We start from the raw sequence: 144,179 nt of genomic DNA on the forward strand, positions 1-144,179 counted from the left end.
TTGACTCGGTCGCCCCTTTTGTGCATGGCAGAGCGCGACGAGCCAACAGGCAACCCTGGCACAACAACCTCACTAAACAGCTTCGACAAGCGTCCAGGGTTGCGGAGCGGCGTTTGAAGAAAACACATACTCAAGAAGACTTCACTGCATTCAAACAAGCAGTGCTCGCATTCAAATCAGCACTCACCTCTGCTAAACAGGCCTACTTCACAACCCTCATATCCTCCCTATCCTACAACCCCAAACGGCTATTCAACACTTTTAACTCTCTCCTCCGCCCTCCACTGCCCCCTCCGACCTCCCTCATCTCTGCTGAGGAGTTTGCCACACACTTCAAAAACAAGATTGACCAAACACGGCAAGTCTTTACTGTCCGACCACCACAACCCCTTTGTTTTCCACACCATTTCCCTACCCCTATAACCTCCCTTCCCAACTTCACGGAAAGAGACCTTACTCGTCTCCTCTCCAAATCACACCTCACCACATGTGCATTCGACCCCATCCCACCTCCTCCCCAACCTCACCCCCACACTCGTCCCATCCCTAACCCATCTCTTCAACCTATCACTATCCTCTGGTACCTTCCCTGCTGCCTTCAAACATGCCACAATCACGCCCATCCTCGACCCATCCGCCCTGTCCAGGTATCGCCCCATATCGCTGCTCCCATTTGCCTCCAAACTCCTTGAGCAACACGTTCACGCCGAACTTTCCTCCCACTTTTCATCTAACTCTCTCTTCGACAACCGACAATCCGGCTTCCGCCCCCACCATTCCACCGAAACTGCCCTTACCAAAATCACCAATGACCTACTCACAGCCAAAGCTAACAGACAGTTCTCTGTACTCCTTCTTCTTGACCTGTCCTCTGCTTTCAATACAGTCGACCACTGCCTCCTACTACAGATCCTCTCTTCCTTTGGCGTCAAAGACCTTGCCCTATCCTGGATCTCCTCATACCTGTCTAACCGCACATTTAGCGTCTCCCACTCCCACGCTACCTCCTCACCCCGCCCCCTCTCTGTTGGAGTCCCTCAAGGCTGTGTCCTAGGACCCCTACTCTTCTCAATCTATACCCTTGGCCTGGGACAGCTCATAAAATCCTATGGCTTCCAGTACCATCTGTACGCTGATGACACCCAGATCTACCTCTCTGGCCCAGACGTCACCTCTCTGCTGTCCAGAATCCCAGCATGTCTATCAGCCATATCCTCGTTCTTCTCCTCCCACCACCTCAAGCTCAATGTGGACAAAACTGAACTCATTATCTTTCCCCCATCTGGCATATCCTTCCCACCTGATCATTCTATCACAATAAATTACATCACTCTTTCCCCTGTACCGACAATCCACTGCCTCGGAGTAACGCTTGACTCTGCCCTGTCCTTCAAACCCCACATCCAAGCTCTCACCACCTCCTGTCGCCTCCAGCTCTAAAATATTTCCCGAATCCGTCCTTTCCTCAACCCTCAATCTAGTAAACTGCTTGTGCATGCCCTCATCATCTCCCGCCTCGACTATTGCAACATCCTCCTCTGTGGCCTACCTGCTAACACTCTCGCACCCCTCCAGCCCATCCTCAGCTCTGCTGCACGACTTGTTCATCTCTCGCCTCGCTACTCCTCTGCTACCCACCTTTGCAAATCGCTTCACTGGCTCCCATTCCCCCAGCGCATCCAGTTCAAACTACTAACACTGACCTACAAAGCCATCCATAACCTCTCTCCTCCGTACATCTCTGAACTAATCTCCCGATATATTCCCTCACGTAACCTCCAGTCCCCCCAAGACCTCCTTCTCTCCTCCACACTTATCCGTTCCTCACCCAATCGCCTCCAAGATTTCTCCCGAATATCCCCCAGCCTCTGGAATTCTGTGCCTCAACACGTCCGATTATCCACCACATCCGGATCCTTCAGACGGAACCTGAAAACCCATCTCTTCAAGAAAGCCTACAGCCTGCAATGACCCCGCTGCCTCCTCAACAACACCGAAGCTGCTGCAACCCCCAACCTATTGTCTCCTCCCCATTCCTGTAGAATGTAAGCCCGCAAGGGCAGGGTCCTCTTCCCTCCGTACCAGTCTATCATTGTTAGTTTGTTTACTGTAAGTGATATTTTTACTTGGTATGTAACCCCTTCTTATGTACAGCACCATGGAATCAATGGCGCTATATAAATAAATAATAATAATGATACATGGGGGCAAACACGCACGTCTTCATAGGATCTAAAAAACACTACAAAAGCCCATACATCTGATCAACATGCAGGTGGGGGCCCAGGTCCAAACTTTGCCTTGGGATCCATCGGACTCTAGTTAAGCCACTGGTTAGGAAGTCAGATTTTTTTTTTTTACCATTTTTTTTCCTGAGCTCCTCTTAGGTCCACATCAGAGTTCAGCTCAACATTGATGTGGTCAGTGGTCATAAATCAGCACAACTCAGATAAAAGGTTTACAAACCCCCCTGTCGGAAAAGCTCAACAAGGGATTCTCAGTGATCTCCTCCTGTAGCCAGCACTATCCAAAGAACCTGCGCAAAAGCCAACATTTTTAATGAAACCCAATTGTAAAAATTAGTTTTCGCCCAAAATACACGCGTTTAACAAACAAACAAAAAACATCTCCCAAAAGTTTCTGTATCCTAAATCCAGATTTTACAGTACAAGCTGCACACATTATTAACTAGATTTCTGATGAGGCTAGTATACAGGATGACTGTATAATCTTCTTGACATTAAGCTCTGGCTGGAGTTATGACTGCTCTTCTTAACATCAGACAAGAAAACAAAAACAAAAACAAAAAAACAAAAAAACACATTCTAAATTGGATTCCAAAGTAAGTACACCAGTCTGATCAGGGCCAAAATGTATGCAGTTTATATTATAAAATCTGATGTCAGGTTCCTTGTGAAATACTATAAACTGGTTAGAAAGATGAAGGAATAGATTGATAAAAGAAAACCTGTCACATATCTGTGGGCAGTATGTTATAGAGCAGGAGAAGCTGAGCAGATCGATATATAGTTTTATGAGAAAAGATTTAGTATAAGTTTCATTTCGTGCCATAAAAGTGAGGAGTCCAGTGGGCGGTTCTACTTAGTTTTTAACAGCCATACAGGATCAGTCACTGATTAGGACCGCCCACTGGACTCCTAAGCATAAAAAGAGGAGGGATTTAAAGGGATAGAAAGAAAGTCATACGAAAATATTTTCCCACAAAGTCACATATCAATCGGCTCATCTCCTCCCGCAGATCGGATGCCATGATCAATGTGACAGGTTCCATGGTCATCTTGCGCCATTCATATCACAATATCGTGACACACTACAACTATTAGAGATACTCCGGTGACATTACGAGAAGTAGTGAGCAGCAGTATTTATTAAGTGCAGTAGCGATAAGCACCATCACAGTAACTTCAGGTCTAAGCAGGTGACTGTGCTCTTGATAGTACTCTCTGGGCATCCTCAGCCATAGCCTCTAAACATCGGCTCAGCACAAGGTAGCTAGCATGAAAAGCGATCCCACCAGTGGCTAAAGGACCTAGAAGAGGAAATTTATGCAAGAAAACTCCTGCCACTTCCAACCCAATTCCTGTAGCCGAACCTAACAATTTCTGAACGAGCTCACGCGTTACTCCCTTCCCTGCAGGACTCTGGATCTCTACCATGAGCTTTGGAACCGGCACCCCTGACTTATGGGAAAGGTTGGCTAAAGAGTCACCATCCAGTCCTAGTTCTTGGCGATAAGTGTCCAGACGGGCAGTGAGCAAAGATAGATCGCATGCAATGGCAACTCCAGGGATAGGAACGCTAGCCACCAAGCTGGAGAGAAGTGCCACCTTCCAGACTTCTTGAGAAAGCGCTTCCTTTTTCTTCTCAATGACTTCAGCTGACAGATTTGGGAGGGAGAGCATGAACGCTCGCAATTTGTGACTGGTTAGATTCTTCTCCAGATAACCCAATAATCTATGAAACTCTGGCCCTGGTAGTTTAGCCGGTGATAGTACAAAGACTTCGTCTTCTCTTGGTCCTGGTGGCATCTCATCATCTTCACAATCTTGGATGAAGATGCTCTTCTTCCCTTCCTTCTTCAGCTCGAGAACGAGAGATTTGTAACTACTCGAGGCCTCCTGCCATGGCGTGAGGAACAGCAGAGTAAAGTCGTATCGATTCATGTGAACGCTCTCCAGATACTTTTTTGGCTGAGACTCAAGACTTTCCATTCCAGGAAGATCCCACAAGCTGGCTTTGGGATATTTAAGACTGGCATACTCAATTGGGTTTTCTGGATTTCCACCGTGAGCCGAACCATCCTCTCCATCCTTCAGGCCACGAAGGGAATTCAAGATAGAGTGACGGAAGCCAGGGTTACCACCCATTAATGCCAGATCGAAACGGGTGTCTAAAAGGGAGTCCAAACTGCTCTGGATAAATCTGACCATTTCAGAGATCCCGCCTCGTTCTAGTGCAGACTGTAGTTCAGCAATTTCTTCATAGCCGATCACTTCGTAACCCTGCTGTGCAAGACACAAGGCTCTGTAGGAAAAGAGCAGGACATGATGAACTAAGACGCAAAATTTATGTTTCTGCTCCCTATTACAGTATTGTTTCTACACTGCAGCAACTACTGGATGTCGTCTCCATAAGGATGAAATCACACATCCAGAATTGGATTCAAGGGGGATTGGAAATAAAACGGACAGGCTTACATTTCTGCAGGATCCACTTCTGGTGTTGGCTAAAACAATGGCATCAAAAACTGCACATGTGATTGCAGCCTTGAAGGGGTATTCTCAAGTTTTGAAGTTATCCTCTATCCGTGTGATAGAGCATAACTTCACGATCGCTGAGACCACAAGTGATCCCGAGAACCAGGGCTCTGAAGTGTCTCTTGTGATGGAGCGGTGGTCGATCATAGACATTCATTATGGGACCACAGGAAATAGCAGAGAGCTCAGTTCAACTGGTCTTCAGCACTCCCAAAAGAATGAAGGGAGTTGCACTGCGCATGATCGACCACTGCTCCATTCACACAGGACACTTCAGAGCCCTGGTTTTTGGGATTGGTGGTGGTCCCAGTGACCGGTAAGTTATGGATAGGGAATACACCTTCAAAGTGCAGCTATCAATTTTTTTTAATATGTTCTCCCTTCATTACACATCATTTAGCCCTCCGAACCTCCTCCTATCTGCCAGCATCCACTGTGCCTCTTCTGATCAGAAAGCCCAGCATAATGTCTTGCGAGTGTTGTGCTGCAGGACCTTCTAATTAGAAGAAGCGCCAAGAATGCAGAAGATACGTGGAGGTTCGCAGAGCTCTGGTCCAGCAGACACGGACTACCAACCAGAGTCCTGCAAATCTTTTCCTCTCCTATTAGCCTCCTTTTCTTTGCTCTATTTTGTCTCATTTTACAAATTAAACTGATAAATATAGAAATAAAATGTTCTCCTTGTGTCAAAAGAAGCTCAGTCATGCTCCTAACTTATGTATGTGACGGTAATGAAGCTGGCTGCAGCAGGAGCCTGCCCCCACTAGGACAAGAGATGGTGAAGTCTCACCCATGCTAAGGCCAGTCACCAGCCAAGATAGTAAGTGATGAAAAAGTGGCAAGAGCATCCAAAGTAGAAAAGTGCCGAGTCTCTGCCAGTGTCTGCCAACTAATGAGCTCAGCGCTGCAGAAAATAACAGGCACAAGGAGCAGCAAGAGAGACTCGGCGCTCCCCTTACCAAAGTTTTTTTTTTTTTTTTTTATATAAATTTTGATGGTTTCCTATTGAAGTTTTCTGTAGAGGTTTCCATTAAACCATGGTCTACTCTTACGTTGCCATAGTACTCAGAGGCCAAGTATCTACCCACCTGCCAAGTTCTTTAGATGTAGTTTCTATTTTGGCCTTCAACGATGGCGCATCCAATTTGTATGGCTCGAAACCAGACATCAGGAAAAGCGGTAGAGCTTCCTTCTTTGCCACGTCATTAAATGGCAAGAGGGCGACCTTGCGCAATGCCGACAACACTTCTACCCTGGAGTACTCTTCTTTCATCCTCCTCTTTAGGGTATGCATATCACAGTCCACCTTGGTGCGCACTAAGCAGAGTCTTTTAGACTGAGAAAGGGCACTGAGAGCCAAGTCAACATGGGCTTGCGTGAACTGAGCATCCGTGACCAAAAGCAGAAGGTCGGCCTCGGTTATCCACTTCTCGGGAGATCCATCTTCTAGCGGGAGCTCCCAGAAGGTTAGACCGGGGTGGGAAGGGTGAAGGTACAGCAATGGGCCATCAGGCTTATTAGGATGGAGAAATGCTGCTCTCGAATTTTGGCCATTCTCGTTGAAGCCAAGAAGGGCCTGTATCAAAACTGTTTTACCAACACCTGGTCCTCCTGCAACAGCCACGGAAAAGTCCCAACAGTCTTCAAGGGGGGGATCCTCATGGTGTCCTTCATTTTCATCTTCCAGTGGCTTGAATTCAACCTCCTTCAGACTTAGCTCACTGAATGTTTCCATAACCTGCAATAGATGGAAAATTACAAATGATGGAGAATTAGGGCCCGAGTGCAGTCCGATGTTTCCCATAGACTCATTGACTTGCACGGCCGAATGCCATCCAAATATCGGATCAACCTCGGACATGCAATGATTTGTCAGACGAACCCTAGACTAACATTTGTTCGAGTGCGATCCAATGTTTTGTCGGATCTGAAAATACACTCGCATGCACCTGCTCTTAAAGGGGTATTCTGGTCAAAGCAAGTTATCGCCAACCAACTGGATTGGTGATATCAGCTAGATTGGTGTGCGTACAACCACTGGGAACTCCACTGATTCCATCAGTTCTCCTCTGATCTTATGATGAGGGGAGAACTGATGGGATCAGTGGAAGTCACTGCGGCCAGGAGGGGGTTGAACCCCAAGCTTGGACAACCCCTTTAAGAGGTGCACATCTCTTAATTAATATGGTGCATTTTACTCCAGCGACATATCACACAGAGGGTAAACAGACCCTATTTAAGTGGTTTATATGTAAAACTACTATAGTTGACCTGTGTTGTTCCAATATATGAAAGGGTTACCAATTGGAGCCCCCCTCCCCAAACAAACAGCTGCAGATATTCAATCTTTTCATATGCACATGCTTTCCTATCTATATCATGGCTGCAGCCCACGATTCTATGTAGCGATTTATGTATTTCTCTATTTCATTTTCTTTCTAACAGATGCCACTAAAGATACTAAAAAACACACATGTATATCTCTCCCCCAACCAGTTTCGCCTATACAGGCTTCCTCAGGGGGCTAGAGCTGCAGCCATGATATAAGATAGGAAAGCATGTGCATATGAAAAGATTGAATATCTGTAGCTGTTTGTGTGGTGGGGGGGCTCCAATTGGGGTAACCCTTTCATATATTGGAACAATACAGGTTCACTATAGTAGTTTTAAGTATAGACCACTTTTTTATAATAATCAATAAGGTGCGTTTTTTCAGAGTTTTTTGATGCTTTTTTATGCAAATTTTCAGCTGTGTTTTACAGTACCAGCAAAGTCTATGAGATTCCAGAAATCTCATGCACACATCTTGGGTTTGTTTGTTTTTTAATAAGGATTTTGTGCTTTGCATGTTTTTTTGGAAAATAGAGCATGTCACTTCTTTCAGCGTTTTTTCACCCGTTGGAAGTAATGGGTGATGAAAAAAAAAAAACACACCAAAAACGCAAGTGTCTATTTTTTCAGTGTTTTTTGTGCCAAAACCAAAATGAGATTTTTTTTTTTTTTTTTCACTGACCTTTATGTACATGTATAAAGAGACAAAAAGGACAGTGAAAAAAATGCACCAAAAAACAAAGCAAAAAAGCAAGAAAAATCCTGAACAAACCTCCTACCAAGAGATCAGGATTTGCTGCAGAAAGAAAAACGCTGAAAAAATGCAATGTGTAAACATAGCCTAAAAGTCATATTTTAGTGCATCCCTTAAATAGTCTGTTTACCCTCTGGGTAATAAGTTGTTCGGAATACCTCATCCCTAAAGGGGTGCTCACACATTGTGTATGCTTACTCCAGCACACTCTTCATCTAAGGCTAGTTTCACACGTCCGGATATTTCCGGTACCGGAAAAACCAGTACCGGAGATATCCGTGTCCCGTGTGTGTTTTACGTGTTGCATCTGTCAGTGAATATGAATAGCGGTACCAGAGCGCCAATAACAGGGCAAAAATATTAAAAGGACTGATTTATTAATACACACACAACGCGTTTCGGTGGACACAGCCACCTTCATCAGGTGTGACACCTGATGAAGGTGGCTGTGTCCACCGAAACGCGTTGTGTGTGTATTAATAAATCAGTCCTTTTAATATTTTTGCCCTGTTATTGGCGCTCTGGTACCGCTATTCATATTCACTGACTGTCCTTTTTCCCCCTGTTGGGGTGCGGTAGAGCTGCCTTTAATCTATTGTTTTTTCACCTGTGGGAGCAATTTAATTAAAATTACTACCCTGGTTTTCCAAGCTGCGCTGCCTTAACCCCTCCGGAACGCTGCCGGGGGTGTTGGTGAAGCTGGGCGTCTATCTCCGCATTACATGCTACTAACCTGACCACGTGATATACCACCAAGAGATCAGGATCTGTGAACGCCGCTGGAAATAGATGACAGCCACCAACAGAGCGGAGCTTGTGGAGCTTTACACTGGGGTTGTGCAGAGGTGCACAACTTCATAAGGTTAGTAGCCATCCCCACACCCCTCTACAAATTGCAATACTGAGTCACCCATTGCGCCTTGTTCTCTCCTCTCTTTACGTGTTGCATCTGGCACCTGGGAATCAGCGCTACAGGTAACGCTGTTCCCAAGCGCCAGTGCTGAAAGCTGCCCTCATCATGGTTCCTTGCCGGCGCTGCGATCAGCACAAGCAAGGACAATGATGAGAGTAGTGGTAGTCTGATCCTGGTGTCCCAACCTGTAAAAATAATAATAAAATAATAATACCTGTGGCGCTGGTTCCCATGCGCCGATCCGTATCACACTGATGTCATCTGTGTGTAGCACCCTGAGGATTCGGCTGCTACAGGAGTATTGCACCTCAACCCAGAGGTGTGATATTCCACTCCCGGGTAAGGAAGGAGTGTGGAACTGAGCTCAGATAGACTGCATGCACTACATACATCCCATTCCAGAGGAGCAGGCCGACGGCACTCCCACTTAGAAATGTGCAGGTGCGACCGAGCCTGTTCCTGGCTGGAGTGGGAGGGGGGAGGAACATCCCATGTAGTGTAGGGGCAGATAGGGGGAGCAGTCTGGGTAGTGGTAGGAGCTCATTGGGTGCTGGTCACCTGAGCTCACACATAGAGGGCTATATAAGGTGGGCACCATCAAAGATCAGGGTCAGACGCAGAGAGGAAGTCAGATGCAGAGGACAAGCCTGCAGCAAGAGAGAGAGAAAGAAACAACAGCCCTGGAGAGAGAGTGGAGTGCAGAAAGACCCAGAGGGGGACAAAGAAGGGACCCAAGAACCCAAATAAGAACACCGGGTGAGGAGTCAGCAGAAGGGTACCGGAACCCAAGCTGGTGGGGGTAAAGACATTCCCCAGCCAGAGACCGGAGACCGTGGGCAGAGTCTGTCACGGTCACCCACTACATTCACCCTGAAGGCACACCACATGGAGGGTCAGGGAACCTGAGGCCAAAGGTTGCCCAACAGAAGGCCCGAGGGAGCTGGATTTAGGTGAATCACTGGTGGGGACGGCTGAAGGAAGGACAGAGGGAGAGCTCAGGGCCACGCTCCGGACTTGTTTGGGGGTTGGCCGGATCCAGGACCTGGTGGACGCAGCACGGCTCGGGAGGTCACTTGGAGCTAGAGTGACCAGGAACATCTGCAGTAAGTAAAGACCCTTAACTGCACTACCCGAGTCTGTAATCATTACCGGCTGCACCGCACCACCACAACCCCCATCCTCTGCGCCTGTCCCCTCTGAGGCTATACCCCTCCCGTTGGGGGTTATCCCATCAAGCTGCGCATCCACCATCAGCCTCAGCGGACCCTGCAGCAGCGGCGGCCACAGTGACCGCATCACAACGGGTGGCGTAGTCGACACAACGAACTTTAATAACATCAGTAAGGACTGCCACATAACACTGAGCTTGACGCCCTGGGCACGGGACCGGGTCACAGCCGCTCGGAGACTACAACCCCCCATCTGATCCGGTGCCGGGTATTCCCCTCACAAAGGAATATGTCCCAGGGGGCGCGTCAACTTTGGCGTAGTCGGCAGGATTACGTGCCCGCAACACCCGGGTACTGCGTGCCTGAAGAAAAGAGCAAGTTTACCTTAGAAAGAAGACTCCTGCCGGTTCCGGAGGGTCCACGCCATCGGACTCCATCACCAGTCGTTTCCCGCCGATTGTCCGCCATTTCCAGCTTGTTCCCGCCATCTGCCGAGTTTCCCGCCACTGGGCGACGATTCCCGCCAAAACCGCAGATTTCCCGCCTTGGAAGAGCAGCGGACGCCATTATGGGCGTGCCAAAGGAGGGCAAGAGGCCACATCCCATCGTGGGCCGGGACAGAAAATGGCGCCAAAAGTGGAAACCGCCCCCACCAACAGAGACTGTGATGCTGGAGGTGTCTGTCAGCGTGAAAGAACTACCCCTGGAGCTGACAGTCACCGAGTTGCCCCGGGACCGCCCTCGAAGTGGGAGGAGACGAAAGAAAAGAGCAAAGATGGGTGTCGCTTGGAGCAGTCTGGAGCGAGCGCACCCGGAGGCAAGAGGTCTAACAAGGAGTAGCGGAGAAGCTCACCCGGAGATGGAAAGAAAGCAGAACAGCACCGGCCCGCTGGCCAGGAGTCTGCTAGAGACCGAGGAAGGAGGGCAGAGCAGCACCGGCCCGCTGGCCAGGAGCCTGCCGGAAGCAGAGCAGAGCAGCACCGACCCGATGGTCAGGAGCCTGCTGGAGTCAACAACCCCGCTAGGCTTAGCGGAGATCCTGGCGCAGCTTCCCCGAGATCGGGAGTGCGCGCGGAGTGCCCTGGAGGGCCTCGCGGGAAGGATGGCCCGAGTGCAGAGGGAGATCCTGGCGGAGTGGGGCCGGGAGATGGCCCAGCAAGCTGGAACCCGTCCACTTAACCCGCTCCCTTGGAAGAAGACATCGACTGCCTCTGCGGATGACGCGGGAGGACCCAAGGCCGGAGACGGCGCAGAAGAGGGAGCGAGACGCATGGCAGCAGGTAAGGGGGATGCCTATACCCCATACCGGAAGACCGCTTACCTGCCCCAGCTCCCCGTCGCAGAGCCCGAAGGTCCCCCGGCCGTACCCGAGACCGCCATGACATCGCCGCCGACTAGGCCCCGACCGGAAGCCGCCGTCGCGACCCCGATGACGTCACGCATCGTGACCCGGAGCGTGGCGCCGGAAGAGGAGCCTCCGGCCTGGTCACAGGGCCTAGCATTTCCGGGCGCCGCATCCAAAGCAGAGCCATCTACCTCCGCGGAGCCTCCGGCCTGGTCGCAAGGCCAGGTAACCCAGGGCGCCGCCGTCCTAACGGTGCCCTTCACCTTCCAGGTGCCCCAGGCCTGGCCGCAAGGCCTGGGCAACCCGGGCGCCATCACCACCGCGCCCGCGCCCGTAATACCAAGGGTGCCACACCTGGGGGAGGACCTCTTCGGCCAGCTCACATGGCCGGACGGGCGGCCCTTCATCTGGCCCGAAGGGTACCCTGAGCTAGAGCGGCAGCAAAGACTAGGGCCCTTGTGTGAGCCCCTGATCCCGGCTCCAAAGCCCGTGACTCGGGTCTCGCCTCCACTCGAGGAAGCCCAGTTCGTGTGGGACCCCACGGGAGAAGATTTGATGGGGTTCACCGGAGAGACTCGGGCAGCTGCAGCAGAGCGTACCGAGTGTTGCCGTCAACAGCTGGCAGAGTTCAAGAGAGAGCGGGAGGAGAGGCGGGCCAGAGAGCAATGGGCCCGGACCCGCAGCGCGGAGCAAAAGAGCCGGACCAGAAGGGACCCCCGTGCAGCAGATCGTCCCCGTACCATCGGGACGGTAATAAAGTTTAATGCGCAGCATGGGTGGGGCTTCATAAAGGACCAGAACACCATGGGTGACGTCTTCGTTACCCGACGGGATGTCGAGTCTCACCTGCCAGAGGGTCACAAAGGCCGTGACCTCTACGTCGGTGACGAGGTAACGTTCACCCGGCACAAGTGTGCCAAGGGACCTTACGCCCTCCACGTGCATCGCTTGACGGAGGAGGAGTTGCGGTGCGAGGAGGAGGAGCAAGAGGACCCGGACGGGTCTGAAGAAATCACCAGCCATAAGATAAGAGCAGGAGGCAGACGCCGTTGAGTGCGGCAGAGCAGGAGGCTGTATATAGTTGCCTGTCGGGGCACAGTGAATCGGAACTGAAACTGAAACTGGAACTGTTGTTGCTGCTAAAATAGTCCCCGTTGGGACCAGCGAACTGTTACCTGTAACCCTTTCCATACCAGGCTGAGGACTGTGAGCAGCCATCCCTTTCCCTTTACCTGGCCGGGGACTGAGAACGGCCAAAATTCCCTGTACATAGTTGCGCTTGCTAAAGCGCCCCCTACCGGTTTTATAGGAAAAACCATTTTTCTAAAAGACTGTCGCACTCTACCTGGTCACGAGTTGCACGGTGACCAGAGGAACAGAAGAGAGAAAGAGACGACGAGAATGTTGTTTACCTGAAAAAGTTTATATATATATTTATATAGTATTTCGTATAATATTTAATATGTTTTACATGTTTATAAAATGTTGTATGTTTTGGTGTTTTTTTGTCTTTGCAGCCCGAGGACGTGCTGTGATTTACCAGGGGGGAATGTAGCACCCTGAGGATTCGGCTGCTACAGGAGTATTGCACCTCAACCCAGAGGTGTGATATTCCACTCCCGGGTAAGGAAGGAGTGTGGAACTGAGCTCAGATAGACTGCATGCACTACATACATCCCATTCCAGAGGAGCAGGCCGACGGCACTCCCACTTAGAAATGTGCAGGTGCGACCGAGCCTGTTCCTGGCTGGAGTGGGAGGGGGGAGGAACATCCCATGTAGTGTAGGGGCAGATAGGGGGAGCAGTCTGGGTAGTGGTAGGAGCTCATTGGGTGCTGGTCACCTGAGCTCACACATAGAGGGCTATATAAGGTGGGCACCATCAAAGATCAGGGTCAGACGCAGAGAGGAAGTCAGATGCAGAGGACAAGCCTGCAGCAAGAGAGAGAGAAAGAAACAACAGCCCTGGAGAGAGAGTGGAGTGCAGAAAGACCCAGAGGGGGACAAAGAAGGGACCCAAGAACCCAAATAAGAACACCGGGTGAGGAGTCAGCAGAAGGGTACCGGAACCCAAGCTGGTGGGGGTAAAGACATTCCCCAGCCAGAGACCGGAGACCGTGGGCAGAGTCTGTCACGGTCACCCACTACATTCACCCTGAAGGCACACCACATGGAGGGTCAGGGAACCTGAGGCCAAAGGTTGCCCAACAGAAGGCCCGAGGGAGCTGGATTTAGGTGAATCACTGGTGGGGACGGCTGAAGGAAGGACAGAGGGAGAGCTCAGGGCCACGCTCCGGACTTGTTTGGGGGTTGGCCGGATCCAGGACCTGGTGGACGCAGCACGGCTCGGGAGGTCACTTGGAGCTAGAGTGACCAGGAACATCTGCAGTAAGTAAAGACCCTTAACTGCACTACCCGAGTCTGTAATCATTACCGGCTGCACCGCACCACCACAACCCCCATCCTCTGCGCCTGTCCCCTCTGAGGCTATACCCCTCCCGTTGGGGGTTATCCCATCAAGCTGCGCATCCACCATCAGCCTCAGCGGACCCTGCAGCAGCGGCGGCCACAGTGACCGCATCACAACGGGTGGCGTAGTCGACACAACGAACTTTAATAACATCAGTAAGGACTGCCACATAACACTGAGCTTGACGCCCTGGGCACGGGACCGGGTCACAGCCGCTCGGAGACTACAACCCCCCATCTGATCCGGTGCCGGGTATTCCCCTCACAAAGGAATATGTCCCAGGGGGCGCGTCATGTGCGTGTTCAGTGTGAGACACTTTTGCGGACCGTGCATCCGCAAAAAAACGGACATTCTACACGTGTCAGTGTCTCCGGTACATGTGGAAACCGTCACCACTCGTACCGAAGGTACTTACGTGTCAAAGAGCCCTTAATCAGTGTTTCGCAATCTCCAGTCCTCAGGGCCCCCAACAGATCATGTTTTCAGGATTTCCCCATATTGGACAGGTGAGAGAACCCGTGGCTTCTTTGTATTAGTATACTAAGATTTACAAAGGTGATGGAATTATTATCAAGGCATCAAAAATTGCCACAGGTTCTCTCACCTGTCCAATCCTGAAAACATGATCTGTTGGGGGCCGTGAGGACTGGAGATTGCGAAACACTGATCTAGATGTCCCCAACTATATCCTTCCAGAGAATGCCCCCGTGAACTCAAAGTTTACATATATTTTGCCCCTTTCAACCAAGAAACCCCAGAAAATCCACGACAGTTGGCAACTATAGAAATTGCGGTCCTTCTACAGACTACATTTCACAGACTTGTGAGCCCGGACTCATTTAGGGGAAACACAACTCCCCAGCTGTTATCAACCACAGTTCAGATCATGCCCCGGCAGCTATAGGATGCTAGGTGTTGTAATCCTTCAACAACTGAAGGGCCAGAGGCTATTAGAGCATGCTGGGTCCAGCAGCTGGAGGGTCACAGATTGGTGCAACCAAAAAGGAGTAAGGGGCCACTTCTACCTCCAAAGTAGGTGGAATTGTGCCTTTTGATGAGCTATTGGACTGCAAAGGGCCCATATATTGTTCTTGCACAGGGGTCCTTTTCTGTCTATGTCCACCAGTGCAATCAGTACAACAGGGAATATACAGAGAGGCGGCAGACTATTAGGCCGTGTTCACACATAGCGTAAACGCTGCATTTATTAGTTCCAGCACGGAAACTCCTGCAGACTGTGCGTATAAAGCAGCCATTGAACTGTGTTTTTTGCTACATTTTTTCCCATTATTGCTGAAAAAAAGCATATAAAAAACACAGCTACTTAAAGTGCAGAATCGAATATTTTCTGTCCTAAAAAAAACAACTTTTTTTAAACGCATCAAATAAAGAGGAAAACGCTTATAAAAATGCCGCAAAACCAGAGATTGTTTTTGAGTAATTTGGTGCAAAATCAAAAAACAGTCGAAAAAAAAATGCATGTGAACACAGCCTTAAGGGAATAATCCAAACCTAGGGATAGGAAAGGAGGCAGGGCAGGGATTAGGAGGGGGATGGGAAGAAATGGTAACCTGATTACAATAGGAGGGTGGAAGGAAACAATGTCTTTCTGTAAATATTTACAAGTGTGGTTACAATGTATCACAGCGGGGGACATCAGACAAGCTTGGCATGCAGGGGGAGATGTGGGGATGGGGTTGGGGTCTCACTGGTTTCAGGTGCAGCAGATCTCCTGGTGGAAGGAGACGGCCAGTGGATGTCAGGGCCTGGCCTTCCTCTATCAGCAGCTGATCCAGGGTGTATATATGTATCTCTCCTCCTCCTTCCTCTCACATGTCCCTGTTTTCCTTCCTCCCCTCTGCAGTGACGCTGCTATATCCCCTCCCTGCCCAGAGCTGTATACAGCACAGCGGCCTGACAGCAGTCACCTGCTACTCCCCCTGTCTATTGTACAGCAGGCAAGTATATATTTATGCATCCTTTCGGCCTACCCTTCTGCCCGCCATCCTGACCCTTTGTCTGTAATGCTGCCCCTTTGTTGTGGAACCCCATTGTTGTCTCGTATTATTGTCACCTTTCCATTTTGCTATGGCCTAGAAGAGTAACTGGCAGTGATGCCCGGGGGTACAAACTTATGATAGGATAGCCTGAATTTAACCCTGTGCTAAGGCACTTTGCAAGGGCTGAGGGCATATTTACAGAAAGTGGAGAAGGGCCACTTTGGCCGCAGCAGCTGTCCTCTCCCCGTGACTCCCGCCGACCACTTTATCACAAGTCCTTATAAATCTTTCATGTGATGCTATTTTGGAGATATGTACGTCAATGCTTTCTCATCGCGCTCCATTGTACATTTTCCATTCTCCGTTTTAGACATGGCCGACGCTGAGATACCTGAAGATGTGGCATCTGGACCACCTGCCCCTGAGACACCAACTCCAGAGACACCACCACCACCTCCAGAATCTCTACACTTCACCATTGCCATCATCGGACCAAGAGGTTCTGGAAAGACCACACTAGTCCGATCTCTTTGTAACCACACGGAACAATTTGGTCCTGGTTTCCTAGACTCCTACTTTAGGGATGAGGGTGGAGAACATGGGGTTGACCGGCACACTTATCCACCTTTACCTAATGTTACTCTCCTTGATTGCCCGGGGTATAAACCCAGTGACTCTGCTACAGTATATATTGACAGCATCAAGCCTGACACGGTGCACTGCCTGGTGGTAACATTTCGGGAGACGATCACTGACGCAGACCTGCAGATACTAGCAGCCATAAAACATTTAGGGAAACCCGTCTGTATGGTGCAAACACATATAGACCTTACTATGCACACGGAAAAGAGACAGCAGGGGAAGGGTTACTGGAGAGGGCAAACATTGATGGGCATGAGGGGTAAAGCGCAGGAACAGCTGGGTGGGCATGGGATGCCAGGGTCCGGTATATTTCTGGTGTCTGGTCTAGAACCCCAAAACTACGACTTCCAAGGAATGGTGGATCATATCGAGAAGGAGATTCTGCAATGGAAGAGGTAAGAGATGACCATCGATGAGACCCATTAACCCTTTCTAAATTGAAGCTGTGATCCAGATATATGTTGTTTGAGGAGTTGACCATGTAATTCATGGACCACCACGGCCGATCCTGAGTCGGGGTCTACCTCTATCATATCCATATGCCCTGCTTGAAATTTGGGCATGCAGAGATGCTGGGACTTAAATTAAAGGTACATTATTAATGTATTCCCCCTAAAGTGTCTGTATTTTAACATTCCCTTTAGGGTTAGGGTTAGGTTTAGGGTTAGAGTTAGTGTACGTCATCACTTTATGGAGCGTGCAAAGGAGCTGAACTCACTCCATACAGCAGGGGTGCCGGCACTGAAGAGTGACTCCGATCTTGCATCAATTTACATCTTCCCACTATGGTGTCTGTATTTTAACATTCCCTTTAGGGTTAGGGGTAGAGTTAGTTTACGCCAGAAATGCGCCATCATTTTATGGAGCGGGCACAGGAGCTGAACTTACTCCATACAGCAGGGGTGCCGGCTGTGTTATACATCTGGCACCGAAGAGTGACTCAGATCGCGTCACTTTAACCTTTTAGATACCGCTGTCAATTGTCGGAATGGGAGGGGGATGCAAACGGCTCCAAAGCTCATCGCCTCTGGTGTGTGACTTGATCGCTGGATTGGCATGGGTCTGCTAAATGCCCCCCCCCCCATGTCGTCGCTATCTTGGTACTCCTGGGCTTCATAGGAGACAATGATTTTTCACTGTATACTGCCATACTGAAGTATCATAGTGTAAAGAGCAAGCGACCAAACAGTTCCTAGGTGGACTAAAAAATGCAATGTAAAGCAAAGAAAGTTAGAAAAAAAATATATACATAGAAAAATTGAATCCCCTCTTTTTCAAACAAACAAAAAATTTGATATTACCGTTTCCATAAAAAATGACTGCTTTCTCCTAGTAATAGCGTCACACCTATTCATAGATTGTGAGTAGTATTGCACAATAGGACATCAATTTTGAGGGGCAAAAATGAGGGAAGTCTTGTTTGACTTTACATTAATATGAATTACCGATTGGACACCAATCCAATCTCCTGTCGTCCAATCCACACCTCTTTATAAAATGCATGCGGATAAAGCGCCAATGAGAACCCGGCCTTAAAGTAATTTTTCTACTTTTGTTTGCAGGCCCATCCCTTTTACCACTGAACCTCACTGTCAAGAACTGGTGTCGGTGTTTGAGGTCCAATGTGACCAAGAAGGACTTTCAGAGTTCTGCTCTCTCCTCAGCATCTTCTTAGATAACCCTCCGCCTGTGTCCGCCGTTGTGGGTGTGACGGGCAGCGATAAAGAAGCGACGGTCTCTGCTCTCTGTGAGCCCCCACTTTCTGGTCTTGTAGTGAAGCCACTCCCTGGGCCTGGGACACCCCCAATGTCCGTGGAGCAGTACTTGCAGAACTTGCAGTCGGAGGCCTGTGATGTCTACCTGATTTTGGGTTCGGGGATGGACAACAGCTCCCGCGCTATACTGGTTGAAGCCTTGGTGGCAGCTGGCAAACACTGTATGCTGATCGGCGGGGAGGGAGATAGGAAACACAAACATGATGTCAATGGGCAAGAGGGGGGCAGTAAAAAGTGCCATGCTGGCACTGACCTACCAGGACTGAGGGTAGCGTTAGAGAAGGGGGCTCCACAGTTGGTGAGAGAAAGGCTCCTTCATGCCATCCCCACCATCATTGTCCAGCTGGTAAGAAGAGAGCGGAGAAGACTTATGACGGGCATATATGATATCTGTTTGGATGTATGTGCCAAGTCAAGTCAAGGGCATTTGCAGGACGCCCTGGCCACCCTTTCCTCTAAGTTGTTGTCGTTCCGCGCCCGTTTTGGTTTGGATGAAGATTCGCTGATGCTAATATCACAAGTGACAGGGTGCAGTCCTGAGGACTTGCGTGCTGAGATTCAGTGCCCCCTGGCACAAGACCCAAGTGAAGACCAACTGCTTCAACTAACATCACAACCACTTTCTCTGACCGAGCTCGTCTGGAGTTACGTGCCCCGCTGGGGCGGAGGAGAAGAAGCTTCCTCTAAACTGTCTGCAGACCGTACTTACCGTCTACTGGTGGAAGCTGTATGGGGCATGGCGGAGGATGCGGAGAGGGTACTGCTGCATGGCTGTACCAATCAAAAGGTGGCAAAAGAAAGGACTGCCTTCTGCCACTGGCCTTGTGTGTGATGTATCTAGAGCTGTGGCCCCCTAAATCTATATTTATGCTTTGATGTATCTCTATCTGGGTGGCATCGCCTTTAAATCTCGTAAGAGCAAAACATACCAGAGCAACAATCTAGTATTAGCATAGACGAGGAATAAACCAATATAGTGCACTGTCCGTTGTGAGGTTCCTCCTTCTGTCGCTTGCCCTGCAGTATACCCGGCCATTAGCCGTTTCTGATATCTAATGTATTGTACATGCATGGAGTTTCTTCTGCGCACATGCCAATGTCATACCTGGGTGTTGTGTAATAAAGCGGTAGTGTGTATGCCAAGCTCCACGTCATCGTAGAAGCATGAATGATATGATAATAGGATGGCGAATCAGCAGTGTCCTGTAGGTCGGCACTACGCTCATGTAAGGGGATCCCCTAATTCCTATATCTCAAGAAACCTGTTTGGTGCCTGAAGACCACGTAGGAGAAAATCCACCCAATATGCCGTCTTGTAGTACTGATGTGCCACTCATATGAGCAAAAAGATTCACCTTACCCTTGCTGGACCTTCTTTGCCCGGCACTCGAATGCCGGCATCTTGGCCACCTCTTGCAATTACTAGGTTCCCTCAACTTTCATGATCTAATGAGGGCTTAGTAATTGCAAGAGGTGCCCAGAATGCCAGGATTCGAAAGCCGGGCAAGGAAGTTTGCACTGCCACAGGGCACAGAAGTGAATGCCGGACAAGGGTAGGCGCATCTTTTTGCTCTACTCTATCCATAATATTGTTATGGTATTAATGTGGGATGCAGTAGAGTTTTCTGCCCAGTAGTAGTGCCCGCAAACTTCTGCATAGTCGTAGAGTAGCAATTTTGGGGCCTTGAGTTTAACTAGGGCCGATGGGAGCGACCAGTGTCCTCCTGATAAGAGTGTTGCAACATGGTAGTGCCCATATAGAAAAAGCAGCACTACAGGCGCAGCTTCCACATAATTGTGCATGACGGTAGTATTACGATAGAATTGTTGTTGACTCCGTGAGGCCAATATGCACAGTACTAATGCCCACACAGTTAATTACGCTGTTAGTAGTAAACTAGGATGGATTTGCATGATCGTGCATAGTAGTACCATCATGGCTGAAATGATGGCACCACATCTTTCCGCTTCTCCTACTTTTCTTCTCTAAAAAACATGGCCGCCCCCATTTGGCTTATAGATATGCTGCAACGGGACGACTCAGAAATGAATTGCACTCATTTTTCGGGCAGTCTAATGTACGTATTCCTCCGGTAGACGAGCAGCAGAACGACAACTTGTTTGCACTGATTGATTGTAATTTGCATGGTGCGATAGTAAATGGCTGCAATTTGCATCTGTGCATTAGCGCTATGACTGCTGTAGTTTCTATCAGCTCATCAGAATAACGATTTCTCAACAGTTGCTTGAAAAAATAAAAATAAAAAAAAAAGCATGTTATAACAGCGTGTCGTCCGGAACGCTCACAACAGGTGTGAACAGGTGTGAGCTCTTATCCATATGTCTGATTACCATCTTGTGTCTTGTTTTGATGATTTGGCTAATAAACGGGCTGTTGTCGCACCAGTCCTCATCGTGTTCATTTACGTTCTGCGCGGCTGGGACACGCGGGTGTTGTTCCGGTGATCGCACCTGTCATTGTTATGCAGCGTATACATTTCTACCCAGCGCTGCAGAATACGCTTTCCTATACCGAAGGCCATCACAAAAATCACATCATGGCGGCCCTATGGTCATTCAGACTTTTTGATGTCTACCTAATGAGCGAAGAACTTATCTGTATCACACAGGTCCACCAAAACCCAGTTGGCACTGCCATCAGTTTAAGGCCACCATATTTTCCGTCTGAGTGCGATCCAACAAAACATTGGATCACACTCAGACCGATGTTATTCTATGGGGTCACGCACATGTCTGATAATCAGATCAAACTCGGCCATGCTTCGATTCTTTCTTCCAAAGAATCGCAGCATGTCAGAGTTTGATCCGATTATCCATGCAAGTCAATGAGTGCATGGGAAACATTGGCACTTGGATGTCATCTAAGTGTGGTTTGATTTCCGAGCACTGAAACAATGAAGAAGATGGAGAAATTATGCTCTCCATCTTCTCCACAGTGTGCTCCAATTCTCTCATCCTAGAGAATCGGATCGCGCTATGCCGACACTCAGATCAGAGTATCATTTGCATAATCGGCCCAATTTTCTCGGATTATCAAGGCAGACAACTCCCCTAATGTGCGCCCCTACAAGTCGCCCCATCTTCTTCTGGTTTCTCCTACACTGACTGTTTCATGCACATGGCTCGACTAAGAATCTATACTGCTTAGCAATAGAAATGAGCAGACTCGAACTTTAAAATTCGGGGTTCGTACCACACACTTAGCGTCTGTTGCTGAACCCTGAACACGGACTTCTCCCGGAAGTCTGTTTTAATGTGAGTTTCGAGGGAAGGTCGGAAAGAGACTGAGAATTTTCCAGCTCCGAAATCCGGGTCCCCATTCATTTCAATGGAGTTTCGGTTCATGTTCAAGTTCGGGTAACGTTCTTTAGCCAAACCGAACTTTGGACATAAAGATCAGGCAGGTGCCAGAACCCAGGGCCGACGTCAGCACCCGGGCAAGTGCCAGGGTCCTGGACCATCAGGAGGGGCCCACTCTCCGTCGAGGCCCGGACCGCTTCCCCGGCATCTGTGCAGGACCGCTGGCGCTGTTTGATTGCCGACACTTCACCAGACATGGCCGCGCGCTGTGCGGCTGTGTCTGCTAGTAATGACACGGCAGGGGCGACACTGCGCCTTTAACTTGTGTGTTGCCCCTGCCGTGTCATTACTTAAAGTTTGACATGATAAATTAGCCATAAACTTCTGGATAATGAAAAAGATTTTCAAAAATATGCATCAAAGAACTAAGTGTGAACATAGCCTCAGAGTTTCATCAGGTTTTTGGGTGGTTTTTTTTTTTGCATACGCAGTTTTCTCAAGCTACTAAGATGGCAGCTTTGTGCTGCATCGGATCAAAAACAGTCAAGTGTCCATTTTTTGTGGGCACTTGTTGTGCAAAAAAGCCTTGGACGTGTGAATATCCCCGTAGAACAAAATGGCGACGTTTTCTGTCAGTGAAAACTATGGCTACAACTCGTCCGTTTAACACGGTCGTGTTAATGAGGCCTGACCGGGAAATACTGCCCACGGTCACGTTGCCTCAGATTAGCCCGCACGTGCTATGGCGGCCGAGCCGCTTTAATTACAGTAAAAAAAATCGCCACAGAACATAAGAACCGTGGCAATTTTTGGTCACATGACAACGAATGTCACTAGGGGCCACGTCATTGTGTACGGTATATTCAAAGGTAACGGTTTTACAACCGCAATCACGTAAAAATCTGAGGTGAAAGCGGTACATAGTCTGTCAATAGCGCACAATGTTTGATATTTATTAGTAAATTTGTATTGGCCATAGGGTTCCAGTCATAAAATGGAAGCAAATACATCTTACTACATTTTCCAACTTTTAACCTTATAAGATATATATAATTATATTGACTATTTTTATTTAAAAAAAAAAAAGCAAATGGTAATGCCTCCTGCAAGATGGCCGCTGCAGAGTGACCATCACGTGACGGGGCCGTCTTCCTGTTTTCGGCAACCGCTGACGTCACGGGCAGCAAAGAGGACTCCTCCCATTGGCTGAGCATCACCTGTGCGGGTTCTTTTTTTTTTTTTTCTTTCTACTTGGTTGTGATGGAAACGGCGTTGAGGCGCTGACCTCTGAGGCTGCCCGGAGGGACGAGGTGAGGAGGGAGGTCATGTGACCAGGGTGGTGGGAGATGGTGGGCTGTGACGTGGGACACCGGGGACTGGTGGGGGGCGAGCTGTGCTTAGCTATGTGCCTTAGAGGACGGAGACCACCCAGTCACGTGATGTCTGCAATCAGGACACTGTGCAGATACACAGAGGAGCCTCCCATTCACTTCAATGGGGAGTGACCAGGCTTAAAGGGATTGTCCAGGATTTGTGGGGGAGGGGAGCAGTTTCACTGGTGAGTATTTTATTTATTTATTTTTCATTTTTTTTATTTTATTTTATTTCTTTTTAAATTGCATTTTAATGCTGTTATTTTTGGGATTTGGGGCTTTTTAAAAGATCTATCAGTCCAATTTATATTTGCCTTTTTTGTGTGTCCCCCCCCCCCCCATTTTTCATTTGCGCCTTTTTTTATTTAATTTTTTTATTTTGCAATTTTTTATTTTAATTTTACTTTTTATTTTGCAACTTTTTTATTTTATTTTTTTTATTTTGCAACTTTTTTATTTTATTTTTTTATTTTGCAACTTTTTTTTTTTTTATTTGTCAAGTTGTGTTTTTTTTTTTTTTTTGTTTTTTTTAATGTTTGTCACATAGGGCAGTGTTTTCTATCCAGACGATTCCTCAACTTTTTTAAAAAGTCGCATAATTTTTGGCACAAATGCCCCCCCCCCCCCCCCTCCCCCTCCCGGGTTATTTTATGCACATCTGTCTAAATTTTTTTGCACATATTTTGCTCTAAAAAGGCACAAAAAAGGGATAAAAAACAGAAAAATAGTAGAATTGAATTCAAGAATCACATGTGCCGTTTTGACAAATTTGGAGCAAAAAAAGTCAACGAGGACATGATTAAAAAGGAAAAAATATATAAAACAAATCACAAATGATGACTTAAGCCACTGGTGTTAATGGTATTACAACCTCTAAATAAAATATCGGTCACCGTTCATTAATTCCATCCGACCGGGATCGGAGAAAAATGATGATCCTGGTCGTATTAAACCCTTTATGGTGCCGCAGTCAGTGGTTTTCGTGCCATCTAAGTGGTTAGATAGAGGGAGAGGCTCCCTCAGTTATTGCATCCGCTCGCGCGCCATCCTGGACTCCTAGATCTTGCCAGTTGCGGACAGTGTGTGCAAGCGCCATAGAAAAGAGCTTGTAAGTAGTGATAAGCGAACCTGAACTTAAAAACAAGTCCGTTGCGATGTCCGGAGTCCCGGGGGAAGTCCGTTGCGATGTCCGGAGTCCCGGGGGAAGTCCGTTGCGATGTCCGGGGTCCCGGGGGAAGTCCGTTGCGATGTCCGGGGTCCCGGGGGAAGTCCGTTGCGATGTCCAGGGTCCCGGGGGAAGTCCGTTGCGATGTCCGGGGTCCCGAGGGAAGTCCGTTGCGATGTCCGGGGTCCCGGGGGAAGTCCGTTGCGATATCCGGGGTCCCGGGGGAAGTCCGTTGCGATGTCCGGGGTCCCGGGGGAAGTCCGTTGCGATGTCCGGGGTCCCGGGGGAAGTCCCTTGCAGAGAGAGAGAGAGAGAGATTTTTTTTTTCCAGATCAAAAGTTCAGGTACCCAATATTTTGAATGGGTTTCAAGTTCGGGTGCAGTTCTGGTATCTGAATCGAACTTTGGAATAACTTCCACGGGTCCGCTCATCCCTACTTGTAAGCCCTAGGAGACCTCAGAGGTGGTTTGTAACCTAGGCAACGAGCTGTAAACTGTAGAAGGAAAAATCCCTCCATTCTTGAGTACCTAGGAAAGGATTTTTAATAAGAGATAAATTACAAAATTGTTTGATTTGTTTATTCTACAAGCACTTTGCAATTTTAGCCATATAAGAGGTCAAGACGACCCCTTTAAATTCCATGAGCTGTAGAAAATGTCAAAAAAACTCCAGTGACCACAATGGTCTTTAATGGCACCTGCAGCCTATCTACAATGTGAAGACCCCCAAACAAAAAGCACCCCGCGTCTCAGTGTTACATTGGGGGGGCGGGCTGGTATATGTCAGCCCGAGGCTTCATATTGTATACTTTATAAATGGGAACATTTAGGGTCCTCTTCTGCCGTCGCCGCTCGTCTAGGGATCAGTCTTGTAACCTATAGAGGAAAGTCATGGACTTGCTTGACTGCTACATATTAAACACTCAACTGCAAAGACTTTGGGAAGTAAGACCCCAATTTAGCAAGGCTGGCTTTTGAAGATCGCACGGGTTGGAACAGTATGCCCCAAATTCGTTGTGTTTTTTTTTTAATGAATTTGGTGCATCTTTTTATTTTCCTTGCTCCACCGCAAAAAAATGTACGCTGGTCGGTGACTGGAGTAATTTATGATACTTTTGTGGCATAAATTATGATGAATTTTTCGGGCACATATCCTCTCGGCTGATTTTTTTGGAAAACTGGAGAATTGGCCCTGACTGGCATAAAAAAATGTAAAAAAAAACGCCAAAAGTTTCACAAAAACTTTGCAAGTTTTCAAACAGTTCTACTCCTGATTTCTACAGAAGGATAAACCATGGAGGATGGATCTTTAACTGCGCTGCCAGAGACACCATATGATGAGAAAGGAGATCCAGGAGTCAGTATTGAAAATGGCGATTTTATTAGTCAACTTGTATCAACGTTCACAGGCTTCTTCATCAGGACAGATTGTGAATTCTGGCGCAAAAACTGATGAATCGAGGCCTAAATAACCTAAGTATGAATGGACCCATTTGGCTCACAGATATTCCTCTCCATCCCATACACATGTACACTCTTGTCTCAACTGAATGTGCATGTGCTTTCAACAGTGAGAAACCTCTTGCAGAAGCTAAAGGATCGGGCCCATTGGAACCCAACATGACTGACCCTTTTCGACGACATCTGCGACCCTACCATACATATAAAATGCGTGTCTGGTCCTGCCGAAATGAGTGGGTTTTGTACATGTTGGGTATGACTGTCGTCATACTGATCTGAAGAATTATTTTTCCGGGTCATTTTTACGAAACAATGAACACTGTAAAAAAAAAAAAAAAAAAAAAAAAAATCAATGGCAGAATAGATGTTTTTTTCTACAATTTTGCCACATAAAATTTTTCAGTCCATTACAGGATCAAATGAATGGTCATTCGAAATTAGGACTCCTGCAAAAAAACCAAAACAAGCCCCTCAACATGGATGGAAAAATAAAAAAAAGGGTCATGATTTTTGGAAGAAGAAGAAAATTGAAAATGCAAAAATTAAAAGTCAACGGGTCCTTTTGGGTTTAGAAGGGTTATTACCATCAACCCAATGTTTGTAAGAAGAGCAGGACGAGAGCGCCGTTGGCTTAAACAGAGGCTTCAACTAAGGGCCCCTTGAATATCGCAGCACGTTCACGGCCGGCATTTGTATTCACGTTTAGCCGCCTCCATATATTTTTCTAGAAAGTCGGAGTCTCGCTGTCGTCAGTGAGATGAGATTATTTCCTTTCCCGGGCCGCGCACAATATACGCTCCTAATTTGTGCACAGAACGTGTCCCGTCTGTAGACGCGCAGTAAAACTTGTCGTCTGCACCGTATCAGAAGAGGTGATTTAAGCTGCTCCCTTCCACGGAGGGGAAATTTTGTAACATCTAGTCGGCCATCGAGCAACTGGAAATTTGCAATTTTTCTTTTGCCGTCTGCTGTATTTATAGAGAGAGTTCACGACTAATAAGTCCGTAGAGCTCACGTGACCATGAAGAGCTGATTACTGAGCAGTAATGGGGACCTGTCAACTCTCCTGCCATTCCTGTTTCAATAAATACTATTACTCCCCCTGAATTTTATCTGAGTTAATGGATTTGAATAGATCGGAGCTAAATTAAAAAAAAAAAACATACACCTTCCCGCAATTTGATATAGCAGAGGTGGAGGGTGCACTTACTTTACTGCCACTTTGTCCATGCAAAGTAAGACACAGCTACACTTAAACTACAATTGACAGGATCGGAGAAATCGTTGATCCAGTAGTTAAGTCTCTCATTAAAGGGCGGACCACCTTGTGGCTGTGATTACTGGTAGATGGCACAAAACGTGATTGGCTGCAGCGTTGATATGTCAAGGCTGCAGCTTGTATACAAAAACCAGGACAGCAGCAGAGAGGCAGAGCTGCACCTGGGTAAGGTAAGTAACGGCTCTTTTTATTATTTTAAGCCTGCGGATCGAGTAAAGAAAATACTTCCAAGAAAACCTAGAATTGTTGCGTTAACGCAAATATAACTTTTTGAAGGGTGAGATGAAAAATGGACAAGTTTTGAGAATTTAAAGGGGTCCGTCCACCCTTTCCCACTTCTAAAACCACATACCGATCCCCTGCTGCTCCTCGTAGCACTGCAAGAGTCTCCTGCCGGTCTTGGTTGCTTTTTGTTTAGACAGGGGCAGGCATGTGACCTCTGTGGCCACTAATTTACAGCAGAAATGGGGGTCTGTACATACCTTTTCCAGTCGTACGGACATGTGATTGCTGCAGCTGGGACTATATGAAGAGGCTGCTGCGATCACTTGCCCGTCCCGGCTAGGTGGGTAAGTATCGAGACTGGCTGGGGACTAATGCAGGGGATCAGTCGGTCAGTCAAATTTATTCTTCGATCATGCTGGGCCTGGTTTTTGGGTGTGAAAAAAAGAGGTGGACAACCCCCTTAATTAACTATTACGATGGAACACAAAAAGTAAGCAAAAGTCCTTGCCCCCGAGTTAAACATGCCATCATAATCATTTCGGAAGCTAAGAAAGTTTCTCAGATCTTTGAAGAAGTGAAGGAACATAAACCCGGGCCAAATTCTCAATGTCCGTCACCCTTCTAGTTTCCTTTTTTTTTTTTTTTTGGAGGACCTCAAGTGTTAATCTTAAAAAATCGACACTGCAACAACCAAGGGCTGACTTTTATATCATATTTTTCTGCTCGTGACTGAACCGTGAAATACAATAATTACCCTGGCCAGCTAACCTTACAGGAGATTGCCCTCTTCACTGGCCACAATCAGATTTTTTATTTTTTTTTAAAGGCTCACAAATCGTCAGTGCAGGAATTGAAGATTAACATTGTGTCCGGATGTTATAAGCTACAGTATATGAGAAATGAATGGCCAGGTAAAAGAAAAGACGACGGCATCAATTCTAGTCGGTTATGGATCGTCAAAGCGTATTAAATAGACCTCCAGGGAAATGACCATATTTCTACAAAATTATACCCAAAATAATAACACTAATGTAAGAAGAAATATAGGAAAAGGGATACATGCTACAAAGTAGTGTCAGTTTATGCTATTTCTTTCGCCAATTTTCTGGCACAAATTGTATTAATTTTTTTAAGCCATGAGTGTCACCACTTCCTTCTGCTAAGTGACTAGAAGACACTGTCACTGACCTGGCTATTTATTTTACTCACTTATATGACACTGTAAATTTCCACAGCGCTTTACAGACATCATCATCACTTTCCATTGGAGCTCACAATCTAAATTTTCCAACAGAACATACAAACGTCTTTGTGGGTTTTGAACCCAGGACTCCAGGGCTACAAGGCCACAGTACTAACCACTGAGGCACCATGTTGTCCATTAGTTATTATACAGTACTACAATACTACCCCCATTGTACAAGAATATAACTACTATAATACTACCCCCATTGTACAAGAATATAACTACTATAATACTGCCCCTATGTACGAGAATATAACTACTATAATACTGCCCCCTATGTACAAGAATATAACTACTCTAATACTGCCCCCTATGTACAAGAATATAATTACTATAATACTGCTCCCTATGTACAAGAATATAGCTATTATAATACTGCCCCCTATGTACAAGGAATATAGCTACTATAATACTGCCCCTATGTACAAGAATATAGCTACTATAATACTGCCCCCTATGTACAAGAATATAACTACTATAATACTGCCCCTATGTACAAGAATATAGCTACTATAATACTGCCCCTATGTACAAGAATATAACTACTATAATACTGCCCCTATGTACAAGAATATAACTACTATAATACTGCCCCTATGTACAAGAATATAACTACTATAATACTGACCCTATGTACAAGAATATAACTACTATAATACTACCCACTATGTACAAGAATATAACTACTATAATACTGCCCATATGTACAAGAATATAACTACTATAATACTGCTCCCTATGTACAAGAATATAACTACTATAATACTGCTTCTATGTACTAGAATATAACTACTATAATACTGCTCCTATGTACAAGAATATAACTACTATAATACAGCTCCTATGTACAGGAATATAACTACTATAATACTGCTCCTATGTACAAGAATATAACTACTATAATACTGCCCCTATGTACAAGAATATAACTATTATAATACTGCTCCTATGTACAAGAATATAACTATTATAATACTGCTCCTATGTACAAGAATATAACTACTATAATACTGCTTCTATGTACAAGAATATAACTACTATAATACTGCCCCTATGTACAAGAATATAACTACTATAATACTGCTCCTATGTACAAGAATATAACTACTATAATACTGCCCCCTATGTACAAGAATATAACTACTATATTACTGCTTCTATGTACAAGAATATAACTACTATAATACTGCCCCTATGTACAATAATATAACTACTATAATACTGCTCCTATGTACAAGAATATAACTACTATAATACTGCTCCTATGTACAAGAATATAACTACTATAATACTGCCCCTATGTACAAGAATATAACTACTATAATACTGCCCCTATGTACAAGAATATAACTACTATAATACTGCCCCTATGTACAAGAATATAACTACTATAATACTGCTCCTATGTACAAGAATATAACTACTATAATACTGCTCCTATGTACAAGAATATAACTACTATAATACTGCTCCTATGTACAAGAATATAACTACTATAATACTGCCCCTATGCACAAGAATATAACTACTATAATACTGCTCCTATGTACAAGAATATAACTACTATAATACTGCCCCCTATGTACAAGAATATAACTACTATATTACTGCTTCTATGTACAAGAATATAACTACTATAATACTGCCCCTATGTACAATAATATAACTACTATAATACTGCTCCTATGTACAAGAATATAACTACTATAATACTGCTCCTATGTACAAGAATATAACTACTATAATACTGCCCCCTATGTACAAGAATATAACTACTATATTACTGCTTCTATGTACAAGAATATAACTACTATAATACTGCTCCCTATGTACAATTATATACAGTGGTGGCCAAAAGTATTGGCACCCCTGCAATTCTGTCAGATAATACTCAGTTTCTTCCTGAAAATGATTGCAATCACAAATTCTTTGGTATTATTATCTTCATTTAATTTGTCTTCAATGAAAGAAACACAAAAAGAATTGTCCTAAAGCCAAATTGGATATAATTCCACACCAAACCTAAAAAAGGGGGTGGACAAAAGTATTGGCACTGTTTGAAAAATCATGTGATGCTTCTCTAATTCGTGTAATTAACAGCACCTGTAACTTACCTGTGGCACCTAACAACAGGTGTTGGCAATAACTAAATCACACTTGCAGCCAGTTAACATGGATTAAAGTTGACTCAACCTCTGTCCTGTGTCCTTGTGTGTACCACATTGAGCATGGAGAAAAGAAAGAAGACCAAAGAACTGTCTGAGGACTTGAGAAACCAAATTGTGAGGAAGCATGAGCAATCTCAAGGCTACAAGTCCATCTCCAAAGACCTGAATGTTCCTGTGTCTTCCGTGCGCAGTGTCATCAAGAAGTTTAAAGCCCATGGCACTGTGGCTAACCTCCCTAGATGTGGACGGAAAAGAAAAAATGCCGAGAGATTTCAACGCAAGATTGTGCGGATGGTGGATAAAGAACCTCGACTAACATCCAAACAAGTTCAAGCTGCCCTGCAGTCCGAGGGTACAACAGTGTCAACCCGTACTATCCGTCGGCGTCTGAATGAAAAGGGACTGTATGGTAGGATACCCTGGAAGACCCCACTTCTTACCCCGAGACATAAAAAAGCCAGGCTGGAGTTTGCCAAAACTTACTTGAGAAAGCCTAAAACATTTTGGAAGAATGTTCTCTGGTCAGATGAGACAAAAGTAGAGCTTTTTGGCAAAAAGCATCAACATAGAGTGTACAGGAAAATAAAAGAGGCATTCAAAGAAAAGAACACGGTCCCTACAGTCAAAGATGGCGGAGGTTCCCTGATGTTTTGGGGTTGCTTTGCTGCCTCTGGCACTGGACTGCTTGAGCGTGTGCATGGCATTATGAAGTCTGAAGACTACCAACAAATTTTGCAGCATAATGTAGGGCCCAGTGTGAGAAAGCTGGGTCTCCCTCAGAGGTCATGGGTCTTCCAGCAGGACAATGACCCAAAACACACTTCCAAAAGCACTATAAAATGGTTTGAGAGAAAGCACTGGAGACTTCTAAGGTGGCCAGCAATGAGTCCGGACCTGAATCCCATAGAACTCCTGTGGAGAGATCTCAAGAAGAAACTGAGTATTATCTGAGAGAATTGCAGGGGTGCCAATACTTTTGGCCACCACTGTAACTACTATAATACTGCTCCTATGTACAAGAATATAACTATTATAATACTTTTCCTAAGTACAAGAATATAATTACTATAATACTGCTCCTATGTACAAGAACTAGTGTTGAGCGAGCATGCTCGACACTGCTCAGTACTCGCCCGAGCATCTCACTACTCGGGCACCGAGTATTTCCGGGTTACTCGGGCGGGAGCTCGGGTCTCCGCCCTGCACGTTTGGCGCTCTTTACAGAGCCAATGAACATGCAGGCATTGCCAGCCATTCACTGTAATACTGCAGCCATGTTGGTTGTGGGCATTACAGTGATTGGCTGGCCGCACAGCGTCACCTCGAGTATTTAAAACCCAGCGCCGCCATCTTGGACACAGTCGCTCTGGATCAGACAGTGTAGGGTCAGTGCTGCTGACCTAGGGAGAGATATATAGTGTGAACTAGGTAGTGTAGGGTCTCTAAAGCCTGCCAAATCAAACAAACAGTCCTTCTCAGGACTAATATCCATCCCAGATATCAGGCAGGCAGGCAGGCTGTATAGGAGACGCATTGGTTATACCAACAAACACTGCATTACAGTCCTGTGCTCTACCGCTGCTCAAATTGCTAGACTTAGCCCCAGGTCTCAGGGGCCAGGAAAAATCCCTTTTTTTTTCATCTAAATCCTCTCCCCCCCCCCCCCCCCTCAGTCAGTCTGTACAAATACCCGTCTTATTAACCTTTTGGTATCCCCCCCCCCCCCAAAAAAAAAGAAAAAAAAAAAAATTTGAGTGTGTCTGTGAGTGTTCAGACACAAATATATCTGTTTAAAAGATTCTGGTGTAGGCCAGATAACTAGAACTGTGGTTTTGCAGTTCCACGGTTCAAATCTCTGTATTATCCACTTTTTTTGCCCTTTTTGCATAAAAAAAAAACATTTTGAGTGTCTCACTGACTGTTCAGACACAAATATATATGTTTAAAAGATTCTGGTGTAGGCCAGAGAACTAGAACTGTGGTTTTCCTCTTCCACGGTTCTAATCTCCTTTTTATTACCCTTTTGCCATTGATAGTGCGAGTGTAAGCTATTTTACTTCATTTACAATGGGCAAGGCGCGTGGCAAGGGACCTGGAACTGGACGTTCAGGTGATGGTGAGTGCAGAGGACGGGGCCGTGGCCAAGGTGAAAATGTGCCACAACCAACAGCCACATCTTCTCGCTCCCAGTTCTTCACCGAATTACTAGGGAAGCACACAACAGCACCACTATTGCGAACTGATCAGTGTGAACAGGTTATTAATTGGATAGCAGATAATACTTCCAGTCACCTGGGCACCACCACCTCCGGTCTGTCTTCCACACGGTCAAGTGTTAGTAGCCGTGAGTCTCGACCGCATACTCCTCCTCACCCTGATGCTCCTTCCTCCCAACATGCCGAGTGTCGTCAGACAGCAACTGATCCCACAGTTGGACACTCTGAAGAGCTGTTCACTGGTCCATTTCCATATTTGTGCCCCTCGCTTGCTCCGCTTGAAGTGGTGGAAGAGGAGATCCCATGTAGCGATGGCCAAATATTTGAACAGCCACGGCCACAGGAAGGCGACGCTGGCAATTTGTCACAAGAGGTGGACGATGATGAGACATAATTGCCACAAAGTGAGGAGGAGGATCGTGGTGCGCAAGTGGAAGAGGAGGAGGTGGTGGATGATCTAGTAACTGACCCAACGTGGCAGGAGGACACGCAGAGCGAGGCCAGCAGCACACAGGGGGAGGGAGGCTGAGTACCCCAACAGGCAGGAAGAAGCAGTGTGGTGGCCGCAGACAGAAGGCGGGCAACCGTTCCCCGTAACACCAAGACGAGGGACGTTGCCAGTACAACCTGTAGGTCTTCCAGAGTCTGGAATTTTTTTAAAGACTCTGCTGATAGCCCCAAAAAGGCCATTTGTACCACCTGCCAGGCCAGCATCAGCAGGGGTGACAAAACTACCAGCCTAACCACAACCAGCATGATCAGGCACATGTCAGCAAAGCACCCGACTTTGTGGGGAGAACCCCAGGGTTCACGACCAGTGTCAGCCGGTGTCACAACTGCTTATTCCGCTGTTGTGCGTGTAAGAGAACCCCCTGTTGTGCGTGCAATGCAATCCCCTGTCCATACTGCATGCAAAGATGCCCCCTCCTCTCAGTCTTCCCTTGTTATGGCAGTTTCTCAAGAAACAGCATCAACGTCCACGTCCCACCGCAGCGTTCAATTGTCCATATCCCAGAGCTTTGAACGAAAGCTCAAATTCGCAGCCAACGCCCTACAGCCCACAGTCCTAAATTCGCACATTTTACGACTGCTTGCGTTGGAAATGCTACCTTTTAGACTGGTGGAGACGGAATCCTTCCACAACCTTATGGCGGTGTCCATCCCTCGGTAATCTGTCCCCAGCCGACACTATTTTGCCCGGTGTGCCATCCCCGCACTACACAAGCACGTGTCCCAAAACATCTGCCGTGCCCTCAACAACGCAGTTACTGGGAGAGTCCACCTTACAACGGACACGTGGACAAGTGCTTGTGGCCAGGGACGGTACATCTCCCTGACGGCACACTGGGTAAACATAGTGGAAGCCGAGACTCAGTCGGACCTTGGGATGGAACACATCCTCCCCACACCGAGGATTGCGGGCCCTATGTCAGTCAGAGTTGCCCCCACAGTGTACAGCTCCTGCGCATCCTCCTCCTCCTCCTACTCCACATGTTCAGCCTCCATCTCAGATATCACCACATCAGTTACAAGCTGGAAGCACTGCAGTACTGCCTCAGCCAAGCGGCAACAGGCTGTGCTGAAACTCATAAGCTTAGGTGATAAACCTCACACTGCTTGTGAGTTGTGGACAGCTGTGAAAGAGCAGACAGATCTGTGGCTGAGATCGCTGAACCTACATCCAGACATGGTAGTGTGTGACAATGACCGTAACCTGGTGGCGGCTCTGAGGCGAGGCGAGATCACACACGTACCATGCCTGGCTCATTGCTTAACCTCGTGGTTCAGCAGTTTCTTAAATCATACCCCGAGTTGCCAGATCTGCTCGTCAAAGTACTCCGCCTGTCAGCTCATTTTCAGAAGTCGGCTACAGCTTCCGCCGCCCTTGCTGTGTTGCAGCAGCATTTGCAGCTTCCGGCACACCGACTGGTGTGTGATGTCCCCACACGTTGGAACTCTACCCTCCACATGTTGCAAAGGATTTGTGAGCAGAAGAGAGCAGTTGTGTAGTACCAGCTGCAACAAGGCCGTCGATATTCAGGTCAGACTCCATACATAAGACCTCAGGAGTGGACCTGGATGTCTGACATATGTACCATCTTGACAAACTTTGAGGAGTCCACCAAGATGGTGAGTGGCGATGACGCCATCATTAGCGTCAGCATTCCACTTGTCTGTCTTTTGCAACGCTCTCTGCAGAGAATTAAAGAGGAGGCATTGCAGCCAGAGTATGATGAGATGGATCAAGAAGCCGTAGCGGGCGATTACACACAGACCAGCCTCCTCTCATCCCAACGTGCATTGGGGGACAATGAGGGAGAGGAGGAGGAGGAAGAACAGGAGCTGGTATCATGCGCTGTAGACGGTAGTACCTGTACAACTGTCATACCTTCGGTTCAGCGTGGGTGGCCTGAGGACAGGCGGGGGAGGAGGAGGAGGAGGAGAGCATGGTCAGTCATCATGTTGGTGAGGACACGGAAGTCTTGACCGTTACCAGTCTGGCACGCATGGCTGACTTTATGTTACGCTGCCTTAACTGTGACCCTCGCGTTGTCAAAATGTTGGGTGACAGTCATTACTAGTTGGTGACACTTTTAGACCCCCCCCCCGCTACAAGGAGAACTTTCACTCTCTTATTCCTGAGGTGGAGAGGTCTACAAAAATGGGGCAGTACCAGAAGGCCCTTGCTGCAGAACTGTTAAAAAAATTCCCATCTGAACACGCTAGCGGCAGAGGTCACAGTTCGTTGCCCAACCAAGGCGTACACGCGAGAGAGACGCAACTCCAATCCAGCAGAGGCAGGGGAACACTGTCAACATTCTGGGACAGTTTTCTGAGACCCGCCCAGCTTACAGGCCCTGAGGCGCGGGGTACTCTCACAAGGAGTGGAAAGTTTCAAAAGATGGTGAGGGAGTACCTTGCCGACCGTACCCGCGTCCTCCGTGATTCCTCTGTGCCTTTTAATTATTGGGTATCCAAGCTGGACACTTGGAATGAACTCGCTCTGTACGCCTTGGAGGTCCTGGCCTGCCCTGCCACTAGCGTGTTATCGGAGCGTGTTTTTAGTGCCGCTGAGGGAATTATAATTGATAAGCGCACTCGCCTGTCAACTGACAATGCTGACAAGCTGACCCTTCTCAAAATGAACAAGGGCTGGATTGGGCCAGACTTCTCATCACCACCAAATGACAGCAGAGTAACATGAAGTCAAATCCACTGTGTTATTTTGGGAGGTGTATTCCCATGCACCATTTCACACCCACACATGGGTATACGCTTCCTCATTTCGGCTGTTTTTTGCTCTTCTCCTTATCCTCAGCCTCCACCACCACTATACCACCAGGGTGACCGTGGTCCGTGTTACCACCATTGCAAGTTCCTCCGTCCTAATTTTTGGCAGCTTTTGCTTGGAAGGCATAGACAAAGACTATGGGAGACCCACTCCCCAATAATGGGAATAATGTTTTTAATATGCTGTACTGCATGGCTTTTGTAAGGGGCATTGCAAGTTCCTCCGTCCTAATTTTTGGCAGCTTTTGCTTCGAAGGCATAGGCAAAGACTATGGGAGACCCACTCCCCAATAATGGGAATAATGTTTTTAATATGCTGTACTGCATGGCTCTTGTAAGGGGCATTAAAACCGTCTTGTGAAGCTACTGTGATCTCCACGTCTCTTCCAAGGGACATTAAAACCATCTTGTTAAGCTACTGTGACCTCCCCTTCTCTTCCAAGGGGCATTAAAACAGTCTTGTTAAACCACTCTGAACTCCAGAGCTCTTCCAAGGGGCATTGAAATGTTGTTTTTAATTACATGTACCTCTAACCTCTACGACTCTTCCAACGGGCATTGCATTTCCTCCTAATTTTAGTCAACTTTTGCTTTTCAATGCATAGGCGAACACTAAGGGAGACCCACTCCCCAATAATGGGTAGAAAGTTTTTAGTACGCTGTAATACACGTCTGTTTCAAGGGGCATTGCATTTCCTCATAATTTTTGGAAAGCCTTCCATTCACTGCTTAGGCCAACAGTGTACAGGAGACCCAGTTGCTATAAATGGAAAAAACAGTTTAGTTAAGGCCCTCTGACCTCCATGTCACTTCCAAGGGGCATTGGAGTGCCTCGAAATTTTTGTTAGGCATTGCACTCACTGTATGCCCTATATCTGTGTAGCCGAACCGCTCCTTTTGGTACAGAAACATATCCTACAAGAAATGTGTGGTTGACTGGCCTGATATTGATGTGAATGGTCCCTGTTCCTCCTGCTCTTTCTCCTTTGCCACTACCTCATCCATCATTCATCACCTGAAGCTTTGTTTTAACGGGAGTCATAGAACTGGGATAGTAGCAGGAAAACATCCAGCAATCCTCAGGCCTAGCCTCTACTACATACAGTACATGCGCTGTTATGATCTGCTACAGAGACTAAGGAAAGACAGGAGAACTGTCCCTACAATAGAACTAAACTAGATCCCTACGATGTAACGGGGAACCTGATCCTGCGATCAGACCCGCTAAAGTCCTCGGGTAGTCTGAACGAAGACCTATAGATGTGAGGGAGGGATCCCTACAAGAACTAGGGACTGGGATAAGTTGGACACCTCCTAGCAGAAATAGTAGCAGTCAAAGACAAACACACAACAAAAAGCATAGAGGTCAGAAGACCTAGCAAAACTAACAGAGAACGGCAACAGAGCACCAAGCTAGCTCAAGAGTAGTAAATACAATGAAGTCCAGCAAGACCAGGAGGGCGGAGCCGGATTAAATAGGCAAAAATGGTCATGTGACCAGCAAACTAAAAAAAAACTAACAGGAGAGTTCTAACAGTACCCCCTCTTCTAAGAGGATCCTCCGGATCCCCTAGGCCCAGGCTTACCAGGAAACCTCCTGTGAAACGCTCTGACAAGTCTGGAAGCAGAAACATCATCCGCCCTCACCCATGAGTTATCCTCAGGTCCGAAACCCTTCCAAGCGACGAGATACTGCAAACTCCCTCTATACCGTCTAGAATTTAGGATGCGGGAAATTTCATATTCCCCGTCCTCCACCACCGGAGGAACAGTGGCAGAGGTGTCACCATCAGACACATCAGCTTTTTTCAACAGAGAAACATGAAACACCGGGTTAATCTTCCAGGACGTAGGAACCTCCAACCTAACAGCAGATTGGTTAACTATCTGAAGCACCTTAAAGGGCCCTACGAACTTGGGACCCAATTTTTTAGAAGGAATCCTCAATCGCAGATTCTTAGAGGACAACCAAACCATGTCACCAACAGCAAACAAAACCTCTTGCCGTTTCCTATCAAAGTACCTCTTAGATTTTTTGTTAGCCTCCTGAAGATTACCACGCACATCCGTCCAAACTCTCTCCAAATCACCGGAAAAACTCTCCTCCTCAGGCACAGCCGAAACCAATTTGGAGAATGACCCAAAAGACGGATGTCTCCCAGAACAACAAAAAAATGGCAAACACCCAGCAGAAGAGGATGTATGGTTGTTAAGAGCAAATTCAGCAAGTGGCAGAAACTCAGACCACCCCTCTTGATTGTCTGCCACAAAACAACGCAAGAACTGCTCAACATCCTGGTTCTTCCTTTCTGTCTGGCCATTAGACTCAGGATGATATCCAGATGAAAACGACAAATGAACTCCCAACCTGTCACAAAAGGCACGCCAAAAACGAGCCACGAACTGAGGTCCCCTATCAGAAACAATGTCAGTAGGAACACCATGTAGTCTGACAATTTCCTTGACAAAGGCCTTAGCGAGTGTCTTAGCGCAAGGCAGTTTGATGAAGGGAACCAAGTGACACATCTTGCTAAAACGGTCCACGACCACCCAGATGACCGTGAAACCTTCAGAGGGAGGAAGGTCAGTAATAAAGTCCATAGCCAGATGTGTCCAAGGTGCACTAGGAACCTCCAGAGGGCAAAGCAACCCCTCAACAGGAGCATGCGAAGACTTGGATCTAGCACACACAGTACATTGGCGCACCCACTTAATGACTTCCTTCTGCCATCCAGGCCACCAAAAACTGCGACCCACAAGTCTCTTGGTCTCAGAAATTCCTGGATGACCTGCCAACCGAGACTCATGACACTCAACAAACAAATCTCTCCTAAAGGTCCTAGGCACAAACAACCTCCCATGGGGAGTGTTAGATGGGGCATTCTCCTGAGCTTTAAGAATCTCATCCTCCAAAACGGAGTCCAAAGCAGCAATCACAACACCTTCTTGTAAAATGCTCTCCTCTTCCTCCTCAACACCGACCATGGGAGAAAAGCTGCGAGACAAAGCATCCGCTTTAACATTCTTGGTACCCGGGATGTAAGTAACGGAAAAATTAAACCGCGAGAAAAAAAGTGCCCACCTAGCCTGACGGGCATTCAAGCGCTTGGCAGCATCAAGATAGATCAGATTTTTATGATCAGTGAAAACCTGAATGGGAAATTCAGCACCTTCCAAGAGGTGACGCCAGTGTTCAAATGCGAGTTTAATCGCCAGCAATTCCCGATTACCAATATCGTAATTAAGTTCAGTCTCAGAAAATTTTTTTTAAAAAAAGGCACAGGGATGTACTCAATCCTTGTTTTCCTGAGACAACACCGCACCGACCCCCACCGAAGAAGCATCAACCTCAACCAAAAACGGCTTAGTCACATGAGGCTGCATAAGGATGGGAGCAGAGGTGAACCTCTCCTTTAGAAACACAAACGCTTCAATGGCCTCAGTAGTCCACTGAACCGTTTTAGCACCTTTCCTGGTGAGATTGGTCAGCGGTTTGACAATAATAGAAAAATTTTTTATGAATTTTCTGTAATAATTGGCGAAACCCAAAAACCTCTGTATCGACTTCAAACCAATAGGCCTAGGCCATTCCTGCACAGCTTGAACTTTAACCGGGTCCATCTCAAAACCTTCACTGGAGATAATGTAGCCCAAAAAACGAATTCTCTGTACAGCGAACTCACATTTCTCTAGCTTAGCAAAAAGCGAATTGTCAATTAATAACTGTAATACCTCACGTACGCTCCGCCAATGAGACTCCAGATCAGGCGAATAAATCAAAATGTCATCCAAATACACAACCACATTTTTGCCGATTAAAGGTCTAAGGATGTCATTAATAAGATTCTGAAAAAATGCTGGAGCATTGGTAAGACCAAAAGGCATAACCAGATTCTCAAAATGACCCACAGGAGTGTTAAAAGCAGTCTTCCATTCATCAACCTCCTTCATGCGCAACAAATTGTATGCCCCCCGGAGATCAATTTTAGAAAACCACTTGGCCCCCACTAACTGGTTAAATAAATCAGGAATCAATGGCAGTGGGTAAGGATTGCGTACAGTAATTTTATTAATCTCACGAAAGTCCAGACAAGGACGTAAACCGCCATCTTTTTTTTTTTTACAAAAAAAAATCCAACAGCCACAGGAGACTTGGAAGGCCTAATGTGACCGGCGGCCAAGCTTGTCTGTATGTATTTCTCCAAAGCCTTTCTCTCAGGAATAGTAAGATTAAATAAACGACTTTTAGGAAGAGTCGCTCCAGGGACAAATTCAATGGTACAATCATAGTCTCTATGGGGAGGCAAAATTTGTGACTCCTCCTCAGAAAAAACTCTCCAAAAATCCTGAATAGGTACAGGTAATTCCCCTTTATCCACAGCAGCAATACGTCCGTTACAACACTTGTCATAACACTTAGGGCTCCAGGACTTAATTTCATTGGTAGACCAATCCAGTACAGGATTGTGCAATTTTAACCAGGGTAACCCCAATATTACTGGAGAAGGCAAATTATCCAATACCACCAAATCCAAATTTTCTTGATGAATACCATTAATAGTGAGGGGAAATTCACAGATCTTATGAGTAACACTCTTCAAGGGAGAGCCATCAACAGAAACCACAGCAATAGGGGATGACAAAGTTTTAGGTTCTAATCTAAGTTTTTCCAAGAATCCCCCATCAATCACATTCAGAGTAGAACCACAATCCACAAATACTCGAAATTCAATTAATTCATCCTGAGCAGCAGTAGTGGCAGATAGGAATACTCCCTTAGAATTTAAACAGGCAATACGGGCATAACTGACCATTTTTTTTTCTTTCTTCAAACGAAGCACACAGTTCTTAATAAAATGACCAGAATTTCCGCAATAGAAGCACAAGCCTTCAGAAAGCCTGCGATCTTTTTCCTGAGAGCGGGGTGGCATCGCCCCAATCTCCATCGGCTCTCCATTGTCAGCACAGACCCTCTCAAGACTCGGAGCTGACATAGCAGAGGATTTGCTCTCATTAACCCTTGCACGCAGTCTCCTGTCCACCCGTATAGCTAATTGCATAGCCTCCTGCAAGTTTCCAGGTGTGGGATAAGCAATCAGTAAATCCTTAACCCTTTCACCTAGCCCTGCAAGAAACAAGCTTTTCAAAGCTGAATCGTTCCACCCCACCTGGGCAGACAACCGACGGAAGTGAGAACAATATTTTTCCACATTACCTGATCCCTGCCTCAAACGTCTCAATTCAGACTCAGCAGATGAGACACGATCAGGATCATCATACAACAAACCCAAAGCAGAAAAAAAACTATCCACTGATCTAAAGCACGGATCACTAGGTTGGAGAGAGAAGGCCCATCCCTGAGGATCTTTGCGCAAAAGTGACATTATGAACCCTATGCGCTGTGATTCATCACCAGAGGATCCGGGTCTCAAACGAAAATACAATAAACAAGCATTTTTAAAAGAAAAAAAATCTTGTTGTTCGCCAAAAGATAAATCAGGCAGACGTACCTTTGGTTCCACAAAATGTGCTCCAGAACAGCTACTCACGTGTTGTTGGAGCTTGGCCACCTCCAGAGAGAGTCCCTGCAAGCGTTGAGCCAAATCTTGAACTGAGACCATGATGGAAAACTGGAGGTCTTTCCTTAGAGAAAATTTCTTTCCTTAGAGAAAATTTTTTTTTTTTTTTTTTTTTCTTTTAGGGCTGGACTTACTGTTATGATCTGCTACAGGGACTAAGGAAAGACAGGAGATCTGTCCCTACAATTGAACTAAACTAGATCCCTACGATGTAACGGTGAACCTGATCCTGCGATCAGACCCGCTAAAGTCCTCGGCTAGTCTGAACGAAGACCTATAGATGTGAGGGAGGGATCCCTACAAGAACTAGGGACTGGGATAAGTTGGACACCTCCTAGCAGAAATAGTAGCAGTCAAAGACAAACACACAACAAAAAGCATAGAGGTCAGAAGACCTAGCAAAACTAACAGAGAACGGCAACAGAGCACCAAGCTAGCTCAAGAGTAGTAAATACAATGAAGTCCAGCAAGACCAGGAGGGCGGAGCCGGATTAAATAGGCAAAAATGGTCATGTGACCAGCAAACTAAAAAAAAACTAACAGGAGAGTTCTAACATGCGCTTGCATTCCAAGGAACTGAAAGCTAAGGAGATGGATGGCCTCATGATCATGAATAATTTACTCGTTGTGTAGGAGGCCGACCACTGCTGCTGTCTACCTTCTGAACTTTGTGTTGAAGCCTGATTGACCCAGGACCCGCAATCCTCTATGTCTGGAGGAAGTGCTGCATCCCAGTGTCCAACTGTGTCCCGGCTTCCACAATATTAACCCAGTGTGAAGACGTCAGTGAGATGGACCATGCCTGGCCACATTCACTTGTCCACGTGTTTGTGGTTAGGCTGTCCTTCCCACTAAATGCTCTGGGGAGGGCACAGGTAACGTTTTCGTATGCGCGCTTGTGTATAAGGCGCACCGGGACAAATAAGGACGGCTGGGGACCGTTTATGGACACCCGGCCACCCCCAGGCGTCTGGGGACTGTGTGTGGGCACCCGGCCGTGGGGCGGCTGGGGACTGAGTATGGATACCAGGCCGCCGACGCAGCCATGACATGGTGGCCAGATTCCTCCTCCACATACCTAAAAGGCCCCATTTCAAGTGCAAGCTAGCAGTATGGTATTGCAGCCTGGGGGTGGGTGGGTGGTTGGCTGCATACTTGCACTTGCATTGCAAGGAATGGGGGAGGTACAATTGAACACTGCCCTGGGACAAGGACTTACACAGGGATAGTTGCAAGTCTGCATCTTCTGATGCGGCAAGGATCACTTCTGATGGGCACACTTTTAGGCAGTGACCTGGGTGTCAGAGATGCTTCCAGGGGTCTTCCCCATGCTGTTCCCATCTCTTTTCAGCACTGTATGCATGTGTCACACAGCACATGGCAAGATAAGGTTGTAAAATGTTAAAATGACATTTCCCGGTGAATGCATTTGTCACGGTTGAAAACAATACAAAAGTGTAAAAACGCATAAAATATGCTACTTGTGAACATAGCCCAAGGTGTGGAGGAGTATTTTTGTTTTTGGTTATTTATTTTACCTTATACACAAGTCTTTACCCTGGAAAGGAAGTTCCTTAACATATTTCACAGGAAAGCAGTTTCAGTTTCGTTTTTGAACGTTTCATTGTGACCCCGTAAAAGTGGCTTAATACCTCTGACCACGTTGTTGACAGCAGTGACCTGGGGGTCAGAAATGCTGTCCCCATGTCATTTGAGCACTGTCACTATCGTTTTGGGCACTTTTTAGGCTTTCTACAGATTGCCGGGGGTTCCGCCGCAAAAAATGCTTCCGTCTCCCATAGACTAACATTGGGCTTGTTGCTCGGGTCGAGCACCCGAGTATCACGGTGAGCTCGGCCCGGGCTTCGAGCACCCGAGCATTTTAGTGCTCGCTCAACACTAACAAGAACATAGCTACTATAATACTGCTCCTATGTACAAGAATATAACTACTATAATACTGCCCCCTATGTACAAGAATATAACTACTATAATACTGCCCCCTATGTACAAGAATATAACTACTATAATACTGTCACACTACACCAGTATAATCTACTTGTACTTCTGATGCTGAAGCTATTGCTTTGAGCTAAACTACACATAGCCATATGGGCTTAGTTTGGGTTCACCTGTTCCTCTCTATGTGTTGTGTATCTGCTAAATGTAGGAAGAAGCTACTGTTGACAGACGGCTACTAAATTGTAAATTTGTTTTGCCTTTTGCTAATTCTCTGGTACATTTGCTAGTGAGACAGCACCCATAACAGGTATCATCCAACTATGTACCACTCACAGCAAAGTACTATACAGGACATGCCTGGTACAATACAAGCCAGGCTGACCCTGTTAATATAGACACAGGGAAAAGGGGGACAATTATTATTTTTTTTGAATATTAACTTTAGTCCTCCTCACAAACCTTTTCCATTTTGGAAATCATTTGCGCAGGCGGGACCTGTGACGGTAATGAGCCCACTTCCCCATTCAGTAAGATAACATTTGCTTAGTAGAAATCTTGTGATCGTCTTATTGACAAGCTGGCAGACAACTGTGAAAATTAGTCTGGGAATGGTAATGTTGTAGTGATGTATTTCACGCTGTCATCTGAGCCCTCTTAATTAGGCGCGCTCCTAAGACAAGACGCCTTGCGTCGCTCCATACAAGGACCTGTTTGATGTGAAGACATAAGGAGCAGAAGTATCCGTATAAATCTTCTATACTGTGACCGGCAGAACAGCCTCGGCGTCAGTCTTGTTATATTGAAACGGCAGCTATTAGGGATTGTATATACCAGGGGTGGTTCATACAAGGCAGTGTACACAACGCCACAACACAACGGAATTGGCTGAAGCTTCTCCTCCTTCGACAACATATTTATATATGCTCTTAACAACAGAAGGGCCTCCTAATCAAGAGTCTTCTTTATTAGCTACTGCCAAGAGGTTCCTCCCATCTTGGAGAGCATCGTCTGGCAGGATAGACTCATGTCCATCGTGGACAACCCAATTCATGAGATACAAGGCTGAAGTTGTGTTTCCTTTGAAATTTTTACGTTGAGAGGAGACCTATTATAGTAGACTTTGGATCAAGGAGCCAGCCATCAAGAACTTCAAAAGAAAGCCATCAAGAAAAGATAGGATCCTCTAGGACTTTTCTAGGCACATTTGGCTTCTCGGTCTTGTTCATACCTACCTTAGGGTTAGAGCTTGTCTGCTTACAAAGGTCCAATATTAAACAAATAGGTGTTTAGTTTCCCTACAGCACTCCCGCAGGTGAAATGGAGAATTACACAGTGTGTAATTAAATTAATTGGCTATCTGTGTAAGGAATAGAGTGGTTGGATACCTTCTGTACATGCTGATCTTTGTCGTCAATCTCTACTCTGACTGATTAGATAGATGAGGGTCCTATCGCAGCTACTTTTCAGAGCTAAGATGGTTTTAGTGGCCCGTTTTCTTCAAAGTCTTACTTTCGAAAGACGAATGGGTACATTTCCCAATGTTGCCACAGACTCGTATAGTCTAACGTACAGAAAAAAAACCCAAGAGAGGTTGTTGACCATGTGTTTTGCAGTAACATTTATAAGCCCCCAGGTGTTGTAATAAACTGCAGGTACCTGCACGGTGTGGTAGAGATTATGGGGTGGCAATAGCCTTTCAGGATTCGGTAATATCAGCAGAACATAGCACTACCATTATTTGTGACTGTCCCCGTTGATCATTCCGCTGTGTGGATGATGTCGTGGCAAAGGAAGGGGTATCATTGTCTAACCACTTGGATGCCGCATTTGCTATTGACTGTGGCAATTAGCTGTGATCAGTACTCCAAACTCAGTTAGTTGTAAAACACAGCCATGTATGGATTCATATGTTCTCTGTTCACATATATGTACCCAATATGTTATGTATGTGTCAGGGAAGATATTATTAAAGGGATGATCCCATCTTGTAAAGTGATGGTGCAGTGAAAATGCCATCACCTAACGATTGTGGTGGATTGGTCTTTGCGACTCCCCACCACCACTGATCCTGAGAATAAATGGATGTGCTTCTTCTTCCCCTTCATCATTTTCCTCTGCAACAGCACATTGGTATCTGCTATGCAGGGGAACTTCATCAGATGAATGTGCATGGTTGCAGATCCGTGCACAGTTGAATTTTTAAAGAGGATAGCCTGGCGATACTCTATCATGCCCCTTTAAGGCGTATTCAGTCCTGAGAGCTGAAGAAAGACAAACATACAGTTCGCAGATACATGTAGGACAGACACGTAACCGAGGCACATAATTGCTCACAGCTTGATCAATCAATTATAGACCTGAATCAATATTGCTTTGTTTGAATAATGCGCCTACTTTACATTCTACACGGGGGAGCGAGATGGAACATGAAATACTTCACAAAGCATTAACTGGGAGACGGAGCCGCTGGAAATGAGGATAGTCATGGTTTTATGTATAAAAGACTTTGATGGATTCCTAGTAAGCACCTGCCTTCATGCTCTGTAATCACTTTATTATATAAGGCTGTCAGCATAGGCCATTGGCGTGGGACAACCTTCTCCAAAAATACATTTATATGCACTTTTTAGAAAGCCAAAAAGGTAGAAATAATTTGCCATGAGTAGATTTCTACCACAGAGCACCTGATGGAAGTGCACGAAATGTCAGCTTCACAGATGCAAGAACGATGGTGGGTCCAAGAACCTAAACTCACAGCTAAGTAGATCCCCCTAAGTGACTCTCAGACCTCCTGCAATCAGCGTCACTGTTTGGGGAACCTGACAGCATGAGTTCCGTTCCCCCTGCAGCACCACTGCAGGTTAGATGAAGCATTACATGGTGCTCATTAAAATTAATGGTCTCTCTAGGAAATGAGTAGACCTGTCGTGTCCTCGAGAGAGAGGGGGAGACGCTCTCTTAAGTCACTCCCGACTCTGGCTAGGTGAGGTACAGAATAAGAGACTAGGAGAATGGTAAACCCCTGGTATATTATTCATACATTTCTAGGAGGACTAATAGAAAAAATATACAAAGCTAAAGTGTGAGAAAATATTTAATCAGGTATGCAATTATGCCAGATGTATATTTGCAGTAGGTCAAGAAATCTAGACTATTGTCTATATTGTCTGAATGTTGACTCTTGAATTGATGTTTGTGAAATGTGGAATGGCTCATGTTTACCTATTTTACCAGCTCCTACAGGTGATTGAGTTGCTTTCTTTGGAGGACCGGGATGCTGGGTTATTGAGCAATTTGATGTTTTTTTTTCTTTTAAATATAGATTGTGCAATGACCCTGTGTCCCTGTCCTTCAAAGATAGCACAATCACCTGTAGGAGCTGGTATAATAGGTAAACAGCAGCCATTCCACAATTCACAAAAATCAACGTTCAGACAATATGAACAATAGTCTATATTTCTTAACCTACTGCCAATATACGTCTGGCATAATGAAGATTAAATGCTGTGTCGTCACATAAGTGGACAGGTCTGAACAGTTGACAGATCCTCAGTGTCGTTTAGGAAGCTTTGCATAAATCAATAGTATAAGCAAATAAAAGTAGCTCATAAATGCTGCTTCTTTCTCCATTTATGAGCCACCTCTTTTATGCCCTGCCCCTTCCCTCTTGAAATCATCATTAACCATGTAAAGCTTCTAAAATCCAAAACTGATGAATGAGGGATCAGAGTACAGCTGCCTATGAAGAGGAGAGGTGAGACATGTAGAGTAAGAGAAAAAAAGAACAGACTAGGACAGCGTTGCTGCTTTCTAGTGAGTGTTTTATCTACCTCCTCTTCCTGGAGCTGGATTCACAACTACACTGCTCAGTACTGATATAATGTTCTCCATGCTGCTACTACTTCTGCACATTTCCTACTTAGAGACAAAAATCCCTCATTGCTGTGTATTGGAGACATGACAGCAGGTAGTTTCCACCCTCAAGCTGAGGGACAAGACGTATAGTCTGCAGAGGGGATATATGATGAAAAAATGAAGAAGATAAGTCAAATATTGGCCAGAAATAGTGTTATTCCTCATGACAGCTTATCTGAAAATTCACCTGAAGTAACAGGTATGCTTTTACTAAAGTTGAACGAGATGATGCATGATTTGTAGAGAAACTTCCCACCGCCTCCCCTCTCCCCAAAATCCCCACATACTGTATATTAGTATTCTGTGTTCTATGTCTGAGCCTTATTATTAGCGATGTGCTTTGTGCCTCGAGATTCTGCTCGCACCTCTTATCTACAGCCTTACCAGTCCCTTGATACATCCACGCATTTTCCCTGTGGAATCTGCTCCTCTGTTGGGTATAAATCCCTCCGCCGCCGGTGCTGAGATTGTGACTGTGCAGTATTGGCACTGATTGTGTGCACAACATGTACGGAGTGTTTGGACACACTGAGACGCGTGTTACAGACAAGGAGGCTTCATTTAGTATGTGCAGCCTGCACATCGCGATTAACTGATCAGTGAGTAATACCGTGAAATGAGACATACTCCTTTGTTAGTATAAACTCCCCAGCACATCCTGATTTTCTGCAATAGTTTATTCAGGTAAACTTCGGAAGAATGTTCTAGATTTATTTGCTCTTTTTTTTTTTGCTAAATAAAAAGTTTCTTTTGGTTTATTTTCCATGAAACGCCTGAGTATGATCAGGTGCAGAAGGGAACCACACTGGCGCATCTTACTCTTGTGTGACCAGTGATGTCACCTGCCCATCTTGCTCCTGTACGACCATTGATGTCACCTGCCCATCTTGCTCCTGTACGACCATTGATGTCACCGGCCCATCTTACTCCTGTATGACCAGTGATGTCACCTGCCCATCTTACTCCTGTACGACCAGTGAGGTCACCAGCCCATCTTACTCCTGTACGACCAGTGAGGTCACCAGCCCATCTTACTCCTGTACGACCAGTGATGTCACCTGCCCATCTTACTCCTGTATGACCAGTGATGTCACCTGCCCATCTTACTCCTGTACGACCAGTGATGTCACCTGCCCATCTTACTCCTGTACGACCAGTGATGCCACCTGCCCATCTTACTCCTGTACTACCAGTGATTCCACCTGCCCATCTTACTCCTGTACTACCAGTGATTCCACCTGCCCATCTTACTCTTGTGTGACCAGTGATGTCACCTGCCCATCTTACTCCTTCACGACCAGTGATGTCACCAGCCCATCTTACTCCTGCACGACCAGAGATGTCATCTGCCCATCTTACTCCTGCACGACCAGTGATGTCACCAGCCCATCTTACTCCTGTACGACCAATGAGGTCACCAGCCCATCTTACTCCTGTACGACCAATGAGGTCACCTGCCCATCTTACGCCTGTATGACCAGTGATGTCACCTGCCCATCTTACTCCTGTACAACCAGTGATGTCACCTGCCCATCTTACTCCTGTACGACCAGTGATGTCACTTGCCCATCTTACTCCTGTACGACCAGTGATGCCACTTGCCCATCTTACTCTTGTGTGACCATTGGTGTCACCTGCCCATCTTACTCTTGAGTGACCAGTGATGTCACCTGCCCATCTTACTCTTGAGTGACCAGTGATGTCACCTGCCCATCTTACTCTTTTGTGACCAGTGATGTCACCTGCCCATCTTACTCTTTTGTGACCAGTGATGTCACCTGCCCATCTTACTCTTTTGTGACCAGTGATGTCACCTGCCCATCTTACTCTTGTGTGACCAGTGATGTCACCTGCCCATCTTACTCCTGTATGACCAGTGATGCCACCTTTCCATCTACAAAGCTGAAAGATTGTGTTGAAGGTTGATGACACCACTATTAATTGTGCTTGCCAATAAAGATGGCTGGTGGCATCCATAACTGGATTCAGGATTACAAGGAAAGCTTCATGGTGTAAGGCAGTGGATGGATTATTGTCATTTTGTAGGCAACTATGGCACACCTTCATGCATCCAAGACTAACCAGTCATTATTTTTTTTTTGTAGAGTCTCTTCTGGCACCAATACTCCATAAAGATATCAGTGTATCTGAAGGACCTAGCAGAATCTTGCTGGAAGGGGAGGTCTGAAGAAGAGCTTGGTAAGCTTACATTATAAGCGATTATAGTCCTGCCGAGCTGCATTACTATAGGAGGACATACAATTTAGCCCACGTCAGACCGCAGCTCTATTAATTTATATATTCTATATTCATGTGTCAAGAATTTAGGAATTAAAACTTCTTAAAATACTTAGATTTGTTTTCAATTCCTCAACATTTGCAATATCTCAAAACCCAACCTGATTATGTCCTACTCGATACACCTGCATGGAGCCATAAACCTATGTGGACGGGACAGATTTTCACCCATTGGCAGCAAGCAGAGATGTTGAAATGGTGAGGAATTAAAATGCAAGCGATTCGCTATACGATGACTTAATTTCACACAAGGTAAAGGATAAATGAGTGTCTGATCGCCAGGGGTCCCACCGATCACTTGATCCTCCGTTCATACAGGAATGAATAGAGCAATGGTTATGAATACTCGTGTCCGAAATTCCCGACACATTTACCAGTATAAACGACCTTCTAATGGCCGGTTAGATCACACGGCTCTGGTTTAGCAGATGATTGGGATCATCAGGGGCGCAGCCCCTCCGTTAAGTAAACAGTGGGACTGCAAAAATCATATACATTCTCCCTAATTAACATTAATGAATTCCGATTCTGCCACCGTCGTACATGGGAATGAGTATAATTGCAATCTGTTCTATTTATCAGCCGGTAAATTCTGCTCGACTGCAGATCTCAACGGAGGAAACTCAGCTAATTCCACAGCGACGTTTCCACAAAAGAAAGTCTAAATAATTGATGTCTTTGTTTATAAATTTCATCACAGAAAGTGATGTCACCGGGGACGGCTTTGCCAAGGGGGCGGGGTGGTGGCTTTCCTGCTCTTTCAGAAGTACGGCATCAGATCAGACCGGCGTAAAAATGCAAATCACACAGTAAAAAATTAGAGCAAAAATCTGCTTGTTTCATAAAGGCCTCGTGCTCCGACTGTAAATGCGCGAGTAAGTGCTGATGCAGAGCCGCTGTGATCGCCTCTGTAGTGCACGCTTCCAAATAACGAAGCGACTTTGTAAATAGTCTTAATTAAGCATCTATTGTTTAGGGTATACAGATGCAATGCAGATCTATGTGTCTCCTTGGTACCAGACTACAAACAAACACTGTGTAGTCTGACTCTGCATTGATTCTCTCTAAATTCATCGTCTGTTTATAGTGGCTTGCGAAAATAATCACCCCCTTGGCTTTTAACCTATTTTGTTACATTACAACCTATGTGTAAATATTTTTGTAATCCAATTTGTGTGTGATGCTTCAGCACTAAATAGTCTAAGTTGGTGAAGTGAAGAGAGAAAAATACAGTTAGGTCCATATATATTTGGACAGAGACAACATTTTTCTAATTTTGGTTCTAGACATTACCACAAGGAATTTTAAACACAACAATTCAGATGCAGTTGAAGTTCAGACTTTCAGCTTTCATTTGAGGGTATCCACAGTAAAATTGGATGAAAGGTTTATGAGTTTCAGCTCTTTAACATGTGCCACCCTGTTTTTAAAGGGACCAAAAGTAATTGGACAATTGACTCCAAGGCTATTTCATGGACAGGTGTGGGCAATCCCTTCGTTATGTCATTCTCAATTAAGCAGATAAAAGGCCTGGAGTTGATTTGAGGTGTGGTGCTTGCATTTGGAAGGTTTTGGTGTGAAGTAAACATGCGGTCAAAGGAGCTCTCCATGCAGGTGAAACAAGCCATCCTTAAGCTGCAAACACAGAAAAAACCCATTCGAGAAATTGCTACAATATTAGGAGTGGCAAAATCTACAGTTTGGTACATCCTGAGAAAGAAAGAAAGCACTGGTGAACTCATCAATGTAAAAAGACCTGGGCGCCCTCGGAAGACAACAGTGGTGGATGATCGCAGAATAATCTCCATGGTGAAGATAAACCCCTTCACAACAGCCAACCAAGTGAACAACACTCTCCAGGAGGTAGGCGTATCAATATCCAAATCTACCATAAAGAGAAGACTGCATGAAAGTAAATACAGAGGGTTCACTGCACGGTGCAAGCCACTCATAAGCATCAAGAATAAAAAGGCTAGACTGGACTTTGCTAAAAAACATCTAAAAAAGCCAGCACAGTTCTGGAAGAACATTCTTTGGACAGATGAAACCAAGATCAACCTCTACCAGAATGATGGAAAGAGAAAAGTATGGCGAAGGCGTGGTACAGCTCATGATCCAAAGCATACCACATCATCTGTAAAACACGGCAGAGGCACTGTGATGGCTTGGGCATGCATGGCTGCCAGTGGCACTGGGTCACTAGTGTTTATTGATGATGTGACACAGGACAGAAGCAGCCGAATGAATTCTGATGTATTCAGAGCCATACTGTGTGCTCAGATCCAGCCAAATGCAGCCAAACTGATTGGTTGTCGTTTCATACTGCAGATGGACAATGACCCAAAACCTAAAGCCAAAGCAACCCAGGAGTTTATTAAAGCAAAGAAGTGGAATATTCTTGAATGGCCAAGTCAGTCACCTGATCTCAACCCAATTGAGCATGCATGTTACTTGTTAAAGACTAAACTTCAGACAGAAAGGCCCACAAACAAACAGCAACTGAAAACCACCGCAGTGAAGGCCTGGCAGAGCATCAAAAAGGAGGAAACACAGCATCTGGTGATGTCCATGAGTTTAAGACATCAGGCAGTTATTGCCAACAAAGGGTTTTCAAGCAAGTACTAGAAATGAACATTTTATTTACAATTATTTAATCTGTCCAATTACTTTTGGTCCCTTTAAAAACAGGGTGGCACATGTTAAGGAGCTGGAACTCCTAAACCCTTATTCCAATTTTAATGTGGATACCCTCAAATGAAAGCTGAAAGTCTGAACTTCAACTGCATCTGAATTGTTATGTTTAAAATTCATTGTGGTAATGTCTAGAACCAAAATTTGAAAAATGTTGTCTCTGTCCAAATATATATGGACCTAACTGTATAGGCATAAATTAAATTTATGGGATCAAATAACTAAAAATTTGCACGTGCATATGTATTCACCCCTTTTGCTATGAAGCCCCCTAAAAATTTCGGCTGAAAGCAGTTACCTTCATATGTCACATGCTTAGTGACAGGACGTCCCCCTGTGTGCAATCTAAGTATCACATGTCTGTCAGTATATACACTTTGCCTTGTCTGAAAGGCCACAGAGGCCGCAACACCATTAAGCAAGAGATACCACTAACCAAACAACACCATGAAGACCAAGGAGATCTCCAAAAAAGTCAGGGAACAAAGTTGTTGAGAAGTACAAGTCAGGGTTGGGTTGTAAAAAAAATATCCCAATCTCTGATGATCCCCCGGAGCACCATCATATCCATTATCATCAAATGAAAATAACATGGTACCACAACAAACCTGCCAAGAGAGGGTCACCCACCAAAACTCTCAGCCTTGGCAAGGAGGGCATAATCAGAGAGGTAGCACAGAGACCAAAGGTAACCCTGAAGGAGCTGCAGAGTTCAAAAGCAGAGACGGGATTATCTGTCCATGTGACCACAATAAGTTGTACACTCCATAGAGGTGGTCTTTATGGAAGAGTGGGCAGAGAAAAGCCTTTACTTACAATTTTTGTGTGTAAGGCTCCTTTTGAGTTTGCCAAAAGACATGTGGGAGACTTCACAAATGTATGGAGGAAGGTGCTGTGGTCAGATGAGACCAAAATTGAACTTTTTGGCCTCCAAAGTAAACGTTATATCTGGTGCCAAACTAACACAGCTTATCACCCCAAGAACACCATCCCCATAGTGAAACATGGTGGTGGCATCATCGTGCAGTGGGGATGTTTTTCGGCAGCAGGGACAGGGAAAATGGAATGAGGCAAGGGGAAGATGGATGGTGCAGAATACAGGGATATTCTTGAGCAAAACCTGTTTCAGTCTGTCAGTGATTTGAGACTGGGACAGAGGTTCACCTTCCAACAAGACAATGACCCAAAGCATACTGCTAAAGCTACACTCAAGTGGGTTAAGAGGAAACGTGTAAATGTTCTAGAGTGGCCTAGTCAAAGCCCAGACCTTAATCCAAATGAGAATCTATGGTCAGACAAGATTGCTGTTTACTAGAGGAAATAGTCTAACTTTATGGAGCTGGAGCAGTTTTGCCTTGAGGAATGGGCAAAAATGCCAGTGGCAAAATGTGGAAAGCTCATAGAGACGTATCCAAAGCGACTTGCTGCTATAATTGTCACAAAAGGAGGCTCTACAGAGTACTGACTATAGGGGGGTGAATAGTTATTAACACTGAAGTTTCCAAATATTTTGTCCTATTTGTTGTTTGCTTCACAATAAAAAGAAAATCAAAGGTTCACAGTTGTAGGCTTGTTCTTTACATGAACTGATGCAAACCCTCAAAAAAAGCTGTGAAATTCCAGGTTGTGAGGTAGCAAAACACGGAAAATGCCAAGGGGGGTGAATACTTTCGCAAGCCACTGTACATACAGTCCACAGACTACAAAGGTGTAGGATTTCATAGAGTGCAGTTACCCTTCCCTTTCCCCACACTGCCATTCTGTCAAAATATATGCCGCCTTTGTCTTAGGTACAGTCCTTGAGTACTGTAATGTTCAGTAAAGTAGATGATCCACATCAAAACAGTAAATAACATTTTTATGATTCATCTCCATGAATTAATGCCATCCCTTTAACCGCTCTTCACTATTGTGCTGCAGACCCTTTGGAGGACAGTTCAGGCACCCACATGGCCCCCGAGGACTCCCCACCTCCTCCGTGCCCCGACTGTGGACGGACTTTCCAAACTCTTCGTGCACACAAACTCCACAGGCGCAACCACGCCGCCGACCTCTCTTACACCTGCAAGGACTGCGACGTGGCCCGTGCTGGGGCTACCGAGGGCAGCGAGAAGCCTTATTCTTGCTCTGACTGCGGCCGCCGCTTCTGCTGGCTTTTGGCCTTGCACAGTCATCACGAACAGCACACTGGCCAACGTGGCTACCAGTGCTCACAGTGCGGCAAGCAGTTGTCCAACCATCCGGCCTTCCGTAGACACCAGCAAGCTCATCGAAAGGATCGGGTTTGCGTCTGGTGCGGGAAAGCGTTCAACTGCTCGGCCAAACTGTCCCGTCACATACGTATCCACACTGGAGAAAGGCCATACCGATGCCCCGAGTGCCCACAAGCGTTCACACAGCTAGAGACTCTGCGAGTCCACCAGTGGGTGCACGAAGATCCTAAGCCCTTCCAATGTCAGGACTGTGGGCGAAGGTTTCAAGCCCAACGCACCTTCGAGAAGCACAGAAACTTGCATGTCTCCCGGAAGTCTCACGCTTGCCCCATCTGTGGCAAGACTTTCTTCTTCTCCTCTCGATACAAGCGCCATCTTCGCATTCACACGGGAGAGAGACCCTTCCAGTGCCAACAGTGCGGAAAGAGCTTTAACCAGCGCTCCAACTACCAGAGGCATCGGGCCGTCCATGCTGGCAAGAGACCGTTCCCTTGTAACCTGTGCGAAAAAAGTTTCAGCCAAGCATCCAACTACCGACGCCATCTTCAGACCCATCGGAAGGAGCGGGGCAGGTGGGAAGAGAAAGGAGAGTATAAATGCATCGAGTGTGGGGTACGCTTCACAGAAGAAGGAGGGCTCCATGAGCACTATATACAGCACGCCAGGGGGGAGCTGTGATACGTGGCCAACAAAGGAAAATGACCATGTAAATCTACCCATGATCACATTGCACAAATACTGTATATTTAGACTATGGCCGGTGTAAGTTAATATATGACTTCCGCCACTAGGGGAGCTATTTCCACACTGCTAACCAGACGCTATGGAGCCCAATGGACATTCAGTGATGACTTTTCGGCATGGTCCGAGGTGGGAAAACGTGCCACCTGAGCTTGTATTGCACTCACTCTATATACAGATGAAGTAGCTACTTTTGCATTATAAGAAAAGCACTTTTTTTTCTGGGTGTGGAAAGTAACAGTATTGGTCCGTATTTGTATGTCGCTCCAAAATTATTATTCCAGAAAATAAATGGTGTGTAAGACCATGTGTCATTGGATATGGGAAAATCATTTTAGGGTCAACATGCTGGTGAAAAGCCACACGTGACTGTTACACAGGAGGGGTGCATAGTATTACGAGTGGTTGCTGCTCCTGACCAGGGCCCCATTGCAAAAGTCAAATGGATTACCCATAAGGGTACTAGTTAGGAAATGAGCGAATCAATTCGCAGGACCGCAGTCTAGAAGCCACATCAGTAGTCGTTGGCCGATGGACGGGATCCTTGCTTCATCGTTGCGGCATGATAAACACATGACAATTCGCCGGGCTGGCTTATTAAGAAAAGCCGGCAGGTGGGAAGCAAATTGCAGGGATCCCATCCAGCGACCATGGACTACTGACTGCTGGAATACCCCTTTATAACTTCAAGATTGGTGGGTGACCATCTGTTGGGACCTCCACAGGTCGCCGGAACAGGGCTCTTTTTTTTTTTCCCCGTTAGAATGGAGCAGAGCGAGTTCGTGAGACCGCCGCTCCATTTATTCTCTATTGGACTGTTGGCCGAGCGTGCACTCTGCTGTTCTGATAAATATTCGCTGTTCTGGTGATCAATGATTGGACCCCCACTGATCTAGAAATTATCACCTATCCTCTAAGTAGGTGGTAACTTCTTCCAACCAGAATACCTCTTTAAGGGCTCAATCACATATCCTCATTTTGTTTTGTTTTTTATCTGATTTTTTTCTTCTTTCCTTGTCCGCTTTTATCATCATAACTGAATGTTATTCTTGCTTAAAAAAAAAAAAAAAAAAAAGTTTTCACACTTCTCCTACGCCATAGATATTAGAAAACACAACCGATATGTGAACATGCCCATACACTATAGCCAGTCAATGTTTTATTTGTGAAAAATACTGACATGTGAATGGGGCTTTAGAAAACCCTTTTAATGTAGTAAGTGCTAAGAGCTCCATTTCCAAAGCCAGATTAAGAGGCTGTATACTGTGGCTGGCATTCAGCTGGAAAGGATATGTGGGAGAAGCATTGTCAGATCACTGATTGGCTGATGATGCTCCTCCCAAACATCCTTTCCAGCTGAATGCCAGGCGCAGTATGTAGCCATAGGAGCATTATACCTGGAGTTCTTGGCACTTACCAGTTTAACCCTTTTTTAGGCAGATGTAGATTTTAATTACTTCTATCCCATGACAGCAGGACAGGTAAGACTTTTAATGTCGTTCCCAAGATGTTCAGTCTGCAGCATCAGTGAGTATAAAGCCATCGCACCTTCCAGACAGGATTGCACGGATCCGACTCCATCTACAACACATGAACATGAATATGCAGATCTCCGCTCGTCCCAAGCCCTGGCGTCATCATCATATCCTGGCACCACGTCCATAGTGAATACCCCTCCCGCACCAAACAGTTGTTATAATGGCAGCTGTAATTGCTCGCGGTGAATGACGCTCCGCTCTCCTGGCTTCCGAGCTGCCTTCATTTGGATTCAGCTCCGCGCGTCCCTCGCTGCTCCGTACGCCTGTAGTTACCTTGGTCTGGTGCCTCGGTATTTGGGGAAGAAAATTACACAGTTTTGTTTGGCTTTCATTTCAGTTCTCCGAAGAGTCAGAACATTGCGTTTTGCATGGCGGGTTCACCTGAAAGGTTCTGCTTAAAGGTATATGGAGTCTAAATCCTTTATGTGTGTGTGTGTATATATCTATGACCATACACACCTCTGCAGGTTTAGTGGTCCACACGTCATAGGGGCTGCTGCCCAAGCAAATAAAATCCAAAGACAAAGTCGCAGAGAAAGCAGCGGAGCGTCTCCTTGTGTGAATCGCTGATCAACCCCCGACATAGGGAAGAAAGAGATGCGGCGGTTAACTATATCTATTATCTATCTAATATAACTATAGTGTAAGGCAACGGGCATTTTTATAATTAATATTTTCAGAACATCGACATACACCTCAGCTGCTGCGGAACATCACAATACACCTCAGCTGCTGCAGAACATCATAATACACCTCAGCTGCTGCATAACCTCATAATACACCTCAGCCGCTGCAGAACCTCATAATACACCTCAGCCGCTGCAGAACATCATATTGCACCTCAGCTGCTGCAGAACCTCATAATACACCTCAGCTGCTGCAGAACCTCATAATACACACCTCAGCTGCTGCAGAACCTCATAATACACCTCAGCTGCTGCAGAACCTCATAATACACCTCAGCTGCTGCAGAACCTCATAATATACCTCAGCTGCTGCAGAGCCTCATAATACACACCTCAGCTGCTGCAGAAGCTCATAATACACCGCAGCTGCTGCAGAACCTCATAATACACCTCAGCTGCTGCAGAACCTCATAATACACCTCAGCTGTCAGGTTCTTCCCATTCATTACACCTGCAGTTTAAAGTGTCCCATCATCGGGACAAGCTGTAATCATCTTCCCATCAGGGAACCTTCCTAATAAAGAAGCATTGTCTAAAGCAGAGGACCCCTTTAAGGATACGAGTCCAGATGACCACGGTAGGTTTTTGAATTTTACAATATGCCACAACGCAAGTTGTTTTTGCATTATTATAGGTGTCCACTCGGTATCGTAGACATGTTGAGGTCGGAAGCGCTCTGTAATTTTGCAGGGACTCTGGACATTTCCACATCTCACATCTAGCACTGGAGCAGGTTCTGCACCGGACGCCACCGCGCATATTAATAACCATTGTCAAGAGAAATCCTCCAATTTCTCAAGCAGGCAAAACAGTTTGGTCAGGCACGTCTATCTCGGAGGATTAGATGAAATAAATAACATTCTGTTCAGGTGTTAGCCCCTCGCTCTGACCTCTTCAGCCGCAGATCCAGACCTCCGAGCCAACCGGCCGCTCACGGAAACGCTCATCATTGTTAACAGGACTGAAAGAGCCGTGTAATAAACCACTGCCATACCGTGCATCTGCAGCTTCATTACGAGCAGAAGTAAATGTCGGGAGGCGACCAAGCGCAGATTCTAGTATCTAGTCTATAATTAATGATAGCTGAGTTGACCTGTCGGAGTTGCCCAGGATTCTGGGAGATGAAGAGCTGACCCCCGATATGATAATGCGGCATTGACATGAAAGCGGACTTTCAGCTTTCCGCGCTTGAATAATTTGAATAATACGTCTAGGCAGCGCCACGACACACAAACAAGGCTACAAAGCAAAGTCGGAGAATCCGATGAGTGGCGTCCACCCGACCGCCCGGCAAATAGAAGGCATTAATAATTCCCAAACTTTAAAAGAGTCCTCAATCTCCGGGGAAGAACACAACGTAGAGTTAAGCTCAGAGCCAGATTTACTGCAGGCCGATCCTCACTAATTGGACCCTATGTGGCGGTTTTATGCCCGGCCTTGGCCTACGTTGAGCCCCGTTGCTACCTGTCTATCAGAGCTTCATTCTGCGCGATTCACCATTAATCTTCCATGAGTCTTCACAATGCATCAAGGTAGAACGAATGGTCCTCGTACACCGGCATTTCTGGCAATAACGAACGCCCTATAAGTTGATCAGCACTCGTTTAACTCTTCATTTTTACGCTTTGGTTTTTCTTCCTCCCTTTCTCACAAGAGCTATAACTTTTTTTTTTTTCGGCCTACTTTGACATTTGAGGGCAGGACAAGTTGTAGTTTTGAATTACTCTATTCGTTGTGCCATACAAGTTACTGAACAAGGGGCTAAAATTTCTGGTGTGGCGAAATGGCCGAAAAATAAAAATTCCGTTGCTGTTTTTTCGGTTTTGTTTTAATTTTGTAAATACTTTTTAATGTGATTCTTCAGGTCGGTTCAATTACCAAACTTTTATTTTAATGGTTGACAAAAATTCTTAAACTTTTTGGTTTGTGTCACCGTAACTTTTCGAGGACTTTTTCTTTGATTGGAGAGCTGACATTTTTATTAACACCACTTACGATTACATATGAAATGTAGATTTTTTTTTTTTTATTACATTTTTGGCAGCAGGTGCAACGACTGGATTTTTTTTCTCTTTTGCGCTATTTATGTTAATGTTTTGGTAGATCGGACTTTAACAAACATGGCGATACTGAATTTTTTTTTATTTATTCATTCTAACTCCATGTTTTTTATTTAAAAAAATAATATAAATATATATATATATAATATATATATATATATATATGTATATATATATATATGTATATATATATATATATATATATATATATTATAATATAATTTTTTTTTTCTTCACTTTTTGCTTTTATTTTCTAAGGACTTATTACATGGAAAGATATACTGCTGACAACAATTATAATTTTTTTGTTTGTTTCCTTGTTCCACTAATCATTGTCAGGTTTATACAGAACCAAGATTTCTTGACTTGACTTATCGAACTGTGTCTCATCAAGACCAGCGTTTTTTAAAAGGAAGGTGTCCAACCATGTAATACATGAATGGGCCGTGTCTGCTAGAGTGAGAGCCACCCTAGTTAATGGAAGGGGTCTCGAGCTGTGGATGCCCCTCCATGATATAGAGCGAGTTATTTATCTTCATGACAAAATTGGTCGCACATTTTTTGTCAACTACTGATGAACATCATGAATAGATCAGTGACTGCATTAGGCTTTCGAACCACCAAAGGATAAGTGAAGGGGTTAACCAGTGAAATCATCTCTACTCTTGAAAAGAAGCTCATCAGATCAATTAACATTGCATTTCAAGGTCTACCACAAGGGGGCGGACAAGACCGGCTTTAATGAGCCTTTTTTTGCACATAGCCGAGTAACTCAGTACACATCTATAGAAGAGACATAATTATAGTAAAGGTCTGATTCTCTGCATGTCCTAACCTGCAAAAGGGTCTTTAGGAGTTTTCTATGCTCCGCTCTCGTTTTGTGGGGTTCCTCTGTGTTTTCTGATTAATTTCCTGTTATGACTGCGTCCTAACACTCGCACGGGGATGAACAAACCAGGGGAGATGTTAAACCTGCACACCACAAGTTCCTATACAGACTAGGCAAACTTGACCCTGATTTGTCCCTGCCTGACTGTGGAAGTCGGCACCCTAAAATTACGCAATGGCGCCAACCCACCTAACGTTGCCTGACCCTAAGTGTCCTTAGCAGCACCCTCAACTATACAAAAGTAAACCCAAAGTAACAACCCAAAACAACAACAGAACGTAGTGCACACAGACAGAGGGTAAGGTACAGGGCTAAAGACATGTTCATGCACTCATACATGAAAGACGGAAGGAAAAGAAAGGAACCCAAAAAGACCCTCAGTATAAAAGGACCCTAAGTGTAACAAAATGGGAAGAGTGCTGGGAAGGGGAACTCGCAAACAAACCTCAGGAGAAGCAATAGAGAAAACCTCATCAAAATAATCCTTGACTGGGGAGCTGGGACTCAAAACATCCGTCTAACTTGGAACATAGCCAGCAAAGACTGCATGTGCCAAGAGAGTATGAATAGTCCCTCCCAAGATGTGATAGGACAAACCAAAATGAGGAAGTGAGGACACCTGCACAGAAGCAACAAAGCAAATCAAGAGCATTATCAGTTGTTGGACAGGGACAACATAGGTTGTGGTCCAACATAGAGGGAAACCAATCCACAGTCAGAGATCACCACATGGAGCCTCGGAGTTGAGCCATGACAATTCCAAACTCAAAAAACATACTGCTACGTTAATTGGCTTCATATGACATTGGCCCAAGTGTGAGAAATTGTGAGCCCTATTGGGTGTTTCAGAAATAATTTCAGACTGATTCGATGGATAATTTCAGACTGATTCGATTCAACTTCAATGAAGCATTGAAATAATTATCGACTTCATCGATCATCGTATCGACTTGATCAGCGCTATATATCCAACAATCCTAATACACATCCCTTTAAAATAAAAATTGTCTAGATTTGTGAAGATTTACATCAATGATGGGTCCAGCAGAGGAGAAGAGCCCCTTCGGTGCCCATTTGTCTTTTTCCTTGCTGCCGATATAACGCATTGATTAATACACTGCACTGCTCATTGTCAAACGCTGTCACAGTCGCCTCTCATTCATTCCGCGTGCTCGACTTTGTCTGGCTCACGTAGACGGTTAGAAGGAATTAAGCATCCGGAAAACGCTTCACTTGTCAATTATTCAATTGTTTCTTTTAGAATACGATTATCTCAAGAGTCATTTATTTACAATAAAACAAGCGTGAAAAGGCAGAAAAGCGAGAGCGTGAAAAGAACAATGCAAAACTATACACACAAATATATATATACAGTACTGTGCAAAAGTTTAGGCAGGTGTGGAAAACATGCAGAAAGTAAGAATGCTAATGGAAGTGTTGGTAGTTTATTTTTATCAATTAAAATGCAAAGTGAATGAACAAAGGAGAAATCTAAATCACATTAGTATTTGGTGACCGCCCATTGCCTTTATCACTTCTTCTAGGTACTTGTATTTACACACAGTTTTTAAAGGTGCTCGGCAGGAAGATTGTTCCAAACATCTTGGAGAACTGACCCCAGATCTTCTGTGTATAAGGCTTGTGCTAATCTTTCTGTCTCTTGTGATCCCAGACCGACTGGATGATGTGAGATCAGGGCTCTGCAGGGTCAAATCATCATTTCCAGTACCCATCATCCTTAATGACATTGGTTGGATGTTTAGGGTCATTGTCGTGCAGCAGAATAAATTTGGAGCCTATCAGACGCCTCCCTGATGGTATTATATGATGGATAAGTATCTGCCTGGATTTCTCAGCATTGAGGACTCCATAAATTTTGGCCAAATCCCCATCTCTGCTGAGATGCACCCTCAAACTTGCAGGGCCCTTCAACGTGCATCACTGTTCCTGCAAACACTCATTATTGTGCCGCTCTCCAGCCCTTCAGCAAACAAACTGCCTTTTGTTAGAGCCAAATATTTCACATTTTGACTCATCAGTCCAGAGCATCTGCTGCCATTTTTCTGCACTTGTTTGCATGTTGAAGTTAAGGCTTTTGACTGCAATTCTTCCATGAAGATTTCTGGCCAGACTTTTTTAAATAGCAGATGGGTGTAACTGGATCCCACTGGTTGCTGCCAGTTCTGAGCTAATGACAGTGCTGGACATCTTCTAATTTTGAAAGGAAGTATACATGATGTGTTTTTCACCTGCTGCACTAAGTCTCCTTGTTTGACCACTTTGTCTTTGGTTCTCAGAGTTGGCTAGTTCTTGGTGCTTTTTCAAAAGAGCTTGAACAGCACATCTTCAAACTCCAGTCTGCTTTGAAATCTTTGCCTGTGAGAGACCTTGCTGATGCAGTATAACTACCTTGTGTCTTTTTGCTGCGCCCAGCCTTGCCATGGTGTATGATCTGTGACATGAAACTGTCTTCAACAGCCTCACCTTTGTAGCTGAGGTTGTCTGATCTTCACCCAGTTTAAGCCTCTTACACAGTGGTTTCTGTTTCAGTTAATGACCTTGTCTCAACCTACATATGAAAATGATGATCATTATCACCTTTTTGTTAAAATTGGTTACTTATACACCTTACTATAGTCCTTCGAAATGCAAGTGTACTTAGAAAAATCGATGCTGTTTTGAAAGCAAAGGCTGGTCACATCAAATATTGATGCGCTTTAGATTTCTCTTTTGTCCATTTACTTTGCATTTTATTTATTGATAAAAAATAAACTATTAACACTTCTATTTCTAAAAGCTTCTTACTCTGCAGCGTATTTTCCACTCCTGCCTAAAACTTTATGCACATAAACACAAAGTGATTACTTTATTATCACAATTGGAGCCGGAGGGCAACATAAAATCAAGTGAGCAGTGGATCATTTTTTGCGTATATCCACAATAGATTCTGGAAAACGTATTAATCTGAGCGACTTAGATCGAAGCTTGGACATCGGTGTTAGAGTAGCCAGGTCAGTATTGCAGAAACCTCCAACCTTGTGCTATTTTCTCGTTCAACAATGTGGAGAGTGTACTGAGAATTGTGTGATCGAGGACAAACATCCAGCAAAAAGAGACATAAACAACAAGTAAAAGGGTCAGAGGATGCCAAGAATTGTTCTGATGAAGAGGCGGTGAACAGTCAAGCAAATTGGCAACAATGCTGGTGTTCAACTAACGAGCGTCCGAATGCACAACTCATCGATCCTTGGCACGGCTGGCTATAACAGACATAGACCAGTCCTAGTGCAATTACTGTCTAAGGGAAACGGCTAGACTCCACTGAGCAGTAGAAAAACATCACCTGGTCTGATGGATCCAGATATCTGTGACACCATTCTGAAGGGAAGGTCAGAATTCTTTACAGGCAACATGTATTGTTGAACCCAAACTGTCCGGCTGGTGGAGATGCAGCCATGATGGGAAATGGTCTCTTTGCACTACCTGGGCTCTCTGATACCTGTCGATGACCTTTTGGACAGTAGAAGTTACTTAAGCATTGTGGTCGTCCAACATCATCCCTTCATGGTAGCTGTTTTTGCTTTAGCAGGAGGACAATTCACCAAACCACTGGGTCATATAGTCATGGATTACTTTCAGGAACACATCAGTGAGTTTTCCTTGCTTCCTTGGTCTTTACAGTCTACAGATCTTCTAGCGCATCTCTGGGACAAGGTAGATCAGAGAATGCCATCATCTTCACCTAATCGGTGGCAACTGTGAGAAGCTATCCTGTTCACTTGAGCCAATATCCCTACAGAAAAATGTAATCGCCTAATGAAATCTATGGCCAAAAGAAAAATTTCAGGAGGTCCAACATGCTGCTAGATCCTCATTTCTTTTAACAAAATGCTGATACACCTTCTGGGATCCTCAGTAATCAACTGGAATCTGGTAGAAAGTGTTATTTCTCTGAAGCGCCACCACAGGACAAATGAAGCATTACACAGCATATATTTACAATGGATTGTCTGTTTAGGTCAGGACAGATCCTGCAGAGAAAAAATGGCTCTTTGTCACCACAAAGATCTTGAACAGAAGACGACTTCTGGCAACTTCAATAGATTATATTAAAATATTACACTACACAACTCCTTTCATAACTGATTCAATTAATTCAGACTCGGACTAGTGTCCAAAGAAAAATGTTTATAGGCTTAGAATATATAGAAGATGACATATAAGGCAAGACAGAAAGCTAATGAAGAGAAAACAAAGTGCAGTGTAGAGGGGCAGTAGCAATGATGTCACTTGTTACCCCCGGGCACTTTTTGGCACAGGAAAAGACAAATCTATAACCATTACCATCCCCATTGCTAATCCGATTGATGCCTAATGAGCATTTTCCTATTAATTTCCTGTTTATTGCTCATGCATTTCATTAAATTATATTATAATGAGAATTTATTGCCTCATTAGACAAGTAGATGATATGTAGAAGAGTAGCACTCGCGAACGTGCTTGTTGGGTGAGGATGGAGGCAGAGTGGTTGACTTTAGGATAGTAAGTCCCGTGAACGGGTCGTCGTAGTATCTTTTATTCATCAGCCTTACTTTTTTCCACCTTGGAGCATATTTTGTTTTACTTTTCCTAAAAGAAATAAAATAACTGACTATCCTATGTATCTGAGCGCTAGGCAGCACATAAGGAATAGAATGGAACGGCGGTTATGCATGCTCCATTCTAGCTGATTGGGGCAGATCCCAGCTGTTGGACCCCCAAAGATCTATAAGGTATAGCCTATCGTTTGTATAGGTGACAGATTGTTTTCACCGGACAGCCCCTTTATGAGCGCAGACAGTGAAAGCAAAGGTCTTGTAAGAAATGGATTTCGGACACAGTAATGGAGCTCCGACTGGACCACAGACTGGAAGTTCAAGAATAAATCAAGCCAGAATCAAGAAAATACCCTTCGTCAATACTGGATGTATTTTTCTATTTTATGTACTAACACTGGCTAACGACTAACGTCGTTCCAACCAGCAATGATAATCTTTCCGTCTACATCCTTGAGCATTCCAATGTTGTATTTTCTCCCTTTTTTTTTCTTGCACAAGTCAATTATTTGAAGGGAATCAGTCAACAGGTTTTTGCTGTGTAATCTAAGATGATGTAGGGGCAGAGACCCCGATTCCAGCAATGTGTCACTTACTGGACTGCTCCCTGTTTTATCTGCTGTGCTCTGAATGCTGTGCCCTTTATAACCCCACCCACACCACTGATTGGCAGCTTCGTGCCAATCAGTGGTGGGGGCGGGGTTACACAGATTAGCTGGACTGGTTGGCATGAGACACCTAGTCTTTCCGTGATAATCTACAGCTAATAAAACACTGATTGTATTGAAACTAAAGCAAGCTGCTGAACAAGTGACCCATCCCTGGAATCAGGGTATACGCTCCTACATCATGCTGCTCTAAGATTAAACCTGCTGACAGATTCCCTTTAACTCCCACTTCAATGTGATATTATACTTTTAACTCCCACCTCAATGTCATCTGTTAAATCCCATTCCATTGACCGATCACGCCTCGACATAAAAGCCAATGAACTAAATCCATGACGAATCGGAATAAAATAAAACAAGCCTCGTCCGATTTTCCGCATAATAACTGGTGTCACAATACATCATCAGTAAACGAAAAGTTTGCTTTTCAACTTTCCTTTTCATTAATTAATCTGTAGCTCGTGGGGTTGAAAATGAAATGAATATAAATGCGCGTAAATAGTTAATTAAAAACAATTTTCTGCAAAATAGCCGTAAGAAGTCCCGGCCATCAATTCTGCCATGCAAACGGCCTGACTGTTATTAATCGTTATTAATAAACATGTATAGATCTCTTGTCCCGCTGTATGACAAATGTGTCCTAGATATGAGCGCCATTATTTCAATAAATCAGGTTACATTTCCATAAAGCACAATCGCTATTCATTTACTCGTCATTTCCATCCAACTCAAAGTGGAGTCTTGTTAGGCACGGACGGGAGAGGATGAAAGCTTCGATCTCTTCCAAACGTAAATGGGCCGGTTTATTATTTACCGTAACCTTCCTTTAGGTCAAGTGGCGTGTAAGCAAATAAAACATTGAAATTAATGGACATATGTTGTAACCGCTATGTCGGGGCTGGACCAATCCCAAGAGCCACTTGGTCAACGTGCCAGAAAAGGTTTTTACTGGTGCCTAACCTTTTGGGTTGGATTCCATTGATGGTTGCAAAAGTTCTTAGGGGTCAATATGGAAATTAAGGGGTATTCCACTTTCAGAAAATACATTTCATTCCTTGTAAGACAAAAAAAAGCACAATTTCCATATCAATTCTTTTTAGTTTTTATGATCTCTGTTTTCTATCATTCAATAGAAAGCGTCATTATTCCATGAGGATAACATTCATGGTCATATGGTGGATTCACAGATATGTGACTTTTACTAGTTGCTGCTGATTTTCTTTGTCCACACTGCTTTCCTTTTCCTGGCCACTACCGCTCACCACTTTCTTGGCTATTGCTGTTCCCCTGTGTCACGCCATCCTTCTACAGATCATGCACATTCATGAACATCCATTCACCCAAAAGGGTTTTCCCACAATGGCAATTTATCCCCTAGTCTTACGATAGACAATAACTTGCTCATAGCTGGTGTTCGGGCAACGGAGATACACAGAGATCCTAAGAATGGGGCTTTGTTTTGAATGTAGAAGAGATGCGCATGCTCCGCTCTATTCATGGTAAATGGAACTGGTGAAAATATCTAAGCAATGTACTCTGGAAGTCCCATAGACCATTAAAGAGATTGTCCTCTACTTTAGCATTGAAGACCTATTGTTAGGATAGATCATCATTGTCTGATCGGTCGGGGTCCGACACCCGGCACCCCCCGCCGATCAGTTGTCATTGGTGTCGGCAGCTGCCAGTCGTAAGTACTCACTTGTGTAGCTGGCCATCTTCCGATAGTGGTCGAGGCTTGATACTAAACATCCGCCTCCTATTCAAATCAATTGGCCGCTACTATCGGAAGACAGACAGCTCTGCAAGTGAGTATTTCCATCCGGAGCCGCCAACACCGATAAAAGCTGTTCGGTGAGGGGTGCCGGGTGTCGAACCCCAGCCAATCAGACATTAATAAGCTATACTAAGGATAGGTCATCAATGCTAAAGTAGTGGACAACCTCTTTAAGGAAGTGGAGGATGAGGAGGCACACCTCTGCTCCACTCAAGACAGGGGTTCTGAGTCCTGTTCTTGGGGTTGTGGCGCTCCATCCTTGAGATTGCTGGGGATACCTTTCGTCAGACCCCCAGTGCTCAGCAAGTTATACCCTACCCTACTTTTTCTCTCTACTGGATGTGGGAGCTTGTGTTCATCTCTCTACAGGAAGTGGGGGTGGGTCTTTATCTCTGTACAGGAAGTGGGGGCGGATCTTTATCTCTGTACAGGAAGTGGAGGCGGATCTTTATCTCTACAGAAAGAAGGGGCAGGTCTTCATCTCTCTACAGGAAGTGGGGGCTGGTCTTCATCTCTACAGGAAGTGGGGGCGGGTCTTCATCTCTCTACAGGAAGTGGGGGCGGGTCTTCATCTCTCTACAGGAAGTGGGGGCGGATCTTTATCTCTGTACAGGAAGTGGGGGCGGATCTTTATCTCTACAGAAAGAAGGGGCAGGTCTTCATCTCTCTACAGGAAGTGGGGACTGGTCTTCATCTCTCTACAGGAAGTGGGGGCTGGCCATCTCTCTACAGGAAGTGGGGTCAGGTTTTCATCTCTACAGGAAGTGGGGGCGGGTCTTCATGTCTATAGGAAGTGGGGGCGGGTCTTCATCTCTCTACAGGAAGTGGGGGCGGGTCTTCATCTCTCTAAAGGAAGTGGGCAGATCTTTATCTCTCTACAGAAAGTGGGGGGTCTTTGTCTCTCTACAGGAAGTGGGGTCAGGTCTTTGCCTCTACTCCTGCTCTCCTGTCTGCCAAATTGCATTTAAGCACAATAAGGGTGGCTTTCAGGGCAGGGGAGCCATTGGACATTAGCATGTGCAATGCATGTTGGTAAGTGAGGAGAAAGAAGTTCCAGGACCTAGAGTGCTGGCAGAATGCTGATGAAGAAGAACTGCCCACTGAAAAGAATATGGTAAGTTACAGAACATGATAATTGAGACTCATCCTGAATATCTTATAGTGATATGTGTATTACATTTTTGTTAGATGAGGGCACCATGCCTTTCTACAGGTTTTGTGTGAAAGAACACATACACTTTAAGAAAATTCAGCAAAAGAAACAAACGGTAAAGGCAAATAATATCGTTGTGTCACATTCGCAGAGTACCAGCATGCACTGCTCCTAGCTCGGAGCCATGACCTCCATTGACCTTCATGCATTTTTTTTGAACCTGAAAAAGTAACAGAAAAGATCAAGTGAGAATGTTCCCTCCACAGAAAATGATGTGATGTAAAACGCCAAAGTAAATGAGGATAATTCCCCCTGTCATGTAAATTGTCTTAAGAGTGTCTTAAGTGTCTGAAAAAATTACAAGAAATAACTATAAATAATAAGAGTTTCAGTAAAAAGCTCAAGTTTGCAGAGAAGACACGACTTTTTTCAACAAATCAGAGAGCACCTGAGGGTCTATGGCAGCCCCTTCTCATCTCATCCTGACAGCCCGCTGGGAGAAGGTCGTCCCCTCCAAACAAGCTGTACCGTAACCTCTCGCTGCCGTCCTCCTGCCTGAGTGAGGCCATTTGCTGAGGTCTGATCACTGTGATGTTTTTTTCTACTATAAATGTATAATACATACTTATTCAGTTCATATAGTGTATGTGCACCCATACCCCCTAGCAGGGGTTAGAATATATTGTCCACGCATAGGAAAAATGTGAATTTGAAGAGCAGCATTCTTTGCTGTATGATATGAAATTTTTAGTGATACCTTATTTTTTTTTCTATACACCTTTTGATCATTTTTTTTTAACATTTTTTTTTATTTTTTTTATTTTATCCTTTTAAATGGCATTCATTGTATGGGCTATGGTACAGTTTTATAGGTTGGGTCATTATGGGTACAGCGATAACAAATGTGCACTATTTTTGTTTACTGTAGTTTATACATAAAACTGCATTTTTACTGTCCAAAACAAATTTTCATACTTTTATTTTGAACTTTTTTTTTTTCATTTTTACAATTTTTATTTCCTTTTTGTGTCCCCTAATTGGCCACATACAGTGATTTTTTTTTTTCTTCTTACAATTAGCACCATATCGTAATTCTGACCAACATCTTATAGTAATGTAATCTTGTAGTACTTTCCCCATCTTGTAGAAATATTCCCATCCTGGTTCTCATCTTGTAGTAATGTCCCCCATCCTGATCCTCATCTTGTAGTAATGTCCGCATCTTGTAGTAATGTGCCCATCCTGGTCCCCATCTTGTAGTAATGTGCCCATCCTGGTCCTCATCTTGTAGTAGTGTGCCCATCCTGGTCCCCATCTTGTAGTAATGTGCCCATCCTGGTCCCCATCTTGTAGTAATGTGGTCCTCATCTTGTAGTATTGTGTCCCATCCTGGTCCCCATCCTGCTCCCCATCTTGTAGTAATGAGTCCATCCTGGTTCCCATCTTGTAGTAATGTGCCCATCCTGGTTCCCATCTTGTAGTAATGTGCCCATCCTGGTTCCCATCTTGTAGTAATGTGCCAATTCTGGTTCCCATCTTGTAGTAATGTGCCCATCCTGGTCCCCATCTTGTTGTATTGTGCCCAATCCCGGTCCCCATCTTGTAGTAATGTGCCCATCCTGGTCCCCATATTGTAGTAATGAGTCCATCCTGGTTCCCATCTTGTAGTAATGTGCCCATCCTGGTCCCCATCTTGTAGTAATGTGCCCATCCTGGTCCCCATCTTGTAGTAATTTGCCCATCCTGGTCCCCATCTTGTAGTAATGTGCCCATCCTGGTCCCCATCTTGTAGTAATGTGGTCCCCATCTTGTAGTATTGTGCCCCATCCCGGTCCCCATCTTGTAGTAATGTGCTCATCCTGGTCCCCATCTTGTAGTAATGTGCCCATCCTGGTCCACATCTTGTTGTAATGTGCCCATCCTGGTCCCCATCTTGTAGTAACATGTCCATCCTGGTCGCCATCTTATAGTAATGTGCCCATCCTGGTCCCCATCTTGTAGTAACATAACCATCCTGGTCCCCATCTTGAAGTAATGTGCCCATCCTGGTCCTCATCTTGTAGTAATGTGCCCATCCTGGTCCTCATCTTGTAGTAATGTGCCCATCCTGGTCCTCATCTTGTATTAATGTGCCCATCCTGGTCCCCATCTTGTAGTAATGTGCCCATCCTGGTCTCCATCTTGTAGTAATGTGCCCATCCTGGTCCTCATCTTGTAGTAATGTGCCCATCCTGGTCCCCATCTTGTAGTAATGTGCCCATCCTGGTCCCCATCTTGTAGTAATGTGCCCATCCTGGTCCCCATCTTGTAGTAACATGTCCATCCTGGTCCCCATCTTATAGTAACGTGCCCATCCTGGTCCCCATCTTGTAGTAACATAACCATCCTGGTCCCCATCTTGAAGTAATGTGCCCATCCTGGTCCTCATCTTGTAGTAATGTGCCCATCCTGGTCCTCATCTTGTAGTAATGTGCCCATCCTGGTCCCCATATTGTAGTAATGTGCCCATCCTGGTCCCCATCTTGTAGTAATGTGCCCATCCTGGTCTCCATCTTGTAGTAATGTGCCCATCCTGGTCCTCATCTTGTAGTAATGTGCCCATCCTGGTCCCCATCTTGTAGTAATGTGCCCATCCTGGTCCCCATCTTGTAGTAATGTGCCCATCCTGGTCTCCATCTTGTAGTAACATGTCCATCCTGGTCCCCATCTTATAGTAATGTGCCCATCCTGGTCCCCATCTTGTAGTAACATAACCATCCTGGTCCCCATCTTGAAGTAATGTGCCCATCTTGGTCCTCCTCTTGTAGTAATGTGCCCATCCTGGTCCTCATCTTGTATTAATGTGCCCATCCTGGTCCCCATATTGTAGTAATGTGCCCATCCTGGTCCCCATATTGTAGTAATGTGCCCATCCTGGTCCTCATCTTGTAGTAATGTGCCCATCCTGGTCCACATCTTGTTGTAATGTGCCCATCCTGGTCCCCATCTTGTAGTATTGTGCCCCATCCCGGTCCCCATCTTGTAGTAATGTGCTCATCCTGGTCCCCATCGTGTAGTATTGTGCCCCATCCCGGTCCCCATCTTGTAGTAATGTGCTCATCCTGGTCCCCATCTTGTAGTAATGTGCCCATCCTGGTCCTCATCTTGTATTAATGTACCCATCCTGCTCCCCATCTTGTAGTAATGAGTCCATCCTGGTTCCCATCTTGTAGTAATGTGCCCATCCTGGTTCCCATCTTGTAGTAATGTGCCCATCCTGGTTCCCATCTTGTAGTAATGTGTCCATCCTGGTTCCCATCTTGTAGTAATGTGCCCATCCTGGTTCCCATCTTGTAGTAATGTGCCCATCCTGGTTCCCATCTTGTAGTAATGTGCCCATCCTGGTCCCCATCTTGTTGTATTGTGCCCCATCCCGGTCCCCATCTTGTAGTAATGTGCCCATCCTGGTCCCCATATTGTAGTAATGAGTCCATCCTGGTTCCCATCTTGTAGTAATGTGCCCATCCTGGTCCCCATCTTGTAGTAATGTGCCCATCCTGGTCCCCATCTTGTAGTAATTTGCCCATCCTGGTCCCCATGTTGTAGTAATGTGCCCATCCTGGTCCCCATCTTGTAGTAATGTGGTCCCCATCTTGTAGTATTGTGCCCCATCCCGGTCCCCATCTTGTAGTAATGTGCTCATCCTGGTCCCCATCTTGTAGTAATGTGCTCATCCTGGTCCCCATCTTGTAGTAATGTGCCCATCCTGGTCCACATCTTGTTGTAATGTGCCCATCCTGGTCCCCATCTTGTAGTAACATGTCCATCCTGGTCCCCATCTTATAGTAATGTGCCCATCCTGGTCCCCATCTTGTAGTAACATAACCATCCTGGTCCCCATCTTGAAGTAATGTGCCCATCCTGGTCCTCCTCTTGTAGTAATGTGCCCATCCTGGTCCTCATCTTGTATTAATGTGCCCATCCTGGTCCCCATATTGTAGTAATGTGCCCATCCTGGTCCCCATATTGTAGTAATGTGCCCATCCTGGTCCTCATGTTGTAGTAATGTGCCCATCCTGGTCCACATCTTGTTGTAATGTGCCCATCCTGGTCCCCATCTTGTAGTATTGTGCCCCATCCCGGTCCCCATCTTGTAGTAATGTGCTCATCCTGGTCCCCATCTTGTAGTATTGTGCCCCATCCCGGTCCCCATCTTGTAGTAATGTGCTCATCCTGGTCCCCATCTTGTAGTAATGTGCCCATCCTGGTCCACATCTTGTTGTAATGTGCCCATCCTGGTCCCCATCTTGTAGTAACATGTCCATCCTGGTCCCCATCTTGTAGTAACATGTCCATCCTGGTCCCCATCTTGTAGTAATGTGGTCCTCATCTTGTAGTATTGTGTCCCATCCTGGTCCCCATCCTGCTCCCCATCTTGTAGTAATGAGTCCATCCTGGTTCCCATCTTGTAGTAATGTACCCATCCTGGTTCCCATCTTGTAGTAATGTGCCCATCCTGGTTCCCATCTTGTAGTAATGTGCCAATTCTGGTTCCCATCTTGTAGTAATGTGCCCATCCTGGTCCCCATCTTGTTGTATTGTGCCCAATCCCGGTCCCCATCTTGTAGTAATGTGCCCATCCTGGTCCCCATATTGTAGTAATGAGTCCATCCTGGTTCCCATCTTGTAGTAATGTGCCCATCCTGGTCCCCATCTTGTAGTAATGTGCCCATCCTGGTCCCCATCTTGTAGTAATTTGCCCATCCTGGTCCCCATCTTGTAGTAATGTGCCCATCCTGGTCCCCATCTTGTAGTAATGTGGTCCCCATCTTGTAGTATTGTGCCCCATCCCGGTCCCCATCTTGTAGTAATGTGCTCATCCTGGTCCCCATCTTGTAGTAATGTGCCCATCCTGGTCCACATCTTGTTGTAATGTGCCCATCCTGGTCCCCATCTTGTAGTAACATGTCCATCCTGGTCGCCATCTTATAGTAATGTGCCCATCCTGGTCCCCATCTTGTAGTAACATAACCATCCTGGTCCCCATCTTGAAGTAATGTGCCCATCCTGGTCCTCATCTTGTAGTAATGTGCCCATCCTGGTCCTCATCTTGTAGTAATGTGCCCATCCTGGTCCTCATCTTGTATTAATGTGCCCATCCTGGTCCCCATCTTGTAGTAATGTGCCCATCCTGGTCTCCATCTTGTAGTAATGTGCCCATCCTGGTCCTCATCTTGTAGTAATGTGCCCATCCTGGTCCCCATCTTGTAGTAATGTGCCCATCCTGGTCCCCATCTTGTAGTAATGTGCCCATCCTGGTCTCCATCTTGTAGTAACATGTCCATCCTGGTCCCCATCTTATAGTAACGTGCCCATCCTGGTCCCCATCTTGTAGTAACATAACCATCCTGGTCCCCATCTTGAAGTAATGTGCCCATCCTGGTCCTCATCTTGTAGTAATGTGCCCATCCTGGTCCTCATCTTGTATTAATGTGCCCATCCTGGTCCCCATATTGTAGTAATGTGCCCATCCTGGTCCCCATCTTGTAGTAATGTGCCCATCCTGGTCTCCATCTTGTAGTAATGTGCCCATCCTGGTCCTCATCTTGTAGTAATGTGCCCATCCTGGTCCCCATCTTGTAGTAATGTGCCCATCCTGGTCCCCATCTTGTAGTAATGTGCCCATCCTGGTCTCCATCTTGTAGTAACATGTCCATCCTGGTCCCCATCTTATAGTAATGTGCCCATCCTGGTCCCCATCTTGTAGTAACATAACCATCCTGGTCCCCATCTTGAAGTAATGTGCCCATCCTGGTCCTCCTCTTGTAGTAATGTGCCCATCCTGGTCCTCATCTTGTATTAATGTGCCCATCCTGGTCCCCATATTGTAGTAATGTGCCCATCCTGGTCCCCATATTGTAGTAATGTGCCCATCCTGGTCCTCATCTTGTAGTAATGTGCCCATCCTGGTCCACATCTTGTTGTAATGTGCCCATCCTGGTCCCCATCTTGTAGTATTGTGCCCCATCCCGGTCCCCATCTTGTAGTAATGTGCTCATTCTGGTCCCCATCGTGTAGTATTGTGCCCCATCCCGGTCCCCATCTTGTAGTAATGTGCTCATCCTGGTCCCCATCTTGTAGTAATGTGCCCATCCTGGTCCTCATCTTGTATTAATGTACCCATCCTGCTCCCCATCTTGTAGTAATGAGTCCATCCTGGTTCCCATCTTGTAGTAATGTGCCCATCCTGGTTCCCATCTTGTAGTAATGTGCCCATCCTGGTTCCCATCTTGTAGTAATGTGTCCATCCTGGTTCCCATCTTGTAGTAATGTGCCCATCCTGGTTCCCATCTTGTAGTAATGTGCCCATCCTGGTTCCCATCTTGTAGTAATGTGCCCATCCTGGTCCCCATCTTGTTGTATTGTGCCCCATCCCGGTCCCCATCTTGTAGTAATGTGCCCATCCTGGTCCCCATATTGTAGTAATGAGTCCATCCTGGTTCCCATCTTGTAGTAATGTGCCCATCCTGGTCCCCATCTTGTAGTAATGTGCCCATCCTGGTCCCCATCTTGTAGTAATGTGCCCATCCTGGTCCCCATCTTGTAGTAATTTGCCCATCCTGGTCCCCATCTTGTAGTAATGTGCCCATCCTGGTCCCCATCTTGTAGTATTGTGCCCCATCCCGGTCCCCATCTTGTAGTAATGTGCTCATCCTGGTCCCCATCTTGTAGTAATGTGCTCATCCTGGTCCCCATCTTGTAGTAATGTGCCCATCCTGGTCCACATCTTGTTGTAATGTGCCCATCCTGGTCCCCATCTTGTAGTAACATGTCCATCCTGGTCCCCATCTTATAGTAATGTGCCCATCCTGGTCCCCATCTTGTAGTAACATAACCATCCTGGTCCCCATCTTGAAGTAATGTGCCCATCCTGGTCCTCCTCTTGTAGTAATGTGCCCATCCTGGTCCTCATCTTGTATTAATGTGCCCATCCTGGTCCCCATATTGTAGTAATGTGCCCATCCTGGTCCCCATATTGTAGTAATGTGCCCATCCTGGTCCTCATGTTGTAGTAATGTGCCCATCCTGGTCCACATCTTGTTGTAATGTGCCCATCCTGGTCCCCATCTTGTAGTATTGTGCCCCATCCCGGTCCCCATCTTGTAGTAATGTGCTCATCCTGGTCCCCATCTTGTAGTATTGTGCCCCATCCCGGTCCCCATCTTGTAGTAATGTGCTCATCCTGGTCCCCATCTTGTAGTAATGTGCCCATCCTGGTCCACATCTTGTTGTAATGTGCCCATCCTGGTCCCCATCTTGTAGTAACATGTCCATCCTGGTCCCCATCTTGTAGTAACATGTCCATCCTGGTCCCCATCTTATAGTAACGTGCCCATCCTGGTCCCCATCTTGTAGTAACATAACCATCCTGGTCCCCATCTTGAAGTAATGTGCCCATCCTGGTCCTCATCTTGTAGTAATGTGCCCATCCTGGTCCTCATCTTGTATTAATGTGCCCATCCTGGTCCTCATATTGTAGTAATGTGCCCATCCTGGTCCCAATCTTGTAGTAATGTGCCCATCCTGGTCTCCATCTTGTAGTAATGTGCCCATCCTGGTCCTCATCTTGTAGTAATGTGCCCATCCTGGTCTCCATCTTGTACTAATGTGCCCATCCTGGTCCCCATCTTGTAGTAATGTGCCCATCCTGGTCCTCATCTTGTAGTAATGTGCCCATCCTGGTCCCCATCTTGTAGTAATGTGCCCATCCTGGTCCCCATCTTGTAGTAATGTGCCCATTCTGGTCCCTATCTTGTAGTAATGTGCCCATCCTGGTCCCCATCTTGTAGTAATGTGCCCATCCAGGTCCCCATCTTGTAGTAATGTGCCCATTCTGGTCCCTATCTTGTAGTAATGTGCCCATCCTGGTCCCCCCTGGTAAACAGACTCCTTTTACTGCTTACATCCGGTTGCTGCTGTTGCTGAAGACAATTAGGGTGCTGGGTGACGCCAGTGAACTGATATTAATATTGGCGACAGGTCATCAATATCTTAAGCTCTGAAAAGAAAAGCGCCTTAGGCACTCTACTTACACTCGCTGTATACTGGCCTAAATTACTGTTATTGGGGTTATTTCCCAACTTGGCTGTAAGTTTTCTTTTAATGTGTATTTGAACCCTCTTAGTTATGATCCATTACTGTCACTGGAGTAAGGAAGAGCTGTCACTGAAGTAAGGAAGAGCTGTCACTGGAGTAAAGAAAAGCTGTCTCTAGAGTAAAAGAGCGCTGTCACTAGAGAAAAGAAGAGCTGTAACTAGAGAAAGGAAGAGCTATCAGGAGTGTAATAAGAAGAAACAGCTGTCACTGGAGTAAGGAAGAGCCACCACTAGAGTAAGGAAGAGCTGCCACTAGAGTAGGGAAGAGCTGTCACTAGAGTAAGGAAGAGCTATCACTAGAGTAAGGAAGAGCTGTAACTAGAAAAAGGAAGAGCTGTCAGGAGTGTAATAAGAAGGAACAGCTGCCAGTAGAGTAAGAAAGAGCTGCCACAAGAGTACGGAAGAGCTGCCACAAGAGTACGGAAGAGCTGCCACTAGAGTACGGAAGAGCTGCCACTAGAGTAAGAAAGATCTACCACTAGAGTAAGGAAGAGCTGTAACTAGAGAAAGGAAGAGCTGTCAGGAGTGTAATAAGAAGTAATAGCTGTCACTAGAGTAAGGAACAGCTGTCACTAGAGTAAGGAAGGGCTGTTACTACAGTTAGGAAGAGCTGCCATTAGAGTAAGGAAGAAAGATCTGCCACTATAGTAGGGAAGAGCTGCCACTAGAGTAAGAAAGCTGCCACTAGAGTAAGGAAGAGCTGTCACTAGAGTAAGAAAGCTGCCACTAGAGTAAGAAAGATCTACCACTAGAGTAAGGAAGAGCTGTATCTAGAGTAAGGAAGAGCTGTAACTACAGTTAGGAAGAGCTGCCATTAGATTAAGGAAGAGCTGTAACTAGAAAAGGGAAGAGCTTTCAGGAGTGTAATAAGAAGAAACAGCTGTCACTAGAGTAAGAAAGAGCTGCCACTAGAGTAAGAAATTGCTGGCACTGAAGTAAGGAAGAGCTGTCACTAGAGTAAGGAAGAGCTGTCACTAGAGTAAAGAAGAGCTGCCATTAAGAGTAAGGAAGAGCTGTAACTAGAAAAAGGAATAGCTTTCAGGAGTGTAATAAGAAGAAACAGCTGTCACTAGAGTAAGAAAGAGCTGCCACTAGAGTAAGAAAGAGCTGCCACTAGAGTAAGAAAGAGCTGCCACTAGATTAAGGAAGAGCTGTCACTAGAGTAGGGGAAGAGCTGCCACTAGAGTAAGGAAGAGAAGTCACTAGAGTAAGAAAGAGCTGCCTTTAAGAGTAAGGAAGAGCTGTAACTAGAAAAAGGAATAGCTTTCAGGAGTGTAATAAGAAGGAACAGCTTCCACTAGGAAAGAGCTGCCACTAGAGTAAGGAAGAGCTGCCACTAGAGTAAGGAAGAGCTGCCACTAGAGTAAGGAAGAGCTGCCACTAGAGTAAGAAAGAGCTGCCACTAGAGTAAGAAAGAGCTGCCACTAGAGTAAGAAAGAGCTGCCACTAGAGTAAGAAAGAGCTGCCACTAGAGTAAGAAAGAGCTGCCACTAGAGTAAGAAAGAGCTGCCACTAGAGTAAGAAAGAGCTGCCACTAGAGTAAGAAAGAGCTGCCACTAGAGTAAGAAAGAGCTGTTACTAGAGTAAGGAAGAGCTGCCACTAGAGTAGGGAAGAGCTGCCACTAGAGTAAGAAAGAGCTGCCACTAGAGTAAGAAAGAGCTGTTACTAGAGTAAGGAAGAGCTGCCACTAGAGTAGGGAAGAGCTGCCACTAGAGTAAGAAAGAGCTGCCACTAGAGTAAGAAAGAGCTGCCACTAGAGTAAGAAAGAGCTGCCACTAGAGTAAGGAAGAGCTGTAACTAGAGTTAGGAAGAGCTACCATTAGAGTAAGGAAGAGCTGTAAATAGAAAAAGGAAGAGCTTTCAGGAGTGTAATAAGAAGGAACAGCTGTCACTAGAGTAAGAAAGAGCTGTCACTAGAGTAAGAAAGAGCTGTCACTAGAATAAGGAAGAGCTGTCACTAGAGTAAGGAAGAGCTGTCACTAGAGTAAGCCAGAGCTGTAACTAGAAAAAGGAAGAGCTATCAGGAGTGTAATAAGAAGGAAGAGCTGCCACTAGAGTGAGGAAGAGCCACCACTAGAGTAAGGAAGAGCTGCCACTAGAGTAGGGAAGAGCTGTCACTAGAGTAAGGAAGAGCTATCACTAGAGCAAGGAAGAGCTGTAACTAGAAAAAGGAAGAGCTGTCAGGAGTGTAATAAGAAGGAACAGCTGCCAGTAGAGTAAGAAAGAGCTGCCACAAGAGTACGGAAGAGCTGCCACAAGAGTACGGAAGAGCTGCCACTAGAGTAAGAAAGAGCTGCCACTAGAGTACGGAAGAGCTGCCACTAGAGTAAGAAAGATCTACCACTAGAGTAAGGAAGAGCTGTAACTAGAGAAAGGAAGAGCTGTCAGGAGTGTAATAAGAAGTAATAGCTGTCACTAGAGTAAGGAACAGCTGTCACTAGAGTAAGGAAGGGCTGTTACTACAGTTAGGAAGAGCTGCCATTAGAGTAAGGAAGAAAGAACTGCCACTATAGTAGGGAAGAGCTGCCACTAGAGTAAGAAAGCTGCCACTAGAGTAAGGAAGAGCTGTCACTAGAGTAAGAAAGCTGCCACTAGAGTAAGGAAGAGCTGTCACTAGAGTAAGAAAGATCTACCACTAGAGTAAGGAAGAGCTGTATCTAGAGTAAGGAAGAGCTGTAACTACAGTTAGGAAGAGCTGCCATTAGATTAAGGAAGAGCTGTAACTAGAAAAGGGAAGAGCTTTCAGGAGTGTAATAAGAAGAAACAGCTGTCACTAGAGTAAGAAAGAGCTGCCACTAGAGTAAGAAATTGCTGGCACTGAAGTAAGGAAGAGCTGTCACTAGAGTAAGGAAGAGCTGTCACTAGAGTAAGGAAGAGCTGTCACTAGAGTAAAGAAGAGCTGCCATTAAGAGTAAGGAAGAGCTGTAACTAGAAAAAGGAATAGCATTCAGGAGTGTAATAAGAAGAAACAGCTGTCACTAGAGTAAGAAAGAGCTGCCACTAGAGTAAGAAAGAGCTGCCACTAGAGTAAGGAAGAGCTGTCACTAGAGTAGGGGAAGAGCTGCCACTAGAGTAAGGAAGAGAAGTCACTAGAGTAAGAAAGAGCTGCCTTTAAGAGTAAGGAAGAGCTGTAACTAGAAAAAGGAATAGCTTTCAGGAGTGTAATAAGAAGGAACAGCTTCCACTAGGAAAGAGCTGCCACTAGAGTAAGAAAGAGCTGCCACTAGAGTAAGAAAGAGCTGCCACTAGAGTAAGAAAGAGCTGCCACTAGAGTAAGAAAGAGCTGCCACTAGAGTAAGAAAGAGCTGTTACTAGAGTAAGGAAGAGCTGCCACTAGAGTAAGAAAGAGCTGCCACTAGAGTAAGAAAGAGCTGTTACTAGAGTAGGGAAGAGCTGCCACTAGAGTAAGAAAGAGCTGCCACTAGAGTAAGAAAGAGCTGTTACTAGAGTAAGGAAGAGCTGTAACTAGAGTTAGGAAGAGCTACCATTAGAGTAAGGAAGAGCTGTAAATAGAAAAAGGAAGAGCTTTCAGGAGTGTAATAAGAAGGAACAGCTGTCACTAGAGTAAGAAAGAGCTGTCACTAGAATAAGGAAGAGCTGTCACTAGAGTAAGGAAGAGCTGTCACTAGAGTAAGCCAGAGCTGTAACTAGAAAAAGGAAGAGCTATCAGGAGTGTAATAAGAAGGAAGAGCTGCCACTAGTGAGGAAGAGCCACCACTAGAGTAAGGAAGAGCTGCCACTAGAGTGAGGAAGAGCTGCCACTAGAGTAAGAAAGAGCTGCCACTAGAGTAAGAAAGAGCTGCCACTAGAGTAAGGAAGAGCTGTCACTAGAGTAAACCAGAGCTGTAACTAGAAAAAGGAAGAGCTGTCACTAGAGTAAGGAAGAGCTGTCACTAGAGTAAACCAGAGCTGTAACTAGAAAAAGGAAGAGCTGTCACTAGAGTAAGGAAGAGCTGCCACTAGAGTAAGAAAGAGCTGTCACTGGAGTAAGGAAGAGCTGCCACTAGAGTAAGGAAGAGCTGCCACTAGAGTAAGGAAGAGCTGTCACTGCAGTTAGGAAGAGCTGTCAGGAGTGTAATAAAAAGGAACAGCTGTCACTAGAGTAAGAAAGAGCTGTCACTGGAGTAAGCCACAGTAATGAACAACTGTCATTTTAAGTAAGGAAGAACTGTCACTAGATTAAGGTGTTATCTGAGAGAGGGTGTTGCATTTACGTGGTGTATTTGCAGCAGATTTTTCTGCACCAAAAACCAGAGCATTAGCAAAAAAAACGCTACATACAATACGCAAATTTTGTACACATTTTTGATGTGTTTTTACTTGCATCTTTGTATCACATTCATTTGAATGGGTGAAAATTGCTGCAAAATTCTGAAAAAACTGACCGATTTGAAAAATAAACACAGTGATGGTTACATTTTGCACTGAATAAATAAGCAGCATGTACATGAGATTTCAGAAATCTCATTCATTTTGTAATGAACGGCAGCATTTTTTTTTACCCTTGAAAGATGTGCTGAAAAAAAGCTGCAAAAATACAATGTGTGAACAAGACCTGAGGAAGAGGCGTTATTTAAGGAAGGAACAGCTGTCACAGAAACAGGAAGACAAGCTTTCAGTACAGTGAGGATCAGCTGACATTAGAGTAAGGGACAGCTGTCAGTAAAGTAAGGAGCAGCTGTAAGGAGTGTAGGGAACAGCTGTCATTGAAGAAGGAACAGATGTCAGGAGTGTATGGAACAGATGTCATTTGAGGAAGAAATAGCTGTCTGTGAAACAAGGAACAGCTGTAATTTTAAACAAGGAGCAGCTGTCAGTACAGTGAAGAACAGCTGTCAGTACAGTGAAAAACAGCTGTCAGTACAGTGAAGAACAGCTGTCAGTACAGTGAAGAACAACTACCTGTACAGTGAAGAACAGCTGTCAGTACAGTGAAGAACAGCTATCAATACAGTGAAGAACAGCTGTCAGTACAGTGAAGAATGACTGTCAGTACAGTGAAGAATGACTGTCAGTACAGTGAAGAACAGCTATCAGTGCAGTGAAGAATGACTGTCAGTACAGTGAAGAACAGCTGTCAGTACAGTGAAGCACAGCTATCAGTGCAGTGAAGAACGACTGTCAGTACAGTGAAGAACAACTATCAGTACAGTGAAGAACAGCTGTCAGTACAGTGAAGAACAACTATCAGTACAGTGAAGAACAGCTGTCAGTACAGTGAAGAACAGCTGTCAGTATAGTGAAGAATGACTGTCAGTACAGTGAAGAACAGCTATCAATACAGTGAAGAACGACTATCAGTGCAGTGAAGAACAGCTGTCAGTACAGTGAAGAACAGCTGTCAGTACAGTGAAGAACAGCTATCAATGCAGTGAAGAATGACTGTCAGTACAGTGAAGAACAGCTATCAATACAGTGAAGAACAGCTATCAATACAGTGAAGAACAGCTATCAATGCAGTGAAGAATGACTGTCAGTACAGTGAAGAACAGCTATCAATACAGTGAAGAATGACTATCAGTACAGTGAAGAACAGATGTCAGTACAGTGAAGAACAGCTATCAATACAGTGAAGAACGACTATCAGTACAGTGAAGAACAGATGTCAGTGCAGTGAAGAATAACTGTCAGTACAGTGAAGAACAGCTGTCAGTACAGTAAAGAATGACTGTCAGTACAGTAAAGAACGACTATCAGTACAGTGAAGAACAGCTGTCAGTACAGTGAAGAACAGCTGTCAGTACAGTAAAGAACAGCTGTCAAAACAGCTTTTATTTGAGAAGAGAACCCTGCTAAGGAACAGCTGTCAGTAAAGTGAGGAGCAGCCATAATTTCAGGAAGGATTACCTATTAGTGAAGAGAGGAACAGTTGTCAGAAGAGCATGGAACAGCTGTCACTATAGCAAGGAACAGCTGTCATCTGGAGCAAGAAACACCTGTCGGTAGAGAGAGGAACAGTATTCATTAAAGCAGATTACTCTGTCAGTCTAATAATTGGGTGTTTCACATGACCTCTATAGAGCCTGTCGTACTCCGCTCCACATTTATCTCTATGGGCACTACTATGATGCTGAGCGCAGTAGTCACTCCAACTCTCTCTCTCACTCCTCCTTTCCATCAGGCTGAGTTGGAAATACTTTGTATCCAGCTGCATCAAAACGTTGCCCCATATGAAGACGTTATACCAGACGTCCGACATAATACCATTGTCTGACTAACATCAAGCTGCTACAGTTTTTCCTAAAGGACTTCTAGGTTTTGCAGAAAAAAAATGTCTTGCAATAATGTGGCGAGTCTCGGTTTTCCCACTGCCCCCATACATGTTTCTCATTAAGCAGAGCGAAGACGCAGCAAGAGTCATAGAAAGAAACAGTGACCCCTCCGGCAGTGAGAGGCTTATGTTTTATTAACCAACCACACTGACACTAGCTGTACATATTCGACGCCTCTGTGTTCTGGAGCTATCAAAGCTTTTCACTTGAAACGCACAGTATCCAATCTCCAGAGATAAAGTTAAGTGCCGTTTAGTGAGGTGACCGGATCTCCTTATTGCTAAAGAATAGATATACAGTGTATAGGTACAAATGTATCTGCTCTTACCCCCATAATACTGTTATTACTTTCTATTAATACCATGTCAACTTGTTTCTTGCCTCTGTGCAATCCAATGTTTTATTCATTCATCTACTGTGGAGCTTCATTTTCATACTGTACGTTCTACAATGCGTTGACATGTTCAGATATGGGATGACTAAGACTCTTGCCAAAGACATCTGCTACATTTGTCCATAAACGAGGTTGCATAAGGCGGGATATACATCCCGTAATGGTTGTTATGGACTAGCTCAGGTTGGCTTCCCCCATTTTTGACCTTTTGTTGGGCTTACATGTCTGCGAACAACATAGCATTGGCAAATTTGGAAGCGATGGCGACCAGGTAGCTTTCAATGGTGGAAAACAGGACAAGTACCAAGTTCTACTACCTTGGATGGGAATATGTGGTGTGGATGCATGAAACATCACAAAAAGAAGATGCAAATTTTTGTCTTGGAGCTCCTCATCTCGCTGCATGTATTGGCGTGCAACTGGACATCATTAGTGTTGAGTTGATCTATGGTCAGATATGATCAATGATTTTGTCACAAGGTACCTTATCTCATTGCGTTTTTTTGTTCTGCCCGTTTCAGTCCCGTGCCTAGTGTCCTGCACAATTCTTCAACAAGATGGCAGAAACAACATATACAGTAGAAGCAAGATTAGATCCAGCTCACCATACAGGACATTGTATGATCTCTGAGTGTCTAACCACTGGACAATCACTGTCAATCACAAGAAAAAGGGCCCCACAGTTCTCTGTGTGAATGAAGCGGTACTGAGCATGTACGACCACTGCTCCATTCACTGTCTATAGGAGGTCACACATGCTCACTACCAGTCAATTTATACAGGGGACATTCTGAGGGATGAGTGGTCACCTAGTGTCCGGTACGAACCTCAAACTTTACAGTGAGTTTGCTCATCTCTAGACATTGGGCACCCTATTCTCGGGATTGGAGATAATCTGACCATCAATGATTATACATTTCTTTCCTATCCTGTGGATACGGCATAAACATTGTTTATGGGACAACTTCTTTAAGTCCCACCAAGTTTCTAGAGCCCCCAGATAGGGTAAGACACTTCTCCTGGCTCCAGGAAACACTAATACCTTTAATAAGTAGGCTTGAACCAATGACATGCATACCAAAAAGGTGGTCCATCTTCATCTTTTGCTCAGTGGTCTGTCAACAGGATGTCACCAATTAATCCTATGCCTTGTCTTCATTCCCTTTCCACAACCAATGCCATTGCCAACGTTGGAAGGATTAGCGCTCATGTAAAAAAAAAGGGATAAGGTGTCACGGGTGTGTCAGATGTAACAGACAGTCACTCTGCATCTGGCTGCAGAAGGTCACTGCGTTTGACATTGTAGATGCCTTCTTAATCCTTCTGACTTTTGGACCCAGCGGCAACCTCCCTCCTTCTCTGATTTGACACACCCTGGTCAGGGTGTTTATAAACTCTCAGTCTGCTTCACATTTTCCCTTGTGAAGGCTTGGAGCTATAGCAGTCGGCTAGCGTCCTCTCTGGTGCCTTAGGGGGACGTTTGGTGTTATCTTTCTGGTGTCTGCTCAAGCTAAGTTTTCCCCCTTTGTTTGTAGTGGGGCTGACCAGTGCTCACCCCCTTCCCCTCCCTATCTAGGGCCTAGCTCTAGGGATATACAGGGCTTAGGTTTCCTGCTTGGCGATTGGTGTGGAACCAATATAGGGACGGTAGGGTAGGAAGGGTGTTATTAGATCAGTCTAGGTTTCCACTCCCCCTTTCCCTAGTGTCTGGGCTTCCTTCCCCTCAGCCCTTCATGTTGCACTTAGTCTTTCCCACACTGTGTGTGACATAAGGGTGGGCAAGTACCAGGTCCTCCCACGCTGGAATGAAGGGTAGCAATAAGCTAAAGGAGTCTAATTTTGTAAAGCATTCATGTTTGCCTACTGACACCTCGTGATGGAACTGTCCCTGAATATAAGATGGGACTTGTCAAAGTTGACTGATATCTTCTAAAGAAAGTACTGGATGAGTTTTCATAGCTCTGATGTAGTCATCAAAGTAGTGGCCATGAATAGAACTCTTGAAGGTGCATAAGACAAGTGTCACAGATGAGAGACGAGCCTGCGAAGTGTACAAGGAGACTAATAATACAATAACCACTGTACAAAAGAATTGATTAAATGCGTCCACAAGCCAGAATGGCTATCACGCCAAAAACCGCTCCTTCGAATTACACTCGTTAATTGCAGGATTGTTTTATTAGACGGGTGTTAACAGTTTTTAATTTATTAGACATTCTCAAGCATAATACTCCGGGTTATGGATCACTGTCTACCATAATTAATTAGAGGTGATTCATTATATTTTAATAATAATAGAATGAAATGGATTTTCGTTCTGGTCGTTTGCCTCCTTTCCAAATTCGTATGGCTTTAGATTGTGGCTTTTAATGACCTTCCAACCTCCTACTCGTTTTAGTTGATGTTTTTCTTTGAGCATTGTATAACGGATATGGACTCAGCTATTTTTGCGATCTTTTAGAAATTTAGGGACCCTAAGAGGGGTTGTCCAGGACTTATATATTGATAACCTATCCTTACTGTACTTCTTCAATATCAGATCGGTGAGGGTCCGACATCCGGCAACCCTATTAACTAGCTGTCAGCATTTCCCTTGGCAGGCGGATGTATAAAGTCGGAAGAGCATGGCGCCATTCAATATATTGGACAACCCCTTTAAGTAAACGGCTGTTCTTTTGAAGACTACCTGTCACATTATGTAGAGTCACCACTTGATCTCTTGTGGACCTTTTATATGGCAAAATTTAGCCATAAAATGCCACCTTAATATAGTTAGTACGTTAAACTAAGGTTGAGTAAAAAGTCTCCCAGGAGCCCAGATCTGCGGCCACATCGGTAGTCCGTGGCTACTTGACCTGACCACTGTGAACCTTCTGCTACCTGAGACATCCTTGTTGCCTCTTCTGTTTAGTAATTATGTCCCTGTTCCTACTAATCAGGAACGGCGCTGGAAATACTGCAAGAAGCTTAGCTGTGCTCTGATCTACCGGCCATGGACTACCAATGGCGCCACTTGGCTACGATCCTGCAAATTGTTTTGCTCAATGTTAGGTTAAACCCATCTTTTCTAATCCTGTTGATTCCTAACAAGCCTCATTCATTTGAAGGCATTTTGGAACATCCTTATTTCGTACATTCAGCAATATTCCAACCTCCAGATAATCGTAGGGTATTAACTGTAACGAGGGTGATTAATATTCGCTTTATTAATCTTTTTTTTTTTTAATAAATATAAAAATCCAGATTATCGTGCAAAATAGAGAATAGGAGAGGAATAAGCAATATCCATATCTGCTTTTTTTTTTTCATTTCCTAGGTCTATTTTATGGTCCCAGGAGAGTGAGATTTCCTAGAATATACGTTGGCTCTTAGTCTATATGACCTCTGAGATCGTTGGCACTTTACCAAGTCTAGCAATTCAAATACACGCCGTTCAGAAAATGTTTCATAGGTTATATCTACTATCTTTTAATTACACATTGATACACTTTTTTTTAATAAAATTGGAGAACTTTTTTGACAAACTTGTATGACTCTTAAAGGGAATCTGTCACGTGTCAATAGTGGTATAACTGCGGACGTGCTTGACCTCCAATAAATATGATCCTTTTTTTGTAGACATCTGATGTGCCAGTTATAAGAAATCTAGCATAGAAGTTATATGTAAATTAGGCAGGAAGTACACTAGGGGCATGTCAATGCACTTTTAGCTGATAGGGCTCAACAGGTGATATGAATCCGCTAAGTCTCTGGTCCAGGTGGGACCCCAGGTGTTGGCGCAGCTTCCAGAGGACAGATGGAATCATGGGGTCTAGAGCTAACTAGAAACTCAGGAGCAGATGGACAGATGGAGTGGAACCCAGCAGGGATGAATGTGAGTTGAAACTCCTTGTTTGGAGCATACCAAACAAGGAACACCGGAGTCTCAATCCCAAGACACCAGAAGGTGTGTCGATGGACCTTAAATAGGTCTAAGGAGATGATGTCATTGATCCATGCCGGACAACCTGCAAAACACGATGCGGAGCACAACAGAGGGCAGCGGACTCAGAAGAAGGGAGCAGAGCCTGGGATACTGGTGTGTAACAGTAGAAAGCAGGTCAATTTCAATGACCCGCAGTGAGTGGACTTCCAGCCTGATTTGCATATGGCTAAATTGCGCAAGACTGGCAAATCAGACCTCTACAAAAAAAGGTATTCTTTTTATTAGGGAAGAAATGGCTACAAAGAAATACCACTATTTTCATATGTAAAAATATACCGACAGGTTCTCTTTAACCCCTGAGCTTCCTGGGAGATCCTTAATTTCAGTACATATTTCAATACCAATGTATTACAGTCTAATCCCAATACTAATGCATTGCGGTATATAGTACAAAGATCATATTAAAGTCAACTAGGAAAACAAAAAAAATAATAATAAAAAGTATTAAAAAATATAAAAAAAAATACATTTGGATCACCCCCTTTTCTCAATTCAAATGTAAAAAAATGAAAGCTTTAAAAACTAAACATATTTAATATGTCAGAAAATGTCTAGTCTATCAAAAAATAAAATTATTTAAGTCACAGAGTGAATATCATAAAAAAAAGAAAGATCGAAAAGCCAAAAATTGCTGTTTTTAGGGTGCAGCACCTCTCCTTAAAAATGCAATAAAATATGATCCAAACCTTGTAGATACCACAAAATGGTACCAATAAAAACTATAGCAAAAAACTGAAACAAAAATATGTTACGGGTCTCAAAAAATGGTAACACAAACTATTTTTTTAAACATTTTTTAGACCACTTAAATAAAAAAAAAAAAAAACTGTCCAATGTTGGTTTTTCCATAATCGAACTGACCTGGAGACTCGTGTTTCCTCATCATTTTTATAGCACAATAAATGCTGTAAAAAACGAAACAAAAAAACAATGGTAGAACCTCAATTTTTTTTTTCACCATTTTACCACTCTTGGAATTTTTCCAGTTTTTCAGTACATTAAACTATACTATAGCGTTATTCAAAAGTACACAAAAAAAGGAAAACAAGCCCGTGGGGGAAAAAAAAAGTCATGGCTATTGGGAGAAGGGGAGGAAAAATATAAACATAAGAATAAATTTTGCCCATTTGGGAAGGGTTTTAAAAAGCTAGTGCTTTTGCGGGGGTTTGTGGAATTATGTGCGTCACTGATTATAAATAATCTGTCAGCATTATTTGTTATGTAATCTGAGAGCAGCATGATGTAGGGGCAGAGACCCTGATTCCAGCGATGTGTCACTTACTGGGCTGCTTGGAGCAATTTTGATAAAATCCCTGTTTTCCCTGCTGTAGATGTAGTAGTTCTATGAATGCCGAGCTGAGTATAACTCCGCCCACACCACTGATTGGCTGCTCTCTGTGTACGCACTGCATAAAGCAGCCAATCAGTGGTGGGGGCGTGGTTGGACCAGGAGGCATGTGACACCTAGTCCTGTAGTGATAATCTCCTGCTGATAAAACACTTATTGTATTGGCAGCTGAGCAAGTGACACATTGTTGGAATCAGAGTCTCGGCCCCTACATTATGCTGCTCTCAGATTTCCACTAAGTAATCCACTGAGACAATCAATGGACAACAATGAGATTGGATGAGTCATCTTCCTCCAAGCCCCTCATTAGCTTTTACAGTGACTGCCTGACGCTGAGCATTATGTCATACCTGGCTGTCTACGAGCTCCTGCAAAATCCTTCTCTATTAAGCCTTGACCTCATTGTGCCCAATTTACTTTTGTATGTAGTGCGCTCAGTCTTGCTTAACAAACGTATAACCTTGCATTTATCTGAATTAAATCTCATCTGCCATTTACCTGCTCAAGCCTGCAGTTTATTCAAGTAGGACTGCAGTGAAATTATATCCTGCCGGTCGTACATAATTTACACAGCCGTCTGCCGAGATGGAGACTTTGGTCTTTGTGCTACCTTCAGGTCATTAAGTAAAATCAGCGGCCCCATTACCGAATTTGCAAAGCACGTCACTTACATCTTCAGCAAACCCTGAAAACATGTATATTCCATTTATATCAATTCTTACTGCCTGGCTTCCAAGCAATTCCCAGATGGATATATTTTTTACCCATTGAAGTTATTCTTTTTTTTTACATAGTACATGCTGTTTGCTCTTTGGTGTAGTCAGCTGTCTCCGGATTCCTATACACTGTCTGAGCCTCACGGTACTTCTGACATCTCCCCTAATTAGACTGTGCCTACATGGCTACATGCGTTACGCCATGGCCCGTAGCGGTGCCACATACATCTACTGGAAAAAATGTCTTTCCGGCTAGAGCTCACAGCGTATAAGTCATGCAACGAAGGTCATTGTCTGGCACCAGTACCCCGGCTAATGTCAGTGATGATAGTAAGAATACATCAACCACATTATAGACACTCTTCATTGGCGCCTTGTCTCATTTCACGGGCGAGAATATATTAACGCTAAAGTCCTTGCCCTGTTGCGCCTGTCAAGGATTTTTCTGCAGCTCTTGTTGAAATGTAGCAGACAGCACAGTTTTAATTCCCTTCTATTTCTATCTGGCAGATAGCCAAATGGGTGGAGCTTAATACAGAGGGTATGGCAGTGGGGGAGGGCTCCTGCCCAAGTCAGTTACCTTACAGTCAAATACAAGCTTGGCCTGAAGGTTTTAAAGGTGTCATCAGGAAATGACCTATTCTTTAAATCAAGTTTTTGTGTTCCATGTATTTTTTATGCAAATTGCCTCTTCAGAGAGGAAGAGGACTAGAACTCTAGAGCGCCACCTGTTGGAAGCAGCGATCCTACAAGTCACAATCGACTCTTTAACGAGCCTTGCAATATGACTTAAATAAAAGCCAAATCAGAATCTCAATTTGCAGACACAGTGTTTCCGGATGTTGCCCCTCAGCAGTGCAAAGTATGAGATCTGATTTGGCTAGATGAGAGGCTCTGGACTGAGGTCTAAGGGGTAATGTTTCTCCTTGTGGAGATTGACATAGTGGCCCTGGCGTGCCTATGTAAGGGGGCTTATTTGTTGTGCAATGCTGCTCTGGTATTTTTCTTTTCACTTTTTTGGCAATTTTTACATGTTTAATATTATTTTTTACAATTTTGACTGTTAATAAAGATCACAGATATATTTGTATATATATAATCTTTATTCAAATCAAAATTTGTAATTTTGCAATTTTCACACTGGCCACAGGGGCTTTTTTTATACTTCCTGTCCTTTCAGAAAGTGTTTTCAGCAAGCTCCTTATCATCAGAGGCACCTACGATAACACCTCTACACACAGCTGATAAGACAGAATCTACTATTCACAATAGGCGATGTCACAGCCTCTCTACTCCCCCTTTCTTCACTATGACCTTTGCACATGCTCGTTAGATGCTTCCGTACAAAAGATAGGTTCAGAATTTGTTAATTGCTGCTAATGTACATGTGCATTTCCTGAAACAACAGGAAGTTAAAGTCTAAAAAAAAGCCCCAGTGGTCAGTGTGAAAATTGCAAGATTTATATTTTTTTTAGATTGTGATATTGAAAAAAAAAAAACCCTCATTGCTAAAAAAAAAATAAAAAAAATATTCAAATGAATAACTAACTTAATTTAAACAATAAATCATAGCTTCTCTTTAAGACTATGGAAAAATATCTGATTTCCTGGGCACATATAGAAAAATATTTTATGCATTTTTCACAGTTTTTTCATAGGAGGCAGAGAAGTTACTGGGTAATTTTGGGGGTATATTTTGCATTTTGTGAAGGGATTTTTCTACTTTGCTAGGATATGCCATCACTTTGTAATCTACAGTACAGACCAAAAGTTTGGACACACCTCATTTAAAGATTTTTCTGTATTTTCATGACTTTGAAAATTGTACATTCACACTGAAGGCATCAAACCTATGAATTAACACATGTGGAATTATATACTTAACAAAAAAGTGTGAAACAACTGAAAATATGTCTTATATTCTAGGTTCTTCAAAGTAGCCACCTTATGCTTTGATGACTGCTTTGCACACTCTTGGCATTCTCTCGATGAGCTTCAAGAGGTAGTCACCGGAAATGGTCTTCCAACAATCTTGAAGAGTTCCCAGAGATGCTTAGCACTTGTTGGCCCTTTTGCCTTCACTCTGCGGTCCAGCTCACCCCAAACCATCTCGATTGGGTTCAGGTCTGGTGACTGTGGAGGCCAGGTCATCTGGCGTAGCACCCCATCACTCTCCTTCTTGGTCAAATAGCCTTTACACAGCCTGGAGGTGTGTTTGGGGTCATTGTCCTGTTGAAAAATAAATGATGGTCCAACTAAACGCAAACCGGATGGAATAGCATGCCGCTGCAAGATGCTGTGGTAGCCATGCTGGTTCAGTATGCCTTCAATTTTGAATAAATCCCCAACAGTGTCACCAGCAAAGCACCCCCACACCATCATACCTCCTCCTCCATGCTTCACGGTGGGAACCAGGCATGTAGAGTCCATCCGTTCATCTTTTCTGCGTCGCACAAAGACACGGTGGTTGGAACCAAAGATCTCAAATTTGGACTCATCAGGCCAAAGCACAGATTTCCACTGGTCTAATGTCCATTCCTTGTGTTCTTTAGCCCAAACAAGTCTGTTCTGCTTGTTGCCTGTCCTCAGCAGTGGTTTCCTAGCAGCCATTTACCATGAAGGCTTGCTCCTCTTAACAGTTGTTGAAGAGATGTGTCTGCTGCTAGAACTCTGTGTGGCATTGACCTGGTCTCTAATCTGAGCTGCTGTTAACCTGCGATTTCTGAGGCTGGTGACTCGGATAAACTTATCCTCAGAAGCAGAGGTGACTCTTGGTCTTCCTTTCCTGGGTCGGTCCTCATGTGAGCCAGTTTCTTTGTAGCGCTTGATGGTTTTTGCAACTGCACTTGGGGACACTTTCAAAGTTTTCCCAATTTTTCGCACTGACTGACCTTCATTTCTTAAAGTAATGATGGCCACTCATTTTTCTTTACTTAGCTGCTTTTTTCTTGCCATAATACAAATTCTAACAGTCTATTCAGTAGGACTATCAGCTGTGCATCCACCAGACTTCTGCACAACACAACTGATGGTCCCAACCCCATTTATAAGGCAAGAAATCCCACTTATTAAACCTGAGAGGGCACACCTGTGAAGTGAAAACCATTTCCGGTGACTACCTCTTGAAGCTCATCAAGAGAATGCCAAGAGTGTGCAAAGCAGTCACCAATGCAAAAGGTGGCTACTTTGAAGAACCTAGAATATAAGACATATTTCCAGTTGTTTCACACTTTTTTGTTAAGTATATAATTCCACATGTGTTAATTCATAGTTTTGATGCCTTCAGTGTTAAATGTACAATTTTCATAGTCATGAAAATGCAGAAAAATCTTTAAATGAGAAGGTGTGTCCAAACTTTTGGTCTGTACTGTAGGTCACCGACCGATCTCGAGAATGAAGGAACCGCAGTGCTGCAACCTCTTTAGAGTTTTTCTTCTGCACGGCAGTCAGCTTCCTACTCAGGCGCTGCAGCCCCTTTATTCTCAAGATCGGTGGGGGTCTCAGAGGTTGGATCATCCTAGTGATGTGCGTCACATTACGAGACAAGAAAACACCTTTATGTTTGGAAACCCAGTAGAGTTGAGCAAAAAGATGTGCAGGACCCTGGTAGAGCGACCATGTTGGTAGTCCGCGGCTGTCAGACCAGAACACTGAAAACCACCTACTACTTGTGAGATCCCCAGCGCTATTCTGATTAATAGGCGCTGCCTGGTCCTTTCGTTCCAGCACGTTGCAGCAGCTTACGAAGGCAGAAGAGGGCCTGGGGATATCATGATAGTAGGTGGTTCCCTGTGCTCCGTTCCAGCAATGGCGGACTACCAACGTAGTCTCTCTACCAGCGTCCTGCAGTTAACAGGAGTTTGCAGAGCTCTGTTCTGCGGCCAAGGACTACCAAACCAACATAGCCACTTAAACAGGGTCCTACAAATATTTTTGCTCAACTCTAAAACCCACCCTACCTTATAAACACGCATGACGCTCGTTACCGAAAGTATATCTTGATAGGGCAAGTAGCCTTTCAGCCAAGTTGTTCTCCAGGAGAAACAGCGCCACCTTTATTAATGGGCTAAGTTTGGTATTGCAGACCTTTTTGTTTCTAATGTAGGATAACCCATTTAAATGCGTTTGTCTGCAGATGGAAGTCTAAGGGGTAACGTTTCTCCTTGTGGAGAGTGCCAAGCCTGGCATGTCAGAGTGAGGAGACTTATAAGCCATGCATGCTCCTCTGGGAAATTAAATATGCAAATTGTCTCTTCAGAGAGGAAGAGGACTAGAACTCTTGCGCCTCCTATTGGAAGTAGCAAACCTAAAAGTCAATATCGAGCCTTGCAATATGACTAGGATAAAAGCCAAACCAGAATCTCAGTTTGCAGACACAGTGTTTCGGGGTATTGCCCCTCATCAGTGCAAAGTATGAGATCTGATTTGGCTGGGTGAGAGGATCTGGACTGAGGTCTAAGGGGTAAGGTTTCTCTGCAGATAGAAGTAATGTGTGACCATACATTGATATGTGCCCAACTTTTTCCTTTTAGAATGCCCGCGGCATGTTTAGGGATAATACAATTTTCCCTGCATTTGTGATGAAGAATGCATTTGACTGTAACGTGGAGACTGCTTAAACCTTTTTTGCAAGTTATTATCAATATGAAGCGTTAATCCCGATCTGCTGGTGTCTCTTTGCATCCTCTATACGGAATAATACCCTAGTAAATATATTGCCAGCAATAGAAAAGCGACTTATTTACACCAAAAGCTGATTCATCGTAACAAGTAAAATTCTTTTTCCGCAAATAAATTCTATAAATTACTTTTTAGATAAAGGGTTGCATCGACAATAAGCACACTTAGTAAATACAAAGCTCCCTTCCCGCTCGATGGAACCGGTTTATCATTAAACGCTCTGTACTTTCTGGGAGTCGCAAAGTCTCGGCCGTAACAAAGTAATGATAAATTGAATAGATAAATATAATTTACTAATATGATAAAGTGTTTAATTTCATCGTGTCTACTTCCTATGCTTCTCAATGAATAGAGGTGAATTCACTTAGGACTATTACATGGTCACCAACATTATTAAGTAACGTTCAGAGACATTTTTGCTTCCGACATCTGCAATTGGAAACTGATTATTTGCAAAAATTCATGGAAAGATTCTGACTGCTTCCAGCCACCACTAGGGGGAGCTTAGGGACTGACCGCATACAGATTTCTTATTAAGTTGAATGTAGATGCTGAAAGTTCATTCATATCAGTATGGAAAACCAAGGACACCATCAAAATCAAAGGGGCTCATACAATATCGGACTAGATTGGCAAAGACCCACCAGTAACAGTGATTTTTGGGGCCCACTGTTCAGATACATGTTAAAATAACCTGACCCTAATACACAAATTTACTTTTGCTTCTATGTAATATTAATTTGGCTAGCTTACCTAATGAATGATAAGATGATACTTTTTTTTCTGCACTACTCATTAGCACTTCTTCAGAGGGGCTGCCTACCAGGGGATTTTCCTGCTCTCCTGTGGGCCAGTCCAAGCCTGAGCTCGTAGGATATTGTTTGACGATTCTGTTTTCTACATAGATTGTGACATTCCAAAATGGAATCCCTAAAGCAGATGTAAGCCTAGCCTTACATCCTAAGCTCCACCTTATGGTGGCTGTAATGGGACAAAAATGTATCATTTAAAAGGGTAATTTCACAAAAAAGTACATTAATTACAGAAAAGATTTTACATGTAAGTGGGGATCCATCAGTTGGATCCCTACTGATCGCGAGAAGTTTAAATAGAGCAATGGACACACATGTTCCGCACCACTTAGGATTGATGAAAAAATGCGCGAGTCCGACTCCTTTCAATCTCCTCATCACTACAGTTGGACTTTGTTGTACTGGTGATTGTGTGGAGGGTCCCCTTGGTGAGACACCATAATATATTACAGGTTATGGCAAATAGATTTCTGCGATGTGATATCGATCCGGGGAACTATTCTGATTCCCATATGTGAAGTTGTTAAAAAATTATTTCCCGAGGCACAGTATCATCTGGAACAAGGTAGTTTTTTATTCTAATCTTGCAGCCAGTGGACAAGGCATTGTCATAAGTGTTGTCTAACTTATTGTACATCACCGGACTTTTTATATGCTTAGAATACAATAAAGTCACTCAGATATTGTCACTGGTTTACCGCAACAAAGAAGGACCAGAAGACCACGGTGTCTGATTTCACGAACTCCTGCACTGATTAGAAGCACTTCACCATCATGTTTAACAGTTCAGGTTTCTGCTAGCAGTGCAGGGGTTAATCTGTTCAGATGAGAGCTCCTGGAGATTTCCTGCTTTGATGGTCTCAGCTGTTCAGTGTTGGCCACTCCCCTCTGCTATATATACTCGCCTCTGGCAATCAGGGATTGCCAGTGTTCATTCATACTGCCTGGTTCTGGAGTTGGAGGTGTTTGTTGTTTGAGGAGGCGTTTGGAGAGTTATTCAGAAGACTGTTGCTTGGTGTTTGCCTGTGTGCATATCCTCATCCTCTCTTATTTGGTTTCTCCTTCCTTAACTCCCTGGTGTTCCACTCTGTTGTTTATGAGTGCAATTTGTATGATTGGCATTTTCATTTAACCCTGTCTGTCTTCCCTTGTTTGTCAGGTTGGTGTATTCTTATACACTTCTACTCCCAGCTTCCCTGGCTGGGGGACGGGACAGATAAGGGTTGAAATAGGAGCACAGCAAGGCATGTGGCCCCGGCATCTTCACCATAAGAAGTAATCTGGGGAGCAGGGAGAGACTAGGGCGCCTCCTAGCTTGAGGGATAGGCAAAGAGCCCTTAGCCACAGATTATCCTGCTACAGTGCCATGACAGATATACTTGTCTATTTCTTATTAGTTAATATCTATTTGTGCAATTAACTTCTTGGAATGTTAGTTATCATATAAAAGATACTTGAAGCTATAATGCCATCTTGAACTGTCTCCCCCAAATACGCCTGCTTATCTAACCCACAGGTGTCAATTACACAAGTCCTGTGTTATGCACACGCCCGGGCTAAGCGGCGTGTGCGTGTGATTGGTAGTGATTCCACTGGACCGTGCCGGAGAGTGAATGCCTGGAGGGGCGTGACTAAGTATTCACCCGATCCGACCAGGGTCGCACGACGGCATACGACGCCAGTGCACCAAGGAGGAACCGAGCAGAGGGACCAGGTGCTACTCCAGGACAGACCCCGGACACGGCTGTTGACCCACACAGGGAAATACAGGAACAGGCTGGTAGGCTGGCACACAGACTGGAGGGTATAGGCAGGCACGACTGGTATGCAGGCAGGCGGGTATGCAGGCAGGGGGGTAAAGGCAAGCACAGCTAGAGTGCAGACAGGGAGGCACTAGCAGGTAGGAACACAGGCGGGATAGGACCCAGTACACACTGGGACTCAGGAACAGGCAGGTTAGGCTGGCACAGACTGGTGGATATAAGCAAACACGGCAGGTATGCAGATGGGTGGATACAGGCGAGTATGCAGGCAGGGAGGTACTGGCCGAAAGGACGGGCTGGAGCACAGAAAGGTTAAGACCCAGTACAGACTGGGTCACAGAACCGCAGATGCGGTAGACAACCACAGCAGAGAGGGAACGCCCGAAGCGGTGGGCAAGAACAGAGCAGGACGGGGCTGCAGGAGCAGCGAGCACAAGCAGGGCAGGACAGGACTGCCGGAGCAGCGAGCACAAGCAGGGCAGGACAGGACTGCCGGAGCAGCGGGCAGAAGCAGGGCAGGACAGGACTGCCGGAGCAGCGGGCAGAAGCAGGGCAGGACAGGACTGCCGGAGCAGCGGGCAGAAGCAGGGCAGGACAGGACTGCCGGAGCAGCGGGCAGAAGCAGGGCAGGACAGGACTGCCGGAGCAGCGGGCAGAAGCAGGGCAGGACAGGACTGCCGGAGCAGCGGGCAGAAGCAGGGCAGGACAGGACTGCCGGAGCAGCGGGCAGAGGCAGGGCAGGACAGGACTGCCGGAGCAGCGGGCAGAAGCAGGGCAGGACAGGACTGCCGGAGCAGCGGGCAGAGGAGTCAGAGCAGGCTAGGCTGAGTAGGGGGGACAGGGCTCTGTTCACACGGAACAGACAGGAAGGGAAAGGCAGAGCCAGACACCCACAGGGTACTTGCAGTGAAGTAGCGAGTGGACCACAAACTCACGAACGGGAGTACAGAGACAACAAGCAGGAGTTAGGTACGAGTTCAGACTCTGCAGAAAAAGGAAGGGAACGGACATAGAGGCAAAACAGGTAAAGGACAGGAGAGAGTTCAGACTGGAACTGAGTGTACGGAGGAGACCGACACTGCAGCGGAATACAGGAGCGGGTCTGGGAATACGGCCCCCAGAGAGGCAGGACGAACAGGCAAGGAGCGTGTTCAGACAGGACAGACAAGATACAGGAGCGGGTCTAGGTAATCGGCCCCTAGAAGGCGGGAGGAACAGGCTAGGAGCGTGTTCAGACAGGTCAGACAAGATACAGGAACGGGTCTAGGAAATCGGCCCCTAGAAGGCAGGAGGAACAGGCTAGGAGCGTGTTCAGACAGGCCTGGAAATACAGCCTCCAGGATAGGCAGAAAAGAGAACACAGAACGGGACCTGGCACCTTCAGAGTGCAAGCACACACTGAATGAAACACTATGCTCAGGCAGGGATAGAAGGGAGCTGCTGAGCTATATACCAAGTGTCAGACAGCAATAGGCTGAGGACGCACAAGGGGTGTGACCCACAGCAGGTACAAAAAGCAGGAAGTGATCGGGCGCCGCCCTTAAGCAGCAGAGACAGACACAAACAGACAGCATGGAGGGAAGCCAGAGAGACACTCTGGACAGGAGATCAAGTGCGCTCTCTTGCACAGTGGGAGATGGACCACCATGCAAGGACGCCGCCAGGTATGTTACAGTACCTCCCCCCTTACGCCCCCTCTTCTTCAGGCCTGCCAGAATCTTCCGCAGGGAATTCGAGGACCAGTCGTTCACTGGGTTGGAGGGGGACAGAGACTTGAGGGTAATCTCTGCTTCGAGGTACATCTTGTCAAGCTCACAGGAAAAAATAGACAGGTTATCAGGTACATAATGGGGAAAAGTCACTGTCTCTTTGTTATCTGGTGGTACCCCGGAGGATTCAGGAAACAACTGGAGGTCCTCCGCCGGGTCAGAAGAGTGCAGAGGCTCAGAGAAAACAACTGCTTCAGAGTACACTAGGTCGGACTCACTGGAGGAAGCAGGCGAGGTATCGGGTACCGAGTATAGGAAAGTCTCTGTCCATTCACCACCAGTTGGCACCCCGAAGGGTTCTGAACACAACTGGAGGTCCTCCGCCTGGTCGGAGGGGTGTAGAGACTCGGGAGTAACCTCTGCTTCGGAGTACACTAGGTTGGACTCACTGGACGAAGCGAGCGAGGTATCAGGTACAGGATATAGGAAAGTCTCTGTCCATTCACCACCAGGTGGCACCCCGAAGGATTCTGAACACAACTGGAGGTCCTCCGCCTGGTCGGAGGGGTGTAGAGACTCAGGAGTAACCACTGCTTCGGAGTACACTAGGTTGGACTCACTGGACGAAGCGAGCGAGGTATCAGGTACAGAGTATAGGAAAGTCTCTGTCCATTCACCACCAGGTGGCACCCCGAAGGATTCTGAACACAACTGGAGGTCCTCCGCCTGGTCGGAGGGGTGTAGAGACTCAGGAGTAACCTCTGCTTCGGAGTACACTAGGTTGGACTCACTGGACGAAGCGAGCGAGGTATCAGGTACAGAGTATAGGAGAGTCTCTGTCCTTTCGCTACCAGGTAGCACCCCGAAGGGTTCAGGAGACAACTGGAGATCCTCCGCCTGGTCGGAGGGGTGTAGAGACTCGGAGGTAACTACCACTTTGGGGTACCCATTGTCAGGCTCACAGGACGAAGCGGACAAAGTATTGAGTACCGGGTGTAGAGAAGTCTCTCTCCATTTGTCATCGAGTGGTATCCCGGAGGATTCAGGAGGCAACAGGGGATCCTCCGCCAGGTAGTAGAGGTGCACAGACTCAGAGGTAACCACAGCTTTGGAGCATCCTTGGACATGCACACCGGTTAAAGAGAGAGAAGCATCTGATGCCGGGTGCAGGAAGTTCTCCTGTGTGGAGTCTGGATGGGCAGAAGTCTCTTCGGGCAGGAGAACTGGTGCACTACCCACGCACACTACCCATTGGGGTTTCTCCGGGATACAGGGAGATGAAGCTTCAGTAGGGACTTCAAGGTTGGGGTCAGGAGGTCTCAGGGAGGACAGGCCCTGGCGTGACGGTTTGCCTCTAAGTCTGGCACGTCTGGACTGCCTCTTGAGGTTGAGAGAAGTATTCCGGAAAGCGTAGTCACCCTGAGAGGATTCTGGGTGGGCAGTAGTCTCATTGGGCTGGAGGACTATTGCGCTACCCACACACATTACCCATTGGGGCTGCTCCGGGATATTGGGAAGTGAAGCTTCAGCAGGAGCCTCCGGGTTAGGATCATCGAAGACCATTAGAAAGGCCACCAGGAAGGCCATTAGGTCCCGGAGGATCGGATCCTGTGTTTCATATAGGGGGTTGATCCATTCCAAGGCATCACCCGCCAGGTAAGACATCATAAAGGCCACTTTAGCCCAATCGGAAGGAAAATAAAGAGGGTAGGCCTTAAAGTGTAGCATGCATTGCTCCACAAATGCACGACACTGTCTTGGATCCCCATAGTAACGTGGCGGATCCGCAGGAACGAGAGCTGATAGATCCATCTGGACGGTGCGTAATTCGCCTGGAACTCAGCTAAGGGAAAAAAAAATTTATTTATTTATTTTAATGCATATATTCGCTGGAAAACTTCTCAGAGGGCGAAGGCCGTGGGGCTCAACGGGAACCATGGCCTGAGCATGCTGTTATGCACACGCCCGGGCTAAGCGGCGTGTGCGTGTGATTGGTAGTGATTCCACTGGACCGTGCCGGAGAGTGAATGCCTGGAGGGGCGTGACTAAGTATTCACCCGATCCGACCAGGGTCGCACGACGGCATACGACGCCAGTGCACCAAGGAAGAACCGAGCAGAGGGACCAGGTGCTACTCCAGGACAGACCCCGGACACGGCTGTTGACCCACACAGGGAAATACAGGAACAGGCTGGTAGGCTGGCACACAGACTGGAGGGTATAGGCAGGCACGACTGGTATGCAGGCAGGCGGGTATGCAGGCAGGGGGGTAAAGGCAAGCACAGCTAGAGTGCAGACAGGGAGGCACTAGCAGGTAGGAACACAGGCGGGATAGGACCCAGTACACACTGGGACTCAGGAACAGGCAGGTTAGGCTGGCACAGACTGGTGGATATAAGCAAACACGGCAGGTATGCAGATGGGTGGATACAGGCGAGTATGCAGGCAGGGAGGTACTGGCCGAAAGGACGGGCTGGAGCACAGAAAGGTTAAGACCCAGTACAGACTGGGTCACAGAACCGCAGATGCGGTAGACAACCACAGCAGAGAGGGAACGCCCGAAGCGGTGGGCAAGAACAGAGCAGGACGGGGCTGCAGGAGCAGCGAGCACAAGCAGGGCAGGACAGGACTGCCGGAGCAGCGGGCAGAAGCAGGGCAGGACAGGACTGCCGGAGCAGCGGGCAGAAGCAGGGCAGGACAGGACTGCCGGAGCAGCGGGCAGAAGCAGGGCAGGACAGGACTGCCGGAGCAGCGGGCAGAAGCAGGGCAGGACAGGACTGCCGGAGCAGCGGGCAGAAGCAGGGCAGGACAGGACTGCCGGAGCAGCGGGCAGAAGCAGGGCAGGACAGGACTGCCGGAGCAGCGGGCAGAGGCAGGGCAGGACAGGACTGCCGGAGCAGCGGGCAGAAGCAGGGCAGGACAGGACTGCCGGAGCAGCGGGCAGAGGAGTCAGAGCAGGCTAGGCTGAGTAGGGGGGACAGGGCTCTGTTCACACGGAACAGACAGGAAGGGAAAGGCAGAGCCAGACACCCACAGGGTACTTGCAGTGAAGTAGCGAGTGGACCACAAACTCACGAACGGGAGTACAGAGACAACAAGCAGGAGTTAGGTACGAGTTCAGACTCTGCAGAAAAAGGAAGGGAACGGACATAGAGGCAAAACAGGTAAAGGACAGGAGAGAGTTCAGACTGGAACTGAGTGTACGGAGGAGACCGACACTGCAGCGGAATACAGGAGCGGGTCTGGGAATACGGCCCCCAGAGAGGCAGGACGAACAGGCAAGGAGCGTGTTCAGACAGGACAGACAAGATACAGGAGCGGGTCTAGGTAATCGGCCCCTAGAAGGCGGGAGGAACAGGCTAGGAGCGTGTTCAGACAGGTCAGACAAGATACAGGAACGGGTCTAGGAAATCGGCCCCTAGAAGGCAGGAGGAACAGGCTAGGAGCGTGTTCAGACAGGCCTGGAAATACAGCCTCCAGGATAGGCAGAAAAGAGAACACAGAACGGGACCTGGCACCTTCAGAGTGCAAGCACACACTGAATGAAACACTATGCTCAGGCAGGGATAGAAGGGAGCTGCTGAGCTATATACCAAGTGTCAGACAGCAATAGGCTGAGGACGCACAAGAGGTGTGACCCACAGCAGGTACAAAAAGCAGGAAGTGATCGGGCGCCGCCCTTAAGCAGCAGAGACAGACACAAACAGACAGCATGGAGGGAAGCCAGAGAGACACTCTGGACAGGAGATCAAGTGCGCTCTCTTGCACAGTGGGAGATGGACCACCATGCAAGGACGCCGCCAGGTATGTTACATCCTGTATAAATCCAAGGTCACAGTCTCATTCTACCTTTATCCCAGAAACAGGTGTTTGATAAGTACAAATGTACAAACATTAGTTTGTCCATGCCCCAAGAACATCCATTGGAGATATATTTTGCTATAACTTTTGACATTTGATTTCCCAAACAGAAGTCGGAAAGGAATTTTTTCCCTTAATATGTAGCTATTAGCATCTGCTTCATGGGGGTTTTGCCTTCCTCTGGATCAACATGTTGAACTCGAAGGATATAGGCAGGGGTGGATTAAGAGTAGCAAGGGCCCCGGGCAGTTTAGAAGGTGCGCCCCCCCCCACCGCACACACACACACACCTGATGTTATTACGTGACATGTCACATGATCCCCTGTGGTAGATCATGTGATAGTTCACGTGAAATTAATTTGCCACAATATTAATTATAATAATTTTTTTTAGGCTGTGTGCCCACTATGCGTTTTTTAAACGTTTCCGCAGCGGCAATTCCGCTGCAGAAACGCTTAAAAAACGTTTGGTAGAAGGTCTGCCATGTTCCCCAATGATAATCCGCATGTGCTGTGCACATGATGCGGAAATTTCTGCTGCGGATTATCATTGCGGAAAAATCCACAGCACTACTAATTATTTTGTGGAAGCGCGGCGCACTTGTATTGGAATGCATGGATTCCGCATCACTGCATCGGTACATGCAGAATCCATGCGTTTCAATGTGCGGATGGTACCCAGGTTTGGAGAAGAGGAGACTCTCCTCCGGACCCGGGTACAATAGAACCTGTAAAAAAATAAAAAATAAACATTATACTTACCTTCTGATGGCCCCAGGTGTCTTTATCCGATGCGTCCTGGCTTGCCGGCAGCTCGCGATGGTCTGAAAAGGACCTGCCTTGACGTCATTTAGTCATGTGACGGGTCACTCGACCGCTGACGTCGGCAGGCCATCAGAAGGTAATTATATATTTATTTTTTACCATTCTTTTACGGTCACACTATATAAATCCATGCCGGTTGCATGGATTTATATAGTGTGACCAAGTTGTCAAGCACTTTCCAAGTGATGCTAAAATCGCTTGGAAAGCGCTTGTCAACCCGCATGCGGAAATGCATGTGAAGAAAGATTCACATCCGCAAGTACCTGGCAGGAAAAACGCATGTACAATCCGCATGTACAATCCGCATGCATTTTTTCTGCCAGGGAGATGCAGAAACGCTCAAAAAAAATCCGGAGCATTTCTGCATCGTGGGCACATAGCCTTACATTAATTGTATGACTCAATATTGAGCACACGTAGACATCTATACACAGCAGGAGGCTGCACGGCGCCATCTATACACAGCAGGAGGCCGCACGGCGCCATCTATACACAGCAGGAGGCCGCACGGCGCCATCTATACACAGCAGGAGGCCGCACGGCGCCATCTATACACAGCAGGAGGCCGCACGTAGCCATCTATACACAGCAGGAGGCTGCACGGAGCCATCTATACGCAGCGGGAAGCCGCACGGAGCCATCTATACACAGCGGGAGGCCGCACGGCGCCATTTATACACAGCGGGAGGCCGCACGGCGCCATCTATACACAGCAGGGGGCCGCACGGCGCCATCTATACACAGCGGGAGGCCGCACAATGCCATCTATACACACAGGGAGACCGCACGGTGCCATCTATACACAGCGGGAGGCCGCACGTAGCCACCTATACACAGCGGGAGGCCGCACGGTGCCATCTATACACAGCGGGAGGCCACATGATGCCATCTATACACAGCAGGGGGCCGCACAATGCCATCTATACACAGCGGGAGGCCGCACGACACCATCTATACACAGCGGGAGGCCACACGGCGCCATCTATGCACAGCGGGAGGCCGCACGGCGCCATCTATACACAGCGGGAGGTCAGGCCGCACGGTGCCCCCCCCAGAGACAGCAGGAGGCCGCACAGCGCCATCTATACTCAGCAGGAGGCTGCACGCAGTCACGCACATACACAAACATATACAGACATATACAGTACAGACCAAAAGTTTGGACACACCTTCTCATTTAAAGATTTTTCTGTATTTTCATGACTATGAAAATTGTACATTCACACTGAAGGCATCAAAACTATGAATTAACACATGTGGAATTATATACTTAACAAAAAAGTATGAAACAACTGAAAATATATCTTATATTCTAGGTTCTTCAAAGTACCCACCTTTTGCTTTGATGACTGCTTTGCACACTCTTGGCATTCTCTTGATGAGCTTCAAGAGGTAGTCACCGTAAATGGTCTTCCAACCATCTTGAAGGAGTTCCCAGAGATGCTTAGCACTTGTTGGCCCTTTTGCCTTCACTCTCCTGTCCAGCTCACCCCAAACCATCTCGATTGGGTTCAGGTCTGGTGACTGTGGAGGCCAGGTCATCTGGCGTAGCCCCCCATCACTCTCCCTCTTGGTCAAATAGCCCTTACACAGCCTGGAGGTGTGTTTGGGGTCATTGTCCTGTTGAAAAATAAATGATGGTCCAACTAAACGCAAACCGGATGGAATAGCATGCCGCTGCAAGATGCTGTGGTAGCCATGCTGGTTCACTATGCCTTCAATTCTGAATAAATCCCCCACAGCGTCACAAGCAAAGCACCCCCACACCATCACACCTCCTCCTCCATGCTTCACAGTGGGAACCCGGCATGTAGAGTCCATCCGTTCACCTTTTCTGCGTCGCACAAAGACACGGTGGTTGGAGCGAAAGATCTCAAATTTGGACTCATCAGACCAAAGCACAGATTTCCACTGGTCTAATGTCCATTCCTTGTGTTCTTTAGCCCAAACAAGTCTCTTCTGCTTGTTGCCTGTCCTTAGCAGTGGTTTCCTAGCAGCTATTTTACCATGAAGGCCTGCTGCACAAAGTCTCCTCTTAACAGTTGTAGAGATGTGTCTGCTGCTAGAACTCTATGTGGCATTGACCTGGTCTCTAATCTGAGCTGCTGTTAACCTGCAATTTCTGAGGCTGGTAACCCGGATAAAGTTATCCTCAGAATCAGAGGTGACTCTTGGTCTTCCTTTCCTGGGGCGGTCCTCATGTGAGCCAGTTTCTTTGTAGCACTTGATGGTTTTTGGAACTGCACTTGGGAACACTTTCAAAGTTTCCCCAATTTCTTAAAGAAATGATGGCCACTCATTTTTCTTTACTTATCTGCTTTTTTCTTGCCATAATACAAATTCTAACAGTCTATTCAGTAGGACTATCAGCTGTGTATCCACCTGACTTCTGCACAACACAACTGATGGTCCCAACCCCATTTATAAGGCAAGAAATCCCACTTATTAAACCTGACAGGGCACACCTGTGAAGTGAAAACCATTTCCGGTGACTACCTCTTGAAGCTCATCAAGAGAATGCCAAGAGTGTGCAAAGCAGTCAGCAAAGCAAAAGGTGGCTACTTTGAAGAACCTAGAATATAAGATATATTTTCAGTTGTTTCACACTTTTTTGTTAAGTATATAATTCCACATGTGTTAATTCATAGTTTTGATGCCTTCAGTGTGAATGTACAATTTTCATAGTCATGAAAATACAGAAAAATCTTTAAATGAGAAGGTGTGTCCAAACTTTTGGTCTGTACTGTACATACACGTGACGCGCCCCCTGGGACATATTCCTTTTTGAGGGGAATACCCGGCACCGGATCAGATGGGGGGTTGTAGTCTCCGAGCGGCTGAGACCCGGTCCCGTGCCCAGGGCGTCAAGCTATGTGTTATGTGGCAGTCCTTACTGATGTTATAAGAGTTCTTTTGTGTCGACTACGCCACCCGTTGTGATGCGGTCACTGTGGCCGCCGCTGCAGCAGGGTCCGCTGAGGCTGATGGTGGATGTGCAGCTTGGTGGGATAACCCCCAACGGGAGGGGTATAGCCTCAGAGGGGACAGGCGCAGAGGATGGGGGTTGTGGCGGTGCGATGCAGCCGGCAATGAAGACAGACTCGGGTTGTGCAGTTAAGGGAGTTTACTTACTGCTGATGTTTCGGTCACTCCAGCTGTTAGTGACCACCCGAGCCGTGCTGCGTCCACCAGGTCCTGGATCCAGCCAACCCCCAAACAAGTCCGGAGCGTGGCCCTGAGCTCTCCCTCTGTCCTTTCTTCAGCCGTCCCCACCAGTGATTCACCTAGGTCCAGCTCCCTCGGGCCTTCTTTTGGGACACCCTTGGCCCTGGGTTCCCTGACCCTTCATGTGGTGTGCCTTCGGGGTGAATGTGGTGGGTGACCGTGACAGACACTGCCCACGGTCTCCGGTCTCTGGCTGGGGAATGTCTTTGCCCCCACCAGCTTGGGTTCCGGTACCCTGATGCTGACTCCTCACCCGATGCTCTAATTTGGGTTCTTGGGTCCCTTCAGTCTTCCCCCTCTGGGTCTTTCTCTTTCTTTCTCCTCTCTCTCTCTCCAGGGCTGCTGTTTCCTTCTCTCTCCTCTCCAACTGACTTGTTCTCAGCGTCTGACCCTGATCTAAGTTGGTGCCCTCCTTATATATCCCTCTATGTGTGAGCTCAGGTGACCAGCACCCAATGAGCTCCTATCACTACCCAGACTGCTCCCCCTATCTGCCCCTACACTACATGGGATGTACCACCCCCCTCCCACTCCAGCCAGGAACAGGCTCGGTTGTACCTGCACATTTCTAAGTGGGAGTACCGTCGGCCTGCTCCTCTGGAATGGGATGTATGTAGTGCATGCAGTCTATCTGAGCTCAGTTCCACACTCCTTCCTTACCCGGGAGTGGAATATCACACCTCTGGGTTGAGGTGCAATACCCCTGTAGCAGCCGAATCCTCAGGGTGCTACATTCCCCCCTGGTAAATCACAGCACGTCCTCGGGCTGTAAGACATAAAACACCCTAACATACAAAATTTTTCATATAAACATAATAAAACATATAAAACATTATATATAACTTTTCATATAAAACATTCTCGTAGACTTCTCTGGTTTCAGGTTCCTCCTCCGGACACTGTGCAACGTGTGTCCGGGAAAAGTGCGACAGTCTCTTAGAAAATTCTGGTTTTCTATAAAACCGGTAGGGGGCGCTTTAGGACGCGCAACTATATACAGGGGAAGTTGGCCGCTCTCAGTCCTCGGCCAGGTAGAGGGAAGGGAATGGCTGCTCACAGTCCTCAGCCTGTAGGATGAAGGGGTTAACGGGTAACAGTTCTCTGGTCCCAACGGGGACTGTTTTAGCAGCAGCAGCAGTTCCGGTTTCTATATACCCCGATTGGGTAACTATTTACAGCTCCTTCTCTGCCGCACTCAACGGCGTCTTCCTCCTGCTCTTTGCTTATAGCTGGTTGTTACTTCAGACCCGTCCGGGTCCTCTTGCTCCTCCTCCCCGTACCGCAACTCCTCCTCCGTCAAGCGGTGTACGTGGAGGGCGTAAGGTCCTTTGGCACACTTGTGCCGGGTGAAAGTGACTTCGTCTCCGACGTAGAGGTCACGGCCTTTGTGACCTTCCGGCAGGTGGGACTCGACGTCTCTGCGAGTCACAAAAACGTCACCGCGGTTGTTACGGTCCCGAATAAAGCCCCACCCATGCTGCGGGTTGAACTTTATCACTGTCCCGATGGTGCGGGGACAATGCGCTGCACGGGGGTTCCTCCTAGTCCGGCTCTTCTGCTCCGCGCTCTGGATTTGGGCCTGTTGTTCTCTGACCCGCCTCTCCTCCCGTTCTCTCTTAAACTCTGCCAGCTGTTGACGGCAACACTCTGTACGTTCAGCTGCGGCTGCCCGAGTTTCTCCGGTGAACCCCATCAAATCTTCTCCCGTGGGGTCCCACACAAATTGGGCTTCTGCTAGAGGAGGCGAGACCCGAGCCACGGGCTTCGGAGCCGGAATTAGGGGCTCACACAAGGGCCCTAGTCTTTGCTGCCGCTCCAGCTCAGGGTACCCTTCGGGCCAGATGAAGGGCCGCCCGTCCGGCCATGTGAGCTGGCCGAAGAGGTCCTCCCCCAGGTGTGGCACCCTAGGTATTGCGGGCGCGGGCGCGGTGGTGGTGGCGCCCGGGTTGCCCAGGCCTTGCGGCCAGGCCTGGGGCACCTGGAAGGTGAAGGGCACCGTTAGGACGGCGGCGCCCTGGGCTACCTGGCCTTGCGGCCAGGCCGGAGGCTCCGCGGAGGTAGGGGGCGCTGTTGGTGGTGCGGCGCCCGGAGGTACTAGGCCTTGCGACCAGGCTGGTGGTACTTCCTGCTTTGTCACGCTCCGGGTCGGGGCGCGTGACGTCACAGGGGTCGCTGCGGCGGCTTCCGGTCGGGGCCTAGTCCATGGCGGTGACCTGGCGGCTACGGGCACAGCAGGGGGACTTTCGGGCTCTGCGACGGGGAGCTGGGGCAGGTGGGCGGTTTCACGGCTTGGGGTATAGGCGTCCCCTTTACCTGCCTCCATGCGTTCGGCTCCCTTCTCGGCGCCGTCTCCGGCCTTGGGTCCTCCCGCGCCATCCTCAGAGGCGGTCTCCTTCCTCTTCCAGGGTAGCGTGCTCCGTTGACTGGTCTCAGCTTGCTGGGTCATCTCCCGGCTCCACTCCGCCAATATCTCGCGCTGTACCCGGGCCATCCTCCGTGCGAGGCCCTCCAGGGCAGTCTGTGCACACTCCCGGTCTCGGGGGAGCTGTGCAAGGACCTCCACTAGGCCTAGTGGGGTCGTAGTGTCCAGCAGGCTCCTGACCAACGGGTCGGTGCTGCTCTGCTCTTCTTCCAGCAGGCTCCTGGCCAGCGGGCCGGTGCTGCTCTGCTCTCCTTCCTCGGTCTTTAGCAGACTCCTGGCCAGCGGGCCGGTGCTGTTCTGCTTTCTCTCCATATCCGGGTAAGCTTCTCCGCTACTCCTCGTTAGACTTCTTGCCTCCGGGTGCGCTCGCTCCAGACTCCTCCAAGCGACACCCATCTTTTCTCTTCTCTTTCGTCTCCTCCCACTTCGAGGGCGGTCCCGGGGCAACTCGGTGACTGTCAGCTCCAGGGGGAGTTCTTTCACGCTGACAGACACCTCCAGCATCACAGTCTCTGTTGGTGGGGGCGGTTTCCACTTTTGGCGCCATTTTCTGTCCTGGCCCACGATGGGAGGTGGCCTCCTGCCCTCCTTTGGCACGCCCATAATGGCGTCCGCTGCTCTTCCAAGGCGGGAAATCTGCGGTTTTGGCGGGAATAAGCTGGAAATGGCGGACAATCGGCGGGAAACGACTGGTGATGGAGTCCGATGGCGTGGACCCTCCGGAACCGGCGGGAGACTTCTTTCTGAGGTAAACTTGCACTTTTCTTCAGGCACGCAGTACCCGGGTGTTGCGGGCACGTAATCCTGCCGACTACGCCAAAGTTGACGCGCCCCCTGGGACATATTCCTTTTTGAGGGGAATACCCGGCACCGGATCAGATGGGGGGTTGTAGTCTCCGAGCGGCTGAGACCCGGTCCCGTGCCCAGGGCGTCAAGCTATGTGTTATGTGGCAGTCCTTACTGATGTTATAAGAGTTCTTTTGTGTCGACTACGCCACCCGTTGTGATGCGGTCACTGTGGCCGCCGCTGCAGCAGGGTCCGCTGAGGCTGATGGTGGATGTGCAGCTTGGTGGGATAACCCCCAACGGGAGGGGTATAGCCTCAGAGGGGACAGGCGCAGAGGATGGGGGTTGTGGCGGTGCGATGCAGCCGGCAATGAAGACAGACTCGGGTTGTGCAGTTAAGGGAGTTTACTTACTGCTGATGTTTCGGTCACTCCAGCTGTTAGTGACCACCCGAGCCGTGCTGCGTCCACCAGGTCCTGGATCCAGCCAACCCCCAAACAAGTCCGGAGCGTGGCCCTGAGCTCTCCCTCTGTCCTTTCTTCAGCCGTCCCCACCAGTGATTCACCTAGGTCCAGCTCCCTCGGGCCTTCTTTTGGGACACCCTTGGCCCTGGGTTCCCTGACCCTTCATGTGGTGTGCCTTCGGGGTGAATGTGGTGGGTGACCGTGACAGACACTGCCCACGGTCTCCGGTCTCTGGCTGGGGAATGTCTTTGCCCCCACCAGCTTGGGTTCCGGTACCCTGATGCTGACTCCTCACCCGATGCTCTAATTTGGGTTCTTGGGTCCCTTCAGTCTTCCCCCTCTGGGTCTTTCTCTTTCTTTCTCCTCTCTCTCTCTCCAGGGCTGCTGTTTCCTTCTCTCTCCTCTCCAACTGACTTGTTCTCAGCGTCTGACCCTGATCTAAGTTGGTGCCCTCCTTATATATCCCTCTATGTGTGAGCTCAGGTGACCAGCACCCAATGAGCTCCTATCACTACCCAGACTGCTCCCCCTATCTGCCCCTACACTACATGGGATGTACCACCCCCCTCCCACTCCAGCCAGGAACAGGCTCGGTTGTACCTGCACATTTCTAAGTGGGAGTACCGTCGGCCTGCTCCTCTGGAATGGGATGTATGTAGTGCATGCAGTCTATCTGAGCTCAGTTCCACACTCCTTCCTTACCCGGGAGTGGAATATCACACCTCTGGGTTGAGGTGCAATACCCCTGTAGCAGCCGAATCCTCAGGGTGCTACACACGCATAAACACATTTGAAACACAAAAATACATATAAACAGACATCACACAATGATATCTGCCTGCACACACACATACATACACACTCTCACTCACACACACAGACACAGACACACACACTCACCATCCCCCGGCTCGGCTCCAGTCCTCCTGCTCTTTTCCGGTGCAGCACTGCAGGCCGGGCGCGCACTGCATGACGTCACAGCTAGGAGACACGGCCGCGCACAGGGCCGTGTCTCCTAGCAGTGACGCGGCCGGGCCAGCACAGGGAAGTTAACTGCTGCAGTGCTGGCCCGGCCGAAGAAGAAGCAGCGGCCGTGCGCCGCTGCTGGGGGAGCGGTCCGGGGCCCCTCCCCGCCACTGTCTGCCGGTATGTGCCGCGGCGCCGCACATATAATGAGGGCAATCTGGCCATAGACACCCCGGAGCCCTGGGCCTCCTGGAGGTTCGGGGCCCCGGGCGGTAGCCCGGATTGCCCTCATTATAATCCACCTATGGATATAGGCCTACTTTCAACCTTAAAGATGTTGTCCACTACTTGGACAACTCCTTATCATACCCCATGCTTGGCCCCAATAAAATAAAAAAGTTTTATACTCACCTCCTGTGCCCGCGCCGTACCAGCAGTGTCGGCACTTGTGGTCCTGGGGCTCTTGTGCTGTTGTGACATGTGACCCCGGCGCTCAATCCGCGCTGGCGTCAGTAGCCCTGCCTTCGGATAAATTGAACATGAAGAGGAAGTCAGAAATCAGCTGCAGCCCGGACTTCCTCTTTATACTCAATTCGACAGGAGGCGGGGACCGTGACGCCAGCACTGATTGGGCGCCCACGTCATGTGTCACAACAACTGCACGAGAGGCCCGGTACCGCGAGTGCTGACACCGCTGGTATGGCATCGGCACGGGAGGTGAGTGTAGGCTTTTTTATTTTATCGGGGTCAAGCCCCCTTTAACAACTATGAAGCCATTGCACCCTCTAGCTCATCATAATTCGGAAATCTGTAAACTTAAAGAAGTGGTACACATGGAATTGAGCTGACAAGAATTGCCATATACCGACCACTTTTGGTACTGTGTTCTCTTTTATGGCACAGAATCTTTTGGGCTTTTTGAGTCCTAAGTTAGAGACTTAAAAGGAACCGATCACGTGGTACCTGATGCAGTCCGATCTATAGACAGGACGGTTTAGAGAAGGAGAAGCGGAGCAGAATGATATAGCGGTTTGTAAAAAAAGATTCAGAATAACTTTATTCATTGAAATCTCTGACATTTGTATGAGTCCAGTGGGCGGTCCTAATCAGTGATTGACAGCTCTCTCTGCATGCACAATCATACAGGGCAAAAAGAAATCATCTGTTACAAGTAAAGCAAAAACGGAGGCAATATGGAAGACAAAGTTTCCGTTTTGGAATAAATGTGCCGTTTTTGTTCTGCTGTGTCCCTTTTTGCATCCGCTGTTGTTCCATTTGTAATGGATCCAATTTTACCTCTAGCGACCTGGTCACGTGCGGTGTTAAAAAAAAACAGATTAACGAATGGATGAGCATACATTATGATCTCTTTCCAATAGACTTCAATTAAAAAAAAATGGATCCAGCTGATACCTGTTTTTTAGGGGGAGGCCGGACAAAAAGTTGTGCCCATTACGTTTTTTGAGTTTTAGATAGCCAAACGGAAGACAATTTATGACACTTGCGTTCCAATGAAAAAAAAATGTTTGCGTCTTGTATTGGAATATTTTATTTCGACTGGACGTGTGAACAGAGCCTTAAGCAGAGTTTTCAAAAATTTCCAAAAATTTTCTTAGAAATTCAGATGGCGAAAGTCACAAAGAAGCGAATCGTCTCTTATCTGTTCCTTCGCTATGTCTCCAGGGATCCATTCTCAATTACAGGATAGGTACATATGTATCTACGATCTGCAATTATATAGCTGCGGGGTTGCGTCGTTTTATATGGCACTGCACTTTCCCCCTATATAAAACAAGGTCTGACATTCTAATATCTCTATGGCTGAGCTGACTTTTTAATGCTTGAGTCAATGCGATTCTGATCAAAACTCCCATTTGCTTTCATCTCGCCAAGACACCGGTGTGCCTCCCCCTTTTGTCTGCTAAATGTTAGGTAAAGGTCATGTTGTAAAAGGTTAGTTATTGTAATAACGGCTTCGGAGAAATTAGTATACCTAGGCCTGTGGGGGCAGGAGACGAGGCTCGGTATAAGGATTCCATTTTCTTCTTGTTCCTCCGGGAGAAAGTAAGTAAGTAAACGATCAACATGTAAGTCGGAGCTGTGCAGTTGCATTTTCCCAGCACCGGGGGGCGCAATTGAATGGGACCTACGAGACGACCGACAGAGATAATTAACGCTTCCATCCAAGATAAGGCCGGGTTTTACAGTATTGAGTTCTAATAACGACTGTGCGCACATTCCCCGGGAAATAGACTTGTTACAATGAGTTACTTAATTGAATGCTGCATAAAAATAGATATAGAATAGAAATGAATTCTCTGGAAGGCGTGAAGCTAGAAAAATGAATAAGAGGAAGAAATCTAAGGATTTGTTTCTACTGGAAACATGGTTCAATTACTAGTCTTCTCCCCAACTCATCCAAACCCTCACCCAGTTCCAAAAACAGCCAACCAGTCTTTTCCCCAACTCATCCAAGCCCTCAACCATTTCCAAAAACAGCCAAGTGAAGCCAATGGCCACAACTCAACGACTTACTGAATCCCTACAAGAGAAGTTACAAAGTTATTTTGGTTGAAAAAAGACAAATGTCAGTCAAGCTCAACTGGGGTATGGAACAGGACAAAGGGAAGGGGCACATGCACAACCATAGTACATGATTAAGTGTGCCCCAAAAGAGCTAAGCTTTCCCTCCTGATCCAAATTGTTGATCCACTGGATCAAACTTTCAGAAAAGAACTTTACACATTGACTTAAGCATTTACATGTGCATCAAAAGATCTTTAATTCTATGATCGGTTGAACCGTCTGATTGGAGGCTACGGGCAAAAGTTTACAAAGCAAGATACAATGGAAAAAATTTGACAATCTGACCAGAAAAACGTGTTTTAAATGGGTTTTTCCAGCCATTGGTAGAATGAAGGTCTCAATTGATAAAATAAGGGTCTTTTGATGGCCAGTTGAGTTGCAGCCTTAAGGCATAGAATGAATGGAGAGGTGGCCACACATCTGAGGCTTTCTGGTAAAGTCCACGGGGATAGCCAAGCAAGCTTCGCTTTTCTCACTCAGCAGAACAAGTGTCAGAAGATCATCCTCTTCCCAATCTACAGAGGTCCTTATTATGGGACATCTATCATAAATTATAGAACAAGGGTCAGTAGATCATCATCTTCCTAATCGACGAAGATCCTTAGTATTAGACCCCCTACCTATTAAAAATTACAGAACAAGGGTCAGTAGATCATCCTCTTCCAAATTGACAGATGTCTTTATTATGGGACATCTATGTCTCATAAATTATAGAACAAGGGTCAGTAGATCACCTTCCTAATCGATGGAGGTCCTTACTATGGGACCCTTACCTATCAGAAATTACAGAAGGGTTAGTAGATTATCCTCTTTCTAATCAACGGAGGGAGGTCCTTACTATGGGACCCCTACCTATTTGAAATTACATAACAAGGGTCAATAGATCATCATCTTCACAATTGACGGAGGTCCTTACTATGGAACTCTTACCTGTCAGAAATTACAGAACAAAGGTCAGTAGATCATCCTCTTCCCATTCAATGGAGGTCCTTATTATGGGACCTTTACCTATCAGAAATTACAAAGCAAAGGTCAATAGATCATCCTCTTCCCATTGACAGAGGTCCTTACTGTAGGACCTTTATCTGTCAGAAATGAAAGAACAAGGGTCAGTAGATCATCCTCTTTTCAATTGACGGAGATACTTATTATGGGACACCTACCTATCATAAATTATAGAACAAGGGTCAGCAGATCAGTAGATCATCTTCTTCCTAATCTACGAAGGTCCTTACTATGGAACCCCTACCTTTCAGAAATTAGAGAGCAAGGGTCAGTAGATCATCCTCTTCCCAATCAATGGAGGTCCATACTATGGGACCCTTACCTATTATAAATTAGAGAACAAGGGTCAATAGATCATACTCTTCCCAATTGACGGAGGTCCTTACCATGGGACCCTTACCTGTCAGAAATTAAAGTGCAAGGGTCAGTAGATCATCCTCTTCCCAGTTGACGGAGGTCCTTATTATGGGACATCTACTTATCATAAATTATAGAACAAGGGTCAGTAGATCATCTTCTTCCTAATCTACTGAGGTCCTTACTATGGGACCCCTACCTATCAGAAATTAGAGAACAAGGGTCAGTAGATCATCCTCTTCTCAATCAAAGAAGGTCCATACTATGAGACCCCTACCTATCAGAAATGATCTATGGTGGGAAGAGCCCTATTAACCTTTTTTGTTTAGAGGACAAAATCTATGATTCCCAACTGATAGTACATGCTCGTAACTGGGTTTGCACTTAGTTTTTGATCGTTAACATTGGAGACTAACGAATCAATTCACAGGACCCTGGTCTAGCAGCCACGTCAGTAGTCGGGAGCGCTGTAAGCCTCATCCTACCTGCGCCTCCACTGATTAGAAAGTATGGAGACGTCATCTAATCCAAAGAAGCGCTGGGGATCCAAGCAAATAGGACAAAAATCGCTGTGGTCACTAGAAATCGATTCTCTGATCTCTAGTTAACAAATTATTTTTGGATTACGGCAGAAATTTTAAGAGCAAGTTAAAATACATTGTAGCAAGGTTGAACTGATGCATACATTGCTAAATGCGGTCTTTCCCGATTTCCAATATGTCTTCCTCTTCAGTGATTTTTGGAGAGTGGACTATATCTTCACCCTGACATCGTAGACTTCCTTCTGCTTTTTGCTGCTTACCTTACAATCGTCATTAATACCACATCATGAAACCATTAACGAAAGTAGTCCCCCTGGAGCACTAACCTAAACGAGCGCTCTCCTTTTTTTCTTCTTTTTCTCTTAATAACTAGACGTTTGTAGCAGTATTGTTAAAGTGATCCTGATTATTCTGTTTTTTGGGGTTTTTTTTGGGCTCTGTGTGCCGTTACAACAATTTTGTTTTCTTTTCTCGAGAGTTGAGATTATTTTGCTTTTCCATTTAGAAAACATAAAGTGCGAATCCAGTCACAATTCACATTAACGTCAATGTTACAGTAAATGCTCCTAAGTAACACAGTGAAAACGTAATAAATTAGGTTTCGCTCAATGTCTTGTTTTTGTTTTAAATGTCACTCCCACCGTGCTGCAAGATGGAGCAGAGATTTCATATTGTGTTATTCTAAGAGCAGGTGTTTTCTGCATTACTCATTGTCACCCCAACTGAGCTATGTACTGTGAAAGAGCTGCGGTGGAAGGGGACAAAGAAATTCTACTGATACAATAATGTTAAACTGAACTCTATATACAAGACAACTGCTATAATACTGCTACTATGTACAAGAATATAACTACTATAATACTGCCCCCTATGTATAAGAATATAACTACTATAATACTGCCCCTATGTACAACAATATAACTACTATAATACTGCCCCCTATGTACAAGATTATAACTACTGTAACATACCTGGCGGCGTCCTTGCATGGTGGTCCATCTCCCACTGTGCAAGAGCGCGCACTTGATCTCCTGTCCAGAATGTCTCTCTGGCTTCCCTCCATGCTGTCTGTTTGTGTCTGTTTCTGCTGCTTAAGGGCGGCGCCCGATCACTTCCTGCTTTTTGTACCTGCTGTGGGTCACACCCCTTGTGCGTCCTCAGCCTATTGCTGTCTGTCACCTGGTATATAGCTCAGCTGCTCCAATCAATCCCTGCCTGAGCATATTGTTTCATTCAGTGTGTGCTTGCACTCTGAAGGTGCCAGGTACCGTTCTGTGTTCTCTTGTCTGCCTATCCTGGAGGCTGTATGTCCAGGCCTGTCTGAACACGCTCCTAGCCTGTTCCTCCCGCCTTCTAGGGGCCGTTTACCTAGACCCGCTCCTGTATCTTGTCTGTCCTGTCTGAACACGCTCCTAGCCTGTTCCTCCCGCCTTCTAGGGGCCGATTACCTAGACCCGCTCCTGTATCTTGTCTGTCCTGTCTGAACACGCTCCTTGCCTGTTCGTCCCGCCTCTTTGGGGGCCGTCTTCCCAGACCCGCTCCTGTATTCCGCTGCAGTGTCGGTCTCCTCCGTACACTCAGTTCCAGTCTGAACTCTCTCCTATCCTTTACCTGTTTTGCCTCTATGTCCGTTCCCTTCCTTTTTCTGCAGAGTCTGAACTCGTACCTAACTCCTGCTTGTTGTCTCTGTACTCCCGTTTGTGAGTTTGTGGTCCACTCGCTACTTCACTGCAAGTACCTGTGGGTATCTGGCTCTGCCTTTCCCTTCCTGTCTGTTCCGTTTGAACAGAGCCCTGTCCCCCCTGCTCAGCCTTGCCTGCTCTTACTCCTTTGCTCACCGCTCCAGCGGTTCTAGCCTGCTCTTACTCCTTTGCTCACCGCTCCGGCGGTTCTAGCCTGCTCTGACTCCTTTGCTCACCGCTCCGGCGGTTCTAGCCTGCTCTGACTCCTTTGCTCACCACTCCGGCGGTTCTAGCCTGCTCTGACTCCTTTGCTCACCGCTCCGGCGGTTCTAGCCTGCTCTGACTCCTTTGCTCACCGCTCCGGCGGTTCTAGCCTGCTCTGACTCTTTGCTCGCCTCTCCGGCGGTTCTAGCCTGCTCTGACTCCTTTGCTCGCCGCTCCGGCGGTTCTAGCCTGCTCTGACTCCTTTGCTCGCCGCTCCGGCGGTTCTAGCCTGCTCTGACTCCTTTGCTCGCTGCTCCGGCAGCCTTGCTCCGCTCCGACCCTTTTGCTCACTGCTCCGGCAGTCTCGCTCCGCTCTTATCCTTTTGCTCACTGCTCCGGCAGTCTTGCTCCACTCTTGCTCACCGCTCCAGGCGGTCTCGTCCTGCTTTACTCTTGCTCACTGCTCCGGCAGTCTCGCTCAGCTCTGACCCTTTGCTCACCGCTCCTGGCGGCCTTGTCCTGCTCTACTCTTACTCACCGCTCCAGGCGGTCTTGTCCTGCCCTGTTCTCGCTCACCTCTCTGGGCGGCCTCACTCTGCTGTGTTTGTCCGCCACATCTGTGGTTCTGTTCCTGGGTCCCAGTGTGTACTGGGTCCTATCCCGCCTGTGTTCCTACCTGCTAGTGCCTCCCTGTCTGCACTCTAGCTGTGCTTGCCTGTACCCCCCTGCCTGCATACCCGCCTGCCTGCATCCCAGTCGAGCCAGCCTATACCCACCAGTCTGTGTGCCAGCCTACCAGTCTGTTCCTGTATTCCCCTGTGTGGGTCAACAGCCGTGTCCGGGGTCTGACCTGGAGTAGCACCTGGTCCCTCTGCTCGGTTCCTCCTTGGTGCACTGGCGTCGTATGCCGTCGTGCGACCCTGGTCGGATCGGGTGAATACCTAGTTACGCCCCTCCAGGCATTCACTCTCCGGCACGGTCCAGTGGAATCACTACAATCACACGCACAAGCCGCTCAGCCCGGGCGTGTGCATTACAACTACTATAATACTGCCCCCTATGTACAAGAATATAACTACTATAATACTGCCCCCTATGTACAAGAATATAACTACTATAATACTGCCCCCTATGTACAAGAATATAACTACTATAATACTGCCCCCTATGTACAAGGATATACCTACTATAATACTGCTCCTATGTACAAGAATATAACTACTATAATACTGCTCCTATGTACAAGAATATAACTACTATAATACTGCTCCTATATACAAGAATATAACTACTATAATACTGCCCCCTATGTACAAGAATATAACTACTATAATACTGCCCCCTATGTACAAGGATATACCTACTATAATACTGCTCCTATGTACAAGAATATAACTACTATAATACTGCTCCTATGTATAAGAATATAACTACTATAATACTGCTCCTATGTACAAGAATATAACTACTATAATACTACTTCTATGTACAAGAATATAACTGCTATAATACTGCCCCCTATGTACAAGAATATAACTACTATAATACTGCTCCTATGTACAAGAATATAACTACAATAATACTGCTCCTATGTACAAGAATATAACTACTATAATACTGCCCCTATGTACAAGAATATAACTACTATAATACTGCCCCTGTGTATAAGAATATAACTACTATAATACTGCTCCTATGTACAAGAGTATAACTACTATAATACTGCTCCTATGTACAAGAATATAACTACTATAACACTGCACCTATGTACAAGAATATAACTACTATAATACCGCCCCTGTGTATAAGAATATAACGAGTATAATACTGCTCCTATGTACAAGAGTATAACTACTATAATACTGCCCGCTATGTACAAGAATATAACTACTATAATACTGCTCCAATGTACAAGAATATAACTACTATAATACTGCCCCCTATGTACAAAAATATAACTACTATAATACTGCCCCTGTGTATAAGAATATAACTACTATAATACTGCCCCTGTGTATAAGAATATAACTACTATAATACTGCTCCCTATGTACAAGAATATAACAACTATAATACTGCCCCTATGTACAAGAATATAACTACTATAATACTGCCCCTGTGTATAAGAATATAACTACTATAATACTACTCCTATGTACAAGAATATAACTACTATAATACTGCTCCTATGTACAAGAGTATAACTACTATAATACTGCCCCCTATGTACAAGAATATAACTACTATAATACTGCTCCAATGTACAAGAATATAACTACTATAATACTGCCCCCTATGTACAAAAATATAACTACTATAATACTGCCCCTTTGTATAAGAATATAACTACTATAATACTGCCCCTGTGTATAAGAATATAACTACTATAATACTGCTCCCTATGTACAAGAATATAACAACTATAATACTGCCCCTATGTACAAGAATATAACTACTATAATACTGCCCCTGTGTATAAGAATATAACTACTATAATACTGCTCCCTATGTACAAGAATATAACTACTATAATACTGCCCCCTATGTACAAGAATATAACTACTATAATACTGCCCCCTATGAACAAGAATATAACTACTAGAATACTGCCCCCTATGTACAAGAATATAACTACTATAATACTGCCCCCTATGTACAAGAATATAACTGCTATAATACTGCTCCTATGTACAAGAATATAACTACTATAATACTGCCCCCTATGTATAAGAATATAACTACTATAATATTGCTCCTATGTACAAGAATATAACTACTATAATACTGCCCCTATGTACAAGAATATAACTACTATAATACTGCTCCTATGGACAGGAATATAACTACTATAATACTGCCCTCTATGTACAAGAATATAACTACTATAATACTGCCCACTATGTACAAGAATATAACTACTATAATACTGCCCCTATGTACAAGAATACACTGCGTGCAGAATTATTAGGCAAATGCGTATTTTGATCACATGATACTTTTTATACATGTTGTCCTACTCCAAGCTGCATAGTCTTGAGAACCAACTACCAATTAAGTAAATCTGGTTTTGTGCATCTCTGTAATGAGGAAGGGTGTTGTCTAATGACATCAACACCCTATATAAGGTGTGCTTAATTATTAGGCAACTTCCTTTCCTTTGGCAAAATGGGTCAGAAGAGAGATTTGACGGGCTCTGAAAAGTCCAAAATTGTGAGATGTCTTGCAGAGGGATGCAGCAGTCTTGAAATTTCCAAACTTTTGAAGCGTGATCACCGAACAATCAAGCGTTTCATGGCAAATAGCCAACAGGGTCGCAAGAAGCGTGTTAGCCAAAAAAGGCGCAAAATAACTGCCCATGAATTGAGGAAAATCAAGCGTGAAGCTGCCAAGATGCCATTCGCCACCAGTTTTGCCATATTTCAGAGCTGCAACATTACTGGAGTATCAAAAAGCACAAGGTGTGCGATACTCAGGGACATGGCCAAGGTAAGGAAGGCTGAAAAACGACCACCTTTGAACAAGAAACATAAGATAAAACTTCAAGAATGGTTCAAGAAATATCTTAAGACTGATTTTTCAAAGGTTTTATGGACTGATGAAATGAGAGTGACTCTTGATGGGCCAGATGGATGGGCCAGAGGCTGGATCAGTAAAGAGCAGAGAGCTTCACTCCGACTCAGACGCCAGCAAGGTGGAGGTGGGGTACTGGTATGGGCTGGTATCATCAAAGATGAACTTGTGGGACCTTTTCGGGTTGAGGATGGAGTGAAGCTCAACTCCCAGACCTACTGCCAGTTTCTAGAAGACAACTTCTTCAAGCAGTGGTACAGGAAGAAGTCGGTATCGTTCAAGAAAAGCATGATTTTCATGCAGGACAATGCTCCATCACATGCATCCAACTACTCCACAGCGTGGCTGGCCAGTAAAGGTCTAAAAGAAGAAAAAATAATGACATAGCCCCCTTGTTCACCTGATCTGAAACCCATAGAGAACCTGTGGTCCATCATAAAATGTGAGATCTACAGGGAGGGAAAACAGTACACCTCTCGGAACAGTGTCTGGGAGGCTGTGGTGGCTGCTGCACGCAATGTTGATCGAAAACAGATCAAGCAACTGACCGAATGCATGGATGGAAGGCTGTTGAGTGTCATCATAAAGAAAGGTGGCTATATTGATCATTAATTTTTTTGTTTTTTGTTTTTTCATGTCAGAAATGTTTATTTCTAAATTTTGTGCACTGATATTGGTTTACCTGGTGAAAATAAAGAAGTGAGATGGGATTATATTTGGTTTTTATTAAGTTGCCTAATAATTCTGCACAGTAATAGTTACCTGCACAAACAGATATCCTCCTAAGATAGCCAAATCTAAAAAAAATCACTCCAACTTCCAAAAATATTAAGCTGGGATATTTATGAGTCTTTTGGTTGATTGAGAACATAGTTGTTGATCAATAATAAAAATAATGTTCTAAAATACTACTTGCCTAATAATTCTGCACACAGTGTATAACTACTATATTACTGCTTCTATGTACAAGAATATAACTACTATAATACTGCTCCTATGTACAAGAATATAACTAGTATAATACTGCCCCTATGTACAAGAATATAACTACTATACTACTGCCCTCTATGTACAAGAATATAGCTATTATAATACTGCTCCTATGTACAAGAATATAACTACTATATTACTGCTCATATGTACAAGAATATAACTACTATAATACTGCCCCTATGTACAAGAATATAACTACTATAATACTGCCCCTATGTACAAGAATATAACTACTATAATACTGCCCCCTATGTACAAGGATATACCTACTATAATACTGCTCCTATGTACAAGAATATAACTACTATAATACTGCTCCTATGTACAAGAATATAACTACTATAATACTGCTCCTATATACAAGAATATAACTACTATAATACTGCCCCCTATGTACAAGAATATAACTACTATAATACTGCCCCCTATGTACAAGGATATACCTACTATAATACTGCTCCTATGTACAAGAATATAACTACTATAATACTGCTCCTATGTATAAGAATATAACTACTATAATACTGCCCCTATGTACAAGAATATAGCTACTATAATACTGCTCCTATGTAAAAGAATATAACTACTATAATACTGCTCCTATGTACAAGAATATAACTACTATAATACTACTTCTATGTACAAGAATATAACTGCTATAATACTGCCCCCTATGTACAAGAATATAACTACTATAATACTGCTCCTATGTACAAGAATATAACTACAATAATACTGCTCCTATGTACAAGAATATAACTACTATAATACTGCCCCTATGTACAAGAATATAACTACTATAATACTGCCCCTGTGTATAAGAATATAACTACTATAATACTGCTCCTATGTACAAGAGTATAACTACTATAATACTGCTCCTATGTACAAGAATATAACTACTATAACACTGCACCTATGTACAAGAATATAACTACTATAATACCGCCCCTGTGTATAAGAATATAACGAGTATAATACTGCTCCTATGTACAAGAGTATAACTACTATAATACTGCCCGCTATGTACAAGAATATAACTACTATAATACTGCTCCAATGTACAAGAATATAACTACTATAATACTGCCCCCTATGTACAAAAATATAACTACTATAATACTGCCCCTGTGTATAAGAATATAACTACTATAATACTGCCCCTGTGTATAAGAATATAACTACTATAATACTGCTCCCTATGTACAAGAATATAACAACTATAATACTGCCCCTATGTACAAGAATATAACTACTATAATACTGCCCCTGTGTATAAGAATATAACTACTATAATACTACTCCTATGTACAAGAATATAACTACTATAATACTGCTCCTATGTACAAGAGTATAACTACTATAATACTGCCCCCTATGTACAAGAATATAACTACTATAATACTGCTCCAATGTACAAGAATATAACTACTATAATACTGCCCCCTATGTACAAAAATATAACTACTATAATACTGCCCCTTTGTATAAGAATATAACTACTATAATACTGCCCCTGTGTATAAGAATATAACTACTATAATACTGCTCCCTATGTACAAGAATATAACAACTATAATACTGCCCCTATGTACAAGAATATAACTACTATAATACTGCCCCTGTGTATAAGAATATAACTACTATAATACTGCTCCCTATGTACAAGAATATAACTACTATAATACTGCCCCCTATGTACAAGAATATAACTACTATAATACTGCCCCCTATGAACAAGAATATAACTACTAGAATACTGCCCCCTATGTACAAGAATATAACTACTATAATACTGCCCCCTATGTACAAGAATATAACTGCTATAATACTGCTCCTATGTACAAGAATATAACTACTATAATACTGCCCCCTATGTATAAGAATATAACTACTATAATATTGCTCCTATGTACAAGAATATAACTACTATAATACTGCCCCTATGTACAAGAATATAACTACTATAATACTGCTCCTATGGACAGGAATATAACTACTATAATACTGCCCTCTATGTACAAGAATATAACTACTATAATACTGCCCACTATGTACAAGAATATAACTACTATAATACTGCCCCTATGTACAAGAATACACTGCGTGCAGAATTATTAGGCAAATGCGTATTTTGATCACATGATACTTTTTATACATGTTGTCCTACTCCAAGCTGCATAGTCTTGAGAACCAACTACCAATTAAGTAAATCTGGTTTTGTGCATCTCTGTAATGAGGAAGGGTGTTGTCTAATGACATCAACACCCTATATAAGGTGTGCTTAATTATTAGGCAACTTCCTTTCCTTTGGCAAAATGGGTCAGAAGAGAGATTTGACGGGCTCTGAAAAGTCCAAAATTGTGAGATGTCTTGCAGAGGGATGCAGCAGTCTTGAAATTTCCAAACTTTTGAAGCGTGATCACCGAACAATCAAGCGTTTCATGGCAAATAGCCAACAGGGTCGCAAGAAGCGTGTTAGCCAAAAAAGGCGCAAAATAACTGCCCATGAATTGAGGAAAATCAAGCGTGAAGCTGCCAAGATGCCATTCGCCACCAGTTTTGCCATATTTCAGAGCTGCAACATTACTGGAGTATCAAAAAGCACAAGGTGTGCGATACTCAGGGACATGGCCAAGGTAAGGAAGGCTGAAAAACGACCACCTTTGAACAAGAAACATAAGATAAAACTTCAAGAATGGTTCAAGAAATATCTTAAGACTGATTTTTCAAAGGTTTTATGGACTGATGAAATGAGAGTGACTCTTGATGGGCCAGATGGATGGGCCAGAGGCTGGATCAGTAAAGAGCAGAGAGCTTCACTCCGACTCAGACGCCAGCAAGGTGGAGGTGGGGTACTGGTATGGGCTGGTATCATCAAAGATGAACTTGTGGGACCTTTTCGGGTTGAGGATGGAGTGAAGCTCAACTCCCAGACCTACTGCCAGTTTCTAGAAGACAACTTCTTCAAGCAGTGGTACAGGAAGAAGTCGGTATCGTTCAAGAAAAGCATGATTTTCATGCAGGACAATGCTCCATCACATGCATCCAACTACTCCACAGCGTGGCTGGCCAGTAAAGGTCTAAAAGAAGAAAAAATAATGACATAGCCCCCTTGTTCACCTGATCTGAAACCCATAGAGAACCTGTGGTCCATCATAAAATGTGAGATCTACAGAGAGGTTAAACAGTACACCTCTCGGAACAGTGTCTGGGAGGCTGTGGTGGCTGCTGCACGCAATGTTGATCGAAAACAGATCAAGCAACTGACCGAATGCATGGATGGAAGGCTGTTGAGTGTCATCATAAAGAAAGGTGGCTATATTGATCATTAATTTTTTTGTTTTTTGTTTTTTCATGTCAGAAATGTTTATTTCTAAATTTTGTGCACTGATATTGGTTTACCTGGTGAAAATAAAGAAGTGAGATGGGATTATATTTGGTTTTTATTAAGTTGCCTAATAATTCTGCACAGTAATAGTTACCTGCACAAACAGATATCCTCCTAAGATAGCCAAATCTAAAAAAAATCACTCCAACTTCCAAAAATATTAAGCTGGGATATTTATGAGTCTTTTGGTTGATTGAGAACATAGTTGTTGATCAATAATAAAAATAATGTTCTAAAATACTACTTGCCTAATAATTCTGCACACAGTGTATAACTACTATATTACTGCTTCTATGTACAAGAATATAACTACTATAATACTGCTCCTATGTACAAGAATATAACTAGTATAATACTGCCCCTATGTACAAGAATATAACTACTATACTACTGCCCTCTATGTACAAGAATATAGCTATTATAATACTGCTCCTATGTACAAGAATATAACTACTATATTACTGCTCATATGTACAAGAATATAACTACTATAATACTGCCCCTATGTACAAGAATATAACTACTATAATACTGCCCCTATGTACAAGAATATAACTACTATAATACTGCCCCTATGTACAAGAATATAACTGCTATAATACTGCCCCTATGTACAAGAATATAACTACTATAATACTGCTCCTATGTACAAGAATATAACTAGTATAATACTGCCCCTATGTACAAGAATATAACTACTATACTACTGCCCTCTATGTACAAGAATATAGCTATTATAATACTGCTCCTATGTACAAGAATATAACTACTATAATACTGCCCCTATGTACAAGAATATAACTACTATAATACTCCCCCTATGTACAAGAATATAACTACTATAATACTGCCCCCTATGTACAAGAATATAGCCATTATAATACTGCCCCCTATGTACAAGAATATAGCCACTATAATACTGCCCCCTATGTACAAGAATATAACTACTATAATACTGCCCCTATGTACAAGAATATAACTACTATAATACTGCTCCTATGTACAGGAATATAGCTACTATAATACTGCCCCTATGTACAAGAATATAACTGCTATAATACTGCCCCTATGTACAAGAATAGAACTACTATAATACTGCTCCTATGTGCAAGAATATAACTACTATAATACTGCTTCTATGTGCAAGAATATAACTACTATAATACTGCTCCTATGTACAAGAATATAACTACTATAATACTACTCCTATGTACAAAAATATAACTACTATAATACTGCTCCTATGTGCATGAATATAACTACTATAATACTGTCCCCTATGTACAAGAATATAACTACTATAATACTGCCCCCTATGTACAAGAATATAACTACTATAATACTGCCCCTATGTACATATGTACAAGAATATAACTACTATAATACTGCCCCCTATGTACAAGAATATAACTACTATAATACTGCCCCTATGTACAAGAATATAACTACTATAATACTGCCCCTATGTACAAGAATATAACTACTATAATACTCCCCCTATGTACAAGAATATAACTACTAATATACTGCCCCCTATGTACAAGAATATAGCCACTATAATACTGCCCCCTATGTACAAGAATATAGCCACTATAATACTGCCCCCTATGTACAAGAATATAGCCACTATAATACTGCCCCCTATGTACAAGAATATAGCTACTATAATACTGCTCCTATGTACAGGAATATAGCTACTATAATACTGCCCCAATGTACAAGAATATAACTACTATAATACTGCCCCTATGTACAAGAATATAACTACTATAATACTGCTCCTGTGTACAGGAATATAGCTACTATAATACTGCTCCTATGTACAAGACTATAGCTACTATAATACTGCCCCCTATGTACAAGAATATAACTACTATAATACTACTCCTATGTACAAGAATATAACTACTATAATACTGCCCCCTATGTACAAGAATATAACTACTATAATACTGCCCCCTATGTACAAGAATATAACTACTATAATACTGCCCCTATGTACAAGAATATAATTACTATAATAGTGCTCCTATGTACATGAATGTAACTACTATAATACTGCCCCTATGTACAAGAATATAGCTACTATAATACTGCTCCTATGTACAGGAATATAGCTACTATAATACTGCCCCAATGTACAAGAATGTAACTACTATAATACTGCCCCTATGTACAAGAATATAACTACTATAATACTGCTCCTATGCACAAGAATATAACTACTATAATACTGCTCCTATGTACAAGAATATAACTACTATAATACTGCCCCTATGTACAAGAATATAACTACTATAATACTGCTCCTATGTACAGGAATATAGCTACTATAATACTGCTCCTATGTACAAGACTATAGCTACTATAATACTGCTCCTATGTACAAGAATATAACTACTATAATACTGCTCCTATGTACAAGAATATAACTACTATAATACTGCCCCCTATGTACAAGAATATAACTACTATAATATGGCCACCTATGTATAAGAATATAACTACTATAATACTGCTCCTATGTACAATAATATAACTACTATAATAGTGCTCCTATGTACAAGAATATAACTAATATAATACTGCTCCTATGTACAAGAATATAACTACTATAATACTGCCCCTATGTACAAGAATTTAACTACTATAATAGTGCTCCTATGTACAAGAATATAACTAATATAATACTGCCCCCTATGTACAAGAATATACCTACTATAATACTGCCCCTATGTACAAGAATATAACTACTATAATAGTGCTCCTATGTACAAGAATATAACTAATATAATACTGCCCCTATGTACAAGAATATAACTACTATAATACTGCTCCTATGTACAAGAATATAACTACTATTATACTGCCCCTATGTACAAGAATATAGCTACTATAAGGCTATGTGCCCACGATGCAGAAATGCTCAGGATTTTTTCCTGAGCGTTTCTGCATCTCCCTGGCAGAAAAAAACGCATGCGGATTGTACATGCGGATTGTACATGCTTTTTTCCTGCCAGGGACATGCGGATGTGAAGCGTTCTTCACATGCATTTCCGCATGCGGGTGTCAAGCGCTTTCCAAGCGATTTTAGCATCACTTGGAAAGTGCTCGACAACTCGGTCACACTATATAAATCCATGCAAACGGCTTGGATTTATATAGTGTGACCCGAGAGACTGTCAAAAAATAAAAAATAAATGTATACTTCCCCTCCGATGGCCCCGAGACTTGCTGCTTTCCTGTGCTGGCTGCCGGCAGATCGCGATACGCTGTACTGAAGGACCTGCCGTCACAGCGCAGGTCCTACAGATCTGCCCGCGATCTATCGGCAAGCACAGGGAAGGAGTCCGGGGGCCGCCGGAAGGTGAATATAATCTTTATTTTTTATTTTATTCTTTTTTTACAGCTTTTAGGGTACCTGGGTGTGGAGGAGAGTCTCCTGTCCTCCACACCCGTGTACCATCCGCACATTAGAACTCGCCAATTACGCAAGTACAGATGCAGTCTTCCGGAATTGGCGCATTCTAATGCAAGTCAATGGGGGCGAAAACACAGCACTTCCACAAAATAATTGGTAGTGCTGCATTTTTTTCCGCAATGATAATCCTCAGCAGAAATTTCAGCAGCATGTGCACAGCACATGCCGATTATCATTGGGGGACATGGCAGGCCTTCTACCAAGCGTTTTTTAAGCGTTTCTGCAGCGTTTTTGCCGCTGCGGAAACGCTTAAAAAACGCATCGTGGGCACACAGCCTTATACTGCTCCTATGTACAGGAATATAACTACTATAATACTGCTCCTATGTGCAAGAATATAACTTATATAATACTGCCCCCTATGTACAAAAATATAACTACTATAATAGTGCCCCCTATGTTCAAGAATATAACTACTATAATACTGTTCCTATGTACAAGTGTAGTGCCGGCGTCCCTGCCCTCTGCTAGGCAGGGACGCTGCTCCCCTCACCGCTCTGCCCCGTGCCCGGCGTCCCTCTCCCGCTCTGCTGTCAGCGCGCGCTCCTTCCCGGCGTCCTCCTCCCGCTCTGCTCTCAGCGCGCGCTCCTTCCCGGCCCCTGTGCTTAGGGCGCGCGCGCGCGCGCTCCCGTCCTCTTAAAGGGGCCGCGCGCGCCGTCCTAAGGAGTCCCCGGCCAATGGCCGGAGGACTTCATCATATATAAGGCACCTCCTCCAAAATGGAGGTGCCCGAGCAATGTTGTTTGCACCTGTGTCTCACCTGTGCTTCAGCCCTCAGGTCCCGTTGCCAGTTACCTGCCAGTTACCTGTCAGATTCCTGCCTGATTACTTGCTACCTGTCTGCTAGTCTGAGGTCCGACGGTCTGCCTTACTACTCCTGTCAGTCTGTCTAAGGACCAGCCTGCCCGCTCACCTGGGAGCGCACCTCAGCTACCTGCCTGCTTGCCTGAGGTCCGACGGTCTGCCTTACAACTCCGGTCAGTCTGTCTATGGACCAGCTTGCCCGCTCACCTGGGAGCGCTTCTCCGTTACCTGCCTGCTTACCAGCCCGGAGGCTCCGCTGTCACTTGCTGTGACCACCAGCCACTCCAGACTCTTGCCCGCTCACCTGGGATCGCTTCTCCGCTACCTGCCCGCTTGCCTACCCGGAGGCTCCGCTGTCACGTGCTGTGACCACCAGCTATTCCAGAGACTCTTGCCCGCTCACCTGGGAGCGCTTCTCCGCTACCTGCCTGCTTGCCTGCCCGGAGGCTCCGCTGTCACGTGCTGTGACCACCAGCTATTCCTGAGACTCTTGCCCGCTCACCTGGGAGCGCTTCTCCGTTACCTGCCTGCTTGCCTACCTGGAGGCTCCGCCGTCACGTGCTGTGACCACCTGCTATTCCAGAGACTCTCGCTTGCTCACCTGGGAGCACACACTCTCCATCTGCCTTGCTAGCCTACCTGGAGGTTCAGCCATCTCAGGTCGTACCTACCCTTTATCCAGAGACTGCCCCGATCACTTGCCGTGTCCTCCTGCCCGTACACCCAGAGACTGTCCTGGTCACCTCCTGTGACTGCCTGCCTGGTCGCCACCCGCTCCCTTACAAGGACCGCCCCCTTGTATTGTAGCCCAGAGGTTCCGCCTCCCAGACCCGTTACAACAAGAATATAACTACTATAATACTTCCCAAATGTACAAGAATATAACTAGTATAATACTGCTCCTATGTGCAAGAATATAGCTACTATAATACTGCCCCTATGTACAAGAATATAACTACTATAATACTGCACCCTATGTATAAGAATATAACTACTATAAAACTGTCCCCCATGTACAAGAATATAACTACTATAATACTGCACCCTATGTACAAGAATATAACTACTATAATACTGCCCCTATGTACAAGAATATAACTACTATAATACTGCACCCTATGTACAAGAATATAACTACTATAATACTGCTCCTATGTACAAGAATATAACTACTATAATACTGCTTCTATGTACAAGAATATAACTACTATAATACTGCTCCAATGTGCAAGAATATAACTACTATAATACTGTCCCCTATGTACAAAAATATAACTACTATAATACTGCTCCTATGTACAAGAATATAACTACTATAATACTGTCCCCTATGTACAAAAATATAACTACTATAATACTGCTCCTATGTACAAGAATATAACTACTATAATACTGCTCCAATGTGCAAGAATATAACTACTATAATACTGCTCCTATGTACAAGAATATAACTACTATAATACTGCTCCAATGTGCAAGAATATAACTACTATAATACTGCTCCTATGTACAAGAATATAACTACTATAATACTGCTCCAATGTGCAAGAATATAACTACTATAATACTGCTCCTATGTACAAGAATATAACTACTATAATACTGCTCCAATGTGCAAGAATATAACTACTATAATACTGCTCCTATATACAAGAATATAACTACTATAATACTGCTCCAATGTGCAAGAATATAACTACTATAATACTGCTCCTATGTACAAGAATATAACTACTATAATACTGCTCCAATGTGCAAGAATATAACTACTATAATACTGCTCCTATATACAAGAATATAACTACTATAATACTGCCCCCTATATACAAAAATATAACTACTATCATACTGCTCCTATGTACAAGAATATAACTACTATAATACTGTCCCCTATGTACAAGAATATAACTACTATAATACTGTCCCCTATGTACAAAAATATATCTACTATTATGCTGCTATTCGAATTTGCCATCTAGTAATCTGGGAAAGTTGTGCGACAACCACTGTGAATATTACATCAATACATAATATGGTTGTCAGTGAAGTTTCTTTGATAAACTAATGACTAATGAATACTTGAGAAAAGAACTACCCGAGGACTCATTGAGGATTTTACCTCGTAATCTCCATCTTAGAAGGAGACGCGTTTTACGTCCTCCGTAGATCCGGACTTCCTTCTCTATTTATTCTTTAATGGTTTGTTTAAAAATAACCTATTCTCTGCTGTAATTTAATGAAGAAGGTGCGGGCCGCGCGGAGGAAGCGCGCATTAAACAGCAAATGTAGGTTAAATTTAATGTAACTAATTGCTTTATACAAAACGAGCGAGGAGGTTTATTTGGAGATAATGGTTCATCTAACGGGAACGTCTGCTTTTGGCCTCCAATCAACTTTTGCTTGATGTCCTTGCTTTTAATCACATCTAGCAATGATTGACTCTGCATTTTCTTCGCGTCCTCAAAATTATACCTGAAATGTTGTTTTTGTTTTTTATTTTTTTGCGTATGGATTTTCTGTGGCTCTTGGGTCGTTCTCTGTGTTTTTCATATATGATATATTATCTTCTGTAAAGGTTACTCTCCGTCCCCATGCTCGGTCTGCCGGTGAGCTGGATCCATGCTGGATACCGAAGCGCGACGCAGCCTTGTCTGTAGCGTCAGGAGCCGCGCGGGGCCTGTGACATTAGTGAGTCCCTCGTTACGACTGATCACCTGCGCAGATTGGGCGTGTAATGAATCTGGATTAATCTGAGATGAGATCCAGGCCTGGTAGACGGGGAGTTTATTTTGTAGCTGATGAGCTGTTTAAAGTGCTGTAAATTCTCCTCTGTGAGATTGTACTTTAAGTGGATAATTACACTCACTGGCACTTCACACGTTCATATAAGAGCGGGTTGACATTGCAGGATCGGTATGCAAATGGGAACACATAAAATTAGGAGGTTATTGGGGCAAATGGGTTCTGGACTTCTGTAACGAGCTGTGGTCACTGGAGAGTTGCTCCACATAGTCATGTTGGTCCTTTATATTTTAGAGCAATGGTATTGTTCTTGCTTTCAGAAACAGCGCCATCAACATTGCCGGGTTTGGTATTGCAGTTCCTACCCTAGCTGCTGCAACGAATGTACCAGAAGGTATAAAACCATAGGGTTGCTAACAGATTTGGTGTAGGGCTGAACTCTTTGCTCCAGCAAGGGGTTCTTTTTCCATAGGGAATCCTCATGTTTTTACCATTCGGTCATAATAGGTGGCATGTGAATATACTGAGGGCACCAAAATGGACAGGAATTATATGGGTCAAGATGGGTAGAGTTTGATCGTAAGCGGTAGACAGATAGACATCAAGATATGGTCAAAATAACAAGCTAGGTCGATACCTGGGAACGGGCACACCTTTCAAATCTCAAGCCAAAGATTCTCATTAAGCATTGAAAGGAATCCAATGAGGTCTGGTCAAATTTACATTGGCTTAGGTCAGGGACAGTTGGTACATACCAGCCTTCTAACAGGTCGAAAGACAGAACATGATTCCCGAAAAATTAGGAAAAATGCATGGCGCTCCATAATATACGTGACTGCTTAGGGGTAGAGTTGAGTAGCCACAAGAAGGTGTCCTAGTAGTCACTAGAAGGAGCCATAAAAATCAGCAGAAGATCCTCAATTAGAGATAAGCAATTTCGATTCGCGCTGCCCCTGTCTGGCATCCAGTCTGCTCCTCCATGGTAACTGGTCTTCACTTCTGTTCTCATCTGGCACTGACTAGACTGGGCTGTCAAGACACCATGGCGTTTCATAACATACGTGCCTGAGTAGTATAATGTTGAGTATCTCCAAAAACCTGTCTTTGTAGTTACTAAGAGGAGTCAAGGCCAATGGAAGATCCTCAACTGGAGATAAGCAATTTTATTCCCACTGTACTGGTTCAGGGTCCTTACCAGTCCTCCATAGCAACCAGTCTTCGCCTCTGAGCCTGAAATTTTTGATTCTGGGAGCCTCAATTGCTTACTAGATCACATGATGTCAAGACATCTCGGCATGATGCAGCTCATGACGTCACGTGAAACCTAACATGATCCAGAGGTGCTCTTGATTCCAAGACCAATGATGGCAGACACAAAAGTGAAGTACTTCTGCCTCAATGTTGCTGCCGGGACACTCATCCTAAATAAAGGATATTACAAAAGGGACATGCCACGTGTTGTCTATTGCAGATGATACACATATACTGAATATAGTGGAGAAGAAGATCTGGTAGTATTTGTGTTTAGTGTCCTCCTCTCTTTGCAAAGACTACTTTCAAAACAATCTTATAAACTGAAGGATTTTGGGGTTACGCAGTTGTCCTGTTTTTTCACTGCTGACGTAAAGCGGCTCTGAGCTTCACAGTGAATTTACTATGGAGTAATTGTGGGGATGGTAGAAAACATTCATGTTCAGTTTGCTTCACTGAATATCTAAGGCCGTTGAGGACCTCATGACGTGTGAATCTTACGTCCAAATGTCCTACTTTGTCTCCCCAAACACCGACATTATTACCCTTGATTGTGTGGTCAAGCGTAAGCCTACCTGAACACTGATGTGCGGAGGATGAGGAATCTTCTTTTGAAACTGATTTACAAATCTTCATTTCGCTTAAAATTGATGAAAACAAAAACTCATTTTGAAAAAAAAAAAGTCTGAAAAAAATCAAAAATGTAATCTGCTGGTGCAATTCTAACCGTAAAGAATTTAATTTGAACAATTTAAGTCGACTAACATGTTGATTGACCCGTCTAAAAGCTGTAGATGTTTCACTACAGTTTTTAATTAGCATTCTCTCCATTGGCATCATGCTTCAGCGAGAGGCAGACTGGCATTGAGATGAAAATGAGAAGTGACTTGGCAGTCAGTGGCCGAAATGAACATTTCTGTACCGTTCCTTTAAAAAAAGCTGGATTTCTATGACACGTCAAGATGGTTTTTCACTATAATTTCTATATGGAGATTGTCATTGTGATGCTTAATGTGGGATCGAAGCAAAACAAGACTGTTTTTGTAATGTCACGATACTTGGTAAACATTCCTAAAGCTTGACAGATCCTGACGTAATAAAACATGTTAATTAAGCGCTACCCTCAAAAATTTTGGGGCTCAATCCGAGCTAATGGTAAAGGTCCTTTTTTATGTTTTAAATTGGTTCTGAACCCCTTTCATAGATGGTTTTGTTTTTTCAATTAAGCTGTCTTCTGCTGCAGTGTCTTCCCCATAAAAGCTTTTCTTGGAAGATATTGGTTCTCCTTGTGGAGATCCAGCTTTGTAGGGCGTTATATAAGCAAAGCTCCCTGAGAAACTATACAAATTACGTCTCCTCCAGGAGCCATCTCTATGATACCACCCTTAGGTAGCTATTTCTAGTCAACCCTTTGGGAATTTCTAGTTTGGCCATTTTTCAATTCTCGTTAATAGGTCGGACATTGACTTGCAGTGCGGCTACCTATAGGTCACACTAGATAGATAGTTCTTCATTCTGGTGGAAATCTAATTTGCATATCATGAAAGGTATAAAATGTCAACAACCCAAGGGGCATAAGTGCTCAATGGTTGGGGTCTCAATACCCAACCAAAACATAGTTACCAATTTTTGTGTTAGCAACTTGGAGACTCCAACTCTGCCCCACCACTGCCAATTTATGGGTGGCGTGTGTGCAAACCTTGTCCCCTTTGCCAAAATTTTTGCTAAAAAATTAGGACAGTCCAGACAAACTTGGAACAGTCTGTATATATGTCAATATAAACTACCACTAAGTCTCTACTACATGATCAATCTGTAATTAAATTACTGCTTTAAAGCACACTCCCAGACCGGCACCCTGGGGGGGGGGGGGGGGATCACTCAATAGTGGGAGACCAGCTGGGAAGGGTGCATAAAGGCTGTTTGCTCTGTTAGTTCCCCACAGGGCTGGCCATGTATAAGCCCCTGGCAGCAAAATCTCATGTCTACCATCAACCATCCCAGATCCAGAGGGACAGTCCTCGATTTGAGGGTTGTCCTGCTGTCCTTGGAGGTCAGAGGCATATCCCGCTCTCAATCATATCTGCATCTTTAGGACCTAGTTATGGTAGAATATAATGATGGCTTGATAAGCATTAGCTGTCTGAGACTCAGCGCAGGAGGCACAATGACATTACTACTATGCGCCTGCTGTGCCAGGAACACAGACACAGTACAAAATATATCTCTGCTCCGCTGATAGGGAAAAGAGGCAACTTTCCTATTTTTCAGAGACTGTGGGCACATCATATGTGTGGGCGGACTTTGAGGGCATTATACAGTATGGGGGGCACTAAGGAGGCATCATGTTCTGAAGGTGGTAATGTGGGTATATTATATGGTGTTGGGTAATCAATGTGTGTGAGGAGCATCTTTGGGGCCTCATAACGCATGGAGGCCATAAAAGGGGTACTAAACTGTAGGAACATTAAAGGGCTTCATTGGGGGCACTATTTTTGTGTAGTTGCACAAAAAGGACTTTCTGGAGTTAGGGATGAGGCTTGGCTATCAAAAATACTTATTCAAAAAGTGTATTTTTTTGTTCTTCAGATTGGTTCGGCCCTGTATAACATCACAACTTGCTACGACATAAAGTTCTTTGGCACTGATCCGTGATCTGTGAATAACCATGATTGATCTGAATATGTTACTATTGGTGGGCCATTTTCTGGCAGTATAAGTCTACATTTTCTCTCCTACATCCATATAAAATAAGAAACTTCTAGGAACACTAGATAACAAGCCTTAAAGCCCCCTGTCACCCTAAGCGAGATCGCTAGCGAGATCGCTGCCGAGTAACAAGTTTTGTGACGCAACAGCGACCTCAGCAGCGATTTCGCTACGTTTGACACATAGCAGCGACCAGGCCCCGGCTGTGAGATCGCTGGTCGTGTCGAAATGGCCTGGACCATTTTTTGATCGTTGAGGTCCCGCTGGGTAGCATGCATTACTGTGTTTGACACCTTACCAACGACCTCGTTGGCGACTCAGAACTGAGACACATAGGCGTGCATCGTTATACAGGTCGCTACGGGTCGCCGTATCGTTGCTGCGTCGTTGGAAAGATCTGACTGTTTGACATCTCACCAGTAACCACATAGCGACACAGCAACGATCCCTGCCAGGTCGTATCATTGTCGGGATCGCTGTAGCGTCGTTAAGTGTGACGGTACGTTTAAAACAATATCCCCTTGATACTTCACTCACCCTAAGACCTGGGCGAGGACTGTCAACAAACAAAGGCCTAAAGATCCCACGTAAAAGCCAATAAAACAATCCCTCTAATTCTCAGAGTTCCGCATCATTCTCCATCATTATCATCACACTAAACTGTTGTGCCTGGGAAAAAAAAACGTCAAAAAGTGTGGTTTATACAGAAACAAGTGTTATGTATGCAACTCATGTCGGTCCGCTCAATCACCGGCGCGGGGATACGCTGCTATTATGGGTGTGCGAGTACCAGACTTGGGAACACTTGTAATACTATTAAAATACCAGTATGAAATGATATATGAGAGCGGCGCTGATGGTTTCCCTTGCAGAGTGTCAGAGGAGCTATTCAATTCTTCCTCTACAGGAGACTCGCAGACTAACAAAAGCTGGGACGTGGGCGGAATGGCGCACGCAATACATGGAGTGGGTACTGCCGGTGAGATGGATACAGAGTGGGTAGGTGGGTATTAGTATTAAACACTACATAAATGCAATTATTTAACCTGAGCTAAAGGGACATAATTGAAAATAATTAAGAGACCGCGACAAAGTAAATATCACACTAGCATAAAGGATATAAGCTTATACGAGAGGGAAAAACATGTATGAGACTACTAGATGTCACCATCAATGGGCTCATTGTGGCCCATTGGGATCGCAGAAAATCTGGTGATCCTGGGACAAAGACATGAGCGGGCCTGAGACCCAAATACCCTAACAAAAATCTAAAAGGTAGGCCAATGTGTGGGTCTAAGAGAGTGAGGTAGACAAGGTGCCCACCAGGGTGTGATTTACACATGTTGTCTAGCGGAACCTCCACTCATGGAACATGATACATAGAGAGTCCTGCTGCCAGTGACTAATATATGCCCTTATCACTGTGTATCTGGATCCTCCACCTTAGAAAATGCAAAAATTGTAGGAGCTGGTACTCCGTTCTGAGACCTGGACTAAATACCAATGTCTAATTGACGTCATGGTTGATTGACTTACGCACAGCATGCCAACGATGTTAATGCACCTCAGTCAGCAGATGTCCACTTGGGATTCTAAAGTGTACCCATAAAATAACACCGGAGTGCATGCAAGGTTGAGGGCCAAAAGATTGCCAAAAGGTAGAAATAAGCCAATCACCCAAAATTTGTTAGAGGGCAGATTTGCTGACGTCAGCCAGCAGATTTGATTTGGTCTGAGTAAAGTTTGTCCGAATTAAAAATGCCCCAATTGCCATGAAATAGTGTTTAGTGTGCTCTTAGGTCTATGCATACCCAAAAACATAAACGAGAAGGGGTCCTCCGAGTGGTCTCAGGGTATATGGCCAACCTTGGTCATACCAAGAAGGTCAAACATGAATGCCTAAGATATTCCATCTCGTCACCACACCACATTTGTTGCTGAACCACCAGCAAACACTAATACACAGCACCATCAAGCTTAAAACCATCACTGGTCTAAGTCTTGCCAACAACTGCGAGGAGTCACCCAATAATGAACGTGGACGTGCAGAGAAGTCAAGTAATCATTTATTAATAAAAATGAAGATACATTTTATATAGTGGCCAAAGAATATGAACTCGAACAAATGGCCATAGGGGGTCATTGAATCTCGGTGATACAGTTCTCTCAGAAGACAAGAGTGACGACCCAGGCATAGATCTTGTCTGGCTGTGAGCCCGTCCTCAGCCGAGAGAATCTTAATTTGGTGGAAATACATCATAATACAAGATATAATTTACAGATTTTAAATCATCGTGACATAAAGGCCAGCAGCAGCCATTACACACGAAGACATTGTGATTTAAAATGCATCGTATCATGTTCTGACTAATTATTATCAGACGCCTTACAAAGAGCCGCATTCTTACATCTACCTCCAGAATTAATCAGTTTTTAAAAGGACTGCGTCCCTTTTTCCCCTTTTATCAGCACTTAACTGTGCACATTATCAAGTTATGTTACAACCACGAGATCAGACTTTTCTTCATGCTTCATGGTCCCCAAGGTCAGACTATCCCATCAGAAAATTGAGATATAGGCCCAGGCCTGACACATATGCCATGTTTGTGAAAGTGAGGAAACGTTCACTAGGTGGGCAGTGTGAAAGGCAAATTTTCAAGGATGTCACCTAGCTGAACAGTATCACTGTATAAATGGGTAGTTGGCTCCGAAGTTGTACACGAGGGTCATAGTTGTGTGGTGCCAAATATTCATTGAGCTGATTGGGTCTATGAGTTGCATGTGACTAATTCGGGTGAGTTTGTGCTTGTGGGGAAGTGTCAGAATGTTCCCAGTTTACCCAAGTTTAAAAAGGTCTGAGTTTCCCTCCACTCTGAGTCAGTCGCAGAGGACAAGTAGAGTGGGTAACTGCTACACTACCTAAGAAAAGCCTCGACTTGTAGGTGAAGGCCATAATTAAGGGCTGTGTACTGCCGAAGGCTATATCATTGGAAAGGAGTTAGCCTCTGTGACCATCCCGAGCATGGAAGACTGGGCACCTTTGAGTGTTTCCGACATCTAGAGAGAGCATTGGCGAAGTAAAACCTCCACAAGTGTGGCTGTAAAATTCTAGGAAGAACAGAACCTGAGATAACTATTGTCGCCAATGGTGGAAATGCCATGTGGATGATGCTTCGAGGGCCATTGAGGCTATAAGGCATGAGTTGCTTGGATGTTAGTTGACCTACGACAGTCATGCAAAATCAGGCTCCGAGATGGCAAGCATCCTGTGCGTATAGCACTGCCTCTCCTTGAAAAAGTGAAAGACAAGTGTAACAGGCCTGTGAGAGCCAGAAGACAACGTGCCAGAAAGTCCATCCATCCATTAATCCATCTACTTATACATCCATCTATCCTTTTAGCTATCCATTTATCCATAATTTATCCATCCATCAATCCATCTATCCATTAATTTTTTTTTACTTTATATACATACACATGTAGAAGATCATACCTTGAGGATAGTTTGACCATCTCCGTATGTATACATCTTTTTTACAGAAAAAAAACTACATTTCTAAACATTCAGATTTCATATTTCAATTCACCCGCCAACAGTAGTAGAAGTTGTATTTTGCGCCATCATCTGCCAGGCCGCGTTTCTTTATGGACATGGCGGTCGTGTGATGTCGAACCTCATACGCAGCACCTCAATGGCTGTATTTCGCTAGGACTTGTAAATAGTTGCGATCTTCAGATGACTTTTCGATTCAGTTCCTGTAGCAGGCAGGATTACCTCGTCAGGCGGCATCGTGTACACTACCCGCTGCGCTGACCTCTCAGTGTAGACAGCCCTTCCTGGCATCAGCAGCACTGGGGTGCCTATTATTCTCACTTTTCTGCAATTTTAGGGGATTTGTCAGAGGCTTAGGACACCCGCTGCTCTTTGTTTGCTTTCAGTTTTTACTTTTTTTTTGTCTTTATTTTCTCTTTAATTACTGGATGAATCCTGTGTCTTGCTCGTTGTGTCTACTTCCTTGGGATGACTGAGAAAATAAATGAGTCCGAAAGACCAAATAAAGTCAGAATTTAATCTTAGCCATGTCTGGTAATGTCTTCTGTTGCATCAGAAACTTTACTTTGATGGTTGCTCACACCATAACTATTGGGGTTGTGTAGGTAGAAACTGGATCCTAATATCTTGCGGGGCCTTATTTTGCTCAGACTTATAGCGAAGCAGTATTATCGGTGGTGAAATGGTGCAATGTCTTCTTAGTGCGTAATGATAGTATAGACTATAGAGGTATGGATGCCCTGCCGAAAGGACATTGCTAATGGCTGCGTCCTCTATACCCATCCCCTTTTATCTGTCTGTGTCTTTCCCATTATCCCCGAATGTGCTCTGCTCTGCTGAGGTTTTCCAAGGTTTCAGTAGTGCCTCAAAGATTTTTCAACTCATCCTCGGAGTCCTGGAGGTCTCCCTTTTTTATCAACAGCAGGAGGATTCCCGGGCCTTTGGTCCCAAATAGTTTTAGATTGATGGTGTTGCCGCTTCACTCTAGGCATCACCGAGCCACTGCCTTGCTTCACTATAGTCATCATAAAGAGAAATAAAGGGTGTTTTGGAGCTCACCACCCTGTTGCAAGATGAGATGCTCTAGAATCTCCAAGGAAGAGTGCCGAATCCAGCCTGTGAAATAACCGTAAATAACAAGGAAAAGCAGGGAGGAAAAATGCCAAGACGTCCATCTAGTAAAATCAATAAACTTTATTTTGATATCCATAAAAACAATTGGAACCACATACCAGCTTAAAACCAGATTTTTAAGCTGCTATGTGGTTCGACTTGTTTTTATGTATAATCTAAATAAAATTGATTGATTTTACTGGATGGACGTGCTGGCATTTTTCTCCCTGCTTTTCCTTATAGTCATCATATATTCACTGCCACGCTGCACTGTAGTCATCACCGAGCCACCATTGTGCTTTACTCTAGTCATCACCAAGCCTCCGCCATGCTTCACTGCAGACATCACTGAGCCACCGCAATGCTTCACTGTAGATATCACCAAGCCCCCACCATACTTCACTTTTAGTCATCACAGATTGACCACAATGCTTCACTGTAGTCATCACTGAGCCCCCATCATGATTCACTGTAGTCATTACCAAGCCACCGCAATGCTTCACTGTTGTCATCACAGATTCACAACCACGATTCACTGTAATCATCACCGAGCCCCCACCATGCTTCACCGCAGGCATCATTAAGGCATCATTAAGCCACCACTGTGCTTCACTGTAGCCATCACAGAGCCATTTCCCTGCTTCACCGTAGACATCACTGAGCCACCACTGTGCTTTAGTGTAGGCATCACCAGGCCACCGCCATGCTTCACTGTAGTCATCACCGAGCCACCGGAATGCCTCACTGTCGGCTTCACCGAGTCACCACCATGCTTCACTGTAGACATCACTGAGTCACCACGATGTTTTACTGTAGACATCACCGAGCAACTGCCATGCTTCACTGTAGGAATCACCGAGCCACTGCCATGCTTCACTGTAGGAATCATCGAGCCACTGCCATGCTTCACTGTACGCATCACTGAGCACCCTCCATGTTTCAATGTAGACATCACAGGGCCACCACCATGCTTCACTATAGACATCACCCAGCCCCGCCATGCTTCACTGTAGACATCTCTGAGACTTGTCATGCTTCACTGTAGACATCACCGAGCTCCTGCCATGCTTCACTGTAAATATCATCAAACCCCCGCCATGTTTCAGTGTAGGCATCACCAGGAAACAATGCTTCACTGTAGATATCACTAGGTGACCACCAAGTTTCTCTGTAGGCATCACCAAGGCCCTGCCATGCTTCACTGTAGACATCATCATACCCCTGCCATGCTTCACTGTAGACATCACCATGCCACCACACTTCACTGAAGACATCACTAAGCGACCACCAAGTTTCACTATAGGCATCACTGAGCCCCTACTATACTGTTAGCCCCAGCCATGCTTATTGTAGACATCACTGAACCCCTGGCATGCTTCACTGTAGACATCACCAAGCCCATGCCATGCCTCACTATAGGCATCACGGTGACCCTGACATACTTCATTGTAGACATTACCAAGCCACCACCATGCTTCACTGTAGGCATCACTGAACCTCCACATGCCTTACTCTAGGCATCATAATTTGTATTGTGGGGGTGAATCGAATCATTTTGATTTCAACTGTAGATACTTGTTTTATATACAGCCTATAACTATATTTCAGTATTTGAGTTTGATTTATTTTTATATATTGCTCATATTTTCTTCCTCATGTCTATACTACTCCTGTGAATATTGTGAATATTGCCATTCTTTGAGTTCCACAAGTTAGCAAATATGCATAAAATGAATGTAAAGTATGGCAGCTTTGCCGTGTTACTGGTTTCTCAAGCCCTGATTTTGCTAAGATTGATTCTCTTTTGATAAAAGAAAAAAGCGATCCTCTCTAAAACTAGTGTGGTGTGTTTCGGAGGGCTCCGCTATGCCTTATAAAACCTGAAATGAAACACTGAGACAGCATTGCAGAGTAATACAATTTATCACTTCATTCCTATTTTACTAGTTCATTTCTGTACTGAAGCGACAACCGTCATCAGCCCTGAGCGCAGGAATCCTTTTCTTTTTATGTCTCCCCCCAAATGTCTTCATACCCCACAACTTGTCCAATGTCTCAGCACTAAATATTGTTTTCTAGCTATAAAATTATTACGGTTTCCAAAGCAGAACAATGAAATAACTCAAATAAGACAACACGCTCATGCATACATATATAATCATATCCAATTGAAGAGAAAATAGAAAAATATAGTGCAGGAAAGGGAACAGGTAGATATAGATAGATAGGTAGGTAGGTAGATAGGTAGATAGATAGATAGGTAGATATATACCTTACTCTTAGTATTTCCAATCAATCTAATCTTGGGGACCAGGAACATAAATTCACTGACCCAGAAAAGACAAGAACTGTTGTTTAATGATATTTGAGGTCGGGAAATCGCAAAGCACTAGAAAACCTAGATTGATTGAACATTAACATTAGAGATATGTGACATGTTCAGAAATAACTGAATATTCTTGAGTTTAAATTCAATTAATTGAGAGTGGTTCGCAATCACAAAGAAAGGAGCCAGTAGTCCTGAACAGGTTTAAACAACACTCGCCCTTAAAACAGTGGGTTTATACCTGTGACAATTTGCTGGCAATCTCTTCAGCAGCACCTCCTTCATTTTGCAGCATTCTCTATGTCTCTTTCTCAGCAGCTCAGCTGACATTTTCACATTGCTGATCCCAACCTCTCACGGTCAATTCTCTTGACTGTAATGTCCTGCAGTAGCTCGTCTAACACTTTTCACATACTTGTAGTCTACTTCTTACAGTTACCATGCAGAGGTTCCTAACACATGCACTGTAGAAATCTGAGCCCTCTTCTAATGGTAGTTGCATAAGGCAGGTCTACTCCACCTGGGACAACCGACACTTGACAACTACACAGGATGAGCTTCTTTACCTCCCTCACTAAGCTCTGCGGTAATGTGCTTTAATAGCAAAATAGCAAGTCCTACTCACCCCTCTTGCTAGCTAGCTAAGTCTCGAGCTTTTCTCCACTGCTGCACAGCTTCTCTTTTTCTGTCTACATTTGTCTTTCCTCTACAAGTGGGAAATTCCAGGCTTCTAGGCTTCTAAGCCATCTGGATTCTACAGGGTGGCACTCTGTGGACACAATGCCAAACCCTGACTACCAAACTGCCACCCAGCAGTGATGTC

The 144,179-nt window shown here is 45.1% G+C and overlaps 3 protein-coding genes across 3 annotated transcripts; 2 read left to right on the forward strand and 1 right to left on the reverse strand.

Moving 5' to 3' along the window:
- Positions 1 to 575: 575 nt before the first annotated feature.
- On the reverse strand, positions 576 to 15,613 carry LOC141172038 (interferon-inducible GTPase 5-like). The gene is made up of 3 exons (XM_073655821.1): positions 15,469 to 15,613; positions 5,867 to 6,516; positions 576 to 4,545 (listed from the first exon to the last, which is right to left on the reverse strand). Exons 2-3 carry the CDS (start codon positions 6,511 to 6,513, stop codon positions 3,432 to 3,434), a joined length of 1,761 nt encoding a protein of 586 aa, XP_073511922.1. The 5' UTR covers positions 6,514 to 6,516; positions 15,469 to 15,613; the 3' UTR covers positions 576 to 3,431.
- Positions 15,563 to 20,576, forward strand: LOC141172039 (interferon-inducible GTPase 5-like). The gene is made up of 3 exons (XM_073655823.1): positions 15,563 to 15,717; positions 16,130 to 16,796; positions 17,964 to 20,576. The coding sequence occupies exons 2-3, from the start codon at positions 16,132 to 16,134 to the stop codon at positions 19,006 to 19,008; spliced, it is 1,710 nt and encodes a 569-aa protein (XP_073511924.1). The 5' UTR covers positions 15,563 to 15,717; positions 16,130 to 16,131; the 3' UTR covers positions 19,009 to 20,576.
- Positions 20,577 to 22,679: 2,103 nt separating this feature from the next.
- Positions 22,680 to 55,610, forward strand: LOC141173061 (uncharacterized). Its single transcript, XM_073657696.1, has 3 exons — positions 22,680 to 22,807; positions 49,483 to 49,576; positions 54,287 to 55,610. Exon 3 carries the CDS (start codon positions 54,316 to 54,318, stop codon positions 55,255 to 55,257), a length of 942 nt encoding a protein of 313 aa, XP_073513797.1. The 5' UTR covers positions 22,680 to 22,807; positions 49,483 to 49,576; positions 54,287 to 54,315; the 3' UTR covers positions 55,258 to 55,610.
- Positions 55,611 to 144,179: the final 88,569 nt, after the last annotated feature.

This window comes from Phyllobates terribilis, unplaced genomic scaffold (genome assembly GCF_046119375.1).
Source record: "Phyllobates terribilis strain yellow unplaced genomic scaffold, ASM4611937v1 Scaffold_12__6_contigs__length_324123572, whole genome shotgun sequence".
Taxonomy (NCBI): Eukaryota; Metazoa; Chordata; class Amphibia; order Anura; family Dendrobatidae; genus Phyllobates; species Phyllobates terribilis.

Bases quoted from the DNA above. Each gene is read 5' to 3' on its own strand.
- LOC141172039 (XM_073655823.1), top strand. From the start codon at position 16,132: ATGGCCGACGCTGAGATACCTGAAGATGTGGCATCTGGACCACCTGCC. The intron at 16,797-17,963 runs GTAAGAGATGAC...TTTTGTTTGCAG, and splicing joins GAGATTCTGCAATGGAAGAG to GCCCATCCCTTTTACCACTG.
- LOC141173061 (XM_073657696.1), top strand. From the start codon at position 54,316: ATGGCCCCCGAGGACTCCCCACCTCCTCCGTGCCCCGACTGTGGACGG.
- LOC141172038 (XM_073655821.1), bottom strand. From the start codon at position 6,513: ATGGAAACATTCAGTGAGCTAAGTCTGAAGGAGGTTGAATTCAAGCCA. The intron at 4,546-5,866 runs GTGGGTAGATAC...CTTTTCCTACAG, and splicing joins ACATCTAAAGAACTTGGCAG to AGCCTTGTGTCTTGCACAGC.